This window comes from Vanessa atalanta, chromosome 13 (genome assembly GCF_905147765.1).
Source record: "Vanessa atalanta chromosome 13, ilVanAtal1.2, whole genome shotgun sequence".
Lineage (NCBI taxonomy): Eukaryota > Metazoa > Arthropoda > Insecta > Lepidoptera > Nymphalidae > Vanessa > Vanessa atalanta.
The window spans coordinates 10549470-10659342 of NC_061883.1; the positions used below are offsets into that span (position 1 = coordinate 10549470).

A 109873-nucleotide genomic window follows, 5' to 3' on the forward strand; every position below is an offset into this window, starting at 1 on the left:
TGTTCAAGGTACGGATTCTACCAATGTTATTTCACGCGATAGTAATAACAGTACGCAATCAGATTTAGATAAATTTATTAATACCTTATCATCGGCTATAACCGGAACTAATAATACAGATAAGTTCCAAAATACGGTAAATGCAATACCAGAATTTGATCCATCATTAAAAAACCAAACGATGTCTATGTGGTTAAATAAAATAAATGAGTGTGCTTCCATTTTTGGTTGGTCTGAAAGACAAACTATTCATTTCGCTTTATCTAGACTTAGTGGTTTAGCAAAGATGTGGTACGAAAGTCTACCCTCACTTCTTTATTCTTGGTCCGATTGGCAAAATAAGTTGTTAGATGCATTTCCTTGCCATGAAAACTATGGTCAACTTTTAAATGATATGCTTTTAAGGAGGGCAAGATTCGGCGATTCATTAGAGGAATATTTTTACGAAAAAAGTGTTCTTTTAAATCGATGTGGTATTAGTGGTAGAAAAGCTGTTGACTGTATTATTTTTGGTATCGATGATCGAACAATTAGAATGGGTGCAGAAGCTGCACAATATGAAGATCCCAATAAGTTATTAACGTTTTTGAAAAGTGTTAAGGTTACAAAAAGAGTAGATAAAACAATTGTTAATAATTCTAATCAAAGTACCCAAAATTTTAATAATATTAAGCGAACATTCCCTGAAAGACGATCTAACGTACATTGTTACAACTGTGGTCAAACTGGCCATTATAGCTCCAAATGTCTTCAACCTATTAAACGTTGCATTAAATGTCGTCTCATTGGTCATTTAGCTAGTGAATGCACAAAAGAAAACACATCTAGTGAAAATAATCAAAACTCTAATTCGGTTAATACAGGAAATAATAGCGATAAAACTGTTATGAATATAAATAGTTCGAATGATGATGAAAAATACTACAAGAAAGCTTTCGTTAATGGTGTTATGGTAGAGTCGTTTGTTGATTTAGGTAGTAGAAAAACATTATTACGCGAGACCGAAGCCCGAAAAATATTGAGTACGTGGAATAAAAGTAATACTAACACTTTAGTAGGGTTCGGTAATTCGACCGTCACACCAATAGGTAGCAGTGATGCGCAAGTCATTGTTGACGGTGTTTCTGGTATAACAGAGATTCTTATTGTACCTGATATATATTTGCCAAAATATCCAATGTTAATTGGTCATTCGTATACTGAACAAAGTCATATTGTCATAATTAAAACTAGTGATACTTTAGAAATCATTACTAATATAAATGAAAGGGACATTGAAAAATTCGATATTAAATTAAAATCTAATGTTGTTATTAATGGATTGACAATAGTTGATGTTTATTGTGAGCCAAATTATAAAGGTGAATTGTATATAGAAGGAGGTCTAAGATTAGAACCGATAAAGAATATTTTGTGTTAAAGGGGTTATATACGATTGATAGTGATAATAGTAAAATACTTATTAAATCTAAACCAAATTCAAATGTTACGTTATTACAAGGAGATACAATAGCAAGAGCATTTAAAATAAAACAAAAACCAGAGTTAAGTGAAAACGTGTTGCGTATCGAAGAAGAAAATTTATGTGAATTTGATAATACTAAAGATAATATAGAAGATAAAGATATAATAATAGACAATAGTATAGAAAAACAATATCGTGATATGTTAATAACATTGTTAAATAATTATAGAAACTGTTTCGCTTTTAATTTAAGAGAATTAGGTTGTACTAAAGATGGAGAGCTCAATATTAAATTAACCGATGATCGACCAATTGTGTATAGACCTTATCGTTTGTCGTTTGATGAAAAAAAAGTAGTTAGGAATATGATTGACGAGATGATGACAGCTGGTATAATACGTGAATCAAATTCTCAATTTGCTAGTCCAATAATTATCGTTAAAAAAGAAAACTGGCGATCGGAGATTGTGTGTTGATTTTAGGGCGCTTAATCAGAAAACCGATGTAGTAAAAAAATTTTCCTCGCCCCACCTCACAACAAAATATTCGTCAGTTTTTAGGATTAGCTAACTTTTTTAGAAGATTCATTAAAAATTTTTCCATTATAGCCAGACCATTAACTCAATTGCTTAAAAAGGATAGTAAATTTATATGGACCGATGATCAAGAAAACGCTTTTGTTCAACTGAAATCTAAACTAAGTGCAAGACCGACTATGGCTTTATATGATCAGCATGCGGAAACAGAATTACATACGGATGCGTGTAAAATAGGTATTGGTGCTATCTTACTCTAACGATCTGGTTCGGGACCATTCCGTGCCGTAGCTTACTTTAGTCGTCAAACTTCCCATGATGAACAACGGTTTACGTCCTACGATCTAGAAACGCTCGCGGTTATTTGCGCTTTACAACGTTTTAGGGTTTATTTACTTGGTCTAGAATTTAAAATTGTAACGGACTGTAATTCATTGCGAGCTACTTTTGAGAAACGTGACCTTATTCCCCGTGTCGCGAGATGGTGGAGCCAACTTCAAGAATTTAATTGTCGCATTGAGTATAGAGCCGGTAACAAAATGAGTCATGCAGATGCTTTGAGTCGTAATCCCGTTAATAATAATAAAGATAATAATATAACGTTAGGAGATTCTGTCTTTACTATTAATTGCAATGACTGGTTAGCTACTGTTCAAAACACTGATCCAAAATTAAAACGTTTTATTGATATCCTCACAGACAAACAAACTGACGAAGTAACTGACATGAAAAAATAATTACCGTTATATAAATGAACATTTATATAGGAAAACCGATTCAGGGTTAAAATGGGTAGTTCCCAAAGAATCTAGATGGCGAATCGTTAAGCAGTGTCATGATGATATAGGTCATGTGGGAATAGATAAGGCCCTGGCAAAGATCTCTAGCGACTATTGGTTTCCAAAAATGAGGCCATTTGTTCAAAAATATGTGCGTTGGTGTCTAGACTGTGCCTACCATAAAGCTCCTGCGGGTAAACCAGAGGGGTTTTTAAACCCGATACCAAAAATTCCAAGCCCATTTCATACAATCTATTTGGATCGTTTAGGTCCTTTCGTACGAAGCCGAAACCGAAATACCTATTTACTTGTTGTAATTGATGCATTTTCAAAATTTATATTGATAAAACCAGTTCGCGGCACTGATACAAAATATGTAATATCAGTATTAAAAGATATCTTTTATACTTTTAGTGTTCCAAACAGACTAATATCAGATAGGGGTAGTAGTTTTACGAGTCTTGCATTTAAAAAATTCATGAATGAGTTAAATATTAAACATGTTATGAATGCTGTGTCGACCCCCCCGAGCTAACGGGCAGGTTGAGAGATACAACCGCACTATAACAGAATCATTAGCAGTTGAAAATAACAATTGTCCTGAAAATCGTTGGGATGATCATGTACCTAAAATTCAGTGGTCTTTAAATAATACATTCAACAAAGGAATTGGACGTACACCGGCTGAAGTACTGTTTGGTTTTAAAATGGTTAGCATGTCAGATAGTCGTATTAACGGTACAATCAATGATGATCTAGAGCGCGTAGTAGAAAGCAGAGATTCTATCCGCAACGAAGTAATAAATCATATATCTAAAAACCAAAAATATCAAAAAGAACAATTTGATAAACACAGAAAGCCACCACGTACATATCAAATTGGCGATCTCGTTCGTATTTCACGTAATCAACCTTCGACGGGTCAAAGTAAAAAGCTCCTACCTAAATTTCAGGGCCCATATAAAATAACAAAAATATTTGACAACGATAGGTATGAAATCGAAGATACACCGATAACAAAAAAAAGTAAAAGTAGCTATAAAGCGGTTGTTGCTGTTGATAAAATTCAGCCTTGGGTAATGTTCGATCGTCTTTCAAAGGATAGCGATAGCAATGAAAATGATAAGTCAAACGAGTCTAATAGTTCAAGTGACTCTAAATCTGATTGTGATGTTGAATCTAGTTAATAATGAATAACGAATAAATATGTATAAATGTTTATGTAAAAATATAATTAAGGAATTGTATGAAAATTAATGTAAGTTAAGGTTAAGAACTGAATTATATATAAATAATAATTAACTTGTTTATGGTTATAAATTATAAAAAAAAAGCGAATGTGTAATTTATAATTGATTAAGGATTTAATATTATATTGAGTCATGTTTATTTAATCAGTAAGTAGATTCGGTGGGCAGATTGCCCTAGTAGACGGGCAGATTGCCCTAGTAGACGGGCAGATTGCCCTAGTAGCCGGGCAGATTGCCCTAGTAGGCGGGCAGATTGCCCTAGTAGCCGGGCAGATTGCCCTAGTAGCCGGGCAGATTGCCCTAGAAGCCGGGCAGATTGCCCTAGTAGCCGGGCAGATTGCCCTAGTAGCCGGGCAGATTGCCCTAGAAGCCGGGCAGATTGCCCTAGTAGCCGGGCAGATTGCCCTAGTAGCCGGGCAGATTGCCCTAGTAGCCGGGCAGATTGCCCTAGTAGCCGGGCAGATTGCCCTATATGTATAATAGTTGTAGTAATTATATATTAATAATTTTAGTTATGTATGTTATGTCTTGCTGTTATTTTTTTTTCTTTTTTTTTCTTTTCTTTCTTTTTTGGAAACACGAGGTCGTGTTTCGGTGCAGGACGGCCGAACTGTAAGAAATTTATATGTACCCACAAATTTTTACTAAAATATTGTTATGTTAAGTGTATAAAAAGAGCGGTCAAATCATTGTTAGGCAGTCGGTCGTTATGCTGCTTGTCGTAAGGTTCGATCCGTGAGAACCGTACATGTAAAAACGCGAATATAAAGTTGTTAAAAATTGTAGTTATGAAGCGTAAGAGTGGAAACTATGTCCAATTTGTGAATTGTGTAAAACTACGTATTGTGTAATATTGTGTATTGTGGAAGTTTATTGTATTCAGTGAGTGATAATTTATGGAGAATGATTAAAAAGTGTTAAAGTGCAGTTGGTGTTTTTATTATAACCGCTACCCTTCTGAGATTATTTATCAGCTATGAGTATCAGATTTTCTCATAAAATAACAAATGGTTAACCAAAAAAATATTAAATGTAGAATGATTATTCTTACTTAATCATCGAAAATCACGGCCCGATTATAAAGAGACTAGAGGAAGTCGATTTACAGTAGCGGTTCACAGTAACAGCCTGTATATTTCCCACTACTGGGCTACTGGGCTAAGGCGTCCTCTCCCTTTTGAGCAAAAGGTTTGGAGCATAGTCCAGCACGCTGTTCCAATGCGGCGGCGGACGCACATGTGGCAGAATATCGTTGAATACACATGCAGGTTTCCTTACGATGTTTTCCTTCACCGCCGAGTACTAGATTAATTATAAAAACAAATTAAGCACATGAATGTTCATTGGTGCTTGCCTGGGTTTTAACCCGCAATCATCGGTTAAGATCCATGCGTGTTCCAACCACGGGGCCATCTCGGCACTGACAGTAGCAGTTGAAGTCAACTAATGTTATACCAAATATCAGTTCAGTGACTCACTTTTTCTCCTTTTTTCGCTTGGCAGTTAATGTGTAATTGTTATAAGCTAAAATTATGAAATAAGAATAAAAAATAAAATGCTCGAAAATTTTTTGTTTTTCTCGATTTTTCAATAATTATTGTTGTAGAATGTCACCCAAGCGAAATAGTATTTACGTAACCTAAACAAAAGCTTAAGATTTTTCGTCAAGAAATTGTTCATAAAGAATATTAATAGGAATTCAAAAAGATTGTAAAACATTATAAATATCGGAATTAACGAGAAAATATCCCGTGAAAATTAATTTTCCTCCATCCATCTAACATTATTATGACTCAATTACCTATTACGGATTTTGCCAAAACATTCCCGATGTTTCATATTTATTGAATAAGAATCATTTTATGGCAATTGCTGTCTTTTAATAATGAAATGAACTTCATGGAAATTTGTGGTCTATTGGTGTTTTAATATAAACTCATGCAGTGCGTACATATTTTTACAAGACTGTCCTAAAAAGGAGCGTAATGTTTTTGCGGTTAATGTATGTTTGAGTTTAGTTAGTTTAGTTAGTTTAGTAAGATATATTAACCATTCCATGCATCGCCCATGCGCCACCAACCTTGGGAACTAAAATGTTATGTCCCTTGTGCCTGTAGTTACACTGGCTCACTCACCCTTTAAGCCGGTACACAACAATACTGAGTACTGTTGTTTGACGGTGGAATATCCGATGAGTAAGTGGTACCTACCCAGATGGGCTTGCACAATCACCACCAAGTTGTATCGTTAGAATTATGATTATATGCATTATTCCAATTCTTGATTGACTCTGGCTATAAATTAATTTTATAATATATAGAGTTGGGCTATAAGGACAGATATTGTATAATTTTATTATTTTTAAAGTGCAACATTGAGGGGGATATTAGTAACACTTGCAACGTTTGTCGAACGTGCAACGAAAATGAAACACGTCTAACATTTCACTTGCGCTGAATTGCTCACGTTCTTTTATATCTGTTTGTCTGTAACTTTAGTTTTTCTAATATTGTATGATTATTATAATAAATAAAGTTTTTATTTTTTATTTCATCACTTACATAGTCTTTGCGCTACATCACATGGTACCCAATTGAGTAGACAATTTTGCTTGTAGTAGAAGGTAACGATCTTCCATACACCATAACTGAAACAATTTATATAAAATATTTTATTACGAGAAAGAGGAATCCTTCATTAGCTTTTTGAAGATTTTTTAAAATTAATACTTAATAGCAACTGAGTTTAAGAAAATCCGCAGAGCTACACTATCATTCATTGGACACACACACACACACACACACACACACACATATATACCTGTAAACTTAAATATCTTTGCCTCTTGGTCTCTTTGAAATTAGCCGCCGCGCCAAAATATATTTCGGAGCACAATGATAAAAAAATATATTAAATTCATAATTAATGTGTTTAATGATGATCAGAATTCAATGTATTTCTTAAGGTATTTGATTGTGTTAAATTACTAATCGTTAAGGCATTCATTGGAGATGACGTAATTTCGATCAGATCGAGGTATAAGTATTCGATTTCCGTTATCAGCATTTCTGACCTTTTTACCTTCCACTAAAACCACATTATCCTAATTTTACGTGAAACATATTAATCCTTGATGACTAACTTTTATTACTGTACTAGTTTTCGCGCACGGCCACGCCCGCGTCTTAGGGTAGTGATAGGTTATAGGTATTAAAAAGAGCCCATGGATATCTTTCCTAGATGTTCAAGCATGTTTTATAACAAATTTCATCAAATTCAGTTAAGCGATTTAATCCTAAAAGCGTAACGGACAACAATTATAATATTAGTATAGATATTAAAAAATCTAAAGTCGATTTTTTATAGAAAATGTACAAAAAAAACGTGTAACTGGCATTTAGAGTTGCGAATTTTAAGTTTATTCGATTTTAGTTTGTAGTTTTAGGTATGTTATATAGCAACAGGAAATAGACAAACATTATAGTACAAAGATAGTGTATGTAGAAGTGTATGTAGAAGTGTGTCTATGTGTGACAAATAGAATTTATATTTATAATTAATATATATTTTTCTTTGTCCTTCATCATGTCATTTGTAGAATAGCTAGTGAATATCTCTCTAGCATTATAACATTAAAACTATTCCATATTTTTTATGGGTTTGCAGACGAGCATATGGGACACCTGGTGGTAAGTGGTCACCACCAATATACAATGGCGTTGTAAAAAATATTAACCAATCCATACATCGCCTATGCGCCACCAACCTTGGGAACTAAATTGTCATGTCCCTTGGGTTTGTAGTTACACTAGCTCACTCACCCTTCAATCCGGAACACAACAATACTGAATGCTATTGTTTGGCTGTAGAATATCTGATGAGTGGAACCTACCCAGACGGGCTTGCACAAAGCCCTAAGACCAAGTAAATATATTTTAGTTGCAGTGGTTAGTTGTATTTAGTGATGTCTCTTGGAAGTATTTTAGTTACACCGACCCTTAACGGAAATTAGTTAACTGTGATGGAGAAATTATAGTGCACTAAAATGTGAGCAAACACGATGCACTCCTATGCACAACCATCCGACACGAAGGGAGAAAGTACAGATGCAAACGTCGCATCGGCAACGGCTTTCAGCTTTCAGAGTTTTAACTATGAAATAAAGTAAATAATATGTAATAATTCCATATACCATTAAAAAAAATTGTACATACAACCTGTATGAAGTTGCGAAGTTCGATACTCCTCTAAAAGTCAAAGTCAAAATCTCGCTTCAATGTAGAAGCAATACACTTATTAAGTGTCAAAAAAATCTTATCAGGGTGGACTTCAGACTTCAGAAGAACCGGCGAAGGAAACTCTTGTTTTTATAACAGTAAATTTTATTTACAATACTAACAGTATAGTAATAAAAATTTACTGTTATATATAGTTTTATTTACTATACTATTATTTATATCTATTTATAACGACGCGAAGGCGATCATCTAATTCTCAAGGCGTCGTATCATCTAATTCAACTTCTAAAATTGCTGGTAAAGAGAATATCTTGACAGAATTGGTATAAAATTGTGAAATAAATCTTGTGAACATACCCTTACAAAATTGACGGATCGACTATTCGCTTCATCGGTTAAATGTCCTCAATTCTACCTATATTACCGTGACTAAAGTGTAAGTATAATCGAAAAAGTTTGATTAAATTGGATTGGTATTAATACAGTTATATACATTTATTGATAGCTTTTTTTTATGAAGTCAGTAAGGTAGACTGGTAGAACGGAACAGTGAGAAATATCAACATTTCCTTACATTTTCCGAGCGCTACCAACCTTGGGAACTGAAATGTTATGTCTTTTGTACCGGTAGGTTGGTTGATTCGGAGTTTGGGCCATCCCGTCTAGTTCCATCAACTCACCATATTATAATCTATCGCCTTTTACTTGACAGCATGCTGAATTGTGTTGTGTTTCGGTTTGAGGGCTGAGCGAGCCGGTGTAACTACAGGCACAAGGGATATAACATCTTGGTTCCCAAGGTTGGTGACGCAATGGTAACACCATTAATAAATACATGATGCACCTTACACGATGTATGGTTTGGTTAATATTACAGCGGTGACCACTGACCATCAGGTAATCTATGTATATCATAAAAAAAAAAAAATAGTTGTATAGGGGTATGAAATTGCGAACTTCGACACTCCTGTAAAATTCAAAGTCCAAAATCTTGATTCAATGTAGAAGCATTAAACTAACTCATTGAGTGTCAAAAATAAAATCGGCCACTAGTTCAGAAAGAAACACCACAAACCTGAGAAGAACCGGCGAACGAAACTCCTTTTTTTGCACAAGAAATTTTATTTATAAAAAAATTTTTCATATCTATTTCAAACGGCCTGAAGGCGATCATTTCATTCTCAGGGTGTGTTATCATCTATGGAGTTTTCAGCTGTTCTTTGGTCGTTTCTGATATCATGCATCAGCTAAGGAGAGCGAGGATATTAATAATTATTAGCGTAAATACTTATATATTAAGATTTTATAGTCCGTAAGTGGGAGTGACTTAGCTCGTTTTTGGGATTAGCCATCGTTTCTGGTTTTAGTAAGAACGATATAATATAAAATTTAATAAATGTCCGAGGGAACATGCTTTAAATACTTACTAATATTATAAAAGCAAAAGTAACTATGTCTTTATATCTGTTGCTATTTCACGACCAAACTACTGAACCGAAATTTGATGAAATTTTGTATGAAGTAATTAACTCCAAGTAAGAACATTGACTATATATAAGTACTTTTAATGCCTAGCACCTTACGAAAAACCCCGACGAAGCCGTGGGCGACTACTAGTTATTAATATAGAAAATAATCTTACGCTATTTTTATACTAATAATAAATATAAAATAAATAAACAAAACCGTTTTAGGAGGCGACAAGATTGTAATGGAATATTCACACGGGTTAACAAGATGTTGTACAAAATATTCCTTAGATATTAATCAAGTTAATCAAACAATGCGAGTACATGCTTACATTTAATCATGGCGGATGCGATATCGATGGCGCTTATATTTGTCATATTAACTCGGTTGAGGTATTTGTGAATCACTGATAAATAATAAAGAAACGATAAATATGTCATACTTTAATGATTTTTCAGTAGAATGAGAAAAAATATATGTATGTCCAACTGCATACATATATTTTTGTGTTAGATGTGGTTTACAATTTTTCTTATTTACTAAACATCAACAGTCATCATCATCAAGACTCTGATCTCGTCCTTAAAAGACGTGGCCCTGAATACTGACTGATTTTTTTTAATGTTATATATTATTCTAAATATTGAAATATTTCTAGATATAGGTTATATATATATATATATTCTGTACTTTCATTATTATTTTTTTCTCAAGTGGCAGATTATCATCTGCTAAATGCAAGTTTCCTTACGTTGTTTTCCATCATTGCCGAGAATTATAAGAACTCGAATATTCAATGGTCCCATCGTCCTATTGAAACTAATCACCATGAAGAATGAGTTAGTATATATTGATTACATATTCAATTAAATCATATATATATCGAGGAACGAGCCAACCATTTGTTAATACGATCAAGATGCCTCGGTGTTGCTATTTAATAAATTCTCGATATAGAAATATCAAGTGGACAATTGGATGGAATCGATTTTGCGAAACGACAACACTGCCTTTTTTGAATGGAACTGTCATTCATTAATTTGTTATTACCGATTTGATTCCGTAAAATGAGATATTGAGAAGTCCGTTAACGGGATTATTTTGAGCACCGAGTAATGGAGAAGCGATCTGAGCCCGAACGTGCGGAGGATGCGACATATATTAATAGCGTAAGCCGATTTTTGTCTCAGCGATTATGGGACGATAACTGCACATAAAAAGTCGGATATGGTCTCATTTTGAACAGCTCCAGCCGTAAATATGCAGAAAAATAAAGAGGATTCTTGATTGCAATTTACTCAATTGTTAAAATTCAACAAAGAATTAATTTTAGGTAGAGGAAAAAAGGTTCATACCTTAGTCATTAAAAATCTTTTGAATATAACATTTAAAGATACAAATATAATGATGAAGAATATTATCAAAGGTTTCGAATTTACAGTATTATAAATGATAATGTAATTTGAATCAATGACAAACTAAATGAGATTATTAAAATGTTATGTATTAAGAAAATGATTTTCCATTTAATCACAAGTGATTCAGCCGTCGCGTGCCAATGAATGATATTTCTTATCACGACGGATGTGGTATCAATGACGGTTACAATATTGATTTTGTAACCGTCGATGAGTCACTGATAGTATCGTCTTCGGAGACTGAAAAATCTATAAAAATAACTACTGAGTCAAGTGATTCAATAAGCTTGTGGATACAAAGTTAATTTAATCCAATATTTACTGAACTGAATAAATAAAGTTGAACTAGCCACATGTACGTTTATTACAAAATATTCTTGAGCTATTGACATGATACAGTTGGAAATTTAAATATTAGATTTATTTACATTGAAGAAATAAAAAGTAAATACAAAACAAAATTGACCGCGTGGAATAGCGGCAAGTATGCCAGCATTTCCCCAATGAATCGCAATTTTGATTCTGGGTAAAAAAATAACCAGACACTCACCAATGGACGCTATGTTGGGATAGTTTATTTTATAAAGGTGTTTGGACTCTAAGGTCAATAAAGGTTATATCAGTAGTTTTAATATATAAATTTACAACAAAATACATTACATTACTCTTAACCGAATGTTAGGGACTCAAATCATAATTAGCACTACTTATTATTCATGTGCTTAATTCATCTCGTGCTCGGCGGTGAAACATGATGAGGAAACCTACGTGTGTACGGAAAATCATGTATCCACGGAGCTGCATTGGAGCAGCCTTTTGCAATTAGCTACAAAACCTCCTCATACAGGAGAGGAGACCGAATTCCAACTGTGAAAAATGTATGACTTCTACTTTACTAAATAACATAAAAATTTGAAGATACATTTTTTTTTATTCGATTGTTCTACAGTACTATTCACTGAAAGCTTTTTAAAAGAGCTTATTCACCAAAAGCATTCGCGTGTGATACAACAAATAGGAGTTCGATTGGATAGGTATTCGTGCTATAGAATATATTGGCCTGGTATTGCAACGTTCAAATTGTTCGTAAATATGTAAAATGTGTCTAGGCACTTAAATCGAAATTCGAATTCGACGAAAATATACACGAACAAAGAAAGTATTGAGCGTCCAAGCGGGTTGTTAATACAATTATTTGTTTTTGTTGATTTCGAATATAATAATACCGACGAAAATAAATTTCTATTTGAAATTTAAAGCAATTGTTTTTAATTGCAAGCATAATTAATAATAATCTACTTATTAATAATAAAATCATTATTATTTATATAAATAATATTATATGGAATTTTTATTTACTTACTACTTTAACACATACTCACTAATTTACTGTTGACGATAGAATACGTGGTGAGTACCCACTCATCGCATACTCTAGCGTCATACAGCACACTTACTATTGTTGTATTCCGATTTACAAGGTAAATTAACCAGCTTAACTAACACGCAAAGGACATGACATGTTAGTTCCCAAGAGTAGTGCAGCATTAGCGATATAGGAAGAAGTAAAAAAAGTGTAGTTACGACACGAATATTTTACAATTTAAAAATAAGATACGGTTGTTGTTTGTTATAGCGCAAACGTATAAAGACGGCCGTGACCACTTACCATCAGATGACATTTGAAATTCTACCTACCATTTAGCCAACCTAAAAGCGAATACCTCTGGTTTTTATCCTCATTCACTGGAGATAAGATTATTGCCCAATAAGCGAAATTAAGACATGATTCTAACATAATATGACTAAACATTTGTAACTAATTCCGCTAAATCGTCATCTTTGATATGGATTTCAATATTTACATATAAAACTACGTCTAATTCATTCACTCTTGTGTTAAGAGTACATAAATATCAAATGCAATAACAATCAAGATTAAAAAAGGCATTAAATTAAAAATGGCAGGCAAACCGTCAATTAAAAATCCCGCTTCAAACTTCCGGGTCAATAGCACAAATGAAATACCTATCCTGATAAACAAAACTCTAAAACGATTTACTCCAATAAGTCACGTGGTTAGATTTAATTTGCATGATATTTAAAATTATATCACACATAGCACGACTCGGTTCAACAATGTCAATATGAGAACCTATATAAACAAATGGCGTTCGAAAGTGGGTCAGTAGGGGTCACTCATCTGACATCAATTAACTTCTTAATTTGTCGTAAACAAATAGACTTAGGGAATGATTACAAAATGGATACCGTCTGACTTCCTCGTTTACTTTTGCTGGTTGATTGTGAAAACAAATCGAGTAAACACACTCTTGAATTAACACTATATTTCTTATCGAAGCTGAAATTAGATCTTGGGAAAATTTTATTTTACTCTTTTTGGTTTAAGAAACAAAATTTCACAATAGGGCGATGAGAATGATAAAACGGACAGGAGCTGATGATTGGCAATCCATGGTGTTGGAGTTTAATTTATTCCATTTATAAAAGGAAAAATGGTTATGGTATATCCACCTATATGATATATAATAGTCTGGAAATGCGACAAAACCCGCCCTGAACTTAAGAACTTTCAACGAGTGTGCCAAAATAGCCGAGTAATAAGAAATCATAAATTTATCCGAACATTGTGTGAGTACAAACTCAGGCAAGCATCACGAAATTTTCATTGTATTATCATGATCAGAATCTAATGTTCAGTTAGCTGGAGTTTTAGAAAATATTCCAACAACTTAGAAAATGTATTCAGTTTGTATTCGCAGTAAATTGGAGTTTGAGACTCCCATTCCTCGAAAAGCAATATTTTCACCATTGGTACATCAAAGAGAGTGTCAGTGTGTTTCTGCTTACTCTTCACTCCTGTATCAACTACTTATCTATAAAGTATCTATTGAGAAAACTCACCGTGATCGAAATAATTCAAGAGGACATCACTATCTAAGGATTCACTTTTATCAATAATAAGTTCAACCTGACCCTAAATTGCTGTAGATATCAGTACTCTGTATGTAGTGTTCCAGTAAGATGAGTGAGTGAGCCAGTGTAATCACAGGCACAAGGGACATAACATCTTAGTTCCCAAGGTTGGTGGCGCATAGGTGATGTAATAAATGGTTAATTTTTCTTATAGCGCCTTTGTCTATGGTCAGTGGTGACCACTTACTATCAGGTGGCCCATATGCTTGTCCGCCAATCAATGCCATAAAAAAAAGCTAATGGTTTTAGTGATGGTGTTGGTGTGAGTTTAAGCTGCTGCGTTTCTTGCTGGATCTTATTGATAGAATCTGCATTCCGAACCGGTGGTAGCGTTAGTTTTAATATAGTACTGTAAAATGATGACTCAAAAGTGCTTGCTCACTAGAATAAAGTATATTTTGATTTTGATTGATTTGCTAAGGCTAAGGTTTCAATGTAATAAAACACGTTTTATTTCTCGAGAGAGATATGGCTTTAAGTAATTAAAGTTAGCAAACAAATATAAAACTAATTTAAATGTTAAAACCACGTGTCTTAATTACTGATATTAATATGTTTTCAGTGATCGTTCATAAGCCCACTAAATCTCATTAATCTGTTGGCAATAAACTAATAAGTTGAGTGAAAATTTTACATTCTAGTACCCTCCCTATTTGAAAAAGGAATATAATTGTCTCACTGGGCTAAGGCCCCGCTTCTTTTGGGCTAATTCGATCACACAGCTCCAATGCTGATTGATTGGATGTTTATGTGGCAGTATTTTTTTTTCTAGTTACTCATGCAACGTTTAATTTGCGATCTATTTCTTCGCAGCCAAACACAAGATATATTATAAAAAATGAAATGGATAATACCGGTGTTTGAACCGCCAATAACTGTTACTTCACTTACTTCTTTTAGTTGATTTATTTTTATTTATTTTATATGCTTTGAGACTAATAAAATAATACCTAACAGCCAATTTGATGTTTGCAAAAAACAATATGAAATGCTCTTATCCTCTACATGAGGGATATATACACTGGCAATTTTCGAATGATTTCAAAGCCTGCAGTGCATACCCCGTTGGTGCGCAATGAGTTTGCCACAAATTGTGCTATGGAGGCCATCTTATACTCTCATACAATAATGATATCGTCGAAGGATTCGAACATTGATACAATGGATATAGATTTATTTGAAATAAGATTTCAAAACCGTCAATCTATGGGATAAAACAAACAATGAATCCTCCCAAATTCGACGTTATAACTGCTTTCATTTTCTCTGATTGATGTGACGAGGCACAAAACGAGCAGTACTGAGTTTTCATGAAAAATCATTCTATTATTCATTTTTCAAAATGCGAGTCGCTCGCCGCCCACGGATGGCGAAAATTTGCGCACCCGCGGCGTGTTATATGCGCGCTTGCCACGAATTCGCAACAAACTCGCAGGGATCTCTTTTCGTTTTGAACTTGCTCGTAAATCGTGAGTTTTTTTATTCTATAGGTGGCAAACGAGCAGGAGGCTCATCTGATGTAAAGTGACTACCACCGTCCATGGACATCTGCAACACCGGGGGCTTGCAGGTGCGTTGCCGGCCTTTTTTTGAAGGTTCCCAAATCGTATCGGTTCGGAAAAACCGCCAGCTGGTTCCACAGAGTGGTTGTGCAAGGCAGAAAATGTCTTAAAAATCAGTATTGGTCAGTGTGATAACAGCCTAACCAAATATATCCAAACTCAATAAAATAATAAATTTTGCCAACAATTAGTGGACATTTTTTTAAATAGAAATAGTAAAAATCAAACGCCATCCTTAAAATTTATATCGTTATATTTGATGTTAAAAATGAATAGATAACAAATTATATATGAATGATATATATAATATACTTTACTTTTTAAGTCCCAAATCGTAGGTTCACCTCTAGACATATTTGTTAAAATAAAATACATGTACGATATCCTGTATGGGCGAGCATGAGCGAGGTTAATATTAAAACGGATCAAAGGTCGATATTCTATTACACTCTAAACGTTTCTGTATAAGAAAACGGTTGTTTTTTTTCTAAATAAAAAATATCCTATATTTTATCTCCTAGGCGTGTTAGGCTAGTTTCAAGATATAGCAAAAAATGCTGTAAAAGATGGGTTTGATTTTGATCTTTTCGGGAATCGAATTCGTTGATTGTTAAGCTGAACACACGTTATCACATTTCATATACAACAATACACGTAACATAAGAACATGAGCTTTTAAATGTTTTTGTTTGAGTAGTAAATATTTAAATTACCAAATTAAATTTTATGTTGATTTTACGTTACGCGGATTAAGTAAAGCTATCACAAAACTTTAATTACGTAATAGTTCAGAGTTATTGTGAATCGTTTCATTTAACGCTTCACCTTAATTTTCCAAATTCATAGCCAGATTTTTTTAATTTTTAAATTTAGACCTTTAATGCATAAAAAATAATATAAAAGGCATTATTACTGCTCATCTTTTGTAAATTTTCAGTACACTCAAGAAGGAATCATACGTAGGAGATATATATATGACGTCATGATTAAAATCTAAATTATAATGTAAAGTGAAAACTGATATATCCGAAACTGTATATCTTTAATACATTGGTAAAAGTAACAGCCTATAAGTGTCCTACTGCTGGGCAGGGGCGTCCTATTCCTTTTGAGGGGGAGGTTTATTCATATACTATATTGACACTCTTTATCAAAGTTAGAGTCGAAGTCGACTTTTTATTCAATATAAAGCCGTTAAAATTGATTATTTATAGTCAAAAATCTACCAACGGTTCGGAAACAAACTCCTCGGACCTGAGAAGAACCGGCGAAAGAAGCCACACACAAAATAAACCCACTAAGGGGTTATTTTTAAATTCATATTTTACAATTATTCTTTGCATATAATAAAAAAAAAAGAAAATTTTTGTTTTTTTAAACAGCCTGGAGGCGATCATATACCTGAATAATGACACAATTTATTTTTGAATAATAAAAACACTTGTTAATTTGTTTTTGACTTTTTTTTTTATATATAATCTTAACTTTCTTAATTTTCAACCACAATACACATATATTAAAACAATGTATTTTAAAATTCACATTATTCATGTTTCTTAACAAAAAATAGCCTTAAAACTGTTGCATATCAATAGTATATCGTGTATTCGGTGACAAATAAATTCCTCCCTCAATGAAGCGATGAGTTTTCATTCAGTATTATTTCATCCCCCGTGGAGGGTGCACGGTTTCGCTTTCGGTCACACAGTAGAAAAAGTTAGCGAATATTTTTATACACGACATTTTCAAATGGGTACGTACAAAATCAAATTTATTCATTTAATTATAAATTCATTCATTTAAACACTGAAAGATTTTTTTATACGGATCAAACTAAATTTAAAGTTTAATTGGTAAATATAAGCCTTTAGGTTATAATAAATTTATCATTTAATCGCTTCATTAATACTAATACTATATATATATATACATACATATTATTATAGAGCGTGTAATTATTAATCGTTGCTTTTTAAAAAAGTTTAAATTAGTAGATGCCAATAGTAAGTAGGTAAATGTATATAAGTATGAAAGAGATAATGAGTTTCTTGTCGATTCTTTGCAATAATCTAATTTTTTAAAAATGGTTGCTATGTTTACCTATAATTTTAAAGATTTTGCAGTTACAACGATTGTACTGTACTGTATCGTATTGTACTTTTAACGATAATCTTCATACTTAAATATAAATCATACTTTAAAACGGTTTAATTTATAAGATTTATTACACAATATAATGATACATAACTAAAAATATTTCTATGTAATCACTTGATTTAACGGTTAGCTTACTATTAAATTTCATCTTGAACATGACGATTCAAAAATGCTTTTCGGAGCGTTATTGAATAAACGATATTTTGGTTTTACAACGAACATATTATGTGAAGTGCTCGTGAAACATTTCCATATTCATACTATTATTGTTACATTATGAGCAATTAAGTATAATTGATTTAATTTTACCATATAATATTCTGTATGAACAAGAATACCGAACCATAATGAGTCCAGTTCTGATATTGAAATGATATTTTTTTTTAAATATATCTAGATCTTATGACAAACAAACAAATATGTCGTACATAGGGTATTATTAATACTTCCCACTGCTGGGTTTTTGTTTTAGAATATTTAATACAAATATAACATTACTTGAGTGATTCGTAAATGTTTGTGTAAACTCAAATATACATACATGTTAAAGGTAGATTATAATTTAAAACATATAAATCCCGAGTTGTCCCGCTATAAAATCCATTTCTTTAGCGATGGAAACGCAGAATTCAAATTGATTCCACGTGTACGTTTCTAAATTAGGCTGTGACAGTTATTTGAACAACAGTTATAGCGACTTCAACTGCTAATGTCGTAGAGTAGACATAGAGTATTAATAAAAGCCTGTAATTCCCACTGCTGGTATAAACAGCACCTTGCCTTATGAGGAGAGGTTTGAAACTTATTTCACAAAGCTGATCTCAATTGTGTTCCACTAGTTCTAACAATTGTACCTTCTTTTTAAATAAAAATATATACGCACGTAACAAGTTCTTAATAAATATTAATCTTCTTAATTGATTACAGTTTAAAAAAAAAACTACAAATTTATAAGCTATACATACTAAGTTTGAACGTCGAAATTCCTACTATAATCAGTTTTCCACCAATAGTTATACTCGAACGTACATTTTAATCGATTTTGAAAAAAAAAGAATTGTTTTTGTTTGTTAATTATTAACCGATTAGGAGTTTTTTTGTTTATTTGAGAGACTATACTTATTATTTGGCCTCATTAAAATAGAAAAAGGCATTTGTTAAACGACAAAAATCTAAAGGCTTTTAAAGGTTGAAACACTAAAAGTGTTTCACTAAAAAAACAAGAAAATAATTCACATATCTTGTTAAAACCGCCCGTCTCACAGGCTCTACTTTGCAATTTCCTCAACAATAAGTTTGGCGATATTATATATTTTTTTCTGGTTAACATAGTAATTAAACTATATCATATATATTGTAGAACTTTATACACGCGCGTCTGTACACGCACAAGTAGGCTTGTAAGCAACGACCGATTGTTATAATTAATACAATATTATATTACTAAATCTAATTAATAACGACATAGTAAGTAAATGAATTGACAGGATTATATGATGGTTTGAGTTTAATTGAGTTAAAAAATAAAACGTCAATTTGACACGAGTAATTTTTATTTGACTTATATTTAAGTAGCAGTAGACAACTGTGCACGTACATAATACGTGTTTAAGAGCGTAAGAGCAACGTGTCGGGAAGCACTTTAAACACTGCTAATTTCCTAATAGGAAATCCCATCACAGATCCACTAATCAATAACAAAGAAATTCAATCAAAGGTGTGAAAAATGTTCATTTGAAAATTGTATTTTTTATATTCCAATTTTGTACAAATTCTTTGAAGATTAAGCATTCAGATTACAATGAAAGTATCCGCTCAGTGGATACTACACGTGGATTTTAAGTGGTTAGGCACCAATGAATTTTTATAAGCTTGACATGTGTTAATATTACATCTAGTACTAGCTGATAAAAAAAAAATTATATTTATATTTAAATATTAAATAACATTGAAAGGATTAAGTTTAATTAAACTGTACCTTCAAACCTCCTTTTTAGAATAGAAGGAGCCATTGCTTAGGAGTATGATAGTTACGTACGTTATAAATAAAAATCAAAGAATCTCAATTCAACATGTTTTGAATCATATTTTTCAAGAAAAACTCAATTTAAAGTTACCACTAGTTCTGAATATTGATTCGACACAAAATAAATCGATGAGAAACTTGATGAATTCTGTGTTTAATTGCACGATGCGCTTAATCGACTTATTTACTAAATGGCGTTGGAGCCCGTCCAATTATTCGACCATGCTGAAGTTACGTAGATCCAAACAAAAAGTTTAGCTAATACTATAGAATATATATATAATACTAGCGAAAACCGGGAGACGTTGCTATATATAGCCTGATGTCCGAAAACCCACAACAGCGCGATTTTTAAGGCATTCCCAGTCTCGCACAACCACTCTGGAACTAATTTCCGCCGTTATTTTGAACCGATACGACTCGGAAACCTTCAAGACGAACACTCTTTGCGTACACATTTCTTGAAGGCCGGCAACGCACCTGCAAGCTCTCCGGTGTTGTAGATGTCCGTGTCACTTTCTATCTATAAAAATTACTCTAAACATATATATCATATGTCAGGGTGATTTCTATGTATACGGCATAGAGGTTAATTTCTGAAAATAAATATTCCGTTAAATTCTTTCGCCAGTTTCTCTCAGCTCTGGGGTGTTTCTTTCTGAACCGGTGGTAGAATTTTTATAAAGTAATTCGAATTTTAATTTGAATATGTCATAAGTTAGAGTCTTACAACGAGTGAAAAAAAAATACTCAAGATAATCTTATCTGAAGAATGATTATCAATGATGAAAATTACATAAAAGCCTACTCCCATGATATAATCGGTCAAACGATGGCATAGTCCTCAATCACGAAAACCTCATCCAATTCAATATATTAAATAAAACCTTTATTCAATTACTACGAACTAAGGGTACATATGTAGCATAAGGCCAATGAACTCTCCAATAGAGAGTTCAATGTTATTGGGGGACAGTATTTCGATTTTATTTACATTTACTTCAGATACGTTTTGATTTTCTCCTGGAAACCTTTCATTATTTCGAATGAAAGGAACGTTTGAGTACAAGATTTATCTATTATCTTGTATATTGTCATATCGTATTATTAAATAATGAGGCAATATGTAACTAAATCTATTAATTAATTTGCCAATTACGGCCTCAGATTTATGAAGCAAAGGGAAGATGGAGCGTTTCGAATATTATAGTGAAATAACAAATTCCCAATAGTGTGTGTATAGTCTGTTCCAACACGAGGACAAAAGCCAAATAAACAGAATTTGACATCGATTTGACGCGATATCATTGGTCGAGAGCTTGAATAATTGTTGTGTTCGTTAAGGATTTTCGAAAAAATGCCGTTTTGGAAGTAAGTCCTTCAGTTCAGAGGGTGAGTGACCATTTAAAAGCACAGGGGACATTGCTTCTTAGTTCGTGATGGTGGCACTTTGAAATAAGGAATAATTAATGTTTTGTACTGCTAGTGTCTACTAACGGTGGTATAAAATTACCATTAGGTTTCCAAATATTTCTTTTTTAGTCTGTCTCCTGTTCGTGATTATCAAAATATTTTGATTATTATACCTAGTATTTCAAAGTAAGTAAGTCTTTATGTCATAAAAATTGGTTGAATCTATCAAAAAACATAACAAAATAAAGTTTACGTACATACTTTATGGACAAAATGGACCATGTACCAAACAAATGATATATTTTATTTATTTGGCATGGCATTTAAGGTAACTGCTCTACCACTATTAGGTCGTATATAAGATTTTTTTCAAACGAACTGCAAAATTCTAAGACAAGTTTGTTAAAACTAAATCTTATTTTTTTTTATTTTGTATATAGACGTGGACGGGTTAATGGGTCATCTGATGGTAAGTGTTGACCACCAGTCCAAAGAAATTGGCACCGTATATACAAAAATAGTCCTGAAATCGCCTATGTACCACCTACCTCCAGAACTTAGATGTTATGTTCCCTGTTTAACTAACTAGCTTGTGGAAATTTCATGACATGACCTTATGACATATTTGACACACAGAACACATTTTAAAAAAAGGCGTATAAACCACGACATTTTCATTCATATCTTTATTATATTTATAATTCACTCAGTGTTCAGTGGTCAAAGAAAACATCGCAAGGAAACTGCTCGGATCGAATAAAGATCTGCCACGTGTATATAGGCCCAATTTTTGAGACCTTTGTCCAGCTGACCCAGTACCTTGAAACTACATGATTACGTGATAACATAGCCTTTATTGCATAAGGAAAAGCTGCAAGAGTTGACTTAACATACATACTTATAGTATGGACGACGTTTGGCTTAATGCCAAAAACGTACTATATTGTACGTTTCTAACCAAATTTATTTGCATCAGATTGATATGCACGATACAAATTCGCTGTGCTCGTAGTTTTTCAGCTTTGTATGAGTCCTTTGTGTTTCAATTTTTTTTTTTTTATTTCATTTTTCTTCCGTGTTTACATATATAGTTATATTCTGTAATTCATAACAATAATCATCAAATATTTAATGAATAAGAATAAATAAATAAACATTGGACAACATCAGATACATTACTCTGATCCCAATGCAAGTTGCTAAAGCACTTGTGTTATGGAAAATCAGAAGTAACGGCGGTACCACAAACACTCAGACCCAAGACAACATAGAAAACTAATGAACTTTTTCTACATCAACTCGACCGGGAAGCGAACCCGGGACCTCGGAGTGGCGTATCCATGAAAACCGGTATACATACTACTCGACCACGGAGGTCGTCAACCTGTATACAAAATGTCAACCTCTACTTTTTTTCCTTTAGGCGTAAAATATTAAGAAACGCTTAAATACGTATCTACTCATTTTTAAGTAGTGTGTATACTCTATATAGGTCTGAATTGCTTTAAATTATAAATAAATAAAACTAAACTTACCACATGCTAGAGACATTCAAACTGATCGGAAGCGATACGATTAAATCGATTTACGAAAATTCAACAAAATTCGTAATTCGAATCGGACTTCTCTAAGATTTTTTGTCTGTAAATATAATTACAAATCAATAAAATTACTAGTTTTAATGTGATATTTACTCGGAGTTTTCGACGAGCTACGCACAAATTTCATTTATATTTACAACTAGGCAATTTTGGATCAAGTTTCATTAATAATTTCCAATCTACTCTACATGATGAAATGAATGACAGCACAAATGTGACAACAACGACGCACTAATTCATTAATTAAACCATTTTAAGAACGCACGATATCAGTTGCGGTTTTGGCCACCGCCAAACAGCAGTATTAATATGTTCCCGTTTGAAAGTTAAGTTAGTATAACTACAGGTACATGGGACACAATATCTATGCTTTCAAGGTTGGCGTCGTATTCGCGATGTAAAGAATGGTTAATATTTCTAACTTCAGGTGGCCCTTTTGCTATCCAGCCATCTCTAAACCGGCTATTGTTAGGTACCCATTATCCATTTCTGTAACACATTAAAACAAACAAAAACAAACTTCCTGATTTAAAATATTAGTTAGTTAATTAAATTACACGCTTCAAAGGAAAACATTCCTAACCGCCTCATTGTATTTCAACACTCGTATCACTGAATTTCATAACATAGCTGTAATGATTTATAGAGTACATAATTTATCGTTACACTGAAATTAAAAATGTTTTCTATGAACTTTAACATAAGCAGAGCTCGCTTGATAAAGTTTTACCATTCAATTTAATTCTCCGGTCATTCTTTCCATATCATTCTATATTATAATTTCTACACTAGTGTAGCTTACTAGTGAAATAAATGTTCTAGCAGCTGAGTAAAGCCTTTCTGAAGAATGTTAGACGGTTATTTCACCACGCTGCTCCAATACGTATTGCTGGATACACCTGGATTCTCATGTTCACTGGCTAGCACGAGATGAATTATAAATACAAATTAACCTCATGAATTCATTGATGCTTGCCCAGCTTGAACTCAAATCGGTCGGGGTCAAATCGTCGGTCAAGATAAAAGCCTTGTAACCACTGGACTATCACAGCACGGTGCTTACCAAGCATTTTGTGAATCATTGTGTAAGATTATCTAAAATAGTAGTTGACATGAGTTCAATGATCTATGTGTTGGCTTTGTGAGTGTTATTCTTATAAAATTCAGCGTTTATTTAGCACTAAAAATAAACAAGAAGGTTCCTTCTTATTTATTTTTAAGATTATTATTTTTATTAGTGTTGTCTCTACATTGTAATTGAGTTCGTTTTGTTTATTGTTTAATTGTAAGTATATAAATAGGCTCGTAGGTGTAGGCTTCGTTTCTAAAGTACAAACATTATTTATTTATCTAACAGCAAAATTACAAAACAAACTGATTTCGCAATTTATTTTATGAAAACGAGAGATAATGGCAGCTATTCAAGTGTTCCATTCAAGAAATATTTCTATTAAACATCGTGATAATTATTTGTTATTGGGGAGTATCAGCATCATTTTATTTAAATTTTTACAAATGACAAAAAAATATGATTTTTAAAAAACTAACAGTTCGTTTCGGCTCTTTTTGTTCGAGTAATCCTCCCTTTTTAAAGGTAAAATTTCTACGGTTATAAAAAAAAAATGTTTCAAATTTTAGTTTTCTAGCCTCAATATTTTTTGCTGTGCGTTGATAGCTAGCCAGGACAAACGTCTTTAAATGTATATTTAACTATTTATCTATTACCACCGCTTAGCTGGATATTAAATAAAAAAAGCATCAACGAGTAAACAAAATTTAATACCATATACAAACGAATAAGTCCCTGCATTTTAAAACTATAATATCTTCGAAAATATTCATAATTAGATGCTGTAAAGGGCCATATTGATTAATATTAAATGCACAATATATATGAGATACTTATATTTGGATAAGGATCAGTGGTCTATTAAAATCCCTTCGTTAATAAGCTATATTTCTCGTAAAAAATTTAAGGACAAAAAATGGTTATTGTGAGTTATAACTAAAAGTATACCTGTATTAGATACCCTGTTTTAGATAGATATATACCTACCATTGCGGATTTTTTGTAGACTTTTTTAAGGTGTACAATACAGTACTACATTATTTTGATCTATCTCGTAGGTTTCAGCCAGCGTTTGCAAAGTAAGCGCTTAAGTTAGAAAGAGAAAGAAGAAATGTGTTTATTTAACATCACATTAGAATCACTCTATCTATTAAAAAAAAACCCCCATCAACATATGTTGCGCAGTTTTAAAGATCTACGCATACTTAGGGACGGACAGACAGCGGGAAGCGACTTTGTTTTATAATATTATGTAGTGATAGCAATTTTTCATAAGTGAAAACATATTTTCATTTCATTTTATTGTAAGTTTGATTGCAAACTTGAATTTGGAATATATATACCTTACCTTTTAAACACGTGATATAATGTACTCTATCCAGTGTTGCAGTTAGCATACTCATTTTAACTCTTGTTGCAATGCGGTACCTTACATAAGCTACTTTCCACATATTCACAGAACGACGAACATCAATATTCAGATTTTATTCTGATACATGCGATTAAAACATTTTCGAACAAATTATCAAATCTCTAGCCGCTGATTCAATGTCATTCACACGAGTTTTAATGTTTCATATAAAACGATCGTTACAGCTACCACGCGTTACCTAGACTTTACTTATTATACCATAAAGAATAAATACTGAGTATTTTTGTTGGTGACGCATTGGCGAAGAGAGGATTTTTTTTTTATGTTATAGGGGGCAAACGAGCAGGAGGCTCACCTGATGGAAAGTGATTACCACAACCCATGGACATCTGCACCACCAGGGGGGTTTTGATTAAATTTGTTAAAAAAAGTATGTATCGACAAACCGTATTCATATGAATACGGTTACGTTCGGTATGTGCGCTTTCACGATTGTGTAAGGTGAAATAAATAATATGATGCAAATAATATATATTAGAAATTGTGAATGAATAGAGCGAAACATTAAAAAAAAAAAAAAAACAAAAAATGTCACGTAAACAAAAGCATATGGAAACAGAATGAAAAATTTAAAACCGTCTCAGATTCCTTCAAACGAGTCATCTCGCTGAGCACAGAATAAAGGGGAGCACGGCTGTCAAATTGAGGGTCTTAAATGAAAAGCCTGTCGGTCCTATACTGGAGCGCCTTAACTGTAAACAAACATATCTATATACAGCACCTTATTACGTAGCCGCTAGTATTTTTATAAGTATTCTTTGTGTTTCTTCTTGATTTGAAATATATATTGGCACATCTTCGGGGCAAGACCGCCTTTATTGCCGTAACGGCAAACGGCATGACGCTCCCTTATGCCGTCATGCTGCCTCTACACCGCCGCTCACAAGCCCTGTTTGTGGTTCCTATGTATTATAATAATAATAGGTTTTTTTTTTCACAAAACCAACCAATTCACCAACCAAATTACAAACCAACCAACGCATTAAAATCTCTAACAAAAACATAAAATTAACGTATGTTACGTGAATAGTCTAACTTTAAAGCGAGTAAAACTAGGAGCACACTTACTTGTATCATCATATTATAAAGGCGCTTCTTCTAAATACGCTACATATAAACCCTTATCAGCTAAGTATTTTATTTAGATTTTGTCTTTTTCTCATATAGTTTTGCAGTCAAATTGCATAATAAACAGGCCAACGAAATATATTTATATGTATTTATTTGTCGTATCGTTGCTCTATAAATGGTTAGCTTTCAGCGCTACAAATCCTGAAGTCCTGAAATCAATCCCCAAATCCAACTAAAGAGTTATTGTCAAGAAATTTTGCAGTAGCAGTCTGAAGCTTGATACTTACACACTTGTTCCTTGAGTATCACAAAGAAAAATAGAAAGATCACCACGATTGTGTCGGATTTGCCGAATTATAAGAGTTGAGGGAAAGAGCGTATTTGTTTTCAAACAAACACTTGTGTATCGCAATACGTGCACAGTTGGCTGGTATCCCTTTAGAATAACTGCCGTATCTGAAACTAGTAACATATATCAATGGAAAATTGTATTACCTGTGCATCGAAATAACATCTGACAATCTTGGAACTCCGGACTGTTGCTGAGAATATATTGACAGATTAATCCAGTGACGGTTCATTAAACCAATCCGAAGATTCAATGAAGAATCATAGGATCTACAACGTTGTAAGATATACTAACAAGATAATCAGTGTTCAGCTTAGACTGATGTCAATCTATTAATTTAATATTCTTACCGACCAGAAGTGAAAATTACAATTTTAAAAGAACATAGTAATAACTATATGACCTTTTAAAAACAATTAAAAATCAACAATAACATTGTCTAATTTAATAACAATGAATAACATAAACAAACTAAAACAACCAACATTCAATGATTTAGAAATTGCATGTCAGAGGCACCCAAACTTCGCGCCAATGAGTTAACCCAATCCTCTACTACAGGGCAACGCTCTTTTATTATTGTATTATTAAATTGATGCATCTTCTCTGTACCAATAAATACTGAGTGTGTAAAATTTCATACTAGTTTCAGTATTTAAAACGTGTATACGTAATAAACTCACTGTCATCATAATAACATTAGTTAAAAATTTTGATATATATGTATGTCTACGAACAGTGCTGAGGAAAAACAAACTGCTTTTATGAAAATATTGTCGCTTTGGTGTATAAGGAAAATAGTTTAAGGGTACGCTTCAGTAAACAAACAAAAGTAAAATATTATATCGTTTTCTTCAGACGATTTATTACGTAACAACGCCCATTGACGTTGACCCGATATTAACTGGAAACATATGATGATATCGTCGTGACATATTTTGGGCTGGCGACCAATCAAGAGAGAGCAGCCAACTACACAGATATTATAGTGCAAAGTGTGTGCCCAAACACAGGAACACTTTCTATCTCTCTCTATGGTGCAGCAAACCTGACAAGACCGCAAAGAAGCCTGGCGCAGGATCAAGGGCGTAACCTACTTTAGAAGGCACAGGAATAAACTTCCAACTATCCGGATTCCGGGATATCAAAGAATGGCAAAACTCAATAAATTTACTATCTGTGATTTCATTCTATACGGGACCTAATGATCTTCGGCCGTATATTTAGTCTAGGCCTAGTAATATATATATACTAGGCCTAGACTAATATATATATGTAGTTGTATATATAATTGTAATCTTAATTATGCCTCTCAAATTAAATAAATCATTGGGAATCGCTCTTTATTCCCGGATTCATATGAAATGTCTGAATTTTTAGAAGGATTTTTTTTTTATGAAATAGGCGTATGGGCATTTGAGCCACCTAGTGTCAAATGAATACCATCATCCATAAATAAACGTAAGAAGTTTTAAGCAATTATTATATATATAATGAGGCACCAACCTTAGAAATTTAACCAGTATAACTGTAGGCACAACTTTATATCCTCTGTATCTTCAGTTATACTGACTAACTTACCCTTCAATCCGAAACAATACAAAGTATTACGGCTAAGTAGAATACATCACGAGTGGGTGGTATACCTACCCAGATGTTCTTGCACAAAGTCCTACCAACAAATAAATTAGTGTTTTGTTTTAATCTCGCTTTAGAAAAAGAAGTAAGGAATTGTGAGTATGATGAAGCCCTTCAGATCGGTTTTGATATTCCAGATCAAATATTGTATTTTATCCAAGTAAAATTTACAGTAAAGTTTTTGAATCGTCAATATTTAAACACTACCACAGAGTCTAACGAGATGAAACGGCAAGAAACTTGCATAGTCGCTGTTTTCAAATAAACAGGCTTACAATGTTATTTCATAGTAAATTCAGAAATTCGCGCTATTCTATGAATTTTTAAATTATATTTAAATCTTTTTTTTAATGTGACCATACAAAAAGGTTTTAATAATCCATAGTGACTGTACAAGGCCGGATCAACATGACCCTTACAACGATTACTTCATTTAATAAAATAATTTTATCCATTTATGTCGGCTGCTGACCGCTCAGTGGGGTCAATATTTATTAAAACACGATGTTTGACTACGAAACCGGCTCACCTTATTTACTGCAAAATTAAATGTCGAATTGCCACGAAATTGAAATTCTAAATTATTTTTGTTTCTGCAAGTAAAACTATATTTGTCAAAAGCTGTTTATTAATATTATAGAAGTTGTACGTAGCCCATTAAACTGTTTACAAAAGCAGACTTTTTCATTTCTCTATTTAAAAAAATTACGTAATGAATATTTTAATGAATGCTAGCTGTTATTGAATAGTCGAGATGGCCCAGTGGTTATGGAATCGTGCACCTTAACCGATGATTGCGAATTCAAACCCACGGAAGAACCTCTGAATTCTCATGTGCTTAATTTGTGTTTATAATTGATCTCGTGCTCGGCGGTGAATGAAAACATCGTGAGGAAACCTGGATGTGTCTAATTTCAATCACATTTGTTTCCACCAACCCGCAATTTAGCAGCGTGGTGGAATATGCTTCAAACCTTCTCCTCAAAAGAAGAGGCCTTAGCCCAGTGGGAAATTTACATTACAGTTAATGTAAAAATGTAATAGGTGTGATTAATTATTTTTTTTATTAATTAATTATAAGTTCAAGTATAATATTTGTATTTAATGCAATATCGGAATATATTATCGGTTAAGTTTTTTTTTTTTTAAATAATTGTAGTGATACCATTGGTTTCCAAAATAAATAAAGCGATCAAACCTTCCAGTAGTCGCATATGATGTAACATCTGGTATCTTACCTTAGACATATGCAAAATTAACATTATTCCTCTCAGAAATATGTTGGCACCAACTGACGGCCAACTCTATCAGCACATACGCTCATTGGTCAATTTAAATAGCGCGCGCTTCAAAGGCTTCCTGTTACACACTTCCGTCCCTTTTCACGGCGTCAGTCTTATAGATTGCAGCAAAGCGAAAGAATAGTTTACGCATCACTAAATACAATATCAGTTCATCCAGTTTTCTCAAGTTCTACTAAATAAGTATTCGTTTACACTTTCCACCCAGGTAATCCATCCACTTACCGTTTTATCAATAGAATATTGCTCATTAGCCAATAACATCAGAGCTCCAATAAATGTAATTCGTCTAAAGAATACAATTTATTACACATAAAGTCTCGGAAAATTCGTTCTTAGCGGATGTCAATATATAAGAAGCCTACCTGCCAAATTTCAAGTTTGTAGGTTTTAGTTTCTGAGATTACGTGATTAATCAGTGGTATTTCGCTTTTATATACATAGATTCTCATTAATAAAGAACATTTAAAAAAATGACAAATTTAGTACATTAAAAAAACCGTTATATACAGGATGATGAATACTTCTGATATGTTTTGCTCTATTTCTTTCTATATCATATCTTTCTTCTCACACGTAACAATTGATGCTTAACAGTTATGAGTCTTTAAAATCTCACCCTAAATTCTCGCCTCCACCCATCATAGAATCGTATATTTCACTTCAAACTTAAAAAAATATATAAAACTACATCTGCGAGGAGTGGTTTGTCTGTCTTACAAAGTTGTTGCCGGCTTTTATTCACTTTATTCATTTATATTTATAACAAAAAAAAATGATTGACTCCAAAATAACATTTCCAAGAAAATAGAATAAGACCTTTTAAAAGATCCAAAACTATGAGCGTAATTATTAATATTGTTAATATTCAAATATTATAACAGAGAATATGACATCAAATTTCTTCCACAGCAACCCCAAAGCGGCTGAAACCAGTAGACAATAGAAGTTGTGGCTTTAAGGTTCGCCGTTGGTGCCGAAGCCGACGCTGCCAGCTCTGGAGGCTTCTCCTATTGCCCTTTATACCCATCCTAGCTCTGATAGTACAGACTACACTATCCTTGAGGAACAGTCTCACCAATGGAATGGAGGTTGCTGATGTTGAAGAACAGGTAAGTTATCATTATTAACTATAATTTCTAAACGAATTAATTAACAGTATATATGTATATATGTAATTGGGTTAATATGTCCCAGTGGTTAAAATGGTGAATTAACGGAAGATTACAAGTTCAAAACTAAACTAGAAATAACGACTTTTCATTTCCAATAAAGCTGGTGAAACCTGCATGTGTTCATATTATTTTCATTGAAGCGTGTTATTATTATTTTTTTAATGATAAATTTAGGCGAACTGGCAAACGGGCCACCTGATGGTATTACTCACCACCGCCCATAGACAAGTGGGCTGTAAGAAATATTAAAAATCTTAAATCGTCAATGCGCCACTAACCCTGGGAACAAGACTCTATATCCTGGTGACACTGGCTCACTCACCCTTTAAACCGGAACACAACAATACTGAGTACTAATGTATAGTGGTAGAATATCTAATATGTGGGTGGTACCTAACCAGACGGGCTTGCACAAAGCCCTACCAAGTACAACTCCAAGCCTCAAAAAGAGTGGAGGACTTTGCACAGCAGTCCCACTACTCCCTTCTCAATATATATAGAGACTACTCCATTTTCATATTTTTATTTTTATTTTTTTACGGATTAATCATACCTTCTATCTTAGAGTGAAAGGGTTCTTTGAAATGTAAAAAGACTCATCTCCATGCCCTAATTCCACGTGAAAGTCATTTCTTGCAAAATGCATTTTCGTATTATTGAGTGGCTTCGTAATCTATGGACGTTGAACCCTATAAGCTAAGAGCTATTCTGCATCTCGCCTGTTTATGCTTTTATTCGCTCCACTGCTTCGTAAACAAAACGGAATTGTTAATCAATGTACTTCTATAGTTGCACATTTAAGTATAGTTTTGTAGTAGTTGACACGTTTCTGAGCGTATACGCCATTTTGTTTTCGAAACAAGATTATGAGACATGTTTACATCAACTAATCTAAGAATTTAAAACTTTAATGAAAGTTAATGTAATGTTCATTAATCATCGGTGAAAGAAAAACTCATTCCACAAACATACACTTAGTAAAAATACAGTTCACGTCGATATGATCTATACTGAGACCTTGACAGAGAATATTATTTTGATTAAGTCTGTTTTGTGTCTATTAATAATGTTTTTATTTTATTAGCTAGAAAGTACTGTCGGTGCAACCATTTACTGAATATACAGGTGTATATTAAAAAGAAGTCGCTAGGTAGAACTCAAATAGCTGCATTTTTTGCAGTCCATTTTGCGCATTTTTGCTATGAAAAGAATATCCTATTGTAAGCTACATACATACGTATGTCGTAAGAAAGGCTAATAAGACGAAATATTATTAATATACAGACTCTTTTTCTTAACATAGTATAAAGCTCTTGACCAGTGGAATGATATGACTGTTGTTTGGTGTTTCGTCGATAATGATTTCAAAGTTAAATTGAATTATAAATTTTGTAGAGATTTTAGTAGACACCAACGAGAACCCAGCAGACGTGTTTATTAAATTCGTTAGTTTGATATACCTGAATGTGTGTTATTTTCCTATCTGCATGCAATTTTGAAAACAGACTGATTTCGATAAAACAACATTTATCCACATTTGTTAAATAACGTCTCATAGATATATTGACTTATTTTGTTTCAAAACAACCAACAAAAGTACGTTGGCCTCCAGAGATTGATATATAATTTAAGTGATAACGGATTTGCATTAAAATTCGCAGTATTCAAGATCAAAATAAAATGGTCGAAGTTCAACTTATTTCTTGGCTCAGGACCAAAAACCTTTTATTGAGAAATATATTAAGAGAGAGCCAAGAATATTTATTTATTTTGTTATATTTACGTTTCATGAAAATTATTTTATTCAGAAGTTAACGTAAGAAATATCATTTCACTAATAAACGTTCGAATCAACTTTGTTCATGTAGTTTATAAGAATACTTAGGTAGCGTTTTGAGTTTCAGGATAACAAAAAAACCATACCAGTGCAGTTTCTTTAGAATATCGTTTTCTTTTCAAGGTAAGGTAATAGGTAGGTGGACGGATAAATGGACCACCTGATGGTATGTGGCTACCACCATATTGGCTCTGTAAGAAATAATAACCATGTCTTACATCAGACCCGTGCGTCACCAACCTTGAGAGCTAAGATGTTACGTCCCTTGTGCCAGTAGTTACATTTAGATTGAGAGTCAAATTTCGCGTACAATTTTACTTATTCTTGTATATCTTTATTCTATTACCAATTATAATACTGGACATTGGCAAAACCCTTACAAAACTTATAATACCCTGTCTTATCCACTAGGACAGGTCTAGTTCATTTTCTTGGAGGAAGTAAATTGGTATTCAACGTCTACTAGCAAACTATCAACCGTTTCTTGCGTTCATGTTTTGTAGAGTAACAATGATAATCTTTCATTTGCACGTACTAATTAAAGTCTTCGATACGAATATAACATTTCAAACAACCCTGTTGCATATAATTTCTCATCTAGATATCACTTTTAATTATTTTTTTGTTGAAAAAATATTTTAATCAATCTGTTACGAAGTAGATATTAACATTTTATATTAATTGATGCGAGATGAGTTTCTTTTTCTTTCCATTTGAGATAATCATATTTGGCTTTTAACGAACTAAACTGTTCTAAAATTTTATAACATAATTTTAAGTTAAATTTAATGTTAGTAAAATTCAAAATTGGAGACCAATTTATTGAAATTATTATGCCGCCATATTGAAATTGAGTTGTTTTCCTTCATTTTCTACTTTCCTCCAAAACTGCTAAGATTATAAATTGATTACAAATTAAATTTCCTACAATTTCTATAACAAAATAATAATCGATCGTCAATCAATCAAATTATTTAAATTTGGCATAAAATAGTGACAAGATACAATTTTGTAATTTTACCCGATTTATTACCAAATTGATGACGTAATTAACTATTTGAAAACAAAAAGTATTGAAAATAATTTTATACTCAATTCGTAGATACATTTTTACACAATCACATTATGGACATTTCTTAATGTATGCTATGTTGGTTTGCCTGGTTCAAATTCCATATCGGGTCCATAACATTTGATAGGGTTTTTTTTATCAAAAGTAGCAGCTGTAGTCTGGTATTTGGAAGTGTATACACTCCCGTGTATCGGAAATCACACAAAATGATCGCCTCTGTCTGAAATATTTCCAGTCACACTCTACCAGAAAAGCCTTTTGCCGTTCCATCTGGTTATGAGAGTGGGGTAATAAAGAGTGCAACTGTGGTTGCACACACATTTGTGCACTATTATATGTCCTGCATCGTTGGCTAGTCTCCTTTGAGATTGATCGCGAAATTGGCTGAAATCGCTCAAGACAATATCATAAAACGTAATTTGCTTTGTGTCATGGGTTCGTTTATTGTGATTACGCCAAATAAAAATATATTGCGTTTTTGCCACGTAAATTGCGTTTGTGCGCTTCTGAAAGCTCGTAAAGCAATTGATTGATTATCGTTCTATTTAAATTTAAAAATTAGTGTACTCCAACATGTATAGTATCTGCTGCATATATGGCTAGTCTCCAAGAAACTCGCCAGGAATTGATCAGGTCATCATCACCATTTCTATCGTGTAAAATTTCGATCCAAAATTTTACTAACATTTATTTATAAGAATTATTTATATCATGTCTAACGTTTATAATAACCATTTTGGATACATAGTAATACTTGAATTTACTAAAATGAAAAAAAAAAACAATCATAATCCAACGGGCTAACAACTAGCTCTCAAAATAAACAAATTTTCTATACCGTTCCCCCTACTCGTTAAAATGTGTTAATATTTTCCACTGTCGCTTCAGCGTAGAATAAAATTGTAATCATTTGGTGTCAACACCCGTGTCCACCCGACGATAGAACATCTCATAGATGAATGAAAGACCAGACAAAATTTTGTTTATTATTTTCTTGAATATAAATTTTGCTTGTAATTTTAATGTTAGGATGAAATGTTTTGAACACAAAACTCTTGTTTTCATTTTATACACGCTTCAATTGTTTTATTTTATCTGTACCATCCATCTTAAACAATAAATGAGACAGACGAGTATTTAATGGATAGCGTGCTTGTAGAATCCTATGGGCATAAAATAAAATGAGAACTTGTTAATGTCCACCAAACTGCTTATATAGTTTTCGTACTGTATCATCGCCAAGCACGGGATGAATTATAGAAATAAATTAAGCACATGAATATTCAGTTGTCGTGCTATAGGTTTGAACCATTAATTCTCTATTTGGATTTGCTTAATTTGCTTAATTTTTTATAATTATTTACAACAAATTTTAATACTTATAATTCCAAAACAATGTCTTAACTGGAAAATGGTAATAAGTTGCACTAATCTTTTTTAAAACTATTTACAGAAGGTACCATATATAGCGATTAAGTTCAGAAATAATATTTGTGACTGTACCGTATTAAATATCTGTAGAAGTAATCTCTGTGTCATAGGTACTCTGTACATATCACTCTTTATAAGAAAAATCTCATAAAATAAATGGATTCTAATAAAAATAACGTTTAGATTTTTTTTAGCCCTGTACTAGAGACAGGTGCGTGCGTGCGTGTTATTGTACTGCTTAAATAAAAAGTTCCCTTGGTTACTTTTTTTTATAACAAAAATTGGCAGACTATTGACGGTAATTGGTCGTATTACCTTTAACTTTAATTAACTTTAATTGTAAGAAATTTTAACGATTCCTTACATCTTCAATGCGCCACTAGCCTTGGAAACGAAGATTAGATGTCTCTTGTACCTATAGTTACAATGGTTAACTGAACCTGCAAACGGGAAAAGAACGTATCATATAACGCTGCGAGGCGGTAGAATATTTGATGAGTGGGTGGTACCTACCCAGACAAAGCCCTAACAACCAGTCGACTATTGCACAAAAAAGATTTTTTTTTTAATCACTGAACTAATAAAATTCTTCTTAGAATTATTAATACCATCACTTTCTCTTAGGTCAGCCGAGCGACGGAGTTGGGAAAACTGGTCACCAGACTGCAGCAAGAAAGATCAGAAGTGGCTTTCTTCATATTCACCAATGGGAGTACGCTTAGGTATGTTGACAAAATATATATTTATTTTGAATATAATGCTGAATAATCAGACTTTTTATGGATTTACTGTTGTACTGGTGAATGATTTATTTTTTGCGAGTTTCTTTTTCTTCCATACTTCTCTGCCTGATGTCATCTCACAAGTAACATTATTTCCAGCCATATCGTCTTTCGTACAATATATCCATCGTTTCTTTGGTCGTCGTCTTCCTCTATATCCATCCACGTCCATGCTCAAGACCTTCCTCACAACAAGGTCCTCATTCCTCATGCTCATTCCATGATTGCCACTTTCAAACTACTTCTTATGTACACATTCCTTACTTTATCCATTCGCGTAACACCACACATTCCTCTCAACAGACTCATCTCCGCTATAAGCAGTTGTCTTTCTTTCATCCCTTGGAATATAGACGTATATTAGGTAAATTAAGCTTCCTACCTAATATTAATATCCCACAGCTAGGTTAAGGCCCCCTCTGATTCCGTGGAGTTTTGAAGTTAATTCCATAGCTTTACTCTAATACGGGATAGTAATAAATGCTCGTATATTATTTTCATTCATAAATTGTTCATATTTAAAGGCTATGGCTATATAAGGCTAAGAGTTTATTTTATAACAGTGTTTTACTAGCTTAGTGAGTAAACACGAGATAAAATTTCCTTTGACGTGAATCAAATTAAAGCCAGCTTTTCTCAAAATACCTTCAGTAACTGTCATACATGATATTAAATATAAACAGACTTTAGACACGTGAAGTCTGGATTTAAATCCACATAAGCTATACCTAATTGACTCCACTTAGGCTACACTTAAATAGGCTACAGTTTCAGTATGAGCTAATGTCATAGTTGCCAATATTTTTTTACTCGCTTTTGCGACTTATACGTGGCAAAGCTACAACAAGTTACCTGGTACCCAAGCTCGACGTTACTTCTAACATAACATAGAGAATCAACTCCTCCATTATAGCCTTTAACGTAGAATTTAACCTTTTGAATACTGTCGTACCGTTGAATAAAATGTAATTAAATTCTTATGTTCAAACTCCCTGAAAATAGCATTATGAATGCTTAATGGATACTTTAATATCCATATTCCAAGTAGAACCTGATTGAAGTTATGTTAGTATTTTGTCATAAGCGTCCGCTTCTATAAGCGTGGGCGTCCCTTGTACAAAATTAATTATATTTTTTTGTTTTCTTTACTCCAGACGTGGTCGGTTGAGATGTAATTTCAAAATCCTGATTGCGTAATAAATGAACGATGTCATCTATTCGGTAATTAATGAATATTCAGATTAAATATTTTTGGCTACGATTTATTATGTTTACTAGCCGAACCTGCGGCTTTACACGCGCAAAATTTATAAAACACTACCATCCAGACAAATTTCAAATTTGTAGGTGCTATAGTTTCTGAGGTTTCGTGATTAATCAGCGAGATGTATTAACTTTTATTTTCTTATTGAATTTTATCTTTGATCTTAATTTTAATGACTTAAGAGAGTTAACATGTATGTATGTATCCATGATGACTACAATCAAACTAGTAAAATATGCGATAAATATTTTTATTATAATAAGAATAATTCATTGAAAAATATTTCATCCTACTCAATATTTATTAAATAGTTTAGTGAATCAGTTTTACTTGCTTACTAAAATAACTAAGAAAACAAAATAAAAAAAACTTGTATCTATATATGTGTGTGTATATTATCCCGGATTTAAGAATGAAAGAGCAACAAATTAGGCATCGCTAATGGAACTGTATCGGATACATCCTCCGAGGGGATTAAAACCATATCACTAAGGCAGATTTATATTTAAACCTTGATGGAAAAGAAAACATAGGCCTAAGCAAGCCTGGCGCTACAGCGGAAGTCACGGGCATCAATAAAACGTGGAGTAAGGTAAAGCACGAAGACCGAGTGGAATGGAAAAATACATTGGGTACTCACCCCACCCAGATAAAATAAAATTAGTATCTTTTGTCTCTACATAGTATAAAACAGAATCGCTTCCCATCTGTACATTTTGATCTTTTAACCCACGCAACGGATATTAAGGCGGTTTTCATCAATAAACAAAGAGATTCAAGAGAAAGGCTTATTTGTATGAGACACACATATTATTACTATAGAGAAAAACCGAGAATTTCAACTTGCCTAGACGAAAAAATAAGGGATTTTCCTCTTTATTTTTGTTTTTCAATCTAAACGTTGTATATAGAACCTTACTGTTCCCGTATAGAGCCCGTGTAGGTAGTAACTAAAAAATATAAACTAAGTGATTTTTAAGACAAGGAAAATAAACAATTTAGATTTAGATAAACTTTAAAGCATAGAAAGATTTCTTAGGAAATTTTCCTTGACGGAAAAACTACACAAAATAAACTATAAATGCGGCACCTGATGCGATAGTTGAGTATATTCAACTTTTAATCCGTTATCTGTAAACTTCTCAATAAAGACTCACGGTCTTACTCATAAATATTGTATAGCGTGTATAAAAGTGTCTTATTAAGCTGTAGAATCTTAGAGTCAGTGATAGTTTGTTAACTGGTCTCTTTCTTTCACCAGTGACTCGACATTCAAATGAAGAAGACAACAATTGTCTAACTATATAATTATAAAGCATATGAGGACAAAAATTGTATTTTTATTTGTTCAGTTTTTCAAACGAACATATGGACCACCTGATGGTTACCACCACCCATAGATAGTGGCGTTGTAAGAACCTCGGGAGCTAAGAGGTTATGTCCCTTGTAGTTGTAGTTACACTGGCTCACTCTCCCTTTAAACCAGATTACCATAATACTGAGTACTGTTGTTTGGCGGTAGAATGTCTGATGAGTGCGTGGTACCTACCCAGCCGTTTTTGCACAAAGCTTGGTATATCTGGAGCGTTTATACCACCAGGTATAATTGCTCCAGATTAACATTGGTACGGCTATTTCATTGAGTAATTTTAGATTTTCATTCAAGGTCAAATTTAACGCAACGCTTTGCCAGCACCGACAGCGCTATAGAGCAGATGGGTGACCTCCCTTTCCTAATGTTCAAAAACCGAGCAGTTCCTGTGGACGGAGAAGCATTTCTTGAAGAGCTGTCTGATTTAAGGTAGGATTTAATGCATAAAATTATTTAAATTTCTTAAGTTAAATAAAAGAACTGATACTGTCCAAATGGCTATAGTCTGATATTAACCGAACATTACGGGTTCAAGCCTGAATATTCATGTGCATAATTTGTTTAATTCAACTTGTGCTCGAGGGTGAAAGAAAATATCGTGAGGAAACCTGCACCTGTCGTACGAAATGTCCCAAACGTATGCAGCGTGGTAAAGCTCCGATCCTTCTCCTTATAAAGAAAAAAGCTGTTATCGTAACGCCTCCTGCGTTAGCCTGTTCCTTTACTTTCAGTTGCATAAATACTAGCTATTGTTGTTGATATTAAAGAGGATTAAAGAGTAGATATCTCTAAGCATTATAAGTAGCATCTTCTACCTAAAACAAAACCGATATTAAATGCATTTTAAAAACACTCAGTTCAATGACGAAAAGATAGTGAATATAGTAATGAATCTGACCGTCAATAAAGCTGTTACAGTTTTATGAATATAGTTGATGATTTTTTATTAATTATTTCTCTGTTATTCCAGTATGTGAATTAGGTTTTTTACAGCCTTAGGATTTTAAAAAAAAAATCAAATTTCTTCAATTAAACTAAACTTACACTAATTTGAAACAATACTGAACAATGTTAAGTTCAGATATTGAATGATTTATATTAATTTATAATTAATTACGAAAAGTATATTCTGCTGATGAGGACTCGTCGATGTGGGTTCGCATGTAGAGCTAGCGACTCGCAGCTTCAGCGATTTTTCTACAGTCGTCTCATGTAATATGTGTTTCCAGAAAATATAACTAATAATTAGATGATGACGTCTAGTATGTCCAATCAAAGGTAAACCTTATATTTTCTCACTCTTAAGATCACGGTGAAATAGCAAATCCGATTCAATCAGAAATAATTCAGACGCAGTGCTAGCCTTACGGAGTTCAAACCAAACTCGATATGCTAGTTCCTTAGAACAATGATACAATTACCACATTTGATTAACGTAGATTATATAACGTTAATTATAGATGACAATAGCTCGTAGTTAATACTATATCAGTTAACAATCAGCTATAATTAAATTAAACAAAGCATTACAAAGCAACTAAGCGGAAACCCAAAATTGCCCAATGGTTACAACGTGTGCGTCTTAACCGAGGATTGCATGTTCAAACCCAAGCAAGCACCGCAGAACTTTCACGTGCTTAATTTGTGTTTGTAATTATCTCGTGAAGAAAAGTATCATGCTGAAAGCCGCATGGGTCTTATTTCAATGTGTGGTGGAATGGACTCCAAATCTTCTCTTCGAAAGGGAAAGAAGGCCCAGCAATATTATATTTGTAAACATAACATTTTCTTGTTAATAATAAGATCAAAATAAAAAATAGCTGTGGTTCGGAAAAGAAAATAACCTGTAAAGGTATTCTGCTAGAAGAAACTCCAAACTAATTGCAGAGCATGACTTTTAAATGTCAAAATGATATGACATGACATGACATGACATGACATGACATGACATGACATGACATGACAGGACATGACATGACATGACATAACATGACATAACATGACATGACATGACATGACATGACTTGATATGATATGACATATTGACTGTACTAATTATAAGATTAATAAGATAAACGTATCAAAATGACGTATCACCGTAAGTCGGTTGTTAACATGTCACGCGTGAAATTCGAAATAAATTCTTACAGACTCGCACTACTGACCGGAAAAGAATGAAACTCAACATACATACATGAACACATACAACAATATGTCCGAATTTATATAATTCGATTTGAAATGGAGTTATAAATAAATAACAAATAAAGTTTTTTAAGGTAAACATTTATTTGAATCAAAGCTGAGACCAGATCGTGATCTCTCGTCGCAATAATTTTCAATTTCTTCACAGGAGTAGCGACAGCTTCGAGTAATTAATCTCAATTTAGTACGAGTACAACGCTTCGGCTAATCTTTACAAGGTGTTAAAATACATACACACGTGTCTGTTTTTCACCTGACGATTGTATAAAAAATCTTTTTAATAGTTCATAATAGTTTGTTAGACTTATACTTTTTCGAATTTCTATAGATATTTTTTAATATAACGATATATTTTTTAGAATTATCTGCGCGACGGTTCGAAGGATAGCCAGCTACGCAAATATAACATATATAAAGTGCACAAGTGCACACACACTAACACAAGTGCAGTCTCTAATCCTACTCTCCATTCGGATCTTTTTCTTCTTGAATCGGAGTAAGAAGTGATATTTAATTATAAAAAATAAACAAAAACAAATTTAGAACTTGATTTTAAATTTGAAGGTGAGATATGTTTAAAATATACATTATTTAACAGAATTCGTGTCCATAGTTTACAACCCGCTAAGTTTATTTAGACAGTTCTCAAAAGTTCTTCTTAATCTTAACTTAAACGAAAAACCTGTACGCCCACCGTTGCTGCAGAATAGATGTCAATGGACGGTCGTTTCTATAAGCCTCCTGCTCGTAACCAAAAAAAATTACTGATTTCTCTTACAAAATTTTCTTTAAATTATCAGTCTTTATTTTCATAATCATGAACATGCATAATCAAAATGTAATAACATATGATAAATATCTTATTAATATTATAATAATTAAAGCGTTTACAATTATTATTATTAATAAAATACGTAAAATTATAAATATGCCTAAGTATTATGTAAATAATCATTAAAATGTTAAAATATTATACCATATGAAAAGGTTATATTAAACTCTTAAGATTTACTTAAGAGGCCTCCTACTTCAAACAAGCCTAAGAAACTACATGGTAGCGGTTTTCGTGCGAAAACGGAACTGTATATTTCTCAATGTTGCGACTTGTCTAACTCCGAATTTATCGAAGTAATTAATTCAATTCACGTGGCATCCTTTTAATGTCAATTATCTCGGCATTTAAACCGACTCGTATGCCGTGACAGCAAACGGTATGACAGTTTTAATATGCCGTCATGTCTCCTCCCCATCGCTCTACGGGAGTTCCTCGTCTATGCTTGGCTTATGTACAATATATTTCATTAGCGATTGCCTCTTTGGTTTAGTAACAAGAGATATAATTAGTTCCCGAGTTCTTGGATTCAACTACAGGTTAGGCTGATAAAAATCTATCGGGTATTCTTTGGAAAAATTCTCAGTAACAGCCTGGTGTCTGGTAGTTGGAAATGTATACAATCCTGTGTCTCGGAAAGCACTTAAAGCCGTTGGTCCTGAACTCTATGCAGTCTTGTCTAATTTTCCGTCCCATCAGACTATACGAGTGAAAGGGAGGGAGGGAGATCAAGAGTGCTCTTGTGTTGGGGTAATTATGTGCACTTTCATACGTCCTGCGTAGTTGGTATCCCTTGGAATTTCGTCGCCGTGACCAAAATACGATACTATCATTCCATTACTTCTGTTATTATAATTATAATAAAAAACTCATTTTCATATATAAGTATTATTTCATTATAAATTATTCGAATAAACATTATTAATATTACATTCAAATTATTAAATAACATAATCGATGCTCGTTTGGTATTCTATAGAGTTAGGTTCTTTCCTGTTTCTGATAAATCAAATATGCCGTAATACATTTATGATACATTTGTTATCATAATAATGTTTGCAGGAAAAGATTTTTTATTGCTATATTTTATAAAATATACTTCCTCCTATCTATATTATTATTATTATTGTCCTTTTAGGCACCCAGCTATAGGACTCCTAGTACTACCAGCTTGAAATACTATAAAAATTAACGTTCTCAACTATATTCATCTCATTCAAATGTATGCAAAATTGAAGGTGTTGAAATGAGATGCAAATATAAAACAGCATGCGTCATTTTTATTGTTCACGAAATACACTAAACAGTGATTTTGTAGAAGGTGCAGTACGATTCTGTAGGAACTCACTTTGTATCTCTCACGTGAAATGTTGACATACAGTGACATACGCCTTCGATTTTTATTTCTATAAAATTTGTACCTAATAAAGTCAATGTGTGTTGAGTTGAGCTTCGATTTATTTTTACAGAATACATGTACTGTTTTTTTAAATAAGTTATTTTTACAAAGTCATATTATTTTATTACTATTTCCACTATAATTGATTCTATTCAAATATAACGTAGCCTAAGTATAATTAGGGTTTTATACTTTAGTATAACTATATAAATAATTTTCCAAATAAAGTATAGTTCTTTTATCTATATGTAAACGGAGTGTTAATATTTAGAACAAATACTTATAATATCGCAAGAAATACAGACAAACTTGTCACTTCTCTTGTGACTCATAGAACCAGCGAGGATTCAGTAAATCGTTTGAGGAGCGTACAGTTTTACAATAGGATTCCAGAAATATTACAAGCAGTCACTATATCTGAGCTACAAAAAACTAAACGAACGTTTATGAGTAAAAAAATGTGACTGCATATTTTCCCTTTGGGAATAAAACGACGACCTTAGTTTATATGTACTTTAATACATTACTACTACATATTTTTACTACTACGTACTACATATTTTCTGCCTAACACAACCACACTGTGGAAGCAGCTTTTGCTGGCGGTTTTTCCGAACCGATACGACTTGGGAACCTTCAAGAAAAGAGCGCACTCACTCCTTAAAGGCCGGTAACGCACCTGCAAGCCCCTCGGTGTTGCAGATGTCAATGGGCGGTGGTAATCACTTTCAATCAGGTGAGCCTCCTGCTCGTTTGCCTCCTATAACATAAAAAAAAAGAATTATCCTTGTCAATCTTTTATTTGTACTGATAAATGAGGTACCAATTTTTAATATCTAACCGAAACCTACCAAACGAACGTAACGCGAAGACACAGGCAGAAAATGTAACGCGTTTTAGACAAATATCTTAGTATATAAGAGAGATTTGTAGTTTCACCCTTCAATTTATATTTAGACTTGGTGTGAAGCATGAATTTCATGTTCTAGTGAGTGTTAGAATCAGGATATATCGCTGAGGCGCAGGTGAATTCCACAATTTCACGCGATAATGAAAATCTATCAAAGACAATAATTATTGTATTAAAATTATTTAGCATGTATTTTTTATGTTATTCTTTCAAAAATAAACATAATAAACTTTCCCCATGACATCATTGTGACTCATTTTATTCTTCACGTATTAATATAGATATAGCGTTATTCGTTTTAATATTTTTTATCTCATTTAAACCGATTGCAGTCATCATCAATCAATGTCTCGTGCTATGAAACTTTTCCAACATAATAAAAATAAACTTTGTTTGAATATTAATAATGATTAATTATTTTTAAATTACCTTTTATTTATTTTGTTTAAATTATAGATGGTTGATTGTTTACGACGCGTGCAACGTAACCGATGATTGCGGGTTCAAACCCAGGCAAACATCACTGAATTTACATGTGCTTAATTTGTGTTTTATATTCGATCTTTGTATCTACCGGCTCGCATTGTAGCATCGTAGTGGAACTAGCTCCAAAACTTCTCAAAGGGTGAGGTCTTAGCCCAGCGGTGGGATGCTTACAGGGTGTTATTTTTATTCTCTTCTATCTTTTTATTAATGTTGATTAAATGGTGTCACGTGAGTTAGCCTGGAATTTAGTTATTTCCTTTACGCAGTTTATTGACTAATCTGTCAAAATAGTCTAAAGTAGGAGGTATTATTTTACACGGTAATATAACAGTATTGTTATATTAATAGCTCTGCAGTGAACTGTAAGGCGTCTGTAAGGATTAGATTCTGACATACGGAATTAGAGAATTAAACTGTATGAGATATTAATTCTAAAACAGAATTTTTTATATATATTATGTACGAAGGAATAAATTTTTAACTGACGCTTATGTTCGGTTCGTTGGAAAGTCTAATGTCTCTATATATCAAATACAGAGTAAGCGTTTCGAATTTTTGATAAATACTAGTCACTAAAATGAGTAATGCTGTTTTATAATAACGCTACAGCACGTGCAACACAATATACACGTAAGAAATATCTTTCCGTTATGCATACAAACGTTACATTTACAAACGTAATATAAATCATGTTTTTTTTTTTTATAATATAGATTTGCGGACGAGCAAATGGGCCACCTGATGGTATACACCATCGCCCATAGACAATGGCGCTATAAGAAATATTAACCATTCCTTACATCGCCAATGCGCCACCAACCTTGGGAACTAAGATGTTATGTCCCTTGTGCCTGTAACTACACTGGCTCACTCACCCTTCAAACCGGAACACAACAATACTGGGTACTGCTGTTTGACGGTAAAATATTTAATTAGTGGGTGGTACCTATCCAGGCGGGCTTGCACAAAGCCCTGCCACCAAGTATACTTCATCTAGCAAGGATTTTACCACAAAAGGTAATTATTTACACCCAATAAACGTCATTATTAAAGTGATATTATGTGATGGTATCAAATTGAAACGTCGAGTATATTATTTCACCCCATCCCCAAACACTTATCCTAATGCTTTTTAACATGGTTATGGAATTTTCGTATTAAGCCACAGCTCATAATCACCGGCACTCCTTACGCAAATGTTTCCATACGTCGTTACTTTCCACAACTTAGTATAATGTATTTTTAATATTATGTCATCTATTGGCCTTTGAAGTACGACAGGGGAAATTATATGTAGACTCCTTTGTATCATTGTTCGAAACGAGAATTTTGAAATTAGAATGTCTTTTAGACATTTTAATGATATAATAATATTTTGAGACAAAATTCTATAGACTTGTTCTATTATCCTTTGTTTCAAGTAAAGTTTAATAAAAAACATTTGGCTAGTGAAATATTTTGCGTGAATACATATTTATCCATGAGAATATATGTTTTTAATTACTATTGAAAAAAAGGCACCAAGTCACCAATACGGTCAGAATAAGCAGGAACAACTGGACTTTAATTTTCCTCATTTTTATGAACCTATTTCATGCTCAGTACTGAAGGAACATATCGTGAAAATCATGTGTCGAATGAAAATCTGCCACAATCTGTATGCCACTGAAGCAGAGTGGTGGAATAACTCATATTTATCTCTTCAAAATTAGAGTAGGTCCCGTAGTGAATTATTTACAGATCGTTTTTTACTAAATTGCGTGAATCGAAAATCAGTACATACAACCACAAAATACGATGTCATAATTGTTCAAAAGTACTGATCAACCTTAATTAGTCAGTGGATGCTAATTAAGTACGTCAACCGTTTCACACATCACCTAACTTCATTAATGAATGTTTAAGCCCTATTTAGTAGCGTGCATGGAATACTTCACTTGAATTAAATATCTTTAAACTAGTCAAAATGAATTCATTGGTTGATTTTTAAATATATAAAGATTATAATTTATTTTTTTGGAAAATAGATCAGTGTAACCTTTTTCAATTTTGCGTTCAATTTTTTTTTTTGAATTTTGAGTACTTAAGTTTAAAAAATGTATTAGTCGTTGGTGAAAATAGTTGTAAGACCATATGGATCCCGATTTCAATCTCATGTTTGGCCCAACTAAAACTAATTAAAAGTTATTGAGTATCTCCAATGAAAAAATTGCTCGTAGCCCATGCACTTAGATGTTCTTGGTTCTGTGCCTTAACTCATTCCAGACGTGTCAAATTATCATTCCATCGGGTTATGAGAAAATGCTGTTTTTATCCTCTTTTGTGATATATTACATCCTGCACAGTGCTTGAGAATGGCCTCCACGACCACGATGAAAAAAAACATCAAATCATATATTTTTATCACATTAAGAAAGTGCAAAAAATGTTTATTTTAAATGTTTCTATAGTTAGAGTTTTGATTATTTTTTCAATGCCTTTGCTGAAATTGAATCGTTCTCAATAAATTCGTACTAAAATAACCAAAGCTCTACATAATTGAATATCCGTGAAACAGTATTCGGCTTGGTACATAAAAATAAACGAGAAAATTTGGTCGGATTTTAAAGGTTTGTTGAGCAGCGTGTACCGACTTTACTACAAAGAGAAAATATGTAATACCAACCCTTACTTATTTTTCAATGTGCTGGATTAACTAAGTATTACATATAATTTATAATTTCAGAATTTTTATTCTATTTTTAAAAAGTTACTTTTAGCTGACTGATATAAACCTTAGCTTCTTTTTTTTCTGTAAATATTATGAAAAATACTTTTTTTTACATAAGCAGCCCGTAAATGTCCCACTGCTGGGATAAAGGCCTCCTCTCCCTTTGAGGAGAAGGTTTGGAGCATATTCCACCACGCTGCTCCAATGCGGGTTGGCGGAATACACATGTGGCTGAATTTCGTTGAAATTAGACACATGCAGGTTTCCTCACGATGTTTTCCTTCACCGCCGAGCACGAGATGAATTATAAACACAAATTAAGCACATGAAATTTCAGTGGTGCCTGCCTGGGTTTGAACCCGAAATCATCGGTTAAGATGCACACGTTCTAACCACTGGGCAATCTCGGCCTCTCGGACTTTTTTTTAAGATAACATAAATTGAACACTAAATTACATTTCCGAGCATGTAATGTGTATGAGTACAATTTAAAAAGTATTGTTGTTTTCCCTTTCTATAGTAAATAAAAATCAGTTGCTAAAATTTTGAAGACTTTTTTTTCATAGTTAACTATAGAGGATAAGGCCTCTACTTCTATCGAACGGAGATTTGGAGTTTATTCATCCTATACGGATGGCGCTCGCCAATATAGATTAGCTCTGGAGAAGGAATATTTTTGTTTAAAACAACACAGGCTAACGACCTACTATCATACAATGTCGCTGAAAAGCTAATGATGATGGAAGATCTGACTGGTACCAACCAATCCACTATATTTTAATACATTTTTCATATATGTAGAGGCAGGCTTATAAGTATATAGTATATATTTTACGAAAGTTTTCCTCAAGCTACGTCCCTTCAAACAACTTCCTTAATATACCACCTCAGTATCCTGAATCAGTAATGCAATCTATTAGATAAAGGAACCTAAACAATTCAACTAGTATTATATACGTGATATTCGTTACGCAATCACACAAAAACGGATAAACTGATTTGGGTGAAATTCTGGATATTTATGAAGCTTTTTATAATGTAACACATGGAATAGCTTTTTTTATTATACAGGTTGTCGGACGAGCAAATATGTCACCTTATGTTAAGTGGTCACCACGGGCCATAGACAACTGTAAGAAATATTAACCATTCCTTATATTGCCATTGTGCCACCAGTTTTAGGAAGTGTGTTTTGTCCTGTGTGCCTGTAGTTACATTGAATCGCTCATCCTTCAAACCAGAACATAACATAGCTATACATAGCTGATATTGGTTGTAACTAACCAGATGGGCTTGCACACTTCTCTACCACCAAGTAAGCTAACCTAACACCTGAATCTCTAAGAAGAAGGGCGAAATCGCCTCCATAATAATTAAAAAAAAATTTATATATACTAATATCTACATTCAATCTTAACTATTATATAAATATGAAAGAGTTTGTCTATTTTTTAAGATTTCGCGTCATAAATACCTAACTGACGATCATCTAATTTTGCAGAAAAAGACATAATTCTTTCACCCAACACTTGTATCCCCCTTCCCTCATACCATCAAAGCCATCTCATTTTGTTGATAAATATATGTTACCTAGCACCTGTATCCCACCACGTACAATGCTGCGGACGGAAACTAGTATATATATATGAAAAATCCGGATATGAAACTTTACTAAAAATGTGTCACAAGACAGATAAAAACATTCCATATTATTGAGGACATCGTCTCATGAAAAAGTCATTATAGATTTTATTATTGGCAATATATAAGCGAAATAAAAATGTCCTAAAATATACCTCCATAAGGGACAAGGCGCACCTTTAAGTAATCGATTCTTCGAAGATTAGATACCCGTTGGGAGTAGCTGTCGTGAAATGAATGTTGCATGCAATATGCTAATTTAGTCAATTTACAAAGCGTCGCTTTGTAACTCGTACAGTGTAATGCACTTTATATATTGCTTTAAATTGAATACTATCTATTTAATATGAATATGGTTAACTTGTTTTACAAACTACAATTACAATCTGTTTTAGCAATATCTTTATTATTATTATAAATGCGAAAGTAACTCTTTCTGTTATGCTTTCACGGGCAAAATACTGAACGAAATTTGATGTAATTTGGATGATGCAAACTTGTTATACCTATCATTTGACGACAAACACCCTAAAATACAAGCAACGCCGCGAGTAACAACTAGTATTATTATAAAATATAGAGCTATAGTATAAAATTATACGATACGTTCACAGCGTAAGTGGAAAGTAGTTGTTAGTAAGGGTAGAAAAAGGTGTACAATAAGCGTTTATATTATAATACGTGTCGTGTCGTACATTAGTTTACGCGGCAAGAATTTTATTCCGACACCTTTTTCAACCCTCGTTATATTTCAGCCAATTCGCGCAAGGCATTCGTGAATTATATACTTTCTCATGAATTAATTCATCAATGAAAACCGTATGATAATCTGTTAAGTATTAATAAGCTTGCCGCCTTTTTTTATTTGTTCATAATATCTAGCGATGAATTACAATAATTAAATACTGGAAGAGACTGATTTAAATAATATCTTTTTCGAATTTGAAGTTATAAGTAACAAAAAATACTTTATAAATCTATATTTATTGTAAACGTGGCTATGAATTGATATTTAGTGGAAATGAAGTTGATAACTAGATTACTTGTTTAGTATTGTTTTGTTCTGGTTTCAATGGTGAGTGAGCTAGTGTAATACAGGCCCAAGGGAAATGAAATCTTTGTTCACATGGTTGTAGGCGCATTGGCGCTGTAAAAATGGTTAAAAATTTTATACGGTGCTAATGTCTATGAGTAGTAGTGACCACTTACCATCAGGTGGCCCATTTACCCGTCCACGTAACAATGTTATAAAAAAATCTATATTAAAATATAAAAAATAAATTCTTATAAAACTACATTTTTGACAACATCAAAACTGCCTCATACAAAAAGCCCGTGTCATGTTATGCCAAATTTCATGTAATCGTTGCACGTGGAAACGTAGCATTCAAATTCAAAGATTTTTCCTTCGAAAACTATTTATACGATATAATATATACCTTATATAAATAAGGTAGTTACAACGCATTATATATATATTATAGTAACAAATAAGAAAGCCCTATATTCTCAAGTCACCGTAACATGCGTTTGTTGAATGATTCATTCAATAAAAGCTTGCGATAAATCATCGGATGAGTCAGTGCGGTTATTAAATAGTTATCAAATCGTGCAAGAATTGTTATCTATGATACTGATACTATATTTAAGTCTAAGTACACATTCAGAAGGTCCGTATATACAGGATAGTTTTAAGTCAAAAATAACCAGTAGCAAGGGTGCTACTGGTTTTTTTTGACTGTGTGATTACCGAATGCGGAATATTGTCGTGTGTCTCGCTCCTACTCGTAAAACTACATATGACATCGACGAATAAAAATGTATCCGATACCGCATTTGTACTTTTAAACTGTCTTGGGTGTGAACTTATTCGTACGACTATATGCGCCATCCCCGAAACTAAATGTATACTAAAACACTAATTTGCAAAAGGAACCGCTCGTGTTGTGTGACTGCAGCTTAAGAATGAAAGTTAATGGACTTAGGTATATAAATACATCTCACCCTCGTGGTATCAACGTTATTTTATAATCAATTAGATAAAGATGACGATATTACTTGAGCTATATCAGTGTGGCCCATATTATTGAAAAATACCCAAAAAAGTAATTAAATCGGTTTTTGGCATATTTTCCTGATAATTACATTAATTTACATCGTGCGCCTGGATGCGGACGTGTTTTTTTTTTGGTGTTACATTCAGACATATTTGAAAGTAAGCTATAATCTTATTATATCATAACATAGTAAAAAACAAAGTCGCTTACCGCTGTCTGTCCCATGTAATGTGTAAGCATAGACCTTCAAAATAACACAATCAATTTTAATGCGGTTTGTTTTAACAGATATAGATATTGATTCAAGAGGAAAGTTTATATGTATAATACATGCACAATATAGTAGAGAACCAGTAATAATTTTAAAGGTTTCTGAATTTATGTCACAAATAAACACATTTTTTGCACTTATATTGCAAACGCTGGCTGAAACCTCCGTGATAGATCAAAATAATGTACAACAGTATTGTTCACCTTAAAAGGGTCTTCAAAAAAGTCCGCTATGGTATATGTCTTATGTCTTAAGGATAGCCCACAACAACCATTTTATATCCTTTATGTTTACGAGAAATAATGGCTTATTTTCGAAGCGATTATTTATAATACATAAGTCATTGAACAAACCATATTAAGTGAACCGGATCGGAATGTAGATTCTACTGAGAAGAACCGGCAAGAAACTCAGTAGCTATTCTTTAACATTTAAAAATACAGTCATGTTAGTTAAATACAATTATATATGTATGTAATATATCCCGCCTGGAAGTCAACAAGTATTAGATCCACGCTTTTTTATCATCTGTATAATCTTGTTTTGAATAATATGCCTTCTTTACTAATGTATTTTTACAAGTGATTTGAATTTATGAAACGGCAAAGTTAAAAAAGTCTATCTAAAAACGTATATATTATCCCACAAAACTAGCCCTGTGTAATCGGATAATTGAAGTAATGAGTTTAATATATTAACGAATCTTTTGGGCCCCGGTTACAGATTACACGAATAGCTCTTCATTATATGAAATCAATAGACCCTTCCGAGTACTTTTGCATTGTCATTCAACGTGATTAAATTAAATTAAAAACTCCGTTTCTGAATGTAGATTATACGTAGAAGAGCCGCTAAGAAAATAAATATTTAATTTATATTTTCAACGATATAGCTATACTGATATATCTGAAAACGTTATTTGTCTGCTTGTTTGCAAGCGCTAATATATGAGGATATAACATCCTTATTCAATTTTTTTTGTTCATTGATTATTTATAAAATAGGGTTATTTTTTATGCCCCTTGTTTAGCAAAACACCTGCGTTCAGAGCCTTGGTGCTTTTAATATTCATATCTGATTATGACATAATGTCTTATGTTTTTCCAATATGTTTTATCTTCAGGGCGAAAATCGATCTTGGTACTTCAATGACAGAAGTGGTGGAGTGGTACACGAACGCGAACGCTGCCTTGCTGACACACCTGACTAAGGAGATTAAAGATACGGATAGCAGCACAATATGGAGGTACGTATTGCGAATTAGATTCTTTGTTGAATTTATTGTGTGTATTTTTATTATGTAAACAGGCTGTTTTTGACTATAAGGTTTAGTTCATACGAAATAATTATATTCCATTATAGTTTATCCTCAACGATACTAAATAACCTTCGATTTCTGACCAGCGTAATTCCTACATTAAAATATATTTTGTGCGTATTAATTTATTTTGGTAAATATTTTTTCATAAAATGTCTTTCATTAAATATTTACTTTTCTTAACATTTTGACATAGCTAATAATTACCACAACATCGATTAAAAAAACGATATCAATACTCCGTCAATACAACAGACGTATGGCGACTAATAAATTTAACTGGAAAAACTCATAGTGAACCGATAAAACTGTCCTCTAATAAATGCTCTATGCTCTATTAAGGATTTATATTACGAACTTTTTTGCCTTATAATTTATATTCACACCCCTAGTCTAAGTGTATTATGACCTACTTGGGAAGGTTTAACGTAAACATTGCTCAATTTAAAAAGTGCTGACATGACTATAGGGTGTCGGTTAAGGGTCCAAAGAAAATTGGGACGTATTGCAGTGATTTAGACATAATGATAGATTGAGTTCTTACTTTGGGTAAAATGTCAGAGATATTATACCCAAAGTATATAACGCAAAAGATCTAAACCTACCTACAAAACAACACCGACTCTTACGCCATAATTAACCAACAAGTGAAGTCTACTCGTAACATGATCAAAGTATGCCCAGAAATTATCTTTTCAGTTTTCACTTTATATAGTCATTTCATTTTACCAGCAATGAAAGAAAGTATAACCACTGTGCTCCAAAAGGCAAACTGATGAATGACTGAAAACATTAAAGAGTCATAGTGCAATCATCTGAAGAGTCAATTCTCGAAGCAGTTGGATGAGTCCACTTTACCAACTAATAAAGCATTGTTTTTGTCACACGTGACGTCATTGTAGATAAGAAAATATGTCAAGCACTATTTGCTAAAAATTTAGAGGCAGATATAAAAATATTTATAGATATCATCTTAGTTCCCAAGGTTAGTGGCATATTGGCGAAGTAGGGAAGGTTAATACTTATTGCACACTCAGTCACGCAAGATCTATAACCGTTAGTAACAAAATCCCATCAGGTAGCTCATTTGTTAGGAAAAATATTAATATCAGCAGCTGCTACGGATGCCATTCCAGTTTTGATGGGGCATCATAAAGGCTTAAAAAATAAAGTTACAAATGTGTTCCGAAAACAAATACACTTTGAGCGAGAATCACTTTACATCAAGAATGATATTGGGTACCTGACAATAATAATAATACCTAATAATAATAATAATAATATATTCTTTATTGTACACCAAGATAAATAAAACACACAGGAAATAAATATAACAAAATAAAGCATGGCACAAAAGGCGGCCTTATCGCTGAAGAGCGATCTCTTCCAGGCAACCTTGGGGCAGAGGAAATGGTCTATTAACGGCATAGGTGTACAATTTTTTTAAATGGAATATTCAATATACATACATACGAGTATATTTGTGCATGCAAATATACATACAAAAATAAATAGATACATATACACAGGCAAACATACATATATAATCAATAAATATATAAATAATATATAAACTAATCGATAAATACATATAAAGAAATATTTATATATTACAAAGTTACATTTCTAGGAAATGTTTCTTGACAGCTTTTTTAAAAACTGGCAGTGATTGTGCACGTCTAATGGTCAGGGGTAGGGAGTTCCAAAGACGGGATGCTTGAACAGTAAAGGATTTGCTATAAAAATTAGAGGAGTGGGAAGGAATTTCAAGAAGCAAGTTGCTTTCAGATCGAAGGGATATATATATAGTTTGTTTACTGAACGCGATGACTTACAGTTATATCAACAACAAATTTATTCAAATTCACCTTAGATTAACTTTAAAATTAAAATTAAAATATTGTTTTTTAAACTTGAATAAAAGTTTTAAGTGTAATTCATATATCCGATTTATCTGATTTTTTGTAAGGATTTATGTTTTATTGGAGACTAAATATCTGCGAATTTCAATTTCAAGGTAAAAACAGAAAAATATATGCACTTGTTTTAATTATTTTCAAAACCTCGTAAAATCGTTTAAAATCCGATCAATTATAGATGTCACCCCAAACCCATTTCAAATGTATATTTTCCGTGTACTACATTATTTGTCAGGTGTTCCATCGAAGCCAAGACTTATGTTAAGTCATCGATATGACCAATAAAAAAATAACGAGATCATTTCATTCTCTTTACGAGACAATAAAAATCTGATGTAAATTTTACGTCTACATATAAAGGTGGAGCATTGTTTGAGAATGATATAAAAATAATTATGCGATTCTGTTAGTAAGATTAAAACATTCGAACGAAGTACTAAAATTCAAGTACATACCTAGTTTACATGTTTGTTCGTGTTTGGTCCCAGTTTTTTTTACAGTACATTGCATTGACAAACCGCAGTACTATTCTGTAAGTAAAATATGTTCTCACTCTATATTTCACTAATGAAATGTTGAAAACGGACTTTCGGTTAAACGCTTTTATGGTGTAGTTGCGTATTGTATACTATTATAAATAGTGTAGCATGTCATTTTCTTATTATGTGTGGGTGCTGCATTGAGTATTGACTTTGTACTTACAGATAATTTCTGCGTATTGAAGACTGATGATAACTGAAACATCACCGCTACTACGGAATCTAGAGTAAAAAAATTAGCAAGTAGTTATATTTGGAATTACATCATATATGGTTTTATTGATGTGATAATAAAGTAGTAGTAACATTCTCCTTACAAAAATAGCATATTTTCATCTAATTTAGACTAAATTTTGCCACATTTTTTGTCGCCAACCGGCATTGGAGAAAAAGGTCAGTGGGATTTACAGGCTGTTTCTTACACTTTTATAACTTCAAGTCTCCTAATTATCCTCGTGTAGTAATTACATTATTAAAAACCATTACTTGAACCGACTATGGAAATGACAAATAGCATAGTTGATTCGCTAGTGCAATTGTGTTATTTAAATAGTCATTAGTAACTTAACGTCATAGGTTCTATGACGTACGTTTATGCTCTCAATTTTTTTCTTTTTAATTATTGCAAAATATTCAAATTAATTAAAAAGTCATCGTAATGTTGTAGAAAATGAAATAAAATTGACACTTAACTGCCAATTTTCAAGATTCAGGGTGGTGTCGAGAATTTATCCAGCACAAAAATCTTTTGAACTTGAACACGAAAAAATTGCCTGATCCGAGCTTTGAATATTTGACCTTGAGATCTATTAGACTAGACAACAAACTGGGAGGTTTGCAATGATCCTAGAAATAGCTCAGACGATTGTGTAAACCTTCCTTATCCGGTCACTTGCTATCCTCTTAGGAGTTTCAGAATGATCCGATATATTCGACAATAAATTATACATAGGCTAGGCGAGTGAGAATCTGTAAAGCAACAAGGTTTTCTTTGATAAAATTATTAATTTATCATAGAAAAAATATGCGTGAAACCGCTGCTCCAATCAATTTGTAATTAACAAATATTATTGAGAGGATAATAACTTGATTAAACTAGCAAATTAAAGGCGGAGAGACGGAAGACTGTTGATAGCTCTTTGTCTGGTTTCAATGCTACGTCATAATACTATAACTAGGGATGAATCTGAGGCGCATGATGCCTGATCTACTTAACCTAAATATTAGATCGCTTGGAAATTCTTAGAGAAAATTAAACACCATAAATAGATTTTTTAATTATAAAGAACATGACTTCGTACGAGGAATTCGTTTGTTATGACAACATCGTTTGTCTTAGAGTCCGTATATTCTGTTATGAATAAATAACTAAACTCAGATCGCGTATTTGTTAGAACTTATGGATCTTTAACGAAGACCTTGTTTTGAATTCGGAGAAGCATCACTGATTTCGATCATTTCAGTACCTACTTAAGTAGTATTTATAATGAACTAATTCAAGAGTTACTGTTATTTTTTGTAATTCATTTATATGGTTATTTAGAATTTCAACATTTTCCATTAGGACTCGTTAGCGGAAAATCAGGGAACAGCCCGGAAAAGAAAGCCTAATAAATTAACAGACGTTTTTTTTAAAAGATGCATACAATTTTTAAAGAACTAAAAACATTTACATATAATATTAATGTAAATTTACGAATACTTCACGTGTTACTAAAATTGCCTAACTCAACAACAATAATTAGTGTTAAACTTAATATTATGGCATTGCACTTTGCAAGATTTTTTTCTTCAAATGTATTTTAGTACTTATTAATAGTAATTAGGGTACGTTTCCTAACTTATATTATACAGTTTAAAGATTAAATGACTTTTGTGGATTTATTGCTAAAAGACAATATTATCTTATGAAGTTTTTAATGCTTTTTAATGTTTTTGTTAGCATAATCTACATTGTAAAAAATGAACAATGTACTTGTTTCAAGCCTATTCCTGTTAGAATTTAATAATGGTGTCCTCTGAGGTTAAATTTTTCGACCAATACCGACTATTGCAATATAATCAGTATTTGTTTGACTAGATTATTTAAATTAACTCGCCATGCTAACAAAATCCTAACCACACTTAGAAAAGCCGCAAAGGTTAGCATTGAAAGGCATCGTTAAATTTTCGATCCCAACTTTTCTGTGCGAGTTCTCTCTTCAATGGTTTCCCTCCTGATTAGAGATATATAACGGTGACAGAAATATAAATATCATTATAATATAATTTTTTTTGTTTGTGTGTTTGTTTGTAAATAATTTTGTGGTATGGATAACGTTATTATGAAATAAATTTGTTGAAAAGTTGTGTAAAAAAAAATGAGCATCCTTAGAATTTCAGTTTTGTAAATCGATACAGTTATATAGAATAAAGCATGGTGGAACTGTATCTTTAACATATTTAAAGAATAAAGCATGGTGGAAATATATCTATTACATATTTAAAGAAAAGTTTAAGCCACTTTAATGTTTACTTGGTGGTAGGACTTTGTGCAAGCCCCTCTGGGTAGGTACCACTCACTCATCAGATATTCTACCGCCAAACAGCAGTACTCAGTATTCCTGTGTTCCGGTTTGAAGGGTGAGTGAGCCAGTGTAACTACAGGCACAAGGGACATAATATCTTAGTTCCCGAGGTTGGTGGCGCATTGGTGATGTAATATTTCTTACAGCACTATTGTCTATGGGCGATAGTGACCATTTACCATTAGGTGACCTATTTGTTCGTCCGCCTACCGATATCATAAAAAAAAAATGTGTCCTTCACTTAGCACTACTTACGATTTCGCTATTCCCACGGATACAGCCATGATTAATTACCTCAAATTAAAGAACATCGATCAAGCGATATTCGGTTCTAGCCAGTACATTTATCAAGCGGTATTCGCTTCCAGCTATTACATTTGTCAAGCGATATTCCCTTCTAACCATAGTCACACAACTTTAAATGAGTCTTAAATTTTCCCGAGCACCAGGTAAGCTTGGTGGCATTTGGCAAGTTTCCACTGCTCGTAACTGCCATCTGGTTTCCGTTCACCATTAATTGAAGTACTCTGTCACTTAGGGTTTATGTAACTTGGAAAGTACTAAATTCTTTGTAAATGACTATGAGTTAATTAAAACTCTTATTATTTATTTTAATGATAATTTGTTAATTAAATGAATGATTTATGTTTCCGCTGCTTCATGTTATTACAATTTTCCCTAACGAGTCGTACGCGTAGCTTGATTTTATAGTTTATAATCTTCCCAAACAAATAGGCTATTTCTCGTATAAATATTTTCAAATATTGCTGGTAGATCGTCACATTAGCACAGTCCAACCAAACTAACAAACTCTTCAACTTTATTTGTAAACTAAAAAAATACAATATAAATTAAATTATCTATTTAAGAAAACAAATGCAAAAAACTTTTCAAATATCCTTTTTCTTAAGCTGGAATTATGTTAAAGATAAAGAAACAGCGTGTATAGCGTAATGGGATATCCATTGGTGTATTCTTTTGAGAAGAACATTTGGAGGTTATTAGACCGCTGCATCGAGGGTTGGTTAGACACGTGACAGATTTTTACACACACACACACACACACACACACACACACACACAGACACACACACACATACCAACACATAAAGGGTTACTCATGATGCTTTTGATAAATTAGAAGTTTCTGCTTGTAGGATGAGAGTGAGCAAGAGTAAAGAAAGCCCATGGGACACCTTAACTCCCTAGGTTAATGGAGCGTTGGTGGTGTAAGGAATAGTTAATACAGTGTGATTGTCTGTGCAGTGGTGACCACTTATCATCAGGTATTTGCATATCCACCTATAATCTATAATCCGCCTATAATCATAAGAATGATGAACATAATATGGGGATTGAGTAGAATACAATTGTAATGTACTAGATAAATCAAACAACTTTGGCCAATAGACTTCTATCTGAAGTCATGTTCCTACAGCGCCATCTAGCGGCGAGTTACAGCAAAGTGAATAGCATAAAAAACTTTCTCCATGAAAAATACGTATACATATCTGCCAACTCCAGTCTATTAATCCCTATACGATGTATTCATATTAATTTAAACAGATACATCGATTCCTTCCTCCATAAATTTTCGAGACTCAAGAACCGTTACATAAATTTGTCCCAGTGATCTTGACAGCACCACACGCTGTCAAGCGAAGATAACAAATATGAGAATTGTCCTCATATTAAAGACTGGATATATATAGAATTCGATTGAATGACACAGTCGGCATTTCCTTATTATTGTTTTATATAAATATACTTCCATGAATTTTCTCAATACATAAAACTTTTTTGAGCTTCAAGATTGGCATCTAATTAAACATTGGCATATAAAATCACTTTCTTGTATATATGACAGTGATTACGACAGCTGGTACTCGTTGTTATAAAATTATGGAATAATGAGTGGTATTATTCAATGGTATATATTTTCAAATATACAGTTCGTCAGAAAAGCAGTTCAAAAGTTATTTCGACAGCATAATTTGTTTTTGTCGGCCTTATGAAAAATCCACCAATAATCCTGGTCAGAAGCTTAAACGAGGATTTTATCGGAAAATAATTATGTATTTGATCAGCTTGCTAATATATTGTATATGTTTGCAAAATAAATAGTTATAATACATAATTATTAAATGGTCTCAATTATAAAATCGGCTGGCATAGAAATAAGTTGGCTTCGATTTTTATTTGACGAACAAAATTAAATATTCAGCTTACTCGCGGTTTATTTACTAAAATTAAATTATCTACGAACTCAAATTTAAGGTTGCCCAATGTTACATTACTTGCTGTTCAATTAATTTAATTTTGCCGCTTCATTAAAACAGTTCAGCTTACTCCGTTTGTTTAAGAAATACATTTTGAAATTTACCAAAACCGCTTAAATAAACTGATCAATTGATTTCTGAAAAATGAAGAAAAGGCAGTTTGCTTTAAATGAATTGACCCGATGATGATGATTTCATAATTATTATGAAACACTTATTCATACGTAAGTTATGCAATACTTGTTAGTAATATATAAAATAAACAATTCGTACTTTTGACTGTCGAAATACATTTTCGACGTAAATGCTTTTTGGGTCTGAGCCAAGGGATGTCGTCGTCGTTGTCCGTTTCATTTTCATCATTTGTCAAAACAAAATTTAAAGCGACTATTAAAGTTTTTTTCGCTTTGTTTGTTTTCGTAACTTACACTTTTAGACGATAATTTATTAAATACTTAAGTTTTTCATATATTCTTATTATTCGATATTCTTGATGGATAGGGTGTTATTTTTATGTCCAAGAAACATTGTATTTGAACTTTTCATACATTAAAGTTTGAAACGAATAATTATGGATATATACACGTTTAGTATTAGACTAATGCTTATCGCTGAAAATACTTTACTTATGTAATATATTTTCTACACGAACGAAGAGATGGGCTTTAAAAAATTGTCTAGGTATTATTCGACCTACTATCGATATATTTTTTTTATTTGTCACACATGAATCCTTAAATTTTTGCATTTAAGTAGTAGTGTGTAATGCGCGATGACATATTGTACTGTGTGTATTAAGAATATGACACATCTAAAATCTATAAAACTGGCTATCCTGGAACCCACGGGTACCAAAACTATGACTCATGAACGGGTCCCAAGAAATTCATATGTGACTCATGTCATCAGTGTACGAATAAATTATCGCACAGGAAAGATGCTATTTATATTCTACGACAAGATTTACATTTTTCGGTCATAAAAATAATTAAAAATATACTTTCCTCTTAACTGACAATTACGCAGAACATATATTATAGTTTTCAAACATATTCACAATTCTTATACTTTTGTCCTTCCTCAAGTCTTTGTACAAGTCCATTTGAGGTACAATTCACTCATCACACATTGTACCACCAAATAGTAATTCTTAAAACCGGAATATAATACGTTCCGGTTTGAAGGGTGAGCCGGCCAGTTAGTACAGGCACAAGAGACATAACATCTTAGCCATGTTTGATGGGACATTTACGACGAACCACCCATTTAAAACAAGTGAACTCCCTTATTTACATAACCAATAGTATGTTAACATTTGTCATAACTCTTAGGAGATTAGGCGCTGGACCGACGCATTTAATCGCTTTCCGAGGATTGTAGCGTCACCAACTTCCAAATTCCGAGCTGTTACGGAGAATATTATTCGAAAGAAAAACATTATAACCTGTAATTTGTCTACCTTATATTCAGAAAACAATATTTGTTGCCCTGTGAGCTAGGTAGAAAAAATATTTCTGTACCAAAACTATGAAAAACATGGTCACTTTTATTTATTTGTGTTTTAAAATCAACCAATAAATAATTATAAAATACGTTTTATTTAATTTAACAAATTCAATTCAGGCATCTGTCTGAACTATTTAAATTAAAATCTTTATTTCAGACATCTCTCTTTGTGATTAGTCAAAATTAATATATACTTATTTGAAGAGGACTCTTACAACCGGCTTTGAATCCTCATTTATAAGATTAAATTAAATTCAGACGTAAAGAGTACTAAAATTTAGAGATGTCAGTTGATTTGGGATGTCAGTTCTTCCGGGATGAACCGACAAAAAAGTCAATATTTACGGGTTCCAATGTATTATATTAGCATTAGCAGCCCATAAATGTCCCACTGCTGGGATAAAGGCCTCCTCTCCCTTTGAGGAGAAGGTTTGGAGCATATTCCACCACGCTGCTTCAATGCGGGTTGGCGGAATACACGTGTGGCAGAATTTCGTTGAAATTAGACACATTATATTAATAAAATAAAATAAATAATTGTATTATAAACGGCATTTAAATAACAACAACAAACTCCACGCGATTTAAATTCATTAACTGATAAAGATAGATCTTTTTTTTTATTATAAATAACGTATTCACTTTGCGGAGATTAAACCTTGGTGTTTCAAGTTTGTCGTTAATTTAATTTCTAACTGCTTCTAAATTTCGTTGATTCATTTGTTTATGATTTTGAATTTTGATATTTTGAGTATTATATAAAAAATCTTGAATAGTCTAAAACATAACAACCACCTAGTGAAATTAAAATTTGTATATTATTGTGTAGATTTTTGTCTTTCAATATTTTATCAATCTGAAGGATTAGTGTAAATAATCAGCAATCATTTTTAATTCTAGATAGAAGTATTATATATTTTAGTTCATATAACGGCGCCCTGTGTACCTGATGATGGTTAATGATTGATGGTCAGAGACAGAAATAGAGAGAAAAGAGAGAGAGATCAACTCAAAGTGTTTTACTTACTTTGACAGACGGGCAGTTTTTCTATAAATTGTTAATAAATGTGATTTAAATGTCACATTTAAATATCATTACATCTCAGGACAATAATAAAAACTTTATTCGAAACACAGTCTTATCCAATAAAAGTCGTGTCGTAGCCGTGTCGTGCAATGTAATATATGTTCAGTCATTGTTTGATTTTGTTACGAATGATGATAAAAAATTTGTCACAATTTTTTAATTGTTAACGCGTTTTAATTGGTTAATAAAAGTATGACTTGTTTCTTACGTAGATTATACATCATAGTAATATTTTATAATGCAAAACGTAATTTAATATGACACCGATAAACTATACTCTCATCACAATTTTTTTTATCTTGTTATTTGTTTGAGTGACTGTTATGTGGTTTAATTTAATTCTCGTGAGGCCATATCGAATACCTTTTAACAGTTTTATTGGTTTCTCTATTAGATTAGTATCTCTACATAGTATGACATAATGACCTTTTCTCTATTGTTTCTGTGCTTAGATCTTTTACGCAACGAATTTTAATGCGATTTTCATCAAAAACTGAGTAATTCAAGAGTAAGGTGACACAAGTGTGACCTATTTGCATGTCCGCTTACCTATAGTATTATAAAAAAATATATATAGATGATAAAAAGGCGTGAAATTGATGAAGCAACGACTGCTTTCAATTTAGCATAATATGTATGTACAACTTTAATTGGATGTATAATACATGCAAATTATAGTCTATACGAGTCGATATATAGTTTCGTTAATTGTCATAACTATTTTTATATATGTTTTTTTTTTTATTTTAATCCAGGTATCTCGTTGGATTCAAGAATCTTCTACGCAGCATTGAATGTAAGGGAATTGCATCTGTGCTCGGCATAAATTATTTCGCACGCGGTTACCTTCAACCGAGAGCTCATATAAGGTAGAAGTTTACTTATATTTTTAAAGATAAATTTATACCTTGTGTATCAAGGCTTTGTGCAAGGCCGACTGGGGAGGTACCACCCACTCATCAGATAACATCTACCGCCTAATAACATTACACTGTATTGTTGTGTTCCGGTTAGAAGGGTGAGTGAGCCAGTGTAATCACAGGCACAAGAGACATAACATCTTAGTTCCCAAGGTCGGTGGCGCATAGGTGATGTAAGGAATGGTTAATATTTCTTACAGCGCCTTTGTCTATGGGCGGTGGTGACCACTTACCATCAATTGGCCCATATGCTCGTCCGCCAACCAATGCTATTAAAAAAGAAAATCAAATTTATGAATCTTTTTTTTCTCACACTGATGTGTATTTTTAATTTATAAAACTACACGCTGTATTACTTTGAATGTATTCAATATTCTCGCTAGAATCAACATGGATGTATGTATTAAGGCAACTTAAGTATTTTGTTTGAGATTTTCTTTTTTAGAGTCGATAAAAGATTTATGTAAATGGATGCCTTCATATATAAACATGAGTGTACTTCTAAGTATGGCATAAAGCCATAGCGCAAAGCATCACCTCTTTCCATAGACATTAAAAAAGAATGAATTTAAATTTTAAAAAAAGAATGACATTTTTTTAAGTACTATAAATAAAAATTAGTATATTTAATTATATATTTACCATCACTAAAATTGTGTACTGTGTGTATATGAATAAAAAAAATCCTCTTTAATAAAACTAATATATTATACCTTATTCTAACATAAACTTGGTGTTAATGCTTCTTGCAAACACCTCTGGGTAGGTACCAACCACTTAATAAATATTTTGCCACTATACAACAATTTTTAGTACTTTTGAGTTCCGGTTTGAAGGGTGAATGACCTAGTGTAACTACAAACAGGCACAAGTAACATTACAAATCGATTTCCAAGATTGGCGGTGCATTGGCGATGTAAGGAATGGTTAGTATTTCTTAAAGCGCCAATGTCTATGGCCAGTCGTATTTACAATGAAGCCCATTTATCAGTCCTTCGGTATAATCACCAATTTATGTGTAATATGTGGGTTTCACTACTGAGCGATAAGGCCTGTACATATTATTGGCATATTTTAACTTTGGTAATGTAGTGTATAAAAGCGATTTAAAAGAATTCTATTGCATATAATTTGAGACAAAGAGAAACTTCTTAGTTTCTTAATGAGTATTCTGGATAGAATCTTTGTTCTATTATTTTACATACAATAGAATCATGAAAAATTACGATTTAAAAATACTTAAGTAATTTATATTTTGATTAAGACAAAATTAAGGAATATTTAATTATTATTATTTTTATTATCTCATGCTCCACATATGTAATATATATTTCATTAAAGGTACATAAGCCATATGGTACTGGGTCGAGATCTTCTGGACAATACCCTAAATTTGGTACCATCACTGATACCACTGCACATGGACATCAAGGAGGATAGTCCAGAATACCAAGTTTTGGAGAAGAAGTGAGTAAAAAATTCAAGCAATTACACTAATTTTTAATTACTAACGGTCTTACTGATAAATATTTCACTATAGAGGCATAAATAAGTTTCTATTTATCTCTTTCTGTCATCAGTACATTCACAATCGACAGAATAAGACAAAGCATTGTGTGCATCAACATGCAACATTGATTAGTAAACCAATGCTGAAGGCTTAGAGCATTCTGCACCACGTTACTTGAAAGCGGCCTTGATATATGTGGCAGAATCTCCTGCAGGTTTCATCACGATCTTTACCGCTGAGCACGGGACGAATTATAAACAAACATTAAGCTCATGAAAATGTCCAGGTTTGGATACAGAATCATCGGTAAAGGTCCACGTATTGCAACCACATGGCTAACACGGCTTAGGAGACACGATTTCATATACATTATTAATTGCCCATTAAAATTCCTAAATAATATTATTATATAATAATAAAATTAACATCATATTAAACGTATTTAAAACCGGAAAAGTTTTTACATTTAAATAACACTAGATATCGCATTTCTATGCAAGCGTAGGTTAACGTAAAATGTTAAAAAATTACATAAAAATAATTGTATTACATGATAATCAACGATGTATCACATAAGTTTATAAAACTATTAACAGTTAGTAATTTACCAATACAATGTAGTACTCGTAATCGTATTCGATTTTCTCACACGTGGAAATGGAACAAACAAACACATTAATTCAAAGCATGGACCAATTTCTGACTATAAATAACCGGATTGAATTCGTGAGCTGCGAGAAATGTAAACTAAACTCGAAGAAATGAACAGTTAAATGTTTTATTGGATAGTTTTGATATTAGAATTTCATTCTGTAAATAAAAATCACATATTAAGCATTCGTATTAGCAGCTTGTAAATTTTCCCGCTGCTGGGCTAAAGGCCTCCTCTCCCTTTGAGGAGAAGGTTTGGAGCATATTCCACCACGCTGCTCCAATGCGGGTTGGCGGAATACACATGTGGCAGAATTTCGTTTAAATTAGACACATGCAGGTTTCCTCACGATGTTTTCCTTCGCCACCGAGCACGAGATGAATTATAAACACAAATTAAGCACATGAAAATTCAGTGGTTCCTGCCTGGGTTTGAACCCGAAATCATCGGTTAAGATGCACGCGTTCTAACCACTGGGCCATCTCGGCTCACATATTAAACACATTGATAATTGACGTCAAAATACGTCAACGGGATAGCGAAATTAATTTGCACTGAATTAAATGTTGTGATTGAATTTTAATAGTTATACCGCTTTGTCTCTCGTTTATCTAAAACCGTCGTTCAATAATTACATATACTATGGTCTCCCGCGAAAGTTTGCGTTTATTCAAAAGATTAACGTAAAAACCGTAAACAAAAATAAGTAAATTCCAATCCTAACTGAACAAGTATACTATTTGATATTAAATTTTTCATTTAAAAGAGTTTTCAAACATTTTGGCGCCAAATGTAGACGAGTGACTTGCAGTTTACAATGAAATGAAATAAAAAAAAAAAACATGTCATAAGTTTCGAAATTCCTAATTAATCTTTTGAATAAACGCAATGTTTCGCGGTTGACCCACTAGTATTTTTTAATAACACTAAGATAAAAAAATAATAATTACCCGTAACCGTTGCTAGAAACCAGCAGATAGTGGATAATAAGCCACAAGGGGGCAGCGTGAGCGAGGCGATAGAATATTTCGACCAGACCGCAACACTTCTTGGGAAGCTGAGAGCTGTCCAGAAACAGCTGCGAGAATATATAAGGTAGTATATATGACATTTATATGATATCAGGACCAGTAACATATATAATTTGGTACACATATACATAGGTAATTTGAAAATATATGCGATATTTATATTTAATAAATAATGAATACTTTGAAAAACGATACTTTAAAGTCTTATTAAATAAAAATATTATATTAATTTTCGTTATTATTAAAACTCAGTAGTATAATTATGTTACTTTTCCTGAGAATACAGAATTAACTGAGTAAATGTATTAAAATCAACACTTTCTCTCATAGTATACGCCTACAGACGTCGTAAAATTACTCGTCCATTATCTAGTCTCATTGTGGTGTTAAATAAGATATATTTTATTGATTAAAATCTTCCCTTTGAATTCCTTCTCATTGCATTTCTTTGCAATCGGTTGGAAGTAAACAGTGAGAGTTTTATTCGATACGTGACTGAGCTGGCTCGGCTTTAGCTAATAAATCTAGATTAGAGATTCTTTAAGTTAGATGTTTTAGATTAAAATATATTTTTTATATAAATTAAATTCGTTTTTTTTTATTCAACCTTTTTGTATACAGTAACAGCCTGTTAATTTCCCAGTGCTGGACTAAGGCCTTCTTTCCATTTGAGGAGGTTTTGGAGCATATTCCACCACGCCGTTCCAATACGGGTTGGTGGAATACACATGTGGCAGAATTTCACTAAAATTAGACACATGTAGTTTTCCTAACGATATTTTCCCTTACCGCCGAGCACGAGATGAATTATAAACACAAATTGAGATCAATCATCGGTTAAGATGCAAACGTTCTAACCACTAGGCTATCTCGGCCATCTCGCCTGTCCTTTTTGCATGTCCAGAACTCATAGTCGATTTGAAAATTGATTACATGTTATGTTGCTTTTTTGATACGCTAGCATGCTTAATAATTATTATGAGCACATTACGCCCGTAAAAACTCATTGGTGTTCGCCCGGGTTTGAAGCATAAATTTCCGGTTAAGATTTACCTGCGTGTTCCAATCGCTGGTTGACAACATTGACACACTTATAATTTTATAATCATCATTTATTTTTGTAATCAAGTGACGTCAAAATACGTCATCACAATACATGCAATGTGAACTTTCAATATCTTCGTCATGTAAATTACATTGTATTAAGAAACATTTTTAGTATGTATTTAATAAACCGTCAATTTAAATTCTTATTGCTTACTGTTTTGACGTTTTAGTTGCTAGATATTTACAAGAACAGTTATTGGGTATTCAAAATATCACTATTCGTTTACACTAAATAAAACATTTTTTTTTAGTATGTACATTCAAGTACATATACCTTTATATACGATATGTATACGATTCCAAATAAATTTCGATGTTTAAAGCTAGATAAGTTAGAATTAAATCATAATTCACCGTGTTATTAAACCGGTTATCATGGTATGGGCATGTTATGCGTAGGAATGAGGACCATGTTGCGAGGAAGGTCTTGAGCATGGATGTGGATGGATATAGAAATAGGGGACGACCAAAGAAACGATGGGTGGTGTAAAAGACGATATGGCTGGAAAGAATGTTACTTGTGAGTTGACGTCAGACACAGAAGTTTAGAAGAAGAGAACATGCTGCGCCAACTCCAAATAAAATTGGGATAAGAGCAGGAGGATGATGAGGATGATGATATTACTAAGTTTTTTTTTATGGCATTGGTTGGCGGACGGGCGTATGGGCCATCTGATGGTAAGTGGTCACCACCGCCCATAGACAAAGGAGCTGTAAGAAATATTAACCATTCCTTACATCACCTATGCGCCACCAACCTCGGGAACTAAGATGTTATGTCCCTTGTGCCTGTGATTACACTGGCTCACTCACCCTTCTAGCCGGAACACAACAATACAGAGAACTATTTTTTGGCGGTAGAATATCTGATGAGTGGGTGGTACCTACCCAGACGGGCTTGCACAAAGCCCTAAGTAAGTTAAGCTTTAGTTTTTATTATCTGTGTAATGCTTTAATAATTTATTGTATATATATTAATAGTATATATTTATAGTTATATCATAAATACGAAAGTAACTCTGTCTTTCTGTTACCCTTTCACGCTAAAACTACTGAACTGATATTGATAATGTTTGGTATGAACCTCGAACCCCAAGGAAGGAAAAAGGCTATGTATAAAGTGTATATCGTGATTACGATTCTATATTCATTATTATAAAATGAAATTCCACGCTAAAAATTTATAACATTTCATGTGTTAAGGTGTTAAAGTGTAAGGTTAAGGTCGATTCTAACGGCTAGAAAAAAACGAATAATAATACCGCCATTTGCCGTTTATACAAAAATGATATTATTTATTTTGTTACAATTAAAATTAATTCGACATCTTTTTCAAGCTTGCTAAAATTAAACAACAGTAATTTATTATTATAGAGAGGGCGTAACAGAAAGCCTTCGAGAGGCGCGAAGGAGTGAGGCGGTGTGCGCTGGCATCCTGGTTCTAGTCTGCGTAGTCTCACCCATCATCATTGCATTGGTGCGGAATGCGGTTAACACAATTCAGGTAAAAAAAACCCGCCGTGTCATAGTTTTACTTCATTAATTCGCTAACATGTTCAACGTATTATATGACGAATCTTTAAATGCAAAACTTATTAAAACCGTATTAAACATAAACCGCAACGGTACGTAACCTAAATAAAGATGTGCGTTTAAAAAAAAAAATTATAACTATTCCATATTTAAATACATTATTTTCAACAAGCTGTTCGTCCTGAATGCGTACGGATGACATATTATTTTATTTCGACAAATTTATAAGCTAAATAAAGATTTATAAGCCATACATAAAATAAATAAAATATTGAATGGTTTAAGAATATTAAGGAAATATTAACCAGCAATGGTGCAGTTTTTTTTTAAGAGAAGTTTTTTAATAAAGAAAATGATATTTTAATTAAAATTTATATACTATAGCCTAGAAATAATGTAGCTTTCAACGAGTGATTTTCCTAGTGAGTAACCCCTTACGTATAAAAAATTTTCATCTGTTAATATATTGAGTACAGATTTTAAATAATTTTATGTAAGATGTACAAAATACGATACAAAAAACATAATATACTATACAATATACTAAGTATATTGGGTGACTTTATTTGTTTCGTCTAACAAAAAAAACTAAACCAAAGTACATTAAACTTATACCAGATAATGCACATAATGGTCAAACAGGAAAACGTCTACCAACTTTTGATATACATATAATTGCGATCAACTATATCTAAGAAATCATTGAGGCGACCCAATAAGTACATTTTTTTTATTTAAACAGCTAAGTCCTCTTAGAGAAAACGCACACACACACACACGCGCGCGCGCCATAATTTTAGAATTAATAAAAATTATTAACAACATCTTCTTTGCTAAAGTATTTATAGAATACGTACGTATATACAGTATACGTTTAAATCCGGTCCTGATACCATCACTTGTTTCTCGGTCTTCCCTAACGACACTGAACTCATCCAAAGGTTGCACTTTCTCTTAATTCAGATCCGGTGTCCTTATCTCCGTGAAGGTTACATGACGATGCATAGTTTTGGAAATATCTGCGTAAGTATTAAACTTGACACAACCACGACCTTAAAGGTTGTATACCCATATGTTATTCAGAATCTTTATACACACCCAATTAGGATCCAATTTGGGGATGTAGTATTGCTCTTTGTAAGAGGCTGGCTTTGAATGGCACTCGGAACTGTGGCGGATTATATGCATTGATAAAAGTACTAATCTCCAGAAATGATAGGTTTTATAGATAATATTTTAGTAAAATACTTGCTGTGACTAACTATCCCTGTTTTAACTCCAAAAAGGGGTTGATTTCTAAAGATACATTATTAGTACACCTCCAGACCATCTATTGAGCATAAATTTTAAATTTCAAGTCTCTTCTTCGAACCACCGTTTTACCCACTTAGGAGTAGAGTTATGTAAAATTCTTAGCGGATGTCAAGACCCCATAAAGAACTTACCTGTCAAACTTCAAGATTGTAGGTGTTATAGTTTCAATGATTTCGTGATTTAACAGTGAGTGGTATTTCGCTTTTATATACATATTTAGGTTTATAAAAAAGGTCAATGGCCTTTGTGGTATATTAAGCTCTAGAATAATTTAATACATAATATTTTGTAATATCTAGTAACACTGATTATTGCTCGGGTAGTTCTAAAAGAATAATCATTTTTTTGTACTAGTAGGATTTTGTACAAGACCGCCCGGGTTTAGTCACTAATTCTACCTCTAAACAACTCTACTGTATATTATTTCTGGTTTGAAGGGTGAGTGATTCATGTAAATCCTGGGACAAAGGGAGGGTGATATAAGGTATTAACATTTCTTACAATTTAAGCGCAGCGACCACTTACTATCGGGTGTCCCATTTGCCAGTCCCCCTACCTTTTACAAATTAAAAATAAAGTTTGACACATCAAGAGAAATCTTGATGTTTTTTTCACCGCTGAATCTAAATTTATTTTAACTATTGAATTTAGTGATAAACAATTACCTTCACCGCATATGTCTGTCTGTGAACGTGAACGTTCAAAGTTATCGATTTTTCATTAGGATTTTAAATATGGACAAAGGGTTTTTTGAGAAAGGTAATCAGTCCTTAATCGTAAGAATTGACTTAATTATGACGATTTTTGAAGATGTCAGAAAATATCATGCCGACTGAGAGTTTTACTGGCGTGCGCCGCGTATACCAATAAAGTTATTTGTATTACAATAAAAATGTTTTATGTAGAAGTGCGTTTCACTAAACACTTGCGAAGCCGGCACGCGAAATCAAAGTCAAAAAAATTTATTCAAAATAGCGAAAGAAATTCAACGGGTTTTTATGTGTCATATTTTACAATTATTGTTGTCATATCATAATAAAAAAATCGTTATTTGAAATAGCCTGATTTGTGCAATCAACTAAGAAGTCATTAGATTCGGCACTGTTACCTTATTTATGTATACATATATATATATTACACATATTCCTTATTCGGCTGCGGTGATAACGTGCGTGCAACGCCGCGGTTATAATGCCTGTCTGCCAGTCTGCTATTTCCATTTACGGTGTGAAATTTTGGTGCCAGCTATGTACTTTATGAATGTCCTCCTTCATTTTAAGCACGGTAGCCATTTTCAAGGGAGTCATTAGCACAGGACATATTATAGTGCATACTCTGATAATACGATGGGACGACAAATTTGACAAAAAAAGGAGTATGGGAGCATCAGCGGCTTATCCGTCTGAACACTGTTTTCTTTTTACGTTGCTACTAGAATTATTTCTCGACCGAAAAACCCAGTAAATTTTTATTGGTCTCACTCGAGTTTTAACTCAGAGTCCCAAGATTGCAGCCAAATCTGACCAAACAGTATTGATAATATATGTAGTTTTTTTATTATTTCTCATAAGCTATCTCATGTTAATATCTACGGTATTCAATACAATCTCAGTAATGTCGTCTTAACCAACTTCGGACACGGCGGCTAACCTCAAGGGAGACAATCCAACTACGCAGGCCATAATATTAAAGTGCACCAGTGCAGCACGTTATATTACCACTGATAATCTAATGGGACAGCAAATACAGCGCGACCAGAAAGAGTTCAGGTAGAGGACCAACGGCTTTACATACTTTCTGAGGCACGGGACTGCGTACACTCCCGAATCTGGAAGTTCGAAGCTTTCAGAATCGACGCTATTACTAAAAAGTTTTCCACAGACCGAATATTTTTTTCGACCTGGCCGAACCCAGAACCTCTGGGCCTTATAACTAGCCACTAGACCAACGAGTCAGTCTTCATGCATACATCTTCATTACATTTTGTAATTGAACTCACCAGATGAAATGTTCTATTTCTAAAGTTAAAAGTTTTTTCTTATCGTTCCATCAAAGTTGCATCGTTGGAATGGTTTCTTAAAATCAAACACGATTCGCTTTTCCCATTTTTCAATCCAACTTTGATTTATACGTTTAACTTTTCTTTTTACTCTTGACTATAAATAGAATTCTTGGAATATTTCGTGAAATAATTTACTTAACAGCTTGTAAAATTGTAAACAAACCTAGAGTATAATATAGTGCAGAGTAACTCCTTAATCATTTATCTTTATTTAAAGAAACTGTATTCATTTTACATTTAGCATTTTAGCATTAGCAGCCCGTAAATGTCCCACTGCTGGGATAAAGGCCTCCTCTCCTTTGAGGAGAAGGTTTGGAGCATATTCCACCACGCTGCTCCGTTGCGGGTTGGCGGAATGCACATGTGGCAGAATTTCGTTGAAATTAGACACATGCAGGTTTCCTCACGATGTTTTCCTTCACCGCCGAGCACGAGATGAATTATAAACACAAATTAAGCACATGAAATTTCAGTGGTGCCTGCCTGGGTTTGAGCCCGAAATCATCGGTTAAGATGCACGCGTTCTAACCACTGGGCCATCTCGACTCTTTTACAATTTTTCTTAATATACAAAATTATTTTTAGTGTGTTAGGCCTTTTTTTGGTTTGACCACTATGATCCAACTAATACACTAAAATGTTACGTCCCTTGTGCCCCAACTACTACTAAGATGTTACACTGGTTCACAAAACCTTTACGTCAATCCTTTTGTGTTTTTGTTATTTCTCAATAATAAAATACAATTGAAGTAATTAATACGTTTTCTTCCGGATTAATTGTAAGCCTGCATTAAATCGTTTAACTAATAAATACTTAATTGTTAGAGATAAGTAATTAAACTTCAACGGACTCTGGTATGTGATAATTGCAATAATTAAAGAAATCATAACTACGTAGTTATATTGTAATAAATACTTTATAATAAAATAAACCCGTGGGGAGATGTATCTTCAATGGATTATCATCAATAGCCTGTTTCAAATTTTCTGCTGCTGGGCTAAGGCCTCCTCTCTCTTTGAGAAGGCTTGGAGCATATTCCACCACGCTGCTCCAATGCGGGTTGGTGGAATACACATGTGGCAGAATTTCGTTTAAATTAGACACATGCAGGTTTCCTCACGATGTTTTCCTTCGCCACCGAGCACGAGATGAATTATAAACACAAATTAAGCACATGAAAATTCAGTGGTGCCTGCCTGGGTTTGAACCCGAAATCATCGGTTAAGATGCACGCGTTCTAACCACTGGGCCATATCAGCTCAAATGGACTATACTATTTCAAATATCAATACGGACTGACACAACTAACAAATATTATAGTTAAGAGAAGTAAATCTATATAGAGCAATTAAGTGAATAATATCTAGTATTTTTAAAGATACACCAATGTCCCAACGTAGTTAAGATAGTTTTATTTTCCTTATTAGTAATTTACTAGTAGTTAGTCATCCGCGTTGAACGTTACTGACCATCCCAAAATCAAACCAGTGAAAATAGAATTTTAAGTAACTTTAATATATAGTAGCCGTGTGGGTCCAGTGGTTATAAGAAGTGAATCTTTACCAATTATTCTGAGTTCAAAGCCAGGGCAGTCACCACTGAATGAATGCGCCTAATTTGTATGTTATAACTCATCTCCTGGTGGTAAATGAAAACATCTTAAAGAAACGTGTACGTGTTGGATGAGAATCTTCATGTATCCACAAACCGAAATGAAGCCATGGTGCAATAAACTCAAAACCTTCTCGAACGGTAAAATAAAGAGGTACAAAATTATGCAAAATATTTTTTGTCTTTTTACCGTCAGTGGAAACCAACCTAAAAACAAAACCTAAACAAAATTTATATTCAACTATTATAACACGTCATAACGTTTATTGTTGTTTATTTATTATTTTTTATTGTTATTATTATGCAGTCGTTACTGTACAATAATAACAATATATACAAAACAACTGTACTACACAACAACAACAATAAATACTATGACTACGATAATTCCAATTTTATAAATAACTGCCGTCCGTGACATCGTACGGGTAAATTTTAACAAGGTTACAACTCTCATTTCTCCTTAAATTTCAAATACCCAAAAGGCACAAAAGGGGCTAACTATTTTTAATCTCAAATCAATTGTACTTATAATTTCGGAGATCACGTGACGCTTTTATATGCAAAGACTATAATTATTTACTTGAAAAATAAAATAAGTTTTATACTTTAAAGTAAAATATAAGTAGAGAGAGAATTTGAGTAAATATTATATAGATTTGTGCGCGTATTTATGTTTATAATTCATCTAGTACGTGTGTTGATCAAACATTACGAAGAAATCTACATTCGGATATAATTCGCTCCCAATAGCCGCATGGTTGAATATGCAAATTTATATACCGCGGAAGATAATGCCTTTGCTTTAATAATTCATCAAAACATAAACATAGATTTATTTATTTTCATGGTTATGGTTATAGCGATGAATTAATTTAATAAATATAAATATTATGTATTTGAACATGTATGAATCGACCGAGTTGATAATCAGTACTTGTAACTCTTCGAATAGCTATGATTTTTCTGTCTAAATTCATGAATAGTTTAAATAATGAAAACTTCGGTTCAATTTTTTTTTCTTCCATGAAAAAACGCTTAGCGGTGTATATGGCTCTCGCCGGTGCCCAGGACGACCCTGATACACCGGAATATCCACTAAAAAACTACCGGTACACTCTTCGTCTTTGCTGCGGGCGCCACAGGATCACATTCACGTGCTACCGTGACGACGGTTTAATATCTACCCATTATTTTTATTCACAGAATCATAAGTAAAAGCGAGCGCTAAGCCGTTTTCTGGTATTCCATTCTTTTCGTTCACACTAATTGAAATACTACTTAGAGGAACCGATCATCTGTCAATCGATCAGCTTACGTTCGAATAAATTTCGATTTTGATTAAAATACGTAAAAATCGTCCAACTTTGATGAAATATTTTGTGTCGTTAATTGGACCCCAGAATGATTTAGGTTTCAAGTAGTCGGCGATACGGGTACCAATTTTTTTTTTTTCAATTAAAAAAAAACTAAATAATATTCTTATTACACTCACGGGACGGGTTACAAATACTATCATCTCTTAAAATTTAAGCGAAAAGTTTATCTAAAATATTCTAAGCGAACCCTTGAATTCTGTGAACCAATTTGATGAAAATAATCTAAATTAAAGTCACGATTCTGTATCCAGGAAATCTCTAAAGAAAACAAATTTAAATTCAACAATTTAATTATTTGTATTTCATCTCGTTTTCTCGCATCGGAAAACATCCTTAAAAGTAACATTATCTCATGTTTGGCGGTGAAGGAAAACATCGTGAGGAAACCTGCATGTGTCTAATTTCAACGAAATTCTGCCACATGTGTATTCCACCAACCCGCATTGGAGCAGCCTGGTGGAATATACTCCAAACCTTCTCCTCAAAGGGAGAGGAGGCCTTAGCCCAGCAACAAACAAAACAAACAATTTGTATTGTTTGTTTCGAATTTACAAGAGAGTACGTTACACTTAAATACGTCGTGCCGCCATTGTGTCTCCTTTTTCTCCCTCTCGCTCACACCTACATAATTCTCTATCATGCTGTCTCTGTCATAATTCCACTATTATACTATCGCTCTCATATTGTACCTCTCTATCACACACCTAACATTCCCACAACTATATTTAAAGATATATTTTTTAATATAAATCGAAACTGAACTCTTTTTAATATTTACAATCAATATATAACATTAGTTGAATGCTTGGGAAAGCTCAAAGGCCGACTTATGCTAATAAAGACTTAGCCCAGAGCGCCCGATCTGAGTCGGTGACAGGATTTGAAGGGATCTTAATGGTTCAAAATCCCACATAACTTTATTAAAGACAAAGGCCCGGGTATCTTACGAATATGTTCCTGACATAGAGGTGACCCGATTACGGATAGGCTGGCCGAATATTGTCGAGATCGTTGTAGGAATCCAGAATCTCAGAGAAAAATAACAAATAACTGTTATTTTTAAACACTAAAATAAAAAATAAAATTGGTAAAAAAACTAGTATTAGGTTTATTCATTGACCTCAAAAAAGTATCCCATCAACAATTACTACAAAAACTAAAATATATTTTTAATCGGAATTACCGTAAAAAATATTAGAATTTCTTCAACACCTGTCTTTGACTTATTAACATAACCTTAATTACGAAACTTACACACTTTCATCAGCAGTCGAATAAGTTAAAAATAAAAAAACCAAAAATAGATCCTCTAGAAATATTCTCATAAACATAATATTATGAATAGCACGTGGTCTACCGTTATGCGTAAATTCAAGGTCAGCGCAGAGCGATGACATTATAATATCGTGATTTACACGTCATGAATACCTTATACGAGCTCATCATGACTCAATCGTAAGGAAGGTCATGGCTGTTATCATTTTGCTAACATAATTATATAACTTGCAATATAAACAAGAATATTTTGTTCTCAATGTATAATTATTATGTGTGTACGTTAATGGGTGTGTGTGCGTTAGTGTGCGTACGTGATGACCTTGAAATTTTTAGAATTTACTTTCTTTTTTTATTCAGAAGAAAGGCGGTGGTGACCACTTACCATTAGGTGGCCCATATTCTGATCCGCCTACCTATATAATAAATATATATACATACATATATTCCTATAAAACAACCTATAAAACTGGGTATAACTTTGTATTTATAACAAAAACTTAACGATTAACTAACTGTTTTATCACAGTCTATTCTGTTTTATTTTATTTATCATTTATTTCAAACTCTAAATGTAACATATATATAAAAAATAATGTTAACAACATATTTAAGACATAATATTTATATTCGTAGCTAAGATTATTGAAGTTATGTTTTTAACATTTATATAATTTGACCCTCAATAAGCAACGTAATCCTTACATCGTCTAAAGGCTATCGACTTCAGGAACTAAACTGTTAAGTTCCTAAAATACTAGTTAAAGCTTCTCGCGTGACTATATGTTTGTCTAAAAACAGTATAAACTCATCATAGTTGATCAGCTAAAAGTTTTTTTTTTTTTTTATTTCAGGTGTACGCCCGTAATCTATCCGAAAAGGCCAGGGAACTGGAGTACGAAAAGGAATTGAGTGATTCGTTGCTCTACCAAATGTTACCGGCAAGCGTTGCAAAGCAATTAAAACAAACTCAACAGGTAAGTTATAACAATCTAGAACTACACAAACATTAGAGTCGAGATGACCCCGTAGTTAGAACTCGTACATCTTAACGGATACTTGAGGACTTTAAATCATGCAAGCATAATAAAATTTGCATGTGTTTAATTTGTGCCTCGTGCTCGGCGGTGAAAGAAAACATCGCCTACTTTAATGCCTAACATAAATTATAATTCATCAAAAAATTTTTAAATCAACTATAAAAATTATAACCATACTCAATAAATGCATTATTGTTTTTAATCTTCGCCAAACTCAAAAGTATCAAAATTGTCACGTCAACGTGTTTTTTTATTATTACTTAATTTTCTGTTAAGTTTAGTCTTTCAAAACTTTCAGTCATCAATCTTAAGTTTGACTCAAAAACTTTGAACGCTTTCCTTTGTCCAATTATTATGGTTTGATTTTCTTTGAAGAAATAAAACATAATAGGAAACAAATAAGTATCGTTCAACTTTGTGCAAAATGATTAAATATCAAAGATAATAATAGCAAGTTCGACTATTGTTGAAAGTAGAAACGAATTTATCATCGAGCTTGGGAATATTGCTTAGAATTGCAAAGGAAAATGGAACTGTGAAAATACAGATTATAAATATGTATTCCAGTTATTCCAGAATAAGAGAACATATAGAGACTTTAAACTCTATGCCTTTATATATAGAGCATAAATTTAATTGTTATTGGCATTCAAATTTTTTCAATAAATTTCATTTAATTTGTGAAAATATGTATGAACTGAAATTAATGTCGGCTCGGGTATTAGAGTTTAATTGAAGAGATGTTTCAATTTTAATTTCATAGCGATAATACCTTCACCCTTAATACTTTAATATCGTTATTATTTATTATTTCACTAAATTATATTAAATGAAAGTAATTCTTATTTTATTATACACTCACTGTTGCCCGCGGCTTTACTGGCGTGGAAGTTGAATATATTTACAGATTAACTTAAAACATTACGTTAATTTGAGACCTCTTTATATTCCATATTGGCGTGTATTTCACCCCTTAGGGTAGAATATCCAGAAATGTTAAAATACCTATCTAATCATTTTTAATTAGTAAAGTTTCATTTTTCTAACTTAAATAATTACGGACTTTCATACACGCTTTCAACCCCTATTTTACCTCCCTTAGGGGTAGAATTTCCAACTTTCCTTCCTTAGTCGGTGTCTATTCAATAAAACGATCTCACTTACCAAATTTCATGACCCCAACTCTAATAGTTTACGTTCGGCGATGATGAATCAGTCAGTCAGGATATGTTATTTTATAAATAAAGATTATGCATACATCTATAATAAGTAATAATTTTTCGGAAAGGACTTTTAGAAATTGTAATGGCCTTGCATTCATTTATTAAAAAAAAAAATGTTTAGGTACCGGCTGAGTTCTTCGCCTCGGTGACTGTCTACTTTAGTGACATCGTCGGGTTTACGGCCATCGCGGCTGTATCCACGCCATATCAGGTAAACGTAGTTTTTGACTTTATGTATGTATCGAGTATATGTATGTTCATACAAAAATAATTAATATATAAATTATACATGAATTAAAAATATTTGAAAATATTTGATTGGTGTATTAGTAATTTTAAGCCGACGTGAAATAACAAACGATTATATTATTGGTTGAATAAATTGCTCGGGGGTTTTGTTGTAATAATTTACTATCGTTTCTTAATAACTAACGTTACTAACTCGTTTTATAATATTGCGTGGTTGTGGTAAAAGCCAAAACATGATTGTTTTATAATCAAAGATATTGTTATTATTATTATTACAGCTTTATTTAATTTCACACAAAATTTTAATACAGCACAAAAAAGAAAAAAAATAAAAACATAACAATCAGATTAACCAAGAAAACAATTGGATTTAATTATTGAAGAATTCGAGTGCTATTGTGTTGTTGTATGGACCCCCTGCGGGTAAAAGCCTCCTCCAAGAAATTCCACCTTTCTCTATCCCTGACAACAACCATCCATTCCTGACCTGCCACCGTCGCTAGCTCGTCTGAGATCAAAGTTACCTCTGGTTTTAATTTTAAGTTTAGTTTATTTGTGTAAATTCTTAATACCTTGGAGCTTGTTTTTTTATGAAATAGGTTGACGCGGCAAATGGACCACCTGATGGTAAGTGGTCACCACCACACGTAGACATTGGCTCCGTAAGAAATTTTAATCATTCTTTACATCGCCAAGGCACCATCAACATTGTGTACTAAGTTATTATATCCCTTGTACACGGGCTGAAAATCCTTCAAACCGGTACACAAAAAATTCAAAGTATTCCTGCTTGTTAATAGAATATATGATGAGTGGGTGGTACCTATCCAGACGGGCACGGCCACTTATCAGATATTCTACCGCCAAAAAACAGTACTCAGTATTGTTGTGTTCCGGTTTTAAGGGTGAGTGAGCCAATTTAACTACAGGCACAAGGGACATAACATCTTAGTTCCCAAGGTCGGTGTCGCAATGGCGATGTAAGGAATCGTTAATATTTCTTACAGCGCCATTGTCAATGGGTTATAGTGACCACTTGCCATCAGGTGGCCCATATGTTCGTCCGCCAAACAATAACATAAAAAAAATATATTTTTGATATAAAACCTTAACGAATACAGTTTAATAGTGAACAGTAAATGACCCACGGCTGGGCGTAGGCCTCTTCTTTGATAAGGAAAATGGTATGAGCACCTACAGTCAGTTAAACGAAGCAAAATCCCAATCGTCACATGCAGATTTTCCCACGAAGATTTCCTTCATCACCGAGGACATGTTGAATTATTTAAATTTATCCATCCGGATTTGAACGTGATTCGAATAAGATTTTAACGTACGCACACGATCTAAATTGTTTTTTTATTAAGTATTGATACAACTTTAATTATATAATTTCTGCATATAACGTGAAGCTAGTTCTAGAACCTTATCCGGACAAATTATCAGTTAAGCGTCAGTTAACCTCTTGAAGTTAACTTATATATTATGTATATAAATGTATTTTCGAATATACATATAATCGAAAGTAAACGTAAATAGAAATAGAAGAACATCATTGTTTAACTGATCATCCCACCAAACAATATGTACATAAAATCGAAAATGAATAAAATACATAAAACGTAAATAAAGCCATGTGACGGGTTGTATTCTAAATGTCTTACTTATTTCAAAAAATCCTATGGCATTCTAAACTTGCTTTCAGAGATACAAAGTTGTTTCTATTATAATAGTACACTAGTAACCACTATTCATCGGGTGACCTTTGACAAAAAAAAACAATAATACGTACGTAAATAGAAATGTCTCATATGTTTAATTTTTCTAGGTGATTAGCTTCTTGAACTCCGTGTACAAACTGTTTGATGAACGAATCGAATGCTACGACGTTTACAAGATTGAAACTATTGGAGACTCCTACATGGTGGCCTCAGGATTGCCTGTCAGAAATGGTTGGTTCACGCCTACTTTAGTTTCAGGTGATGAAAACCCGTGGTAAACTAAATTAGTCTTAATTCTGACCCCACTTAGGACTGGTTTCCTATAAGATGGCTACGTGGAAAGTTTTAGTAGAAGGCATTGTCCTGGACTTCAAAAACTACATCACGAAATTTTAGGTTAAATCTTAAATTTTATTTAAGCTAATTTTATTTCAATGATTGACTGGTATTCTATAAAAAAAAAACAAAATTGCTAGCTGTATTAATTGTTCCATTAAGTAAAATTCAATCACAATTCTATATCTGAAAATAAAATTAGTCACGGGTTAGTCCGTAACGTTATGTTGGAAACTGTAATATCTTATTAATGACTCAAATGAATGCTATCTTTAAATAATATACATATGCTAAATTGAGGATAATTAATAAAAACCAGAAAAAAGACGTTAAATCATTTCTATAAATAGAAGCCTAGACAGACTACTTAATTTTTAAATAATTCCAAATTTAAAATTTTCACATAATACAAGATAAGGTTTACACGATATTTTGTCAATTGTAATATCGGTAATATTTTTTAAAGAACCTTTTTAATTCCAGTATATACAGAACATATGCCCAAATAATATAACGCTATGTTGCAGGTAACAAACACGCGACAGAAATTGCAAGTATGGCACTTGAATTACTGGAAGCCACGTCAATGTGCCGACTGCCGCACCGGCCCGATCAGGTACTTAGGTAATATTCGTCTCAGTGTCTTTGCTTAGTGCCTAGCTTATATAATACGATAAAATATAAATGAATGATCGCTCAATGTACATACATGTAAACGCATTGCTTTAAAAAGTCAACTTTACAATAGTGGAAAAAGTACACACTCCATTGCTGGATAAAGTCCTTCTCTCTTCCCAAAGGGTTTGGAGCTTTATGCGACGCTTGAAATTTTCCTCCCTATGATTTAATTCCTTTCTAAGCAAGGGATTACTTAAAATGATAAATAATGTTCCACGAGTTAGATTCACGTGTTATAAACAATGAATCTTATACATAAATTAAATCAAATCAAAATATACTTTATTTAAGTAGGCTTTTACAAGCATTTATGAATCGTCATTTAACAAACTATATTTAAGTGAAGCTACTACCGTAATAAAGATTCTACCGAGAAGAACCGGCAAGAAACTCTGTAGTTACTCTTTTTCAACATCTATAAATACTAAAAATACATTACTATGTTACTTAAATACAATTATATATACTCGTATATGTAATATATCCTGTCTGGAAGTCAATATGTATTAACTCCACGCTTTTGTATCGGGTATATAATCTTATATCGAATAATATGCCTTCTTTAACAATGTATTTTTTACAAGTTATTTGAATTTATGAAACGGCAAAGTTAAAAATGTCTGTCATAATACAAAATAAACTGTAATCGAGAGAATTGCTCTCCAAGTGACATAATTCGTCGAAGTTTTGTGTCTGATTGACAACATATCATACGTACCACATTACGACATAAATAACAAATAATCATTTACTGAAATACGCATATTTCTGTATCTATTTTACTTTTATTGTAAATTGCATGTGCTAATGTATGTAAGATTTGCTTTAAATTGCTTCAACCATGAACTCTATATGCACAACTCATAATATTAAATTTATATTAAAAACCACTTTCTTCTTTCTTTGACTTTAGACACTCTGTATGCGAAGTGGTATCCACACCGGTCCATGTGTAGCTGGCATCGTTGGCACCAAGATGCCACGATACTGCCTCTTCGGGGATACAATCAACACTGCCAGCAGGATGGAGAGCACGGGAGAACGTTATACATTTTATATATTTTAATATACTATGAACTTCTTATGATTCTATTTTTTCTAATATTTCCAAGGAGTACAAACGAATTATCCCCATATGAAATATATTTAAAAAATATCGTTCTAATTATACCCATTGTCTTTTTCAGCGATGAGGATTCAAATATCAGAAGACGTAAAACGAGCTCTAGACAAGACTGGACTTTTTATTACGGCGCCAAGAGGTGTAGTTGATGTCAAGGTATGGCTATACGGGCTTGCAAAGCTCTATCACCAAGTAAACTTAGTTCTTATTTAAATTCAAGACTCATGATAATTGTGACAGATGACAGATAATGCAGAAGATAAAATATCTCAACTAGATTACGTTTTAGTCTCGAAGCTTGGTCACAATACAATGCATGTTTTGGTGTCCATGCTCTGGATAAGTGGTCAAATGAGTTGAATAGTTTATTTATTTCACTTATAGTCCGGTCCATCTAGACATTCGGTGTTACATAAACTTACAACAGGCTGATAATTGGTAAAATTGTTAAAAATAAAATATATTTATAAATTACATAATTTTATTATCTACAATTTTTTTTCTAAGGTATTTTTATGATAAAACTTACCATTTATTATATAACCTTATATAGAATTTATCTGGAAAATCCAAGATAAAACCACTACGTGAAGTAGTTGTTGTATCTAAAATCAGCGTAAAACCAATCTAACTTTTGTTTTTAAACGCAGCGAAAGATAGTTTGGAATTGAAAGCTGGTATTAAAAATCTAAACAAAACTTTTGTGTAAAACGAATAAATGTTTTTTTTTTTGGCAATGGTTGGCGGACGAGCATATGGGCCACCTGATGGTAAGTGGTCAACACCGCCCATAGACAAAGGCGCTGTAAGAAATATTAACCATTCCTTACATCACCACCAACCTTGGGAACTAAGATGTTATGTCCCTTGTGCCTGTGATAACACTGGCTCACTCACTCTTCCAATCGGAACACAACAATACAGAGTACTGTTATTTGGCGGTAAAATATCTGATGAGTGGGTGGTACCTACACAGACGGGCTGGCACAAAGCCCTACCACCAAGTAAATAAATAAAATTACCCTCAAATACCATAATGATATACAAATAATAGTATGCATATCAAAATAAAATAACCGTATAAATATGTATAAAATCACTTTTTTTTAAGTAAATTGTATGTTGTAAGATCTGTTGATTTCAATCAAGCTAATTTTTAATCCAGGGGAAAGGCGAAATGACGACTTATTGGCTGGAAGGTCGGAACGGACCATCGCCGGTGAGACCGACTGCATCCCTGGACTGCACGCCCAGCTTCCTCACCAGGATCCACTCCAAGGGCCGGAATTCCCCACGATACCAGGCCGACATAAAAAATCACTGAATTGCTTAATTTTTAAAAATAAACATATTAAATTCAACGGAGACAATGTCTTGAATTATTTTCCTTTTTTAAATTATGAATGAATGAAAACACACAATAAAAATAAACAGTTAACAATTATAGGCGCCAGTATGATAAGCTAGTTAAGTCATCGGAGCCTTATTGAAAAAAAAACCTTTTAATATAAAATATATGAATAATTAATATCAATGAATCACTAGATATACTATTGTTAATGATCATAAAATTTACAAATATAAAAGAAGGCTTGTAACTAAAGATTTACTAGAAAAATTAGATTATTATCATATGTATTTTGATACACAATTAAAATCAAATCGTTTTAAGAAATAAGCGTAATAAATAAGGTTTTTATTCAAATATAGTTTGTAATAAATAAATGACAAATCAAATAATCCTCTTTTGTAGTCTTTTAATAATGGCCTGACCAATATTATATCAAAACAAATTTCAATCGGCAATATTATCGTGTACGTTGCTTACAAACAACTTTTATCAATATTAGCTTACTCGTAATTATGTTCTTGGATATGTTTTGAACTATACAATACAAGTTATAGCCATTTGTTAAGTCTGAATGAAATGTACTAAACTTTTTACTTGGTGGTAGGGCTTTGTGCAAACCCGTCTGGGTAGGTACCATCAGATATTCCGCCGTCAAGCACCAATATTCACCAGGCTGTTTCAAATAACTAAAATATAATTATCATTGTACATGGAAAATGGTTAAAAAAAAAAAAGAATATATCCCGCTGAGTTTCTTTCGCCGGTTCTTCTCAGTTCCGAGGTGCTAAATTCCGAACCGGTGGTAGATTTTTGACAATCAATAGGCAATCAAGCACTTCTATATTGAATAAAGATTTTTGACTTTGATTTTGACTTTGAATACTTAGTATTGTTGTGTTCCGGTTTGAAGGGTGAGTGAGCCAGTGTAACTACAGGCATACGGCACACAACATCTTAGTTCCCAAGGTTGGTGGCGCATTGGCGAAGTAAGAGGATGGTTGTTTCGAAGAGCGCCATGTCTATGAGCGGTGGTCCGCCTACCTATTACATAGAAAAAATACTTGGGTGAAATAGTGTTGTATTCATTATTTGACCAACTATTTTGGACGTAAATGATATTTAAGATTCGTTTTGGATTACCATTTTAGTCTGTTTCTGTTGGAGTTTCAGTAAAGCAATATTTATTTATTTTTAAGAAGGCCTGTAGTTGATTCATTGCAGTATTATTTTTTTAATAGTTTTAGTTTACTTGTAGTGTGTGATAACCAAGGTAACCAGAAACGTTATTACAAAGTTTGATGGTTTTCTGAATAAACTTTCCTGTGGGATATTCCCATGATTATAAAATATACTATTCATGTAGGATACTATCGTATTTCCCATCACCTACCTCAAGTTTAACCACAATTCACAGACTTCAATAAGATTAAAATGAATTAAAAAAAAAAAAACCTAACTTCAGTTTCTCTTTTCAAATTATTCTCAGATCAGAGTAATTTCTTCTCCACAGAATTACAGAAATTTAATTTCGAATTTAGATTATGTTATTACAGTGTGCTGCGTCGTTGGTCTATTGCCTTAGAAGATGATCTCGAGATCCAAGATGCAGGTAAAATTCGATATTATCTCAAAAATATCTCTATAGCCTGGAATTTGGTATATTCTTCAAGCACATAGTGTTAGTTTGTATAAAAGGATTTTTTCAACAAAATACACAGAAAAATAAATAATATTTTTATTGACTTTTTAAGCAACAGAGATAAGAAGATATAATAAACATTACAGATCGAACAGTACAGTATAAATAAATAATGTAATGATAGAAGTTTTCACCAATCCGCATTGGAGCAGCGTGGTGGAATATGCTCCAAACCTTCTCCTCGAAGGGAGAGGATGCTTTTAGCCCAGCAGTGGGAAAATTTACAGGCTGCTAATGCTAATGCTAATGATAGAAGTTAATTGTACTTTCTAGTCTAGTAATAAGAGTTATCTTAATATATTTACAAACAATGAGTTATACAAGCAGCTTAAGCCAGCTAGACTAGACATCTTAAAATCTAAACATTCAAAACTCAATAATATTTTCCAATATATTATTGTATTAATGATAAATATTAAAAAATATGAATTTAATTTGATTGAATCTCTACTAATATCTTAAGTGTATACTTCTATTTTATTCAGTCTTATCCCCTATGCTTACAAAATACTATCAACTTTTGATAAGTGCTGTACTTCAAATAACCAAGGATGGAGCCTTTGGTTATTTGAGCCTATTGCTATTTTCATGCATTTTCTTTTGTAAAATTAATATTGTTAACAATAAATAAATGTTGGAGAATATCACATACATTACTCTGATCTCAATGTAAGTAGCTAAAGCACTTGTGTTATGGAATATCAGAAGTAACGACGGTACCACAAGCACCCAGACCCAAGACAAAATAAAAAACTAATGAAATTTTTCTACATCGTCTTGGTCGGGAATCGAAATCGGGACCACGTAGATAGATGGACACCCCATATCCATGAAAATCGGTGTGCACACTACTACTACATTATCCACCGCTCATCAGCTTTAGGAGTCTGATAACTGAACCGTCATGTAGTGTAAAGTAAATGTAACTTAGAACGCTAGATTAGGCAGGACACTTCAGCTCATCGTGAGGTACAGTTCTTGTTCGGTTTCTTTCGCTTATATTATGTCACTAGCTTATTTGTGAAGACGTTGGTGTTGGTTATTGTTTTTTCGGTAAACTTTTGTTTCTGACAAAGTTCCGTCTGTAAATATATAAGAAATAAACCTTTAATTACTCATTTAGGAAAATATTTACGTAACTATTACCTAAGGAAAATAATTTAAATCGATACGATATAAATACTATAGTTAATGTAATTTTTTTTTAAATATAATTATAATATCTGTATTTAAATGTCTGATTGGTATATATAATCTTTGATAAATTTGAACAAGCTAGTATTATTATTATTTGTTTAATCTTCATAGTTCATAGAAACTTTTTTTTATATTAAGTATTCAAAACGTTTTTATTTATTTTCAACATCAAGATAAAACTCTCATTAAATTAAAATTCTCTCATTAATATATCTATCTAAACATTGAACTGTAGTAAAAGGTGTTAAAATTAGACAATGTTATTCAAAGATAATAATTTCAAATATAAAAAAAACCTTACGTTTTTATAGGGACACACAGTATGCCAAAACATGTTTTACCCGAAGGACACTTTACACACCCATTGTCATCCCTAGTAGTTATAACTCCGCGTTTTGATCTCATCGCATTTTCACCAATCACACGCGAATCTTGATCGAAGGGCAAAATATAAAGAATAATTTTAGGATCGAACGAACCGATCATTCGACAGTCAACACATTCTCTCATCGCGGTGAGTGCAACACACACAGCACACAAGAGGATAATTGACTTCATTTCGCGTGACCCAGTGTCCAGCGACTGATGATTTTGCCGAAGTATTCAAATATTTTATACAGCACGTTGTCGACTCATAGTGTGATTCATAGAAATGATGTTTGGTGGTTTCAAACTTTAAACCCAATCAAGTTCACAAAAACCTAAACTATACGAGTAAAAAGGTTACCTTATAAGGAGTACCGATTGAAAAATGTAGCCATATTAAATAATTTACATAATGAATTTTTTTTTTTATATCTAGCAAGCCGGCACGAAGCTTATCTGATGGAAAGTGACCACCAAAAATTATAAATAATACATTATCAAATAGGCTATTTGATTTTTGGACGTGGTAATCAAATTTTCATTCTCTGACTAATTTGATGTCTTCTAACTTAGACCATGGTAAAATTATATTTCAGAGTTCCCAGACATCTAACTAAGGCCGTCTGTAAGATCTCATTGAATATACTTTTAAAACTATTTGAAATCTAATTTTCAAACATATACCAATAAAAGTAGTAATAATAGTACTAGTATACCACGGCATACTACAAGGAGGTATACTCAGGCCGACATTATTTCTTATATATATAAGGCAATAAATACATATATAGAAATCTCGAATAATCGACTCTGATTGCTGCACTTAATTACAGTACATAAACCAAAATATATTTTTAAGGACATCAATCACACCTTCATTTTCTTAAGTGATTTATTCAAATGGCCTTAAATAATCTGATTATGTTTATTTTAACGTATATTTCGACTATATGAACTATTTACCTTCCACTCTGTAGATAGACATGCGGGGTTCTCATGTTTTATTATATTATGTAATAATATTCAAATGTCTTACATACGGTACATTACCCAATGATGTAGCATTTCCCATGACGTCACTAATCAGTTTAAGTAATCTTATGAAATCAAGGCTTATGCAAATTACATTGAAGTGATTCAACATACATGAATTTCCTTTTTCTATCTTTGATTTGAAATCAAGGCTAAACTATTATTACATATTTCGATTGGTTGAATTCGAAAAAAAATGCTACTACTGTAGTAGGCGGTAGCAAAATGCTACCGCCTACTTCTTATTTTTTTCGACTATCTGAAAATACAAGCATTTTTGTGGAACAAATCGTTAGACACTCGTTATTTATCCGACGTGTTCGATTAACGCCCACGCGTTTGGGCCGACTTTGACTTTTGACTTTGACCATCATTTTCCTTTTTGCCTTTACGTAATTAGACCGCTGAAGAACCGCTATACTAGTACAAATGACCTAGTATTTTGTGTCATCATCTCCCGGTCCATCATATACTAATCATTGTATTTAAGAAAAAAAAAAGTAGACTGGCTGGCAAACTACGAAATGAAAAAATAAAAAAAAAAGATTATCGTAACAAATATATCATGTAGAAAATGGCGGTAGAGTGGGTTTTGTCATTTTCTCTATAACCTAATATTGTCTGTCAAATTCGGTAAGAAAATTCCGTAGCATAAATGTTTAGGTGACATTACATTCCATGAGACATAACCGCGATTTATATAATGCTATACATAATGCGACTTTGTTACAGTTAAATTGTAACGCATCACGTAATAGGAAAATGATGAATTTAGTACCTACAAAGTAACCTTATATGGTCAATTCAGTCAAACTCGTTGTCTTCCAGGTAGGATATATCACATACATATATAATTGTATAAGGTGGAACTCAATCAGACGTCATTCCAGACGGAATTACATACCTGTAACACCGATGTTTGTTTGATTATAAAAGATAATTTTCAAAAATCAAAATATACAATAATTAAAATTTACAAAATTTTCAAGTGCTTTTGGAGAGTTATTGTACATGATTTTCATTAAGTATTAACCTTCGGTTCCGAATGTATGTTACGGAGATTTTTTTCAAATATACACCCACGTGTTTATGATCTATGAATTCTCTTGCTGAATAATATGCCTTTTTTATTAAAAACTTTTTTAACATGAACTTCAAAATTTTTATCTGTTGTTTTTTATTTTATTAGAGAAATCTAAGGAGAATTTAAGGATTTTCCAGAATGTTCATATTTTTGGTTTTATAAATTTAACTTAACTTAACTTTTCTTATGCGATGTTTTCTAATAGAATCAGTCAGGCAAATAAAAATATCACATAATACACTGTATATGTTACCTAATAAAAATAATATACAAACTTAAATAAGTTAAATAATTAAATATCAAAACATATATTGTGAAATTAGAAAACTCGCTAACAAAATTTTGTGTATGTTCGTAATTTTTAAAATCTAATAAATTAATACAAGGAGGTATACTCAGGCCGACATTATTTCTTATATATATAAGGCAATAAATATATATATAGAAATCTCGAATAATCGACTCTGATTGCTGCACTTAATTACAGTACATAAACCAAAATATATTTTTAAAAACATCAATCACACCTTCATTTTCTTAAGTGATTTATTCAAATGGCCTTAAATAATCTGATTATGTTTATTTTAACGTATATTTCGACTATATGAACTATTTACCTTCCACTCTGTAGATAGACATGCGGGGTTCTCATGTTTTATTATATTATGTAATAATATTCAAATGTCTTACATACGGTACATTACCCAATGATGTAGCATTTCCCATGACGTCACTAATCAGTTTAAGTAATCCCAGTAATAATTATACCCATTGTCTTTTTCAGCGATGAGAATTTAAATATCGGAAGACGTAAAGCGAGCTCTAGACAAGACTGGACTTTTTATTACGGCGCCAAGAGGTGTAGTTGATGTCAAGGTATGGCCTTCGATCGTGTATCTAACCTAACCTAAGTTCTTAATGACTTAATTAAAAATACTTCCCAGTGAAGAGAAGATTTTCCGAAATTTCCATTTTATATACATAATATATTTATGGTGGACGAGCATATGGGTCATCTGATGGTAAGTGGTCACCAACGCCCATAGACAATGACGCTAAAAGAAATATTAAATATTACATCGCCAATGCGCCACCATGTAAGATGTTATGTCCCTTGTGCCAGTACTTATACTGGCTCAAACACTCAGACCACAACAATACTGAGTGATTGTTGTTTGGTGGTAAAATATCTAATGTGGTACCCAGACGGGCTTGCAAAGCTCTATCACCAAGTAAACTTAGTTCTTATTTAAATTCAAGACTCATGATAATTGTGACAGATGACAGATAATGCAGAAGATAAAATATCTCAACTAGATTACGTTTTAGTCTCGAAGCTTGGTCACAATACAATGCATGTTTTGGTGTCCATGCTCTGGATAAGTGGTCAAATGAGTTGAATAGTTTATTTATTTCATTTATAGTCCGGTCCATCTAGACATTCGGTGTAACATAAACTAACATCAAGCTGATAATTGGTAAAATTGTCAAAAATATAATTATAAATAAAATATATGTAAGCTTTGTGATTACATTTGAGTGTTGGCAGTTGAGTCGAAGGAGGCCGTCTCAGTAAAAAACTATATAATATTTTTTTAATGACATAGGAAGTGTCAATTAATTTAAATATTTATTTAAAACGTAGTGATAAACGTTTTTATTTATTAATTAGTATTTTAGTTCAGTTAAGAGTGGAAAGGACAATTCCAGTTCTCTTTAAGGAAATAAATAAAGCATGAACATTGCAATTGTCGATTCTCTATTTTTTAGGTTTGTATTAGTTTAATCATTTGTATTGTAAAATTTATTTGTTATTAACAAAATTAAACTCTATTTTTTAGATGAATCAAATTGTTTAATGCTTGAAAAACCCACGACGTTATAAATCGACAATTTAGTTACATGTAAAAAAAGGAAATATTTTCTTTTGTACCTACGTAATGGAGATGTGAATTTATTATAAAAGCAAAACCAGATGATAATAAGACAAGTATTTATGTCATAACCTCCATTACGGATATACAAAACCAAACTTATATTGTGCCTAGAGAGTACCAACCAGTGCATCTACACAAAGAAATAATAAAGCATGAAATATTTGACAAAATAAAAAAATCTCTTCAGAAAATATATATATTTATAAATTACATAATTTTATTATCTACAATTTTTTTTCTAAGGTTATTTTATGATAAAACTTACCATTTTGCTGAAAAGATAAATTCTATATAACCTTTATATAGAATTTATCTGGAAAATCCAAGATAAAACCAATACGTGAAGTAGTTGTGGTATCTAAAACCAGCGTAAAAACCAAACTAACGTTTGTTTTTAAACGCAGCGAAAGATAGTTTGGAATTGAAAGCTGGTATTAAAAATCTAAACAAAACTTTTGTGTAAAACGAATAAATGTTTTTTTTTTGGCAATGGTTGGCGGACGAGCATATGGGCCACCTGATGGTAAGTGGTCAACATTGCCCATAGACAAAGGCGCTGTAAGAAATATTAACCATTCCTTACATCACCTATGCGCCACCAACCTTGGGAACTAAGATGTTATGTCCCTTGTACCTGTGATTACACTGGCTCACTCACTCTTCCAATCGGAACACAACAATACAGAGTACTGTTATTTGGCGGTAAAATATCTGATGAGTGGGTGGTACCTACACAGACGGGCTGGCACAAAGCCCTACCACCAAGTAAATAAATAAAATTACCCTCAAATACCATAATGATATACAAATAATAGTATGCATATCAAAATAAAATAACCGTATAAATATGTATAAAATCACTTTTTTTTAAGTAAATTGTATGTTGTAAGATCTGTTGATTTCAATCAAGCTAATTTTTAATCCAGGGGAAAGGCGAAATGACGACTTATTGGCTGGAAGGTCGGAACGGACCATCGCCGGTGAGACCGACTGCATCCCTGGACTGCACGCCCAGCTTCCTCACCAGGATCCACTCCAAGGGCCGGAATTCCCCACGATACCAGGCCGACATAAAAAATCACTGAATTGCTTAATTTTTAAAAATAAACATATTAAATTCAACGGAGACAATGTCTTGAATTATTTTCCTTTTTTAAATTATGAATGAATGAAAACACACAATAAAAATAAACAGTTAACAATTATAGGCGCCAGTATGATAAGCTAGTTAAGTCATCGGAGCCTTATTGAAAAAAAAACCTTTTAATATAAAATATATGAATAATTAATATCAATGAATCACTAGATATACTATTGTTAATGATCATAAAATTTACAAATATAAAAGAAGGCTTATAACTAAAGATTTACTAGAAAAATTAGATTATTATCATATGTATTTTGATACACAATTAAAATCAAATCGTTTTAAGAAATAAGCGTAATAAATAAGGTTTTTATTCAAATATAGTTTGTAATAAATAAATGACAAATCAAATAATCCTCTTTTGTAGTCTTTTAATAATGATTTGTAATGGCCTGACCAATATTATATCAAAACAAATTTCAATCGGCAATATTATCGTGTACGTTGCTTACAAACAACTTTTATCAATATTAGCTTACTCGTAATTATGTTCTTGGATATGTTTTGAACTATACAATACAAGTTATAGCCATTTGTTAAGTCTGAATGAAATGTACTAAACTTTTTACTTGGTGGTAGGGCTTTGTGCAAACCCGTCTGGGTAGGTACCATCAGATATTCCGCCGTCAAGCACCAATATTCACCAGGCTGTTTCAAATAACTAAAATATAATTATCATTGTACATGGAAAATGGTTAAAAAAAAAAAAGAATATATCCCGCTGAGTTTCTTTCGCCGGTTCTTCTCAGTTCCGAGGTGCTAAATTCCGAACCGGTGGTAGATTTTTGACAATCAATAGGCAATCAAGCACTTCTATATTGAATAAAGATTTTTGACTTTGATTTTGACTTTGAATACTTAGTATTGTTGTGTTCCGGTTTGAAGGGTGAGTGAGCCAGTGTAACTACAGGCATATGGCACACAACATCTTAGTTCCCAAGGTTGGTGGCGCATTGGCGAAGTAAGAGGATGGTTGTTTCGAAGAGCGCCATGTCTATGAGCGGTGGTCCGCCTACCTATTACATAGAAAAAATACTTGGGTGAAATAGTGTTGTATTCATTATTTGACCAACTATTTTGGACGCAAATGATATTTAAGATTCGTTTTGGATTACCATTTTAGTCTGTTTCTGTTGGAGTTTCAGTAAAGCAATATTTATTTATTTTTAAGAAGGCCTGTAGTTGATTCATTGCAGTATTATTTTTTTAATAGTTTTAGTTTACTTGTAGTGTGTGATAACCAAGGTAACCAGAAACGTTATTACAAAGTTTGATGGTTTTCTGAATAAACTTTCCTGTGGGATATTCCCATGATTATAAAATATACTATTCATGTAGGATACTATCGTATTTCCCATCACCTACCTCAAGTTTAACCACAATTCACAGACTTCAATAAGATTAAAATGAATTAAAAAAAAAAAAACCTAACTTCAGTTTCTCTTTTCAAATTATTCTCAGATCAGAGTAATTTCTTCTCCACAGAATTACAGAAATTTAATTTCGAATTTAGATTATGTTATTACAGTGTGCTGCGTCGTTGGTCTATTGCCTTAGAAGATGATCTCGAGATCCAAGATGCAGGTAAAATTCGATATTATCTCAAAAATATCTCTATAGCCTGGAATTTGGTATATTCTTCAAGCACATAGTGTTAGTTTGTATAAAAGGATTTTTTCAACAAAATACACAGAAAAATAAATAATATTTTTATTGACTTTTTAAGCAACAGAGATAAGAAGATATAATAAACATTACAGATCGAACAGTACAGTATAAATAAATAATGTAATGATAGAAGTTTTCACCAATCCGCATTGGAGCAGCGTGGTGGAATATGCTCCAAACCTTCTCCTCGAAGGGAGAGGATGCTTTTAGCCCAGCAGTGGGAAAATTTACAGGCTGCTAATGCTAATGCTAATGATAGAAGTTAATTGTACTTTCTAGTCTAGTAATAAGAGTTATCTTAATATATTTACAAACAATGAGTTATACAAGCAGCTTAAGCCAGCTAGACTAGACATCTTAAAATCTAAACATTCAAAACTCAATAATATTTTCCAATATATTATTGTATTAATGATAAATATTAAAAAATATGAATTTAATTTGATTGAATCTCTACTAATATCTTAAGTGTATACTTCTATTTTATTCAGTCTTATCCCCTATGCTTACAAAATACTATCAACTTTTGATAAGTGCTGTACTTAACCAAAGGCTCCATCCTTTGGTTATTTGAGCCTATTGCTATTTTCATGCATTTTCTTTTGTAAAATTAATATTGTTAACAATAAATAAATGTTGGAGAATATCACATACATTACTCTGATCTCAATGTAAGTAGCTAAAGCACTTGTGTTATGGAATATCAGAAGTAACGACGGTACCACAAGCACCCAGACCCAAGACAAAATAAAAAACTAATGAAATTTTTCTACATCGTCTTAGTCGGGAATCGAAATCGGGACCACGTAGATAGATGGATACCCCATATCCATGAAAATCGGTGTGCACACTACTCGACCACGGAGGTCGTCGTTAACAATATTAACTGAACATCGTAACCCATTCTCAAGCCTCCACTTGAATGAATTATTATCCACCGCTCATCAGCTTTAGGAGTCTGATAACTGAACCGTCATGTAGTGTAAAGTAAATGTAACTTAGAACGCTAGATTAGGCAGGACACTTCAGCTCATCGTGAGGTAAAGTTCTTGTTCGGTTTCTTTCGCTTATATTATGTCACTAGCTTATTTGTGAAGACGTTGGTGTTGGTTATTGTTTTTTCGGTAAACTTTTGTTTCTGACAAAGTTCCGTCTGTAAATATATAAGAAATAAACCTTTAATTACTCATTTAGGAAAATATTTACGTAACTATTACCTAAGGAAAATAATTTAAATCGATACGATATAAATACTATAGTTAATGTAATTTTTTTTAAATATAATTATAATATCTATATTTAAATGTCTGATTGGTATATATAATCTTTGATAAATTTGAACAAGCTAGTATTATTATTATTTGTTTAATCTTCATAGTTCATAGAAACTTTTTTTTTATATTAAGTATTCAAAACGTTTTTATTTATTTTCAACATCAAGATAAAACTCTCATTAAATTAAAATTCTCTCATTAATATATCTATCTAAACATTGAACTGTAGTAAAAGGTGTTAAAATTAGACAATGTTATTCAAAGATAATAATTTCAAATATAAAAAAAACCTTACGTTTTTATAGGGACACACAGTATGCCAAAACATGTTTTACCCGAAGGACACTTTACACACCCATTGGCATCCTTAACGTCTATTAATAAGCTCTTTAATCTCATCGCATTTTTACCAATCACACGCGAATCTTGATCGAAGGGCAAAATTCGACAGTCAACACATTCTCTCATCGCGGTGAGTGCAACACACACAGCACACAAGAGGATAATTGACTTCATTTTGCGTGACCCAGTGTCCAGCGACTGATGATTTTGCCGAAGTATTCAAATATTTTATACAGCACGTTGTCGACTCATAGTGTGATTCATAGAAATGATGTTTGGTGGTTTCAAACTTTAAACCCAATCAAGTTCACAAAAACCTAAACTATACGAGGAAAAAAGGTTACCTTATAAGGAGTACCGATTGAAAAATGTAGCCATATTAAATAATTTACATAATGATTTTTTTTTTTTATATCTAGCAAGCCGGCACGAAGCTTATCTGATGGAAAGTGACCACCAAAAATTATAAATAATACATTATCAAATAGGCTATTTGATTTTTGGACGTGGTAATCAAATTTTCATTCTCTGACTAATTTGATGTCTTCTAACTTAGACCATGGTAAAATTATATTTCAGAGTTCCCAGACATCTAACTAAGGCCGTCTGTAAGATCTCATTGAATATACTTTTAAAACTATTTGAAATCTAATTTTCAAACATATACCAATAAAAGTAGTAATAATAGTACTAGTATACCACGGCATACTACAAGGAGGTATACTCAGGCCGACATTATTTCTTATATATATAAGGCAATAAATACATATATAGAAATCTCGAATAATCGACTCTGATTGCTGCACTTAATTACAGTACATAAACCAAAATATATTTTTAAGGACATCAATCACACCTTCATTTTCTTAAGTGATTTATTCAAATGGCCTTAAATAATCTGATTATGTTTATTTTAACGTATATTTCGACTATATGAACTATTTACCTTCCACTCTGTAGATAGACATGCGGGGTTCTCATGTTTTATTATATTATGTAATAATATTCAAATGTCTTACATACGGTACATTACCCAATGATGTAGCATTTCCCATGACGTCACTAATCAGTTTAAGTAATCTTATGAAATCAAGGCTTATGCAAATTACATTGAAGTGATTCAACATACATGAATTTCCTTTTTCTATCTTTGATTTGAAATCAAGGCTAAACTATTATTACATATTTCGATTGGTTGAATTCGAAAAAAAATGCTACTACTGTAGTAGGCGGTAGCAAAATGCTACCGCCTACTTCTTATTTTTTTCGACTATCTGAAAATACAAGCATTTTTGTGGAACAAATCGTTAGACACTCGTTATTTATCCGACGTGTTCGATTAACGCCCACGCGTTTGGGCCGACTTTGACTTTTGACTTTGACCATCATTTTCCTTTTTGCCTTTACGTAATTAGACCGCTGAAGAACCGCTATACTAGTACAAATGACCTAGTATTTTGTGTCATCATCTTCCGGTCCATCATATACTAATCATTGTATTTAAGAAAAAAAAAAGTAGACTGGCTGGCAAACTACGAAATGAAAAAATAAAAAAAAAAGATTATCGTAACAAATATATCATGTAGAAAATGGCGGTAGAGTGGGTTTTGTCATTTTCTCTATAACCTAATATTGTCTGTCAAATTCGGTAAGAAAATTCCGTAGCATAAATGTTTAGGTGACATTACATTCCATGAGACATAACCGCGATTTATATAATGCTATACATAATGCGACTTTGTTACAGTTAAATTGTAACGCATCACGTAATAGGAAAATGATGAATATAGTACCTACAAAGTAACCTTATATGGTAAATTCAGGAATCTACATTCCGAACCGGTCGTAGCTTCACTTAATATAGTTTGTTAACGATTCAAAAGTACTTGTAAAAGCCTACTTGAATAAAGTATATTTTGATTTTAAAATAAACTTATTAATTATATAAAATTAATTTCCAAAGTAGTTATATAATTACGGAATCACATGTCCTTATTAATACTGTACTAACTATGTCGTTTCGAACGTCGACGAAGCTGCAATCGGAACTTTGGAAGTTAAATTAAACTGGATAAAAGTAATTAAGTCAAATAATATTATTTATCGTATAAATTCTCGAAAATTTTCGGGATTTCAACAGGACATGATTTGACTTGTAGGTACCACCTACATATTCTAAGACTACTTAATATTGATGTATTCCTGTTTAGAGGGTGCTGGTATAAATACAGGCACAAGGGACATAACTTCTTAGTCCTCCATGCACTACGCGTTGGCGATCTAATATTTCTTACAGCGTCACCGTCATTTTGCTGGTAATGTCAACTTCACCTAACTTTGATGCCACATTTTCCATTTCGCCTATCTATCATAAATAAGAATGTATAAATAAAATATAACATATAACGTATCAATGACTTTATAGTACCGTAGTAAATACCGCAATGATGTCTGAAATTGTTTATCTTTTTTTCGTTTTTTTTTTTTTTATATAATTATGAAAATTATAATTATACTCTAATCGAAGCACAAAACTCAGTAGTATTTTTCATCATTTGATACACAATGCCCGTTAAATTGATATAATATATTCGAGTATTTAATAAACGAGTATTAAGAGCACTTATTCGAACTGCCGTTTCCTATTTTATGTAATTTATGAGCGTGTATGCGTGTGTATCTGTATAACTGTGTGCGTGTATAGACAAAACTATTATAGTTAAACCAATAACAAAGCATCGTGATACTATTAAATTAATTATTCCGTATGTATATTTATATTGGGTTTATTTTCAATCGTATAGAAAATAAAATGACATACGAATCACAATAAATTACTGAAAAATGTTTTTGCTTTGCGTTGTTGCTTAAATAAATGTTCTGAGTGCATTTTGCACAGGATCATACTAATTCTTATTAATATGTTGTAAATATATATAGACATTTTATTGGCAATATCAGGATTATTCGAGATAAGTGGGCGTATATTCAAACGATTTTATATGAACGATCCGCAAATTTAGTTAGTTTTTAATTAAATCAATTACACAGATATATTCACAATAGTCATCAATATCGATTCGTTAATAAATAATTTACAAAAACAAACATAAATCACTGAATCTATTATCTGTTGGAAATTAGCGATTCGTCGCAAAAGTGGTGCGCGGGTAATCTTGAATGTAACTCTCGATTCAAGATGGCTGCCTCGCTACCATCGACTCGACGCTTCCCTAGAGCGCCGTTCAACTCCCATTGACACTCTTTACCAACCAGTATGAATAAACAAGATGGCGCATCATGCGCCGTCATATATAATATAAAAAAAATCAGATTAAGTAAGAAATTATTAAATTATTAGATGATTACAAAAACGCTTACATTATTTATTGAATGTTATAATCAATTCTGTAATAATAATAATTAAATTTAAGTTATTTTTAAATTGTATTGAAAGGATTGATATTAAATATGAGGGTACTTTGACTTTTCTGTTCTATATTGTGAGTCACGTGGTTTGTAGTAAGGCTTATATAAGTGATGGAAGCTCCGTACAGAAGTACTTTACACTTTACTCTTTTTGGAGCAGCAAGGTGCTAACATTTAAGGTGCGATATAATTTTGTGATATAGTATAATTGTTATTGCTTGTTAAATTATGGATGATAATATATAAATTGTGTTTTTTTTTTGCAAATATCAAGATATAAAGTTAGTATTAAGGTAATGGGTGTTACTGTAAGTATTAATTGATACAATGTTACGATTACTACAGCTATTATAATGGTTAAATAAATATTTGTGTCTCATATATAATTTTTTATTGTCTTATACCCACCCTTAAAATATAATAAAGTAATAAAGAAATAGAAATTATCTTAAAATATCCTGACATAATGTATTAAGTCTCTATAAAAAATCTATCAAGCGCATGAATGCTTAGTCTGTAGAGACGTTTGCAATGTAAGCGCACAAAATGTGTTAATTTACGACATCACTTGAGAAACCTCTGAATTATTAGTGTTTCTCTACTTAGTGCATGTATAACACTTTATCTTGAATCAATCTATCTATTAAAAAAAAACGCATCATAATCCGTTTTTGTAATTTAAAGATCTAAGCATACATAGGGACAGACAGCGGTTAGCGACTTTGTTTTATACTGATAATGTTTTATACTAAAATATTAGCTATGCCCGCGACTTCGTAGGCATTGTTTGAATTTAAGTAATTGGGATATTTTAGCGAGATTTTATTTTTATTCTATATATAGTTCTAAAATAAAAGTAGCCTATGTTACACCTTATTACATCCGCAATCTGCCAGGGAAAGTCCCGTCGAAATCGGTTCAGCCGTTCCAGAAATTAGCCGGAACAAACAGACAGACAGACAGACAAAAATTGTAAAAAAAAATATTTTGGTATATGTACCGTTTTTACTAAAGGCATATGTATGTATAATACATATATATTTAGTAAAAATGGGTTATTTTAATATTACAAAGAGACACTCCAATTTTATTATATGTATAGATGTAATGATGGGTGGACGGTCTAGCAAATGGAACACCCGATAGTAAGCGGTTACCGACACCCATAGATGTTGACACTGTAAAAATATTTCAATCCTTACATCGCAAACGCACCACCAACCTTGGGAACTAAGGCGACATGTTCCTTGTGCCTGAACATACCCTAGCTTACTCACCTTTTAAGGCGGAACTCAATCAGACGTCATTCCAGACGGAATTACATACCTGTAACACCGATGTTTGTTTGATTATAAAAGATAATTTTCAAAAATCAAAATATACAATAATTAAAATTTACAAAATTTTCAAGTGCTTTTGGAGAGTTATTGTACATGATTTTCATTAAGTGTTAACCTTCTGTTCCGAATGTATGTTACGGAGATTTTTTTCAAATATACACCCACGTGTTTATGATCTATGAATTCTCTTGCTGAATAATATGCCTTATTTATTAAAAACTTTTTTAACATGAACTTCAAAATTTTTATTTGTTGTTTTTTTATTTTATTAGATAAATCTAAGGAGAATTTATGGATTTTCCAGAGTGTTCATATTTTTGGTTTTATAAATTTAACTTAACTTAACTTTTCTTATGCGATGTTTTTTTAATAGAATCAGTCAGGCAAATAAAAATATCACATAATACACTGTATATGTTACCTAATAAAAATAATATACAAACTTATATAAGTTAAATAATTAAATATCAAAACATATATTGTGAAATTAGAAAACTCGCTAACAAAATTTTGTGTATGTTCGTAATTTTTAAAATATAATAAATTAATTGATCGTTCCTTATAAGATATTAGACTTACGTATGTTTTAGGTTTTTTATAACGTCAATTGGTTTTTAACAATTGAGACAGTGTCGCTCATGATTCACACTATGAGTCGCCAGAGCGTCGTATAAAACATGTGAACAGTTCGGCAAAATCATCAGTCGCTGGACATTGAGACACGCGAAATGAAGTCAATTATCCTCTTGTGTGCTGTGTGTGTTGCGTTCACCGCGATGAGAGAATGTGTTGAATGCCGAACGATCCGTTCGTTCGATTCAAAAATCATTCGTCAAATGTTACCAATCGATCGTGATTCTCGTGTGATCGGTGAAAATGTGTTGAGAACAAAACGTGAAATTACACGTGTGCGTTTATGCTCTGGATCGAATAATCGAATCGGTCCGCTATGCGTCCCTGAGAAAAAGTAAGTTTATTATTATTATTTTTAATTTTTATAGTGTCTATTTGAATTTTAGTGAAATATATATAGCGAAACATATTATTTTTATATAATTGTTAAAAGTATTTTTATAAAACTGAATTATGTTGCATCGTAAAATAAGTCGCGGAGATCAACAAAATCTCGTTTCTGATAATGATCAGGTTTATGATTACCTGTTATGATTGAATTTGAGCATGGACGATTTGGAACATCAACAAAAGACCAAATTTGCCAATTGTTGCCAAATATTTTAATGAAGATTTGCTTAAAACTACCTCATCATATATGACAAGTTAAATAAATCACAAACCAAATCGAATTTATTTCTTATTATTTACTTCAAACGAACTAAATTTTAATTCGTGTGCACACACACAGTAAAACAACTATGTTACGTTTGAAAAGTCATAAATATAAATTAAAATGAACACTAGATTCCCATAGAAAAATTGAAAGGAAATTGGATATAGTTTGTGATAAAAATGTTTACAAAAGTAGAAAAATATTAAGACATTCCTGTTAACAGTGATGGATTAATTACATTCTGCTTCATTATAGAGATATTTATTTAAAAAAATGCTATATAATATGTACGTTTGTTATGCAATTAATCTTCAACGGTATATGTCTCTAGCGAAGTAACCAAACTGGTGCAAACAACTTCAATTACGCAAGCATCTTTGATTTTATTTAAAAAATATATTATGTAATTAAAACTTTTTAATAAAAAAATATTTTTCTCTTGTTCACAGAAGGAAATTCAATCGCAACAACAAGCGTCATCAAAAAAATTAAACCAATATAGAACTTCTTCAGGCGACATCTTGACAGATCGCAGCTAGTCCTAAAATTAATGGGATGGAAGGGTATGAACGTGGCAAAGCCTCTTCCGTCATCGACTTGACGTGTCACGCCGGCATGACGGTTCAGTTCCTAGACTCCTCCATCAGAATTAATATAAACAGACGCACTAGAAGAAAGTATTGTTTTTTAAAAACAAATAGACCAGTTAGTATTATAAGTTGATTCTTAAGCCTTGATATATATGATTTTACTTGGTGGTAGGTTTTTGTGCAAGCCCGTCTGTGTAGGTACCACCCACTGATCATATATTCTACCACCAAGCAGCGATACTTAGTATTGTTGTGCTGCGATTTAAAGGGTCATTGACCCAGTGCAACTACAGGCACTAGCGATATAACATCTTAGCTCCTAACGTTGATGGCGTATTTGTTATGTAAGATATGTTTAGTATTTCTTATAGCACTATTGTCTATGGGCAGTGGTGATCGCTTATCATCAGTCCGCCTACATATATCTTTAAAAAAAAAACATATAAATAGCACTTAATGTGTGAATAAACACTTGAAGACTCCGCTATCGTCTATAATTTAACATCGAATATAAGACTGAAAAATATGAGTATAAATGTAATTTAGATATGAATTTCATACCTTAATAGCCTTATACCTGATTTATTAAGCTATGAGATTATTTATATCATGCCTATCTAGCCATGTAATTGTTTCATAATTGTTGTAATGTTAAGGGCATAGCTATAAGGTTTTTTATTTAAATCGTAAACTAGCTCTATCGAATGACAGTACATAATAGATTTAATATATCTTTAGCTGGTTTTAAGATGCTATTTATAAATATTTATATGTGTGATATATTTCATAAGTAGTTTCTAGTAAATAGATTAAGGTAATTTTTATAAAGTTCAGTTTCATCGCAGCAAATTACTTGGTAGGGTTTTGTGCCTACCCGTCTGGGTAGGTATCACCCACTCATCAGATATTCTACCGCCAAATAACAGTACTCCGTATTGTTGTGTTCAAGGGTGAGTGAGCCAGTGTTACAACAGGCACAAGGGACATAACATCATAGTTCCCAATCAAGTTATTATGTCTAACAAAGCCAATGTCTAAAAGTGACTCAGTGGAACCTTGCCAGTGTAATAAAAAAATCAAAATATTTTTTTTTGGTCTACATCATAACGGGATTATCTCCAAGTATGTTAGAGTGAGATCAGTGTGTTTATAAATGTACATATATTCATCGTAGTGACGTTCATAGCTGTCGTAAGGCGCAGACCGATTTAAATATAATATATATAATACACGTCACATAATTACGACAGTCATACATTTCTCATTAATAATAAATCAAACATTGTATTGTATAATAAAATTAACGCTGTGACGTTGATTAAAAGCTCATAAGGACGTAATTGAAAAATTATTGTTAATTTTAATTTAATGTAACAATCATTATTATGCACTTTCCACTAAATATGTCGAGCCGAGATGTCCCAGTGGTTAGAACGCGTACATCTTAACCGATGATTTCGGGTTCAAGCTTAGACAAGCACCACTGAATTTTCATGTGCTTAATTTGTGTTTATAATTCATCTCGTGCTCGGCGATAAAGGAAAACATTGTGAGGAAATCTGCATGTGTCTAATTTCAACGAAATTCTGTCACATGTGTATTCCACCAACTCGCAATGGAGCATTGTGGTGGAGTATGCTATGAGTATGCTCCCTTCTCCTCAAAGGCAGAGGAGGCCTTAGCCCAGCAGTGGGAAATTTACAGATGTAATGTAATGTAAAAAACTAATTATGTCAGTATATTAACATGTGATCTTTATTAAGAAGTCAAATTAAATTTATGCAATTTGCTTCACATTTTTAAGACATACATAGTTTTGTTAAAAGGGTTGCCAAGATGAGATTAAACGATTTAAACCTGCTGTGTGAGTGCTTTTTGAATTGTATATGTGTGAGTAAAGATTATAAATAAATAATTTAATTTTATCAGTGTGTGACAGCTGAGATTTATAATAAGTATTTTATTATCTACAAGTGATATTGATCGGCTGTTATTTGTATAATTAATTCGCTTTAATAATTTATCTTTTTGTAATTGTTAAGCTAACACTAATATTTATTTGTAATATTTATATTGATATTAATTTTTAAATTAATATTTTATTTTTCCTTTAAGACTGATTGCTTTTTTTTAATTTTAAATAAAGATGTATTTTCTACACTTGTGTTTTTGTTCGACAAAATTGTTCCTTTTTATCTCATACAAATTTCAAAACAGAATTACGCGAATATTGTTTAAATAATCGCAATTTTTAAGAATTATATTAACATCCAATCTCTTACATCTTAAGTTAAATATGAGAAGAGTGTTAGACACTCGAAATTTTCTTGATCGTGTCTCTGAGATTGAAACACGTTACTCGTTACTACTTAATACGTTTTTAAGTTAGCTTTATTTGACTTTACAACCTTCATCTTTACAACTTTTAAACTGCTCTAGTTATAAAGATCATAACGTCGTTTGGCATTCAGAAGCGTGAATGTGAAAATATTTCATTTTTTTTTCTTCTTATATCGATATAACGCAGCTATTAGCTGCGTTTTACAGCGCGCGATTTCTTTGGTTGCACGTAATTTGAAATCTATTATGTGATCTAAATTATTGATCAAATTACATCGTGTATAAAACCAACTTAAATCTAAACGAAATTCCCAAGTTCACTTATACATACATATATATATAAAATAAATGGGGATAAATAATGAATTGGAAAAAATATATCATAAGTGTATTAACCTTAGGAGATAAACACATGCTGTTGCCACCTTTTCAATAGATCTTTTTATGACATACAAATTTCTAGTAAGTTGTACTGTGTAAACGTATAGAAAAATTGTTTAAATAGAACTCCAATGTATTTATCTGTACTAATATTATGAAGCTGAAAAGTTTGTTTGATTGTACGCCCTAATCTCGGAAACTACTGGTACTGTTTGAAAAATGATTCCAGTGTTTGATAGTATATGTATAGAGGATTGCTTACGGGTAGATTGCTTCACGCTACGATTAATAGGAGCGATATGGCAATGAAAAGTATTGCAAAAACGGGGGGAAATTATTCCTTTTGAGAGTTTCCGTCGCGTTCGCAGCGTTAACGGTCAAAGTTTCAAAAAATATTTATAACATAATAGTTTCTCTTTAAAAATTCTAAAAAATCATCTCTAACAACATATATCTTAAGATTAGCCCACTATAACCTTTTTTATGGTAATCAAATTTGTTCTAAAGTAACGTATTATTTGTGATGTTGTTTTATGAACATAATATTAATCCTTATCTATCTAAATACAATATGTATAAAATTTATCTTTACATCATTTGATATCAATAAATATCTTAGAAAATATTAAATTTTTAAAACAATCAATAAATAATCAAGTACGACTAAATTAAATTGACCAACATAATAAGGTTATAAGACCAAGTACTTATACCTAACGTTCTTAAGCTCCACCCTTACTGATAATAGTGTGAGATTTTACAAATATTTTCAACTTTTACGCGAACAGAGTCGCGGAAAAAAGCTATATTTAACTATATATATATAAACATTCCTCGTTTATTGCTATTTCTTGTGAAAAACCGTATTTAAATCCGTTGACTAATTAAGGAAAAGTAAGGGGAGGTACAGACGGAGGCACACGAGAACTTAGTTGTAAACTATTTATAGACTGTGAATTACTTAGTCGCGTGCCGTTATGTTATAAAATATGCATAAACACGTCGTAATATCTCCAAGGCTTTAGAGGATAATGATAAACACTGTCTGGGTTTTTACGTAGCCTTTAAACTGGTTTAGCACGCCCAACCTTTACAACTACTAGTGTGTATAGTGTTGCTGGGGTTTTCTGATAAAAAGCATTTATATATTTCTGATTTTATAATGGGTTACGATTGGGTTTTTGTCTATTTTTTCTACTGTGTAAGATTTAATTTTTATTGAATTATATAATTTTATTGTGGCTCTTGAAATTATTTTATTTATGTCAGGTATCGAGATGTATCTATTAATGTGACGTCATTAAAATATTTTTGTTTGATTTGAATGGTTTTATCATGGTGATCACTGTCAATAGGTCAATACTAAAACTATAAACACAACATACGTTCAGACATATAATTTAACATTATAACAGAACTTCGTGTAGTGTTGACCGATTAGGAGTCATCTCGAAAGTCAATTATGGATGTTGAATCGGGTCATGGTCACCATAAAAATACATGTCAAAGGAATCGAACCAACATGTAAAATATATAATCATCTATGTATTCGAATTGCAAGATTCGATAAAAAAAAAAAAAACATTGCAAATCAAATAAAAGCTTATAAAAACTTTCGTATCCTATGTAGTCCTTTAATTTATAATTAAGTACCTACAAGTAAAATATCAAGAAATCATTACATAATTTATATCAATGTGATAAAAACTTTTTTAAAGATAACAAAAAAATTACCTACATTTTGAAGCAAAATTGTATGGAATTATAGTATACCGCGAAAGGATATTTAATTTGGACATAATAGTATTTTTTTATAAGTTTCTTATAGGATTGAGTATTTGATCTTCCTTCCTATAATTTGTTATTCTAAAAAACATAACATTAGAAGCAAATTACGAGCATAGAAATAATTAAATTCGTGTGTTATGTTCTTCGTGTTTTAAACGGTTCGAAATATAGGTTACTAGCTACCGGTATCGGCTACGCACAGGTAGAATTAGGGTATACATTAAAACGTATATTTACATGGCGCACACTAGTAAAACTCCCAGTGGGTATATTTTTTGCCGACATCTGTAGTAATGATCGTATATTTCATTATATTTATGGATTGGTTAATAGCGGCAATGTCTGTGATCGATGGTGAAAACTTACCATCGGATGGCCCATTTGCTCATCAGCTTACATATGTGTACTATAAAACACACACACACACATTTAATAGAAAGTCGAAACTCTTTATTCAATATTTCTATATTGAATAAAGAGTTTCGACTGTGGAAATGGAAGTGTTACACTTGCTTATTGATAGTCAAATATCTATCACCGTTTCGGAAAAAAAACCTCAGACCTGAAAAGAACCCGCGAAAGAATCTCAGCAGAATATATATTTTTTACTATTATTTTTCGCACGTGACATTGGCGAAATAATCTGGGCCCTCTTGGCGCAAATAAAAACTAAATTAAAAAAAAAAAACTATTTTTGTTTTTTTAATACAGTAACAATAAATATATTTTCGTTATTTGAAACAGCCTGGTGACGATTATCTCATGTCCAATTAGTTTTATAATATCCTTTAGCAGACAAATGCTCTTTAAAGATTCTATTAAATTTTACAATTGAATATTTTTAAACGGTTTTCTGGGGTTTGTAAAAACGTTTACTTGGTGGTAGGGCTTTGTGCAAGCCCGTCTGGGTAGGTACCACCCACTCATCAGATATTCTACTGCCAAACAGTACACGGTATTGTTGTGTTCCGGTTAGAAGGGTGAGTGAGCCAGTGTAATCATAGGCACAAGGGACATAACATCTTAGTTCCCAAGGTTGGTGGCGCATAGGTGATGTAAGGAATGGTTAATATTTCTTACAGCACCTTTGTCTATGGGCGGTGGTGACCACTTACCATCAGGTGGCCCATACGCTCGTCCGCCAACCAATGCCATAAAAAAAAAAAACGTAAATATCTACATCGCTCCACAAAAAAATTTACTAACTCTGTAATCAGGTAATCGGGTAAATAATATATAACGTATTCAATAAATATCTGTAATGATCGGCGTAGAATATTAAAAATAGATTGCAATAATTTTAGCGCCATACTCGCCATTTCTTTTGGGGTGCTCGTTTTATTAAAAAGGATTCTGTTATTCAAGACTGACGATTCTGTGTCAAAGGTATTTGGAAAAACCAGTTTTCACCGGCTTATGACACCTAACCTCTACTTTATTCTTCTTAGGGAGCATGTATTGAGTCACCAATGAGTCAAATAGAACACAGACTTCCCATTACATACAGGAAAATATAATGCAAAATAATGTAAAAAATATTATGTTTAAAATCATATGCTACATTTTTTAACATACATTTTAAGAAAAAGTTGAAAACTAGACGTTCATGTTTCACGAAAATAAAATGACACGCAAAAATATTCATTACTAATTCGAATAATATTATGTAAATTTAAACACTATTTTTTTGGATTTGTCTTTTAAATAATTACTTAATTAGCCCCTGGGACATTGCATGCGTTGAGCTCGTGTCATATAAGGATAAAAATGTTACACGCCAGAACAGCAGCGGAAATTCTAAAGCGAAAGAACGATGCAAATATTCATCCGTCTGCAGTTCAACTGAACTTTCAAGAAACAATTCAAAATCATTTGCAACATCATCCCGTAATATTGCCTCCTTTTTTTCCTGGAAAAACGCCTATACGCTTTTCCCTCCCATGATGTGGAGCTCTAATACCCACTTAAAAACCAGCAGCACTCGCTCCATCTTTTCGGAGAACGCCACGGGATCGCTTTCACATGCCACCGTGAGTTTTATTGTCTCCTTTGGCGCGGGAGTGCTGGACCCTAATTCTACTAAAATTAAAAGTTTATCGCAATCGAATCGAAATATAATCGTTGCCATTCCGTCGTGCACCTAATCTTCAAACGCAATCCATTTGGGGTTCAGTCAAAGTTGAATCGGAATACAATGGGGATTGTATTGTAACCGATAATAGTCGATGTTGGATCGTAATTGAATCGGAAACGTATCGTTACCGATATAAGTCTGTATAATTGACATCCTAGTTCATTTTTAATTTTTAGATTCGTAATTGCGATTCCATGAGGAAATTTTACTACCATTTTGGGCATTCCTGCACATGGTCATGAATTATAATATGGCTATTTTCTTCTTAATGCCTCATTCCTCATAGAAAT

The 109873-nt window shown here is 32.4% G+C and overlaps 1 protein-coding gene across 1 annotated transcript; it reads left to right on the forward strand.

Moving 5' to 3' along the window:
* Nucleotides 1–17388: 17388 nt before the first annotated feature.
* LOC125068376 (receptor-type guanylate cyclase gcy-1) lies at nt 17389–84520 on the forward strand. Its single transcript, XM_047677475.1, has 16 exons — nt 17389–17468; nt 30685–30884; nt 35912–36009; nt 39000–39134; nt 52340–52462; nt 63187–63300; nt 64693–64818; nt 66480–66608; nt 69026–69155; nt 77681–77803; nt 79211–79300; nt 81167–81290; nt 81923–82011; nt 82987–83116; nt 83261–83352; nt 84362–84520. The coding sequence occupies exons 1-16, from the start codon at nt 17465–17467 to the stop codon at nt 84518–84520; spliced, it is 1866 nt and encodes a 621-aa protein (XP_047533431.1). The 5' UTR covers nt 17389–17464.
* Nucleotides 84521–109873: the final 25353 nt, after the last annotated feature.

Excerpts from the sequence above, each read along its gene's own strand:
- LOC125068376 (XM_047677475.1), top strand. Across the intron at positions 66,609-69,025 it reads CAGCTGCGAGAATATATAAG|AGAGGGCGTAACAGAAAGCC; the intron begins GTAGTATATATG and ends TTATTATTATAG. Across the intron at positions 79,301-81,166 it reads CTGTATCCACGCCATATCAG|GTGATTAGCTTCTTGAACTC; the intron begins GTAAACGTAGTT and ends TAATTTTTCTAG.